This window comes from Balaenoptera acutorostrata, chromosome 13 (assembly GCF_949987535.1).
Source record: "Balaenoptera acutorostrata chromosome 13, mBalAcu1.1, whole genome shotgun sequence".
Lineage (NCBI taxonomy): Eukaryota > Metazoa > Chordata > Mammalia > Artiodactyla > Balaenopteridae > Balaenoptera > Balaenoptera acutorostrata.
In genome coordinates this window covers 41,898,127-42,042,305 of record NC_080076.1, presented here as the reverse complement: position 1 = coordinate 42,042,305, position 144,179 = coordinate 41,898,127, and the positions used below count along the sequence as shown (strand labels likewise).

General features: G+C 38.1%; 2 protein-coding genes and 1 non-coding gene across 5 annotated transcripts; 1 reads left to right on the top strand and 2 right to left on the bottom strand.

Annotated features, from left to right (window-relative positions):
* The first annotated feature begins 29,975 nt into the window (after positions 1–29,975).
* On the top strand, positions 29,976–37,338 carry C13H18orf21 (chromosome 13 C18orf21 homolog). Of its 2 annotated transcripts, none has more exons than XM_007167084.2 (5): positions 29,976–30,115; positions 30,200–30,222; positions 32,471–32,670; positions 34,249–34,448; positions 36,749–37,338. In XM_007167084.2, the coding sequence occupies exons 1-5, from the start codon at positions 30,039–30,041 to the stop codon at positions 36,900–36,902; spliced, it is 654 nt and encodes a 217-aa protein (XP_007167146.1). In that variant the 5' UTR covers positions 29,976–30,038; the 3' UTR covers positions 36,903–37,338. The 2 variants fall into 2 exon arrangements, with proteins under 2 accessions (XP_007167146.1, XP_028018061.1); XM_028162260.2 differs by having other exon boundaries at positions 36,754–36,969.
* A 19,385-nt stretch (positions 37,339–56,723) lies between these two features.
* Positions 56,724–129,291, bottom strand: RPRD1A (regulation of nuclear pre-mRNA domain containing 1A). Of its 2 annotated transcripts, none has more exons than XM_007167085.3 (7): positions 129,006–129,291; positions 96,823–96,952; positions 93,769–93,875; positions 93,594–93,691; positions 90,549–90,675; positions 90,264–90,439; positions 56,724–60,233 (listed from the first exon to the last, which is right to left on the bottom strand). In XM_007167085.3, exons 1-7 carry the CDS (start codon positions 129,154–129,156, stop codon positions 60,084–60,086), a joined length of 939 nt encoding a protein of 312 aa, XP_007167147.1. In that variant the 5' UTR covers positions 129,157–129,291; the 3' UTR covers positions 56,724–60,083. The 2 variants fall into 2 exon arrangements, with proteins under 2 accessions (XP_007167147.1, XP_057383188.1); XM_057527205.1 differs by lacking the exon at positions 56,724–60,233 and adding an exon at positions 88,806–88,940.
* LOC114235732 (small nucleolar RNA SNORA11) lies at positions 109,813–109,942 on the bottom strand. Its single transcript, XR_003621836.1, has one exon. It is a non-coding gene; the product is annotated as a small nucleolar RNA SNORA11 (small nucleolar RNA).
* Positions 129,292–144,179: the final 14,888 nt, after the last annotated feature.

Sequence of the window (144,179 nt, the reverse complement as noted above, 5' to 3'; positions counted from 1 at the left end):
TGTATTAATTCCTCTAAGGACTTTTCTCCTATAAAGCAATTGGTGGACACGTTGAGCCAAGCACCAGTCTGCTCCCTGGGCACATGGAACCCGCCTCTCCTTCTCTGATGCACTAAACTCACATCTCAAATCTGCTATCAACTGGTTGATGGACCCTACAAAACTGCAAATGTCTGGTAGAGAAATGTTACCTATAAGGAATATAATTGCAGGAAGCTTTCCACCTGCCCCAGTCTAGAGGCACTGCAAGACAAATTCTTTCTGGAGTCCAACAAAAGAGTGAGAGAGTTTTGATAGAATTTACAAGACCTGCCAAGGCACAATCTGGCATTGTTCACCCCAAAGAAATGCATATGCACACAGTTTTATAGTAGCGCTCCTCACAGTAGGTCCAAGTCCTTCCCTTGTTCTCTTTTCATCAGCCCTGTCAGATGGAGTGAGCAATAAACCTCCCTCTCTCTCTCCCACTCCACCCCACCCTACCATGCAGCCCCTGGGGAGTTTGTGTGGGGTCACAGCTGCAGGTAGGACCTGACTAGTCCAGCCCAATCAGAACACCCCTATTCCTCTGCTGCAGTGTTTGGTTCGGGAATAGTCTCGCACAGAGTGTGGCCCAATCAGAGTAAAGCACAGGGCCCTCATCAGAGGCAGCTGGCAGCCCCTACCCCTACTGAATGAAGCCAGCCTCAAGAAAAAGCCAACACGGAGGTGAGCAATCTAGGAGAAACTAAGAGAAATAGATCCATAGGCAGAACCCTGATCAAACCATGCCTGAAACCCATCAAGCACTTGGGTCACAAGACTCAGTGAATCTCCTCTAATGTTCAAGCCTGTGAATTAGATGGGATTTTCAGTAACCTGCAACCCAAAACGTCCTAACTAAAATGTCATGTGTCTTCTGAATTATTAAACAATTAATAGAATGGAAACTACCACATCTTGTGTAACAGGCTTCAGAAATTCTGGCTTTGAAAGGTGCTATAATCAGGAAGACCAAACAACCAACAGTGACCATATATTTTAATGGGGGCAATTCTAATAATTCACGCATCACTTTCTACTTATGCACTGCCTCTAGCAGGATTTGAGTCCACTTACAATACAAAGACCTATATAGGACTTCCCTGGTGGCGCAGTGGTTAAGAATCCGCCTGCCAATGCAGGGGACATGGGTTCAAGCCCTGGTTCGGGAAGATCCCACATGCCATGGAGCAACTAAGTCCGTGCGCCACAACTACTGAGCCTGCGCTCTACAGCCCATGAGCCACAACTACTGAAGCCCGCACGCCTAAAGTCCGTGCTCTACAAGAGAAGCCACCACAATGAGAAGACCGTGCACCACAACAAAGAGTAGCCCCCGCTCACCGCAACTAGAGAAAGCCCACACACAGCAATGAAGACACAACACAGCCAAAAATAAATAAATAAATAAATTTATAAAAAAAAAAAAGACCTATATATTAGGACAATTAAAATAAGAATTAAATATCCAGTGGAAAAGATAGATATATCAGAAAACAACAGTGAAGTATAATTTTTATACTGGAACATACAATTTAACTCAGAGCATCGTAGCAACCAAAGTTAAAAAAAAAAAAAAAGTAGCTTAATTTTTACATAACTCTTATTATCTGAAAAAGAAAAACATCCCTGTTTGCCAGAAGATACCACAGTTTTTCCTAGCAGAAAGTAAGATCTAGAATGGTTGTAGTCAATTTGGAAAGTTTAGGCCCCTGAAAGCTGACATTAGCCAAACCACTTCACCTTATCTGTCTTTAGAAGGTCAACAAAAGTGTCGACACTAATCTAAGTCCTGGAAGTATTAGAATGTTACCAGATTCTGGCAGAGAAACATTTACATCAGCACTTGCAAGAAAGTACAGCGAGTTGCAGTGAATTTTTGAAGAAATTACAATGTGACACTAGCCCCACAGGGGTGCAGCCAGCAGCACCAGGAGGGCATGCTGAGGGCTTGAGCTTTGCAGCCCTTCTGTATCCAAACGACGAAGATGGCAGAAAAGTAGAGAAGTGGAGGGATGGAAAAGGAGAAGGGGGACCATGTGGGAGTCCTTGGAGAGGCAGCTAAGCTGCAAGACCCTGAGGTATGCGGCAGGAGACAGAAGGCGTGCTTCATCAGCATGTGCTGACACAGGTCTCCACATTTCCCCGAGAGATATATGGAAGCACAGAGAAGTTGTGCTCACCTTGAAAGAGAAAAGGGAACTCTGGACACAATTTAGACTAGGAGACTGTTGTTGGGTAACGATAGCTAATCTTTATTGAGCACAATACTCCATGAGGTACCGTAATAGGGAAGAACAAATCTGACTCCATATTAGATCTGTTTCTTTTAGTTTAACCTTTGTATTCTTATAGCATTTGCTTTGAGTTAAGAATGTTGCCTATAGCCTGAAATATACAGGCTAGCCCATTCTCAAGGCTCTGACCTTTAAGGGTATAATAATACTTTTCCATTCATGTAGAGATAAAAAGTGGCAGAACAGAGAATAACATCTGTCTTGTGGGTGGTTTACAGGAACATCATGACCTGACCTACCTGAACAGCTGCAAGAAAAAGGATTCCTACACCAAGGAGGTAGCAACCAGCCACGCCCCTCCCTCACCTTGCCTTTAAAAATGCTTTGCTGAAACACTTGGAGGAGCTTGGGGTTTTCTGGGGCATAAGCCACCCATTCTCCTTGCATGGCCCTGCAATAAACCTTTCTTTGCTCCAAACTCCTATGTTTCAGTTTGTTGGGCCTCACTGTGTGTCAGGCACATGGACTTGCTTTCGGTAACGGTACTATTATTATCCCCAAGAGGATAATAATATCCGATGATGAAAGTGATGTTTGGTTTTTTGACCAAGATCTCACAGCTAATCATCGATGGAGCCAGGGATCTGATCTGAGGTGGTCTGGCTGCAAAGCGAGCCGCTCACCTCTGGTTACGATGTCCATCACATTCATCCCCCCTAATTGGAGGCGCAGCTGCAGGGGACAGTTTCACGTGAGCTGTGACAGGCCCTCCAGCTTATGCCGCACCTTTCCCCTTTTCCACACCATCCCACTCTACCTGCAGCCCAGAGATGCAAGGCAGGGAAGAGGCCCAGGGAGCCTTCAACCAATGGGCAACAGGAGCCAGTGGAGAAATGCTCTGGGCTCTGGACCTCGGTAGACAACTCTGAGAGGTGTTCAGACAGAACTGAGCCCTCTACCCAGAGAGAGAACTCCCGCTTCTCTCTGACTCACTCTCCCCTCTCCCAGAATCACCTCCCAAATGAACTGTCTGCAGCAAAGCCCTTGTCTCAGGCTCTGCTAGAAAGCAGCCTTAACCAGGAGAAGGTATCAGCATCTAGGACATCAGAGACTGGAAAGGACAATGCATCAAATTCTTAGCAGGTTCAGCCTCTCACTGTGAAAGCCATTGGCCACTGCCCTACTCTGGAGGGAGAGGTTTTCAGGGAAAGATCAGCTCAGTGCTCAGCCAAAGGCAAAGATTTCAATGGACAAGTATGTCTGACTGCACTATATATTTTCTGAAGATTGACTTGTCCATTTCAAAGTGAGTCATGACAGGAATCATCAGACCATGGAGGTGGTGGACAATGTGAGGCGTTCTCAGATAAATGCATTTCAAAGTACTCTTTCTCTTGGGCAGTTGTACAAGGCTGATGAAATGGGTCTTTGTAGTGTCACTTGCCAGTTTTCTCATAAGTGGAGCATGTGCCCCTGATTTGAAACAGAGTAAAAAATGACACATTGACTTTTTTGCATATTCTTATGCTACAGGCACCCATTTAAAAAAAAAAAAAAGAAAGAGAAGAAAAGAAACTTTGGTGCCTGGGAAGAAATCTAATCTCCAGGTTCTCAAAGGTGCCACATTTTTGCCAGCTGTTTGCAAAGCTTGAACAAATGCACTGAGAAAGTGACCTTTCATGACTGCATTCAATTTATTCGACTGTATCCAATGGTTACTGCAGAACCAGGGGTTTGCCTGAAGACAGTAAACGAGTCTACTGCTAGACAAGACATGGGGCCCCCCCTGAGCAAGGAAAAAGTCTGAGCTTTTTTTTTTTTTTTTCTATCCATCACTCTTACCTCAGTGATTCAACTTATGGTCCAAGCCATTATTCAGAATATCATTTCATGAGACATTTCATGCCAAAGTTCTCCAGCAAGGGAAGGCAAGTTTCCTCAGACACAAGAGGGCAAGAGCTGCTTCCACTGATGCTGGTGTTTCTGAGCTGCTCAGAGAAGTATGAGATCCAGACCTGGGACCCAAAACTCTGAGAAAGGGGCTCTGACCAGTTGGTGCTGGCATCTCTGAGCTTGGATGGAGGTCCCAGTGTGCCTGGAGCCCAGATCTCCAGGAGGAGACACTGGTTCTCACAGAGGAGCATAATGAGTGTAGCTTTGCAAGTGTTGGAAAAACTACGAACAGGATCCATCAGGATCCAGCTGCCTCTGTGGGAGGAACTGCCACCTCCAGGGTAACCAACCATTGTTGGAGTAATGTTCACAGGAGCCACAAGCCAAGAGAAGAGGGCTAGAGCATGTCCCTTCCTCCTGCAGCTTGCCCTTTCCATCTAGCACCCCCTATTGGCAGAGCCTGAGTGTCAGCAGGAAAAGCAAAAATGAGGTTTGCAGAGCCCCTGTACCAGCATCCAACCCAGGATGGGTTTGCAGCTAAGAGGCGACAGCTTAATGACTGGCACAGCACTCTATAAGACTTTCAGCCTCAGAATACTAAAGCCCTAGCTTTCAAATATTTCCTGTGCTTGGAATTCAGTGAAAAAAATAAAATATCGAGGAAGCTGTGGAGGAACTGTAGTCCTGTGTTTTGTCGGCAAAAGTGCGCTCAGCTGGGAAGGTGAGCTCTGGATAAAACCTGAAGATGGTGAGGGATGTCTCTCCTGCATGTTTTAGCCACTTCAATATGAGTGAGGTAGGCTGAAGAGTTGCGTTGTGTTAGAGGCATAAACAAGAGACAACGTTTGGGATACCAGTAGAAAATCAAAGGATGTGGGTAATGGCAGAGAAAAAGGAAAAGGTAGAGTTTTCTGGCATTTAAGAAAGTGTTGGGCTTCCCTGGTGGCCCAGTGGTTAAGAATTCACCTGTCAATGCAGGGGACACGGGTTCGAGCTCTGGTCCGGGAAGATCTCACATGCCGTGGAGCAACTAAGCCCGTGCGCCACAACTACTGAGCCTGCGCTCTAGAGCTTGCAAGCCACAACTACTGAGCCCACGTGCCACAATTACTGAAGCCCACGCACCTAGAGCCCGTGCTCCGCAACAAGAGAAGCCACCGCAGTGAGAAGCCCGCGCACCGCAATGAAGAGTAGCCCCCGCTCACCGCAACTAGAGAAAGCCCACGCGCAGCAACAAAGACCAAACACAGCCATTAATTAATTAATTAATTAATTAATTAATTAAAAGTGTTGCTGGGAATTCCCTGGCTGTCCAGTGGTTAGGACTCCACGCTCTCATTGCCGTGGTCCCAGGTTCAATCCCTGGTCAGGGAACTAGGATACCACAAGCCACGCGGCGCAGGCAAAAAAAAAAAAAAGTGTTGTGCATTGTGGGGAAAGACTGCTTCTGCTTGTAACACATTACTTTTTGAAGGAAGCGGCCTCATTAAATTGCCTCCAGGTCTGCAGCCCCACACTTGCCTTTGCATTTCTGTGAGGAGACAAAGTGGGAAGCAGGCCAATGCTTGGAGCTCTTCTGAGCCCACCGGTGCTCCTTCGCAGGGAATTAACTGACAGCAGTTGCTGGGGTCACTCCTCATCCCCTCAAAACAAAGCAGTCCATTCAGCTGAGTAAGGACAAAACATGCGTTATGTTTCTGGAATGATTTCTGTTCAAAGGCACAGAATATGTGGGTGTAAAGGACTGACATTTGTTAATCCAGGAAAGTCGTGTTCAAAGACCCTGGAGAGTCAAGGTGTTACTGACAGTTGAGAAGAGAATGTCGGAAAATCCTAGAGAAATGTACTCAGTGAGAAGAGTCAGGCTCACAGTCAATGCCTGAGAGGGTGAGGACTTTTTGAAAACCTCAGGATGGAAACCAAGGCCCCTCCATGGAGAGAAGGACCCTCCCGCCACCTCCCAGCCTCCTTTCCCGGCCTCGTGGCTGTACCAGACCCAGACTCACTCACGGTCACAAGAGGGGTTCCTGGCCTCTGGTGCAGGTGCCCTGCAAGGCCTTGTCCTATCAAATGATGATAAAGAGGACGTTTAGGTTTAGGACAGGAAAACATGACAAAAGTATGGAATAAATGTACAAGAATGCCCTGAGGGTAAATGCATTATGCACCTTCTAAGAAGGACCCACAGCTCTAAATGCCTATGATGATAGTTCTGCATTCTGTTTGTTTTTGTCAGGTTTAACTCTGGCCACTTACATCTGTGCAGGGTGGATGTTTTTCAAGTTCAAAGTGAAAACTCTGCCTTTTATCTTTCTTATAAGGTTTTTCTAATCTTCACCTGGCATTCATGTGCTCTGGCAACAGACACTTCTATCCCCTGCCTCCTTACGGTTCCACTGTGACTCAAGTCAACTAAGTAAATTTCAATGCTTTGTGGGAGCTTTAATTAGCTTTGGGGGGGAAAAGTAATTATTAATAGCTCGTCATGATCTTTCTGATCATGAGAAAGACTCAAACCCTGAGTCTTCAGGGTTCAGCCAGTTCCTTTCAAACGACACAGAAGCCAACGGTTGGTCTGCAGACCCATGTTCCCTGGGAGAAATATTCTGGGGAATAATTGGCTTCATCTAACACAACCCTTGACCTCATATACAAAATCCCCTTGAGCTGTGGGTGGGAAGGAGTTCTCAGGAAAGGACACTGACTCCTACATAAAGTCAGAAAGACAGGGAACAACAGAAAGGGGTCTTAGGGGCAACTGTCTTAGATGGAAGTGGGTAAAAAAGGGGGGTAGGGTCTCTGACCTGTTGGGCACCTCTCATCCATGCCCAGGCTGAGCTTCCTGGCAGCAATCCCTACCCTAAGGCCAGCCCCAATACCTGCTATTTATATAAAGATACACACACACACAAACCACCACCACCTTCGCCTACCACCTTCTGAGGCCTGCCAGCTCTTGCAGACACTTTTATTCATTCCATCAGCCAACACTTTCCAACAGGCCCGGTTATGTGCCAGGCACTATACTAGGCTTTGAGGGTCAAAGTTAAGTAAGCACGGAGTCTGAAAAGATGGCAAACAGACAACCACATGGAGGTCATGGTGCAGCCCTGCAAGTGCTATCACCAAAGCAAGACTAGGGTCCTGGCAATGCACAGCTCCAGCGGCACAATCATGGGAGCCTCTGGGAATCTCACTCCTCCACCCATTGTCCATTCACCAGGTGAACGTGGCCCCTGGAGTTTTGCTACCCAGAGGCCCTGGATGTGACCCAGGGACACACAGGTAGGTGGAGGAGGTGCTAATGGTAGGCGTCACCATCCTACTGTGATCATGGCAGCTGCCCAGAGGATGGGAATCTACCCTCTGCCCACCACAGATCTGGTGCCTGCACTGCCTGCTCTGTCCTACTCCAGCCTTTGAAAGGCCGCCACATTGGGGCTTCCCTGGTGGCGCAGTGGTTGGGAGTCTGCCTGCTAATGCAGGAGACACGGGTTCGAGCCCTGGTCTGGGAGGATCCCACATGCCGCGGAGCGGCTGGGCCCGTGAGCCACGGCTGCTGAGCCTGCGCTTCTGGAGCCTGTGCCCCGCGACGGGAGGGGCCGCGATAGTGAAAGGCCCGCGCACCGCGATGAAGAGCGGTCCCCGCACCGCGATGAAGAGTGGCCCCCGCTTGCCGCAACTGGAGAAAGCCCTCGCACGAACCAAAGACCCAGTACAGCCAAAAATAAAATAAATAAATAAATAAATAAATAAATATAGTAGCTATTTGATGGAAAATGTACTCAACTAATATTTAAAAAAAAAAAGAAAAAAAAGAAAGGCCACCACATTTAAACTTATTAACCGCACGGGCAAAGGATATGAACAACCAACCCACATGCCTGTAATGAGCTACCCAGGGCCACTAGCTGTAAAAACAACGCAAATTAAAGCAATACCAGCAGATGGGAAAATGTTTTAAAGATTGCTAACATCCAGCACTGATGAGGATGTGGGGAAATGCACTTCTCATACATTGCTGGTGAGGGAATGAATTTTTACAATCTTTTGGAAGATATTCTGGCAATACCCAATAAAATTGGAAACTCATGCCACCTTTGACCTGAGTCACACTTCAGGGAATTTATCATATAAGAATAAAAGCACCAGCATTGTTCATAATAGAAAAGGAAAATAAAACTGGAAACATCCTAAATATCCATCCTAAAACTAGAGGAATGGCTAAATTATAATATCCATACCAAGGAATATTGCACAGCCATGAAGAAAAAAAGTCACATTTATACATATTTGGCTAGACATATACCAGTGGTGAATTGGCTAGACATATACCAGGGGATAAAATAAAATTATGGAGAAATGTATATAGAAACTTATTCTTGAACAAAAATATAAGGAAGAAACCCACGTACGTTTCCATAAATACACAGACACACACAAACACACACACACACACACACACACACACACACACATTTGAGGAGAGAGAAAGATGCAGAAGGTTACAAATCAAGCTGTTTAGATCAGTTACCTCAAAGGATACAATTAGAGGCAAAGAGATGATTATTGAGTTTTTCTTAATATCTCTGCTTTGTAACACTTGCTACAATGGACGTGATTTTTTCAGTAATTAAAAAAATTCTAGTCAAGAAAATGAGAAAACAAGCCACAGACTGGGAGAAAATATTTGCCAAAGATATACCTGATATAGAACTGTTAGAGAACACTTAAAACTCAACAATAAGAAAACAAACAACCTGATTTAAAAATAAGCAAAACATGTGGACAGATAACGCACCAAAAAGTTATTGAGATGGCAATTAAGCTTATGAAAAGATGCTCAACTTCATTTGTTGTTAGGGAATTGCAAATTAAAACAACAACAATAAGATACCGCTACATACTCATTAGAATGGCCAAAATTCAAAACACTGACAACAGCAAATATTGGCAAGGGTGTGGAGCAACAGGAACTCTCATTCATTGCTTGTGGGAATGCAAAACGGTACAGCAACTTTGGAAGACAGTTTGCCAGTTTTTTACAAAACTAAACATACCCTTACCAAATGATGTAGCACTCCTTGGTATTTTACCCAAATGAATTGAAGATTTAAATTGTGCGCTGTTCCGAGTAGCGTGATGAAATCTTGTGTCTTCCTGCTCTGTCCCTCCAGGGACATGAATCATCCCTTGGACCAGTGTATCCACGCTGCATATGCTACCCATCCAACAGTATTGGAGAAAACTTAGTATATATAGGGTTTGACACTATTCAAGATTTCAGGTATTCACTGGGGGTCTTGGAGCATAACTCCTACAGATAAGGGGAACTGCTGTTTCCTGCAGATAAGGGGAACTGCTGTATATGACATTCTGGAAAAGGCAAAAACTACGAAGACTGTAAAAAGATCAGTGGTGGCCAGGGATTGGAGGGTGGGGGGAATGACTAGGTCGAGCACAGAGCATTTGTAGGGCAGTGAAACTATTCTGTATGATACTATGGTGGTGGATACATGTCATTATACATTTGTCAAAACCCACAGAATGTACAAGACCAAGAATGAACCTTAGTGTAAACTACAAACTTCTGGTGATAATGACATGTCAATGTAGGTTCATCGATGGTAATAAATGTTCCACTCTGGGCATGTTGATAATGCGGGGGTGGGGGGGGCAGTGGAGGGGGGCAGGGGTTATAAGGGAAATCTCAGCACTTTCTGCTCAATTTTGCTATGACTCTAAAACTGCTATAAAAAAATAAGGTCTATTAAAGATTGTTTTAATAACCCTTAAAAAATTCTAGTTAAGTATTTAGTTTTAGATACAGCCTATTTAGAAATGGTCACCATATAGCATTGGTCCCTCACGGTCCTGCCATTGAAGGGTATACTGAGGAGCCATTATTAAGAATGAAACAGAGCTATATATGCTGCAATGGAAACACATTCCAGGATTAGAGATAAATTAAAAAAAAAAAAAAAGGTGTCATAACAATACATACAGCATGACACCATTTGTGTTAAAATAGAAACAAATCACACATGTGTATGTTTGTTAATGCACAGAAAATTGCTAATTGGAGAATGAGAGACTCTTAGTGGTTGCCTAGCTATGGGGGATGGGAGGGAGGTCTTATACCCTCCTGAGCTGTCTGAAATTTATAAGAGTAGATTAGCTTATAAATAAGTTAGAAACTAATTGTTTTAGGAAAAGCAGTTTTTCTTCCTTGCCTCATATCAATATAGTGCACTAAGATGTGAGTGTATACTCTGCCCGGTTACAGAGCCCATGTCAGCCTCAAGCTCACAAAATCAATCATCAGTTTCTACGTGTGGTACTACCTGACCCTCAGGTATTATAAAAAGACATGTCATAACCAAGTAAAGGTGTGCCCAGCCTAAAGAATGATAGTGATAGTTACATTCATATAGTGCTTCATAATCTAGGAAAGGCAAAAAGTCCTCCGTGAGGAATTTGTCTATATGAAAGTAATATATAATGCAAGCAGTAAGTTTAAAGGTCTATCACAAGCAGAATGGCAAGCCTGTCCTCACTGTAAACAGCCACAAAAAATATCAAAAAACACATCAACAACCTGTAACATCCCTGCCTATAGCTATTACATAAGCCATTATGAGAAAATTCACTTTACAATATTTTTAAAACCCTCCCCACATGGAAGATCACACTTACCTTTGGTTAAGGCACAGCCTAAAACAAATTCAAAGTGTGTCTTCAAGAGCACCCAGACGTGACTGGTTTTTCTCTCAAGCTGCCTTTGTCCCAAAGGAGCAGTCTAAGTCCCACCCAAAAGCAGCATTGGGGGATCATGTAACACAGAACACAGAGGAACAAACACCCCATACTTCTAACCTCCTCACTTACACCCGACAGAGCAAAACCAGGTACATATATTATGGAGAAACTTTGGGTTACCTTTGGTATATAATTAGATACTGTTCCTCTCAATTCATGATTTTGAAAAAAGTTTTGCAGTATTTTAAAAGAAGCTTTTAAATGTAGTAACAGCATTGAAAATAAACTTTTCAGTGGAAAAGGATTCTTGTTTTATGACAGACATCTATGGGAAGACATCATTTGATGAATAGCTAACTTTTCAAGATCATCGATTCCGCAAAGGGAGCACACAGTTGCTTATGTAAGTTAAAATAAAATAACAGTAATGGCTGCCATTTATTGAGCACACACTAGTATTCACATGCACTCTCTCTTTAATTTTCACAACAACCTTATAAATTGGGTACCATTGACCCCATTTCACAGATGGGAAAACTGAGGCGGAACAATAAAGCCTGCTCAAGATCACACAGCCAGAAAGGGGGTGTAGCCAGGACTTGATCCAGTTCTTCCAGAGCTCAAGGGCCACGGCCTTCTCCTGACAGGGCTGGCTGGATAAGGGATAGAGGGATCAGGGGAAGGGATGTACAGCCAATCCAGAGCACAGCACTGACTGTGCAGTGGCCTGGCTGGATGGAGATCTGATTCGATCAGATCTCCTGTCTGAGAACAGGAGCCAGGCAGCCTGACAGCAGTGAGGACCTGCCAGCTCACAATGTGCACAGAGAGGGGGTTGAGGCAGCCTGAGGTCATGCAGGACAGAAGCTTTGGAACAGAGGAAGAGGGTCGAGGCCAAACACAGAAGCACGGCCCACGTGCCAAAGTCTGAGAGTAATGATCCCATAGGACCTTGCTCCTGAGGTCCCATAGGTGCCTTTTCTGTTTCAAGCTGCCACCAGGTAACTGGCGGCTATGGACAACTGTTCCCCCCACCCAACCCCACCTGGGATAGCCATCCTCTTCCTCTATAATAACAGACTTCTACCACTTCCAAGGACCCAACTAATGAACCTCACTTCTTGGCCATCCTGGCATTTGGAGGCAGGGGGCCAACTGATTGTGTTTTAGCACAATTCAGCAATGATTATTATTTTTGACAATTCTGTAGCTTGGCAGGGCTTAGCTGGGTGGTTCTTGTGTTCCACGTGGTATCTATCCACTGGAGCTCAGCTGGTGCTGGTACAACGAAGATGACTTAATGCACATGATTGATACCTCAGCTGGGGTAGCTGGAATAGCTGGGGACTGGCTGTGCCTCCCTTCAAATGGTTGCTCATTATTAAGTAGTCTAGTCCAAGTCTCTTTACATGGCAGCTAGATCCCAAGAGGGTAAAAACAGAAAAAACAAGGCCTAGTAAGGCCTCCCAATGTGTTCTATTGGTCAAAGCAAGTCACAGGGCCAGCCCCCACACAACAAGAAAAGAAACAGACTCCACTCCTTGATGGGAAAAGTGACATGAGCATACAAGAATTATTGGCAGCCATCTATGTGGACAATATACCACAAAATATATCAAGGCAAGGTACTCATCACTAAATAGTGGAAGTTGTTAAACCTTACTCAGCTACCAGGTGCCCTCTGCCCTTCTCCCTTTCTTCTTTGCTCCCACCTAGAATGTGGGTGTGATGACTGGAACTTCAGCAGTCACCTTGCAACCATGAGGCAACCTGGAAGATGGACGCTACACACTGAGGATAACAGAAAGGAAGAAGGTTCCTGGTCAGATACAGGAGCTGCTACACCAGCCAAGGACTGCCTACTTCCAGAATACTTACACATTTAAAACAGATAGACCTCTATCTTACCTAAGCTATGATTATTTGGATTTTCCAGTGGGCAGCAGCTCAAATGTGAACAACCAACAGAAGGAATCACATAGCCCACAACACAACATTTCTTATTAAAAAATATATAAATATATATGTACATATATATATATATATATAACTAATAGCACATATCCTGATTAATCACTAAGTTCCATTAGAGCCATATAAAATATACTAAAGCAAAGGTAAATGTTTAGTGGCAAGTACCTTGTGCCTCTAAGGTACTAGGCATCAGACCCTGGGGGCTTATGAGAAAATGTTAAGAGGTTCCTTAATACTTCCATGTAAACCGTGCCTGAGAAAAATATTTTTAATGTCCTTCAGCCAAAACGAAGCTTGAGTGCCTATTCTAAACTCCTCCCCATTTAGGAAGAAATAGTATATAAAGTTCAAATGGCGTCATCATATCCTACCCCAAACCCCTAATTTCTCATTTCCCATTCAGTCAAATGATCCCTTCTCCAATAATTGAGGCTGATTTATGAGCCTTTCCTCCCCACTCCAAATTTTCTTAAATGTCAAGCAAACAGGCAAGTTTTAAAACACAAGAATGGGATTTTTTTTATTTTAACAGATGTGTATAGGAGGACCCTAGGACCGGTAAATTGAGAAGTGGGAAAGACAGTCAAGTATTGCAGGCCTAACTGGGGCACACAGACCGAGTCTGCAGTAACAAATAGCCCCCAACCCTCAAATACAAAGACAGGGGAAATGGCTGCATTGTAGCATAATACATCTCTTCTGATAAGTAGCTGAACTTGGCTATGTTATTATTTCACTCATTTTCGTGTAGGGTTTGGCAAATGTTTTATTTGATGTTTGCATATATTTCAAATGATTGGAATATTTTAGATTCTTGTCTATTTAAAACTAGTAATTAACTATCTTAAAAAAGGACACATTCTTGAAATATTTTTTTAAACATAATTAGAGTACTACTGCTGCTACATGCAGTATTATTAAGACCTAGAGTAATAAAAAAAAATTCGTTGTGCTGTTTTGCAACACTTTAATCCTACAGTCTAATTATTTACACGAAAGGCTTTTCCAGAGATTCCTCTTTGAATGTTCATCAGGGTGTAGAAAAACAAAGCATCTGGCAATTTATCTCCTAATCCAATTAAATGTGTACACCTTATCATTTGACCATTTGTCAGAAGAAAACTTGCTGACATGGTGCACACGTTTCTATCCCTACCATGATAACCTTAAAATACCAGCGATAACCAGTGGGTTCTGAAACAATGACCTCCTTCCTCTGACTCCAACAATCTGTTTAGGGTCTGGCTCTCGACAGACAGACGTCAACCCGGACGCACTCCTGCTGCTAACCTGGGCGCCTCACCGAGCTGCGGGGTCCACCCGGCTGTTTCCACGCGGTTCCTTTTCTTGACTTCCCATATCTTTGCTTCTGATCTTTCTGTTCTTTGCTTTCCGTCTCCAATCTCTCTCGCTGCTTCAGCACCCACTGACTTTCCATCTTAAAGATCTCGAAAGTGGTGGCTGTTTCTTTCCAGCCGCAGCTCATCATTTGCCCACGCATTTACTCTGGGGCACAGACCCAGGCTCTACGACTGGTCACCAGATACAGAGTTTAGCCCAGATCCTGGAGGGAATAGTTAACATTCAGCGCTAATAAAATAACCACTCTCCCGCCCCTTCCACACACAGCATCTCAGGAGCATGGTTTATTTTTAAGGCTAATACTGTGAACACACTTGGCAGGAGAATGTCCTTTCCAATATCCTGATCCCCGCCCTGGAAGACACAATTGTGCAGGCCGGTATCTTGAATCACCAGCCGGCTTCGCTGTCCACTTCAACCCATTTTGCCCTCTGACTGCTTGAGTCCTATGACCCGACTCTGACCGGGACCCTAGAGTCGCTGCACGCGGGCTCACCTGGTCACCGGCGGACACGGGCGTACGCTCACCTGGCTCCCACTCGGACTTGGGCGCGGGCTCACCTGGTCACCCACGGAGCGGCGCGCGGCGCCACCTGGGTGCCCCTCCTGCCCGCGCCTCTGCGGCCGCTCTGGAGCAGGCTTTGCGCTGCTGCAGCCCTGCACGCAGGGATGAGCGGTCAGCAGGGAGTTCCAGCCAACTTATCCCGTGTGCCTGGAAAGACAGGGCTGCTGGGACTATGTATATTCTGTTTCGCGGGTCCTTGCGTTCCGAGTGACCGCCCTAGGCCAGTTCCCTCCGTACACTGACCGAGATCTCCCCGGAGCTCTTCCCTTCTTTCCCTTTGGTTAGGGAATTAGCTGCAAGGCGCCGGGATCCATCGGAAACAGAAAACTACTTTTCCCCCTGCTGGTGACTGTAAGGAACTGCATGTGGTGGATTAAACCCGCAAACAAGGTTTCCTAACCTCCTAGCAGTTAAGATTAGGGTTCTTGCCCACCCCCAACGCCTGCCATATCAAAACTTTTGAAAACTTTCCTTTTTATTCATTTTACTGTATTTTAAGTGCCATATTAAGGGAAGGCAACTCATTTTTAGCCTTCAAATTAGTGAGAATTAGGAAAATTAAGACATCCTGTGCAATCCAATTTTATTTCCTTTTTCTGTAGTTATAGAAAATTGCTGGGCTTCCCTGATGGCGCAATGGTTAAGAATCCGCCTGCCAATTCAGGGGACACAGGTTCGAGCCCTGGTGAGGGAAGATCCCACATGCCCAACTAAGGCCCTGCGCCACAACTACTGAAGCCTGCGCACCTAGAGCCTGTGCTCTGCAACAAGAGAAGCTACCGCAATGAGAAGCCCGCGCACCTCAACGGAGAGTAGCCCCCACTCACTGCAACTAGAGAAAGCCCGCACGCAGCAATGAAGACCCAACGCAGCCAAAAATAAATTTTTTTTTAAATTTTTTATTTTATTTGTTTATTTATTTATGGCTGTGTTGGGTCTTCGTTTCTGTGCGAGGGCTTTCTCTAATTGCGGCAAGTGGGGGCCACTTTTCATCGCGGTGCGCGGGCCTCTCGCTATCGCGGCCTCTCTTGTTGCGGAGTACAGGCTCCAGACGCGCAGGCTCAGTAATTGTGGCTCACAGGCCTATTTGCTCCGCGGCATGTGGGATCCTCCCAGACCAAGGCTCGAACCCGTGTCCCCTGCATTGGCAGGCAGATTCTCAACCACTGTGCCACCAGGGAAGCCCCAAAAATAAATAAATAAAATAAATAAATTTATTTTTTAAAAAAAAGAAAATTGCAAACATAAAAGTATGCAGAAGAGTATAATAGATTCTAGCTTTTGGTAATGGTGTACTAATCTTCATGCAGATAAAATTTCTAAAATCTGAGCAAAACATTAAAAAAAATTATTTGAAGGCCTTGGAGATTGACCAAAAGAAGGTAGAAGCTGGAGGGGAAACCATCCTTGAAAGATGAATGGAAATTGTTGAGATTTGTGAGGTTGTGGATTTTTATCTGAGGGCAACCCCCAATCCATGAGCAGCTCCAGCTGAAGAGAGCCACAGCCTGACTGGCTTGAAGGAGACACAAGGCCAGTAGAAGAATGGGAAAGTTAGTGGGAAAATGCACGGAGGAATCTACGGAAAGGATGAACTCCAAAATATGTGTTGTATTAGTTTTCTATTGCTGCCACAACAAATTACCGCAAGGTTAGTGAATTAAAAACAATACAGATTTATTATCTTACAGTCCTGGAGGTCAGAAGTCCTGTGCAGGTCTCACTGGACCAAAATCAATGTGTTGACAGGCTACACTCCTTTCTAGAGGGTGTAGGGGAGAATTAGTTTCTGAATCATTCAGGTTTTTGACAGAATTCAGCTCCTCGCAGTTGTAGGACTGAGTTTCCTGCCTTGTTGCAGGCTGTCAGCTGAGGGTCATTCCCAGTTCCTACAGGCCTCTGCCACATTCCTTGACTTGAGCCTCCTTCCTCCATCTTCAAAGCCTACAACTTCAGATTCAATCCCTTTCACACTCTTCACTGTCTCATCTCTCTGACCCAGCCCAGAAAGTTTCTCTGCTTCTAAAGAATCATGTAATTAGATTGGGCACACCCAGATTATGCAGGATAATCTTCCCATTTCAAGGTCAGTAAACTTAATCCCATCCGTGAAATCCCTCTTGCCATGTAAAGTAACATATGGACATGTTCTGGGGATTAGGGCATGGACATCTTCAAGGGGCCATTATGCTGCCTATGACAGTCTGCCTTCTGATCTCTCAAAGATGTCACATCTTAATATCAATAATTACATTAAATATAAATACACTAGGCATGCCAATTAAATGACAGAGATTGTAAGACTGGATTAAAAACTAAAGAAGACAAGACCCAATTGTATACTATCTACCAAAAAAAAGGACTTTAACTACAAAGACACACATAGATTGAAAGTAAAAGGGTGGAAAAAGATACACCATGTAAACAGAAAGAATAAGAAATCTGAAGTGGAAAGTAAAAGGATGGAAAGAGATATGCCATGCAAACAGAAAGAATAAGAAATCTGAAATGGCCAGTGAGCACATACATGAAATGATGCTCAATATCACTAATAATAAGAGAAATGAAAGTCAAAACTGCAGTGAGATATCATCTCACATCCATTAAGATGGTCACTATTAAAAAACAAACAAACAAAAAAACAGACAATGACAAGTGTTGGTAAAGATGTGGAGAAATTGGAACCCTTGCATACTGTTTGTAGGACTATAAAATGGTGCAACTGTATGGAAAACAGTGTGGGGGTACCTCAAAAAACTAAAAGTAGAATTACCATAGGATCCAGCAATCTCACTTCTTGGTATATATCCAAAAGAATTCAAAGCAAGATCTCAAAGAGATATTTGCACACCCATGTTCATTGCAGGATTACTTAAAGTAGCCAAGCAGTGGAAGCAACCCAAGTATCCATCGACAGACAAATGGTTAAAGAAAACCTGGTATATACATATGGTGGAATATTATGCAGCCTTTAAAAATAAGGAAATCCTGTAACATACTGTCACATGGATGAAACTCAAGGACATTATGCTAACTGAAATAAGCCAGTCACAAAAGGGCAAAATACTGTATAACTGCACTCATACAAAATATCTAAAGCAGTCAAAGCTCATAGAAACGGAAAGTAGATAGGTGGTTTCCAAGGGCTAAGGAGAGGGGGAGGGGAAATTAGTGTTTAATGGGTATAGGGTTTCAGTTTTGCAAGATGAAACAGTTCTAGAGATCTGTAGCACAATATGAATATACTTAACACTACTGAACTTAAAAGTTGTTAAGATGATAAATTTAATGTTATGTGTTTTTACATCCCCCCCGCAAAAAAAAAGAAATCAGAAGTGCCTATATTAATATTTGACAAAATAGACTTTAAGACAGAATATTATTAGAGATAAAAAGGGAAATTTCATAATTGTAAAAGGGTCAATCCAGACAGAGAAAGACAAATACTGTATGATATCACTTATATGTGGAATCTAAAAAATACATACTGAATATAACAAAAAATAAACAGATTCACAGATACAGAGAACAAACTAGTAGGGAGAGGGAAGGGGGAGGGGCAGTACAAGAAATTAAGAGATAACAAACAATTATGTATAAAATAAGCTACAAGGATATATCGTACAACACAGGGAATATAGTCAATATTTTATAATAACTATAAATGGAGTATAACCTTTAAAAATTGTGAATCACTATATTGTACACTTGTAACTTATATAATATTGTACATCAACTAAACTTCCATTTTAAAAAGGGGTTAATCCATCAGGAAAACTTAACAATTATAAGTTTTTATGCACCTAATGTCAGAGCTTCGAAATAACCTTAAGCAAAACTAACAGAACTGAAGGGAGAAATAAGCAAACCCACAATCACAGTGCAAGATTTTAAGACCCTGCTTTTGATAATTGATTGAATTAGACACAAAAACTCAGTAAATATATAGAATATCTTCAAAACACTATAGTCCAGGGATTGGTGAACTATGGTCTCTGACCAAATCCCATGAATAAAGTTTTATTGGAAAATAGCTACATCCATTTGTTTATGTACTGTTTATGGCTATCTATGGCTGTTTTCATAGAACTGAGCAGATGAAACAGATCCAAATGGTTTGCAAAGCCTAAAAATATTTACTACCTAGTCCTTCATGGGAAATTTTGCTGTCTTTCTACTTTTCAAGAGTGTTCATGATTGCTTGTTGGAGCATTTGTACTATAGGTACTTTAAAGTCTTTGTCAGATAATTCCAACATCTGTGTCAATCTCAGTTTTGATGTCTGTTGACTTCTTGGCCATGTGAGTTGAGATTTTCCTCGTTTTTTTAAATATACCAAGAAATTTTTTATTGTCTCCTGGAAAATTTTAATACTGTGTAATGAGACCCTAGGTCTTGTTTAAATTCTATGGAGAATGGACATATTTTTGTCTTAGGCAATAGACTTGCTTAGGTTTGGGTTACAAGTTCACTCTGCCTTCCGTGGCTTGTGGGTTCAAATGTAAATTCAGTTTTCAAAGCCCTTGCAGTACCATTTGGATAGATCCTGAACATGTGACACTCAGTCATCTGGAACCTGGTCGATTGTTAGTTCAGTTTTCAAAGTCACAGCTATGCTGATCAGACCCATGTGTGCAGAGCCTAGTGGTGAACCCAGAAATTCATGTACAACTTTATGAGATTTTCCTATTAAATTAAGAAAGAGCACCTCTTTCTACACAATCTCCCCAGTACTGTGCAGTTTTCTACAATTCCCCCTTTTGATTCTATGGCCAGAAAGTTACTTCACTCTACGTACTCCTGTGACTGCTCCCATCTTTGGCCAAGTGGCAGAAGACAGAAAGAGAGGGTAAAGAAGCAATAGGGATTGGTCAAATTGGGGAGGAATGTTCCCCTTCCTCAGAGTTTTGGCTCCTGCTGGTTCTTGTTGTGGCCTTTGCTGCTGTCACCACAGGAAGGCTTGGGGGCTGGGGCTCCAGAAAATTGGGAGAAGAAAAAACATGGAGAATTCCACACACACTCTCTCTGAGTGTTTGGAGTTTCCTGATAATCAGCCAGAACTAAAGGGCCTCCCCTGGAGCTCCCTCTACATGCATCCCAGGCTACATTGCATTCAGGCTAGTGAATACCAAAGGAACAAAAGTGATAAACTCACATCTAGCTCACTGGTACTTGAAGTTGTCTTCCCATTTAGCCTGCTACTATTCACTTTTCAGTCTTCCTGTAGATGCCCTATGCATTCTGTCCAGGTTTTACAGTTACATTCAGTGGAGGGACAGAATGGAGTGTGCTCACTCAATCCTTACCCAGAACCACCATATCAAAGATTAAAGTGAAGATATTACTACAGATTTTACAGACATGAAAAAGATAATAAGTTAGTATTATAAATAATTTTATGCCAATAAAGTTGACAGTTTAGATGAAATAGACAAATTGCTTAAAATAAAGCTTACCAAAACTAACACAAAAAGAAATGGAATATCTGAATAGCCTTATATATATTTTTTTTATTAAAGTATAATTAACTTCCAATATTAGTTTCAGGTGTACAACATGGTGATTCGATATTTTTATGCTTACTAAATGAGCACCACTATAAGTCTAATTACCATCTGTTACCAAAGTTGTCACAATATTATCAACTATATTCCTTATGCTGTACATTATATGCCCATGATTTATTTTATAACTAGAAGTTTGTTACTCTCTTAGAACCCTTGCCCTATTTCACCCATCTCCCCATTCCTTCCCCTCTGGCAACCATCAGTTTGTTCTCTGTATCTATGAGTCTGTTTCTGTTTTATCTTTGTTCAATTGTTGTTTTTTAGATTCCATATAAGTGAAATCATAAGGTATTTGTCTTTCTCTGTCTGACTTATTTCATTTAGCATAATACCCTCTAGGTCCATCCATGTTGTCACAAATGGCAAGATTTCATTCTTTTTATGGCTCAGTAATGTTCCACTGTGTGTGTGTGTGTGTGTGTGTGTGTGTGTGTGTGTGTGTGTGTGTGTACCACATCTTCTTTATCCATTAATCTATCGATAGACACTTAGTCTGCTTACATATCTTGGCTATTGTAAATAATGCTACAATGAACATTGGGGTGCATTTATTTTTTTCCAATCAGTGTTTTTGTTTTCTTTGGATAAATACCCTTAAGTGGAATTGCTGGATCATATAGTAGTTCTATTTTTAATTTTTTGAGGAAACTCCATATTTTTTTTCCACAGAGGATGTACCAAATTACATTTCTACCAACAGTGCACAAGGGTTCCCTTTTATCCACATCCTCACCAACATTTGTTACTTATCTTTTGGATAGTAGCCATTCTGACAGGTGTGAGATGATACCTCACTGTGGTTTTTATTTGCATTTGCCTGATGACTAGTAATGTTGAGCCTCTTTTCATATACCTGTTAGCCATCTGTATGTCTCCTTAGGAAATATGTCTATTCAGATCCTCTGCCCATTTTTTAACTTGCTTGGGTTTTTTTAGGTTGTTGTTGTTGAGTTGTATGAGTTCTTTATATATTTTGGATATTAACCCCTTATTAGACATATCATTTGCAAATATCTTCTCCCATTCAGTAGGTTGTCATAGATTAATATGAGCATGGGTTCACTTTGGGCTCTCTATTCTGTTTCATTTATCTGTGTCTGTTTTTGTGCTGTACCATAATGTTTTGATTATTAAAGCTTGGCAGTATAGTTTGAAATCAAGGAGCATAACACCTCCAGCTTTGTTCTTCTTTCTCAAAATTGCTTAGGCTATTTGGCGTCTGTTTTGGTTTCATATAAATTTTAGGATTATTCGGTCTAGATCTGTTGAAAAATGCCTTTGGTATTTTGATAGGGATTGCACTGAATCTGTAGATGCCTTGGGTAATATGGTCATTTTAACAATATTAATGCTTCCAATGCATGAGCCTTGTATATCTTTCCATCTGTTTGCATCATCTTCAAATTCTTTCATCAGTGTCTTATAGTTTTCTGAGTACACATCTTTACCTCCTTGGGTAGGTATTCTGTTCTTTTTACTGCAATTGTAAATGGGACTATTTTCTAATTTCTCCTTCTGATATTTTGTTATTAGTGTATAGAAATGCAACAGATTTCTGCATGTTAATTTTGTATGCTGCAACTTTACTGAATTTATTATTTCTAATAGTTTTTTGGTGGAGTCTTTAGGGTTTCTATATATAGGATCATCATCTGCAAACAGTGACAATTTTACTTCTTCCTTTCTTATTTGGATGGTTTTTATTTCTTTTTCTTCTCTGATTGCTGTGTCCAGGACTTCCAATCCTATGTTGAATAAAAGTGTTAAGAGTGGGCTTCCTTGTCTTGTTCCTCATCTTAGAGGAAATGATTTCCATTTTTGACCATTGAGTATGATGTGTGCTGTGGTTTTGTCATAAATGGCCTCTATTATTTTGAGATATGTTCCCTCTATTCCCACTTTGTTGAGAGTTTTTACCATAAGTGGATGTTGAATTTTGTCAAATGATTTTTCTGCATCTATTGAAATAATCATATGATTTTTATCATCTCATTAATGTGGTGTATCACACTGATTGATTTGCAGATACGGAACCATCCTTTCAGCCCTGGAATAAATTCCACTTGGTCATGGAGTATGATCCTTTTAATGTATCATTGAATTCAGTTTGCTAATATTTTGTTAAGGATTTTTGCATCTATGTTCATTAGGGATATTGTCCTGTAATTTTCTTTTTTTTTGTAGTGTCTTTGTCTGGCTTTGGCAATGCTGGCCTTGTAGAATGAGTTCAGAAGCATTCCTTCTTCTTCAATTTTTTGTAGTAGTTTGAGAAAGATAGGTGTTGACTCTTCTTTAAATGTTTAGTAGAATTCACCTGTGAAGCCATCTGATCCTGGGCTTTTTTTTGTTGGGAGTTTTTGGATTACTGATTCAATTTCATTACTTGTTTTTTTGTTTGTTTGTTTTTTGTTTTTAATTTATTTATTTAATTTATTTATTTTTGGCTGCATTGGGTCTTTGTTGCTGGGCGCAGGCTTTCTCTAGTTGCAGACAGCGGGGGCTACTCTTCGTTGTGGTGTGCGGGCTTCTTATTGCGGTGGCTTCTCTTGTTGCAGAGCACAGGCTCTAGGCACAGGCTTCAGTAGTTGTGGCTCACAGGCTCAGTAGTTGTGGCTCACAGGCTCAGTAGTTGTGGCTCGTGGGATCTAGAGTGCAGGCTCAGTAGTTGTGGCACATGGGCTTAGTTGCTCCACGGCATGTGGGATCTTCCCCGACCAGGTTTGAACCCGTGTCCCCTTCATTGGCAGGTAGACTCTTAACCACTGCGCCACCAGGGAAGTCCCAATTTCATTACTTCTAATTGGTCTGTTCAGATTTTCAATTTCTTCCTGATTCAGTCTTGGAAGATTGTATGTTTCTAGGAATTTAGCTTTCTTCTTGATTGTCCAATTTGTTGGCATGTAATTGCTTATAGTAGTCCCATGATTCTTTGTATTTCTGTAGTATCAGTTGTAATTTGTCCTTTCAATTCTGAATCTATTTAAGCCCTCTCTCTCTCTCTCTCTTTTGATAAGTGTGGCTAAACGTTTATCTTTATTTTTTAATCTTTTCAAAGAACCAGCTCTTAGTTTCATATATCTTTTCTATTATTTTTTAGTCTCTATTTCTGATCTTCATTATTGCTTTCATTCTACTAATTTTGCAGCTTTGTTTCTTCTTTTTCTATTCCTTTAGGTGTAAAGTCCAGTTGTTTATTCGATATTTTTCTTGTTTCTTGAGGTAGGTCTGTATCACTAGGAACTTCCATCTGAGAACTGCTTTTGCTGTGTCCCATAGATTTTGGAAAAGTGTGTTTCCATTTTTATTTATCACAAGGTATTTTTTATTTCCCCTTTGATTTCTTCATTGATTCATTGGTTGCTTAGCAGCATGTTATTTAGTCTCCACATATTTGTGGGTTTTACAGTTTTCTTCTTGTAATTGATTTCCAGTTTGATATCATTGTGGTCAGAAAAGATGCTTGATATAATTTCAATCTTCTTAAATTTTTTGAGATTTGTTTTGTGGCCTAACATGTGTTCTATCCTGGAGAACATTTCATGTGCACTTGAAAAGAATGTGTATTCAGCAGTTTTGGAATGGAATGTTCTGTATATTCCATCTAGTATAATGTGTCATTTAAGGACAATTTTCCTTATTGGATGAGTAGATGATCTCTCCATTGATGTAAGTGAGGTGTTAAAACTCCCTTACTATTATTGTATTATTGTCAATTTCTCTCTTTATGTTTGTTAATATCTGCTGTATATATTTAGGTGCTCCTGTCTTAGGTGCATATATGTTTACAAATATTATATCCCCTTCTTGTATTGATCCTTTATTATTATATAATGTCCTTCTTTGTCTTTTATTGTAGGCTTTGTTTTAAAGTCTACCTTATCTGAAATGAGTATTGCTACCCCAACTTTCTGTTCATTTCCATTTGCATGGAATATCTTTTTCCAACTCCTCACTTTCAGTCTCTGTGTGTCTTTAAATGTGAAGAGAGTCTCTTGTAGGGAGCATATAGATGGGTCTTCTTTTTTTATTCATTCAGCCACCCTATGTCTTTTGATTGGAACATTCAGTCCATTTACATTTAAAGTGATTATTGATAGGCATGTACTTTTTGCCATCTTGTTAACTGTTTTCTGGTAGTTTTTGTAGTTCTTCCCTGTTATTTTCTTCTCTTGGTCTCTTCCCTTTCTATTTGATGGTTTTCTTTATTGTTATTTTTGGGTTCCTGTCTCTTCATTTTTGTGTATCTATTGTAGGTTTTTGGTTTGTGGTTACCATGAAGTTCCTAAATATTGACTTATACGTATAGTTGTTTATTTTAAGCTGATAGTCCTTAACTTTGAATGCATTCTAAAAGCACCTAAAGTTTTACTCCATCACCGCCACAATGTTTTGTGTTCTTGATATCTTATTTTATATCTTTTAATTTTGAGTATCCCTTAACTACTTACTGTAGTTATAGTTGATTTTAGTACTTTTGTCATTTAACCTTCAAACTAGCTTTTTAAGTGGCTGGTCCATTCCCTTTACTGTATACTTGCCTTTACCAGTGAGATTTTTTCTTTCATATATTTTCTTTTTTTTTTAACATCTTTATTGTAATATAATTCATATATTTTCTTATTTCTACTTATGGCCTTTTCTTTTTTACTTAAAGAAGACCCTTTAACAAATAGCTTAAAAATACAACTTACCAAAACTAACACAAAAAGTAGAATATCTGAGTAACTTTATATTTATTAATGAAATTGAATTTATTACCAAAAACTCTCAGAGAAAACCTAAGCCTAAGATGGTTTCACTAGTAAATTCTATCAAACATTTAAGGAAGAAATAATATCAATCTTAAACTCTTTCAGAACACAAAGGATAAAGGCACACTTTCCAACTTGTTTTATGAGATCAGCATAACCCTGATACCAAAGACCTTATAAGATATGAATACAAAAATTATTCACAAAATATCAGTAAATCAAACATAACAATACATAAATCCATCATGAAAAAGTACGGTTTAATCCTAGGAATACAAAGTTTGTTTAGCATTCAGAGACCAATCAGTGTAACCCACTATATTTAGGTAATAAAGAAAAACATATGACTATCTCAACTGATGCAAAGAAAGCATCTGACAAAATTCAATACCTATTCATTATGAAAAAAAAGGTTTTTAACTCTCAGTAAACTGGGAACAAAAGAGAGTTTGTTTAATTCAATTGCAGGTATCTGTGAAAAACCTACAACTAATTAATTCTTAATGGTGAAACACTAAACACATTTTCCCTAATAATAGAAAGAAAGTAAGGTTTTCTGCTCTTGCCAATTCTATTGTATTGGAGGTCTTTGCCAGTTCAATAAGGGAAGAAAAAGAAACAGAAGGCACGTAGATTGAAAAAGAAGAACTATATATACCCCTATTTGCAGGTGGCATGATCATTTGTATAGAAAATCCTAAGGAATCAACTATAGGAACAAACCTTCTAGATCTAATACATGAGTTTAACTAGGTTACTCGTAAACTAATGCGTGAGCTTAACTAAGTCAATATATTAAAATCAATAGTATGTCTATATTGGGAAAGTGGAATTAAAAAATAATCTTGGGGACTTCCCTGGTGGTCCAGTGGCTAAGACTCTGTGCTCCCAATGCAGGGGGCCCGGGTTGAATCCCTGGTCAGGGAACTAGATCCCACATGCTGCAACTAAAGATCCCACATGTCACAATGAAGATCCCACATGCTGCAGTGAAGATCCAGCATGCTGCAATGAAGATCCAGCGTGCCACAACTAAGACCCTGTGCAGCCAAATAAATGAGTAAATAAATAAATAAATAAATAATAAAAAATAATCTCATTTACAATACCATCAAAAGCATAAAATATTGGGAATGAATTTCATAAAAGACATGTGAGCCCTGTACACTGAAAACAACAAAACATTGCAAAGATAAATTAATGAAGACTTAAATAAATGGAGATATATACTACATTTATGGATTTAAATTCAACATTTTTTAGATGTCAATTCTCCCCACAATGGTCTCCCTACAATTCAATGTCAATAGGCTCCTTTTAGAAATTGGCAGGAAAATTCTAAAATGCATATGGAAAGGCAAAGGATCTGGAATACCCAAAGTAATCTTGGGAAAGTAGAACAAAGCTGGAGCACTTATACTACCTGACTTCAAGGTTTATTACAAAATTATAGTAATTAAGACAGTATGGTATCTACATAAAGGTAGACAAATAGATCCATACAACAGACTAGAAAGTCCATAAATAGACCCACAGTTAAGTGATCAATTGGTTTTGACAAAGGTGCTAAATAAATTCAATGGCGAAAGGCTAGTCTTTACAACAAATGTTGCTGGAACTACTAACACCCTGCCCTCACACCACACAAAAATTAATTTGAGATGTCTCATTGACCTAAACATAAAAACAAAATTACCAAGCTTTTAGAAGACAATATAGGAGAATATCTTACAATCTGGGGCTAGATGAGCAATAACCATACAAGAAAAATAACAAAAATCAACAAATTTGATTTCATCAAAATTAAAACTTCTGCTCATCAAAAGACACCATTAAGAAAATGGGTAGTCAAGACTTTTATTAAGAATATATAATGGGAAATTCCCTGGTGGTCCAGTGGTTAGGACTCCACACACTCACTGCCAAGGGCCCAGGTTTAATATCTGGTCAGGGAACTAAGATTCCATAAGCTGCGTGGTGCCGCAAAATGAAATGAAATAAAATAAAATAAAATAATCTCCTACAATTTGATAATAAAAACAAACACAATTTTTTAAATGGGCAAAAGACTTGAATAGACACTTCACAGTGGAAGTCACACAAATGGCCAATAAGCACATGAAAAAGTGCTCAATATCATTATTCACCAGTCAAGTGAATATTGAAACCACAAAGAGATATCACTCCATACTATTACAATGGTTCAAAAGTTAAAAGACTGACAACACCAAATATTAGCAAAAATGTGGAGCAACTGGAACTCTCATACACTCTTGATGAGAATCCAAAGTGGTCCAAATACCTTGCAAAAATATTTGCCCATTTCTTATAAAGTTAAACATGCTCATTTGACCAAGAAATTCTACTCTTATTCACCCAAGAAAAGTGAAAATATAGGTTACAAAAAGACTTGTGTAAGAATGTTAATCACAGCTCTATTTAAAATAGACAAAAACTGGAAACAGTCCAAATGTTCATCAACAGGTGAATGAATAAACAAAATGTAGTATAACCATAAAATGGAACGCCACCCAGCAATAAAAACTGTAAAAGAAGTACATACTATTTCAATCCATTAATGTGAAGTTCTAGAAAGTCATAACTAATTTATGTGAAAAGTGTATATCATATGATTCCATTTGTATGAAATTCTGGACAGGTGAAACTAATATATGATAGAAGAAAAAGAAGAAGAAGAAGAAGGAGGGGGAAGAGGAGAAGGAGGAAGGAGAAGAAAAGTGGTGCCTCTTTGAGGGGCAGGTGACTGGGAAAGATCACTACGGGGGGGACTTACGGGATGAGGAAAATCTTGATAGAGTGTGGTTCTTCTTCCAGGGGGTTGGAAATGTGCTATATCTTGATAGGAGTATACTCACTTTTTAAATTGTACATTTAAGATTTGTACATTTTGGGGCTTCCCTGGTGGCGCAGTGGTTGAGAGTCTGCCTGCCAATGCAGGGGACACGGGTTCGAGCCCTGGTCTGGGAAGATCCCACATGCCGCGGAGCAACTAGGCCCGTGAGCCACAACTACTGAGCCTGTGCGTCTGGAGCCTGTGCTCCGCAACAAGAGAGGCCGCGATAGTGAGAGGCCTGCGCACCGCGATGAAGAGTGGCCCCCGCTTGCCGCAGCTGGAGAAAGCCCTCGCACAGAAACGAAGAACCAACACAGCTAAAAATAAAATAAATAAATTTATAAAAAAACAAAACAAAACAACAACAACAAAAACTGTAAGTTTAAAAAAAAAAGTACATGTGAGAACTGTATATACTAGAGAGATGTTTGTGGCCTGTTGTTAAGGGAAAAGGCAAGTTATGTAGTAAAGGACTAACATTCTATTTTTGTTTTTTGTATTGGGGATATTTATACATTCATACAAGTGCTTACATGTGTAAGGTCATAGAAGGAGAAGGGACCCAACTGCTAATGTTGATCACCTCACAGAAGCAGGATAAAAGGTGGGAAGAGCAGACGTAATAACTTTTCTTCTGAAAAATTAAATTATGTCTATACAGCGGTAAATATATAGTTTCTCTTTACAAACTTTTGCATCATTTGACTCCTTCATGAACTTAAAAATGAAGGATAAATAAGGGTCTAGTATCCAGAATATATTTTTTAAAAACTCTAACAACTCAACAACAAAAGGCAAATAATCCAGTTTAAACATGGGCAAAGAAGTGGAACAGACATTTTTTCAAAGATATACAAATTGCCAACAACACATGAAAAGATGCTTAACATCATTAGCCATTAGACAAATGCAAATCAAAACCACAAAGAGATGCTACTTCACACTTACTAGGATGGTTAGAATTTTTTTTAAAAACCCAGAAAATGAGTGTTGGTGAGGATGTGGAGAAACTGGAATCCTTGTTAAAAATGGAATTACAGTATGACCCAGCAATTTCACTACTAGGTATAAATCCAAAAGAATAGAAAACAGATACAGTAGCAAATACATGTTCAAGTTCACAGCAGCATTATTCACAATAGCCAAAAGGTAGAAACAACTCACATGTCTATCAACGGATGAATGGATAAACAATACATGGTACATACATACAACATAATATTACTCAGCCATAAAAAGGAATGAAGTTCTGATATATGCTGCAAAGTGGATGAACCTCAAATACATTATACTAAATGGAAGAAGCCTCACACAAGAGATTTCATGTATGATTCCATTTATATGATATGTCCAGAATAGGTAAATCCATAGAGACAAAAAGCAGACTAGTGGTTGCCAGGGGCTGAGAGCGAGGGAAGAATGGGGAGTCACTGCTAATGGGGTACCGGTAGGCTGATAGAAATGTTTCCAAACTAGTAACAGTGGTGTTTGCACAACACTGCAATTGTACTAAACATCGCTGAGTTGTTCACCTAAAATTGGTTAACGTTATGTCATGTGAATTTCAGTTGAAGGAAGGGAAGGAAGGAAGGAAGCTCGAGGCCTCGCTTCTCCCAGCTGCCCCGCTGCGGACCGCGCTTCCGCCCGCCGCGGCCCAAGTCAGTATCCCAGCCCGCAAATTTAGAGGGCGACGGGGGCTGATGAAATGACAACAGGGGTATGGTAAAGGAGGCTACCAGACAAAGACGGAGAGGCGGGCGGCACCCTCGGCTCCTGACGCTGCCACCCCTGCCCAGTCAAGCTGCTCCGCCCAGACTATCGTCTGAGGTGATCGCCACCTTGCCCGCGGGGACGGGGCGGGACCCGGGGGCGGGGCCAACGGCGCGGGGAGGGCCGCCTGCGCGCCGGACCGGACGCGAAGGCACCGGAACCCTTCAGCTGAGGGCATCTGTTTCCGGAGGGAGCTCTTATCCCGACGTCAAAGTCCGCCACGTTGGGAAGCCGGTTTCCGGAGTCTTTTTTTTGTCCGCGGGTCTCAGCAGTGTGGAGGTGGCTATGAGGCAGAAGCACTACCTTGAGGCTGCGGCGCGGAAACTACAAGATAGCTGCCCGGGCCAGGCCCGCTATCTCCTGTAAGAGAGGGAGGGCGGGGGAGCGGGAGGCTAGCCGCTAGGGGGTGTTTCCTCGTCCCTTATGAGTCTCTTTCTCTTTTGCAGCTGGGCCTACAGTTCGTCACACGGTAGGGAGGACGCCCGTTGGTTGTGGGTCAGGCTGTCGTCGCCCCGCTCGCCTTCATTCCCCACAACGCTCAGGATGATCCAAAAAATCGGATCGACCCACTGCCATAATAAACCCCCTCTAGAGGCTTCTCAGTTTCGTAAAAAATCCAAATTCCTTAACGTGCCTTATCTTGTCTGACCTATTAGCGGCATTTGACGCATTGATCAGTCTACTCGAAATAGTTTCCTCACTTGGCTTCCGGACCATCACAAAGTTCACCTCCTACCTCTTTAGCCAGTACTTCTGTTTTGCTGGTTTCTCCTAATTTCCCCAACTTACAAATGTTGGAGTGTCCCAGGACTCATCCCTTGGACGTCTTTTCTAGCTACACTCAATTCCTTGGTGACAGTTTTTCATCTACTCTCATGGCCTTTAAATTCTGCATACTGAGGACTTGCAAATTTATATCCCCAGTCCAGACCACTCCCCCGAATCCTAGACTCATCCAGATACGTTGACAACTTTTTTTGAATATTATGTTAGGCGAAAATTCAAGCTTTATCCCCCAACACGACAACCCGCCTCCTCCAGTTATTCCTATTTTAGTAAACGGTAACCCCATCCTTAAGAATTAGCCCAAAAACCTAGGAGCCACTCTTGACTCACTAACAGCCTTCCTCCCCAAGCCAGTAGGCCAGCAAATCCCATTGGCTTTAAAATATATCCACTATCTAGCCACTTCTTTCCACATCCAACTTACCACCCTGGTCCAAGCCATCAGTTTCTCTCCTGGATTATTGGCAATAGCTCCCATGCATTTCTACAGTCCAGTCTCAATCCAGCAGCCAACGTGAGCCTAATAGAAACCTAAGCTAGACCATGTCACTTCTCTGCTACCAACTCTGAAATAACTGCCCATCTCAGAGTAAAAGTGAAAATCTTTTAAAGGGACTTCATGGCCCTATGTCATAGGTCTGCATTACCTCTCTGACCTGCTCTCCCTTTTGTTCACTGAACTCCAACCACTGCCAGGCCCCCGTGCTGTTTCACGGCCTTTGCACCTGCCCTTCCTTCTACCTGGAAATCTTACCTCACATATCTCCTTGGATTCTTCCCTCACTTCCTGCTGGTCTCTTGCAAATGTCACCCCACAAAGCCTTCCCTGGCTGCCCTATTTAAGATTATAGCAGCTCCATCGCTACGCCCCATTCCCCTCTTCCTGTATTTCTTTTTTCTCCCCAGCACTTAACATTTGGCATTGTTGTATTCATTGTCTCTCTGCATGAATTGTCCTTTGTCCACTGTGGTATTTCCCACACCCTGAACAGTGCCTGGCACTTAACTGTCACTCAGTAATTATGAATGAATTTTACGTTTGGCAGAGCTGAGTTACGAACATGGTCTTTAGCTTTACACAGGGCTCACCAATAAATATTTATTGAATAACAGATAGTGTGCCCACCTTCCTTTTCAGCAGCATCACCTTCACGCCTCACCTTTCCTTAAATAACCATGCTTGCTTTTTCACTGTACTTGTACCTGAAAGCCCGTTACCAATAATAGATGCCATTTCCAAATACACATAAGAGTTTACAGTCACCTGTGATGACTTGTCAAGCCTGTTTGAAGTGTTTCTGGCTAGTCTATGCAGAGTTTAATAATTTTCAGGGCATTTTAATCATATTCTGTTGCAGTTTTTACCAATCTTATCTTTATTTGCTTAGGGCTCCCCAAGAGCATGAGTTCTATAAAGATAGCAACTCCTTTACTTCCATATTTATGTCTCCACAGCCTAGCCTGGTAGACGGTGAGTGAATGCTTTCCTGATTGCATAAAGGTCCTGGGGCAAGTCTGTTGTCCTGTTACCTTGTACTGCAGACAAAGCCCAGCTCACAATCACAAAATTGTGCTAATTGTTTAAAAACGAAAAGTCACAGTATAATTTGTTATTTTGTGATAAATGTGTTTGTAAAATTGCTGAGACATACAGCCTTTTTTACTTGGTAGCAAGTAATGAACAATGTAGCAAAGGGTGGGGACTTACCTATCTGTTGCTAAAAGGAGTGAATGGATAGAATTATAGTGTTTTGTAAAATAAATTATTGCTGATTTATCTTTTTGTAAATTCTCATATTTTGAGTTTGCTTAAGGAAAATGTATATTTGCTTGTATTAAATAATATACTCTTTTGCATTTATAATATTGATAGTTTGCAGTAACAAAATATTCTGTTTGCTGACTCGTGAGTTTCATTTGTATAATTTTAGATGATAAAAGCACTTTTGAAGGAGCATGTCCATACTGTTTCCAGTTGCTGGTTCAGGATAAGTCTCGAGTACGTCTCAAACCCAAACCCAAACTGACAACCAAAATACAGAAACTTCTTAATCGAGAAGCAAGAAATTATACACTCAGTTTTAAAGAAGCAAAAATTTTGAAAAAGTACAAAGACTCCAAAAGTGTATTGGTAAGATTTCAATTCCAGTATGTATAAATAAACCAGAATTTTCTTTTCTTTCACTTAAGATGAGGTTAAGAATTAGCCTGAATATAACTCAGAAGTTTGTAGTAGTATATTTAGATTGTCAAAATATATACATAGGATTTCTTTCTAGTGATTACTGTGTCATCAAGAGTACAGCTTATTTTTGTTTTTCACAATTACCTAAAACCAAACATCATGAACTCTCAATTGCCCAGATCTTATTGCTGAGCACAATTATTTTCACAAAGTTGAGAATTTCTTGAGCTCACCAGTGTGACTTCACCTGAACTGCAGTTACCACTAAATTAGTTTTTCAGCTAATGGTTCTTTTCTTCGAACAGCAGTATGTATTAGGTATACATAAGGCTCTTGCCTTATGTATTAGATACCAGTGTTACTTCTTCAGTCACCTCGGCTCCATGTCAGAGTATGTATTTAAGTTTATGCCCAACAAAGGTAAGTGCATCTTATGTTCATTCATCAAACATTCATTGAGGATCTATCTTATGCCAGACAGTGCTGTGTATTGGGGATGTTAAGTGCAATAAAACAACCAAAAGCAAATTACTCTGGTTTACTATATAGAGACCAGTATCAGATACACTTTATCTGCATGTTCTGTGTTAACATTTATTAACTATTTGAGTGCCTGCTTACTACCAGGCGCTGTGCTGGGCATTCTGGACATTATGAGAGATATGTCTGGCCCAAGACTACAGTCGGTAATGACTTAGATTGGAACTGCCATATTTAGGAGTTTACCATAATTGGACAGGTAAATGAATTTTGCTTTGTCATAAAATTGTTTGTATAAAGCATAGAACAACTTAAATAGACCTCTGTAAATGCATTTTTACCTGCTCATGAACATCAGAGTACTTCTCAGCTAAACTAGTTTCTGTTAATTTTGTTGAGGCCTGGGCTGAATCCTGTGCCTTGTGAGTCAGATATATAGAAGAAAGGCATTTAGCTATAAAATGAACCATGTCTTGAAAAATGAATCCTGAAAAGAAAGTCAACCTCTATCGCTAATGAAGTGAAGAAGTATGAGAATGTGAGGATTCATTTGATTGGTTTTATAAATTGCTTTAGACCTGTATTTACAGAATCACTAAAGGTTTGAAGGAGTCAATTAAATTTTCAGTGATATTTTGCCATGTTTTATTGGGAAAAGCCTTGGAGTTTGTCTGCAAAAAAATGCTAAATGTCTACTATTATAAAGAACAACTTTCCAGATGTTAAGGGATATCATTCCCAGTCTCCTCCATTCCCCCCCGAACACGGTTTTACATTGAGAAAGTAAAGACTTTATCATCTTTAAAAAGGTGTTTTAAATTATATACAAATGTTTAGCCATTAACTTTTTATTGAAGATTTTCTTTTAAATTTGTGTCTTATCTGATTCCTGCTGCTAGTTTACCAGCTTGCTGAGGGCAGCCTTTGTTACTCACCCTGTAGTACCTGGTTTAGTCCCTTATGTATATGAATTCAATGAGCATGCAGTTTATTGGATTAAATTATAAGAGAAATCAGACCCACTATTTCTTCTTTTTATGGCAGTTGATTACTTGTAAAACATGCAACAGAGCAGTTAAACATCATGGTAAAAGTAGAAGCTTTCTATCAACATTGAAGAGCAATCCTACCACTCCTGCGAGTAAACTCAGCCTAAAGACCCCAGAGAGAAAGACTCTAAGTTCTGCAAAGCTAAATCATGATATGTCTGGTTCCAAAGCCAAGAGCCCAGCATTGATTTTCAGGTATCTTAATCCATTAAGCTATTTAAATTACTGGTGTTAACCCATGAGTTCTAATTTCTCTGTTAATACACTCCCTGAAATTGCCATGCAGTTGAGGAAGTCATCACTGCACTGACTTCCAGGTGTGTTCCTCTACTTCCAGTCTCTCCCTGGGCCTGTTCCCAGCTGCCTATTAAATATATCCACTTCCCACCCCTACATGTCCCCACAGGTAACTACTCAAACCTGCCCATCCTCCTAAGTTCCTTATTCTGTAAATGAACATGCCCTTCTAGACATTCTGACCTGAAATGGTGAGTATAGTTGACAATCCTACTCCCTCAGTCTTGGTTCAGTTAATCACCAGTTTCTATCCATCCTGCTTCCAAGGTGTCTGCAGCTATTCTTTCCTTTTTCTCCTTGCTGCTGCTATCTGTTCAGGTCATTATTCACTCTTTGCCAGGACTACTACAATAATTCCCTGAGTCTTCCTGCTCCTAATTTCAAGCCCTTCTAGTCTGATATTTTTTATTTTTATTTTTTATAAATTTATTTATTTATTTACTTATCTTTCACTGCATTGGGTCTTCGTTGCTGCATGCAGGCTTTCTCTAGTTTTGGCGAGCAGGGGCTACTCTTCGTTGTGGTGCATGGGCTTCTCCTTGCAGTGGCTTCTCTTGTTGTGGAGCATGGGCTCTAGGCTTACAGGGTTGCTTCTCTTGTTGCGGAGCACAGGTGCTGGGCATGAGGGCTTCAGTAGTTGTGGCACGCGGGCTCAGTAGTTGTGGCTCATGGGCTGTAGAGTGCAGGCTCAGTAGTTGTGGCATGTGGGCTCAGTAGTTGTGGCGCACAGGCTTAGTTGCTCCACGGCATGTGGGATCTTCTTGGACCAGGGCACAAATCTGTGACCCCTGCATTGGCAGGTGGATTCTTAACCACCATGCCACCAGGAAGTCCGAGTCTGATATTTTTTAAAAGCACAGTTCTGATTAGAAGCTTTAGCACCTCAGTCTGTAGCATATGGAACAAATACTCCAGCATGGATTTCCAGCCCCCACTACCTGGCACCAATCTGTCTGCCTCTCTTACTTGTCTTAATTCATCTTATGTGTCAGCAAAACTGAACCACTCACAGTTTACTTTCCTGCTCTAAACTTTTGTTCTTGCTGTTTCCTGTATCAGAAATTCCTGTGGAAATCTAACTGAATAGGGATTTGTGAAATGATACTAAGTTAGCTGTGTGACTGGGCACATGTTTTATTTTTAGTAATCCTCAGTACAATATTCACTATGCTAATCAATAAATTTAACTCCATAGAAACTGTGAAAGGAATTTTTACACAAACATTTTGTTACAAGAGTCTGGTAGTTTCTTGAACATAAGTAACAAAATTCAGCAAGGACTGGATTATTTGTTTTTACTGAATTGAGGATTTTTATATTGGGTTTGACATTTAAAATTTCAAGTCCAGTTTTCTGTATATTCCTAATTATTTTGATGTTTGGTACAGTAGGAATTCATCATGGAAGTTTCTACTTTATTGGACACGTGCAGATAAAAGAACATTTGGCATATTTAAAATAATTCAATTCAGTTGCATTTAGACCAGACTCCTTCTTAGATATATGCAGGAAAGAGAAAGCTATTTCACATTTATCATGGATGGGGAGTCAGGAGAAGGATGAGACTGACAAACCCCAAATATTGTTTGGGGGGATGAACACAATTAGAAGGAAGGAAATAGAACGAGGCATAAATACACACATACCAGATGGGGAATCATCTATTCAGCTGATATTTTTAGAGGGCCTCCTCTATGCTTGGCACTGTTAAAAAGCACTGGAATATAGAGTTAGTCGTACAAAGTGTCTGCCCCATGGAGCTTATATTGTAGGGGCGAAAATACAATGGAATGGTACCTGTATGTGTAGGTTGATATTCTTCACTTTTGAGAAAGAAGTGGTCTTGAGCTGTGAAGAAAAAATATGTTTTTAAAGTCCTTGCTTAGAACTGTCATGAATCTTGGTGTCAGACTTACAAGGAACTCAGACCTGATGATACTTTGCCTTTAGCTTTCTCTTTCAGGTGGTGATAGAAGCTTCCAGAACCACCCATTATACCTCCTAAATGTTGTCTGTAGCCTGTTTAGTGAGGAGATTTTTTAATAAAATGGGAATGACTTTGCTGGGTACAGCCACTGCTCATATATCGCCATAATTATGGAAGAGTAGAAAATGATTCTAGTAGCAGGTATCTAGGCTAAGAAGGAAGAACTGTTGTTTGTCAGTATACCTAAGTGTGGCTTTATGTTTCTTTTCAGAACAGCTACATCTGGACAGTCAACACCCATTTGCTCCTCAAAGAATGTGAGCAAAACAAAGAAGCACTTCTCTCAACTAAAAATGTTGCTTAGTCAGAGTGAATCTGAAAAGAATCCAAAGGTGGACTTCAGAAATTTCTTATCTTCTTTGTAAAGGATGGACTATGAAAATAAGAAATGTTTAATGTAATTTCTGAAACTAAAGTTAGTCAGAAAACCTGCTTTTTAAAGAACTTATTTATCCTTAAAATACATGGAAACTAGGGTTCAAGACCAACTTTTCTTGGCTTTCTTCAGTGTTTGTTTATGGAGAAAATACCTCGTTAGAATGAAAAACTGAAACCTGCCTACCTCACCAGGTGATTGTGAGGATCAAAAATTATGAAAGGTCCTTGTAAGTAGTAAAGATATATATGGAATTGAGTGGTTATATTATTATTTTCTCCTCCCTTAAATTTTCATTATTTATGTCATTTTCTTTCATAAGGAAATTGAGACGTTTATGAGAGGTGTGCTTACTCCTTTCTAGGTGTCTGTAACCTTATTGATAATTCAGAAAAAGTATAAAGTATAATATTTCACAAGTGGCATTTCATTTGCTCTGGTGAAGACTTATTTTTAGGTCCAAAACTTACATCAGAACATAACATGGGGAGGCAGACTCAAGATGGCGGAGTAGGAGGACGCAGAGTTCGCATCTCCTCACAACTAGGGCACCTACCAGATGCTGGTGGGGGAGCTCGGCACCCAAGGGTATGGGAGGAACCCCCAAAAGACAAGGTAGAACATGGGAGGGGGAGCGAGGGGGGAGGAGAAGTGGAGGTGGAATGGGACTGGCACCCCTGAGGGGTGGCGGTAGGGAAGGGGTTCCCATGCCTCGAGAGGCCCACTCACTGCAAGGGGATCAACAGGGATGGGGAGAGACCCTCAGGGGTTCAGAGGATTGGAAGGGAGCACAGCTAGCATTTCCCCTGCTCACTTGGGCCCCAGGGAGCCTGCTGGGGTCACGGGCCTGGTCCTCAACCCTCTGGGGCCCCCTCTGGCTGTGTGGGGGCGTTGGAGGATGGGGGAGGAAGAGTAGAGGTAAACGGGGAGGGATCCTCGGGGGTATGAGGATTGGGGGGGAACGTAGCTAGCGTTTCCCCCACCCACTTGGGCCCTGGCGAGCCTGCTGAGGTTCTGGCCCCGATACTCTGCACTCTGAGGCCAGAGGCACTCCAGGGCCCCATCCAGCTGTGCTGAGCCTAAGCCCCGCCCCCCACTTGGCATTTTTCTGACCTCCTGGGTCCTGAGCATAGGCCCCAGCCCCCTGCCTAAACCCCACCCTTGCCTAAGCCCCACACCCTCCCTAAGCCAAGGCCTTTAATTACTTTTTTTTTTTTTTTTTTTTGCTATTGTGGTTCTGTTTTATCTTCCGGTTGTTGTTTCATTTATACTTTTATTGTTTCTAATATATCTGTTATTCTTCTAATTTCATTTTATTTCTTATTCTTTGTTATTGTTCTGCGCCATGTTGTTTTTTTTCTTTTGCCATGTGGCTTGCGGGATCTTGGTTCACGGGCCAGGAGTCAGGCCTGAGCTTCTGTGGTGGGAGTACTGAGTCCGAACTGCTGGACTAACAGACAACTTGAGACCCCAGGGAATATTCCTTGGAGTGAGGTCTCCCAGAGTTCCTCATCTGTGCACCAAGACCCAGCTCTACCCAACTGCCTGCAAACTCCAGTGCTGGAAGCCTCAGGCCAAACAACCAGTAAGACAGGAACACAGTCCCACCCATCAAAAAAAGTGAGACAACAAAAAAATATACTGCAGATGAAGAAGCAAGGTTAAAAACCTACAAGACCAAATAAATGAAGAGGAAATAGGCAAACTACCTGAAAAAGAATTCAGAGTAATGATAGGAAAGATGATCCAAAATCTCAGAAACAGAATGGAGGCACATATTGAGAAAATACAAGAAATGTTTAACAAAGACCTAGAAGAACTAAAGAACAAACAAATAGAGATGAACAACACAATAATTGAAATGAAAAACACACTAGAAGGAATCAATAGGATAATAACAGGCAGAAGAACAAATAAGTGAGCTGGAAGATAGAATGGTGGAAATAACTGCCAAGAAGCAGAGTAAAGAAAAAAGAATGAAAAGAATTCAAAACAGTCTCAGAGACCTCTGGGACAACACTAAACGCACCAACATTCAAATTACAGGGGTCCCAGAAGAAGAAGAGAAATAGAAAGGGTCTGAGAAAATATTCAAAGAGATTATAGTTGAAAACTTCCCTAAATTGGGAAAGGAAATAGCCACCCAAGTCCAGGAAGCGCAGAGAGTCCCATATAGGATAAACCCTAGGAGAAACACACCAAGACACATATTAATCAAACTAACAAAAATTAAATTCAAAGAAAAAATATTAAAAGCAGCAAGGGAAAAGCAAAATATAACATACAAGGGAATCCCCATAAGGTTATCAGCTGATTTTTCAGCAGAAACTCTGCAAGCCAAGAGGGAGGGGCAGGACATATTTAAAGTGATGAAAGGGAAAAACCTACAACCAAGATTACTCTACCCAGCAAGGATCTCATTCAGATTCGATAGAGAAATCAAAAGCTTTACAGATAGATAGGCAAAAGCTAAGAGAATTCAGCACCACCAAACCAGCTCTACAACAAATGCTAAAGGAAATTCTCTAGGCAGGAAACACAAGAGAAGAAAAAGAACCACAAAAACAAACCCAAGACAATTAAGAAAATGGTAATAGGAACATACATATAGATAATTACCTCATGTAAATGGCTTAAATGCTCCAACCAAAAGACACAGACTGGCTGAATGGATACAAAAACAAGACCCATATATATGCTGTGTACAAGAGACCCAGTTCAGACCTAGGGACACATACAGACTGAAAGTGAGGGGATGGAAAAAGATATTCTATGCAAACGGGAATCACAAGAAAGCTGGAGTAGCAATACTCACATCAGATAAAATAGACTTTAAAATAAAGCCTGTTACAAGAGATAAGGAAGGACACTACCTAATGATCAAGGGATCCATCCAAAAGAAGATATAACAATTATAAATATTTATGCACCCAAAATAGGTCCACCTCAATACATAAGGAAAGTGCTAACAGCTATAAAAGGGGAAATCGACAGTAACACAATAATAGTGGGGGACCTTAACATCCCACTTACACCAATAGACAGATCATCCAGACAGAAAATTAATAAGGAAACACAAGCTTGAAATGACACAATAGACCAGATAGATTTAATTGATATTTATAAGACATTCCACCCAAAAGTGGCAGAATACACTTTCTTCTCAAGTGCACACAGCACATTCTCCAGGATAGATCACATCTTGGGTCACAAATCAATCCTCGGAAAATTTAAGAAAATTGAAATCATATCAAATATCTTTTCTGACCACAATGCTATGAGATTAGAAATCAATTACAGGCAAAAAACTGTAAAAAAAACCCCACAAACACATGGAGGCTAGACAGTGTGCTGCTAAATAACCAAGAGATCACTGAAGAAATCAAAGAGGAAATTAAAAAATGCCTAGAAACAAATGACAATGAAAACACAACAACCCAAAACCTATGGGATGCAGCAAAAGCAGTTCTAAGAGGGAAGTTTATAGCAATTCAATCTCACCTCAAGAAACAAGAAAAATCTCAAACAATCTAATCTTACACCTAAAGCACCTGGAAAAAGAACAAAAACAAAAAACCCCAAAGTCAGTAGAAGGAAAGAAACCATAAAGATCAGAGCAGAAATAAATGAAATAGAAATGAAGAAAAAATAGCAAAGATCAATAAAACTAAAAGCTGATTCTTTGAGAAGATAACAAAATTGGTAAATCTTTGGCCAGACTCATCAAGAAAAAAAGGGAGAGGACACAAATCAATAAAATTGGAAATGAGAAAGGAGAAATTACAACTGACACAGCAGAAATACAAAGGATCATAAGAGACTACTACAAGCAACTATATGCCAATAAAATGGACAACCTGGAAGAAACTGACAAATTCTTAGAAAGGTACAACTTTCTCAGACTGAATCAGGAAGAATTAGAAAATATAAACAGACAAATCACAAGTAATGAAATTGAAACTGTGATTAAAAATCTTCCAACAAACAAAAGTCCAGGACCAGATGGCTTTACAGGAGAATTCTATCAAACATTTAGAGAAGAGCTAACACCCATCCTTCTCAAACTCTTCCAAAAAACTGCAGAGGAAGGAACACTCCCAAACTCATTCTATGAGGCCACCATCACCTGATACCAATACCACAGAAAAAGAAAATTACAGACCAATAACACTGATGAACATAGACGCAAAAATAATCAACAAAATACTAGCAAACAGAATCCAACAACACATTAAAAGGATCATACACCATGATCAAGTGGGATTTATCCCAGGGATGCAAGGATTCTTCAATACATGCAAATCAATTAATATGATACAGCATGTTAACAAATTGAAGAATAAAAACCATATGATCATCTCAATAGATGCAGAAAAAGCTTTTAATAAAATTCAACACCCATTTATGATAAAAACTCTCCAGATAGTGGGCATAGAGGGAACCTACCTCAACATAATAAAGGCCATATATGACAAACCCACAGCAAACATCATTCTCAGTGGTGAAAAACTGAAAGCATTTCCTCTAAGATCAGGAATAAGACAAGGATATCTACCCTCTACTATAACTCAACATAGTTTTGGAAGTCCGAGCCATGGCAATCAGAGAAGAAAAAGAAATAAAAGGAATCCAAATTGGAAAAGAAGTAAAGCTGTCACTGTTTGCAGATGACATGATACTATACATAGAAAATCCTAAAGATGCCACCAGAAAACTACTAGAGCTAATCAATGAATTTGGTAAAGTTGCAGGATACAAAATTAATGCACAGAAATCTCTTGCCTTCCTAAACACTAACAATGAAAGATCAGAAAGAGAAATTAAGGAAACACTCCGATTTACCACTGCAACAAAAAGAATAAAAAAAAAAAAAGAATAAAATACCTAGAAATAAACCTACCTAAGGAGGCAAAAGACCCGTACTCAGAAAACTATATACTGTATAGCACAGGGAACTCTACTCAGTGCTCTGTGGTGACCTAAATGAGAAGGAAATCCAAAAAAGAGGGGATATATGTATATGTTTAGCTGATTCACTTTGCTGTACATTATAAACTAACAAACACAATATTGTAAAGCAACTATACTCCAATTAAAAAAAAAGAAAACTATAAAATACCAATGAAAGAAGTCAAAGATGACACAAACAGATGGAAAAATATACCATGTTCTTGGACTGGAAGAATCAATATTGTGAAAATGACTATACTACCCAAAGCAATCTACAGATTCAATGCAATCCCTATTAAACTACCCATGGCATTCTTCACAGAATTAGAACAAAAAGTTTTACAATTTGTATGGAGACACAGAAGACCCCAAATAGCCAAAGCAGTCTTGAGAAAGAAAAACGGATCTCGAGAAATCAGGCTCCCCAACTTCAAACTATTATACAAAGCTACAGTAATCAAGACAGTATGTACTGGCAAAAAACAGAAATACAGATCAATGGTACAGAATAGAAAGTCCAGAGATAAACCCACATACCTATGGTCACCAAATCTATGACAAAGGAGGCAAGAACATACAATGGAGAAAAGACAGCCTCTTTGGTAAGTGGTGCTGGGAAAACTGGACAACTACATGTAAAAGAATGAAATTAGAACACTCCCTAACACCATACACAAAAATAAACTCAAAATGGATTAAAGACCTAAATGTAAGATCAGACACTATAAAACTCTTAGAGGAAAACATAGGAAAAACACTCTTTTACATAAACCAGGGCAAGATCTTTTTTGACCCACCTCCTAGAGTAATGAAAATAAAAACAAAAATAAACAAATGGGACTTAAAAGCTTTTGCACAGCAAAGGAAACCATAAACAAGATGAAAAGACAACCCTCAGAATGGGAGAAAATATTTGCAAAGAAAGCAACGGACAAAGGATTAATCTCCAAAATATACAAACAGCTCATGGAGCTCAATATCAAAAAAACAAAAAACCCAATCAAAAAATGGGCAGAAGATCTAAATAGACATTTCTCCAAAGAAGACATACAGATGGCCAAGAGGGACATGAAAAGATGCTCAACATCACTAATTATTAGAGAAATGAAATCAAAACTACAACAAGGTATCACCTCACACTGGTCAGAATGGCCATCATCAAAATATCTATAAACAATAAGTGCTGGAGAGGGTGTGGAGAAAGGGAACCCTCTTGCACTCTTGGTGGCAATATAAATTGATACAGCCACTGTGGAGAACAGTATGGAGGTTCCTTAAAAAAGTAAAAATAGAATTACCATATGACCCAGCAATCCCACTACTGGGCATATACCCTGAGAAAACCATAATTCAAAAGGACATGTGCCCCAGTGTTCATTTCAGCACTATTTACAAGAGCCGGGATATGGAAACAACCTAAATGTCCAATGACAGATGAATGGAAAAAGAAGAGGTGGTACATCTAAACAACGGAATATTACTCAGCCATAAAAAGGAACGAAATTGGGTTATTTGTAGAGATGTGGATGCACCTAGAGTCTGTCATACAGAGTGAAGTAAGTCAGAAAGAGAAAAACAAATATCGTATATTAATGCATATATATGGAATCTAGAAAAATGGTACAGATGAACCTATTCCAGGGCAGGAATAGAGACGCAGATGTAGAGAACAAACATGTGGACACAGTCGGGGAAGGGGAGGGTGGGACCAACTGGGAGATTAGTATTGACATATATACACTACCATGTGTAAAATAGCTAGCTAGTGGGAACCTGCTATAAAGCACAGGAAGCTCAGCTCTGTGCTCTGTGATGACCTAGATGGGTGGGGTGGGAGGGAGGTCCAAGAGGGAGGTATGTATACATATAGCTGATTCACTTCATTGTATAGCAGAAACTAACACAACATTGTAAAGCAATTATACTCCAATTTAAAAAAAAATAACATAGTAACAGTTTAACTATCTTAAGTCTTTCCTGGAACATAGATAGACTTTTTTTAAATGATAGGCTAGGATTGTATTCAACCTTTTAAAAGCTCTTTAAATAAGCAGTTTAGATACGTTAAACTATAATACGTTTCCAAGCCTCTTTGCTGCTTAAAAGTTTAAAACTTATATTTTCTTAAGAACGTACAATGAAGAAAGGTTAGTTTCTTCAATAAATGGTGCTAGGAAAACTGGACAACCACATGCAAAAAAATGAAACTACCACTATCACACCATACATAAAAATGAACTCAAAATGGATTAAAGACTTGAATGTTAAGACCTGAAACCATAAAACTCCTAGAAGTTATCATAGGCAATATGCTCTTTGACATCAGTCTTAGCATTATCTTTCTAGATATGTCTCCTCAGGCAAAGGAAACAAAAGCAAAAATAAATGGGATTACATCAAACTAAGAAGCTTCTACACAGCAAGGGAAACCACCAATAAAATGAAAAAACCGGAATGGGAGAAGATATTTGCAAATGATATATCTGATAAGGGGTTAATATATAAAGGACTCATATAACTCAACAACAACAGCAAAAATAACCTGTTAAAAAATGGGCAGAGAAGCTGAATAGACATTTTTCCAAAGAAGACATACAGATGGTCAACAGACACACGAAAAGACGTTCAACATCACTAATTATTAGGGAAATGCAAATCAAAACCACAATGAGATATCACTTCACACCTGTCAGAACTGTGAGTATCAAAAAAGGCAACAAAGTGTTGGCAAGGATGTGGAGAAAAGGAAAGACTTGTACACTGTTAGTAGGAATGTAAATTGGTGTAGACACTGTGGAAGACAGTATAGAGATTTCTCCAAAAATTAAGAATAGAATTACCACAAGATCTACCTATCCCACTTCTTGGTATTTATCCTAAGTATATAAAAACACTAATCTGAAAAGATACCTGTACCCGCCATGTTCATTGCAGCATTATTTACGACAGCCAAGATATGGAAACAACCTAAGTGCCCATATCAACAGATGAAGATAAAAAAGATGTGGTAAAGCTGTTATTTAAAAACTGAAAATTAAAAATTACCTAGAAATATTACAGCGTATGTTGGCAGCAATGTAAATTGGTGCAGCCAGTATAGAAAAGGGTATGTAGGTTCCTTAAAAAACTAAAAACAGAACTACCATATGATCCAGCAATTCCACTCCTGGGTATCTTCTGGAAAAAATGAAAACACTAATTTGAAAAGATACATGCATCCCAATGTTCATAGCACCACTATTTACAATAGCCAAGACATGGAAGTAACCCAAGTGCCCATCAACAGATGACTGGATTAATAAGGCATATATACACAAACATATACATACAATGGAATATTAGTCATAGAAAAGAATGAAATACTGCTATTTACAGCAACGTGGATAGACCTAGAGATTATTATGCTTTGTGAAATGTCACAGAAAGACAAATAATTTATGATATCACTTATATGTAGAATCTAAAAAATAATATAAATGAATGTATATGCAAAACAGACTCACAGATACAGAAAACAAACTTGTGGTTACCAAAGGGAAGAGGAAAGGGGAGAGGGACAAATTAGGGGTATGGGATTAACAGACACAAATTACTCTATATAAAATAGATAAGCAACAAGGATATACTGTACAGCACAGGGAATTATATCCATGAATCTTGTAATAACCTATAAAGGAGTGTAATCTGCAAAAATACTGAATCACTATGCTGTACATCTGAAACTAATACAATAATATAAATCAAGTATACTTCAATAAAATAATTTTTTAAATATTACAGTGTAGATACTTAAGTGAAAATGATAGTCTTATAAAGAGAAGCAGCACATGTGCAATGTAGGGCTCAGACTATGAGCAGTTCTGATTCCTGGACCTCCATCTCGTTGCCATGGCACTTTTTCATATGCTGATGAATCCTCCCAGCTACCGCAGTACTTCCTGAACACAGCTCGCTTAGCTCTGGGCTACTTGTCTAGTCATGGGATGTGGAGACTGGAACATGTGACCAGAGAACCACTGATCCTGTGGACTGCAGCAAGCCTAACTGGAGGCCCTCACCAGTCAGAGAGGGATGGGGTGGGCAGAACCCTGAGAGAGAAAATCAAACCAACAGGAAGAGGTGGGAAAGGGGCAAGGGGAGACAAAGATCTAATATTGCCTCATTTGTGTCCACAAAGAACTTTGGCACCAGATAGTTGACAGTCTGTAGACCAAAATCATCTTCAATATACCCTGGTTCCATGCTGTCCACTATTGTCTCCCTCAGCACAGCCCCTGGGCCGCAACTGCGAAAGCACAGTGGTGACTTTTAATGGGATCTCTACTCAGATTTTAGGACCCTGAGTAATGTTCCTAGGTGGGTCATCCCTGAGAGGGACAGTGCCAGTGAATTAACTGGGAGTCAAAATACAATTGCACATTTGAGACATTGCTCTACTTTTACGCTGAGTTTTCTCACTTTCTCACCAGTGCCTCTCGTGCTTCTCTCCTGTTCCAGAAGAGGCGGCCTTCCTCATCCCCAGCAAGGCCAGTCTGGCCATCGATCCCGGATTTCGCCCCTTCTCTGACCCAGGGCCGTTGGCCAGTGGAATAGCCCTGCCTTCTTCATCTTCTCCCTCTACTGGATCCTTACTCTCAGCCTTTTAAATTTTCTTTTAGTAAGCCATTTATTGATGTATAACACACAGAGAAATGCTCAAAGCCCTGATCACAAGCCTTTGCACAGCTCTTCCCACACAGGAGCCTGGTGAGACTTGTGCCTGTGTGCCTTCCAGTCTGAGCTGTGAGGGCTGTAACCCCTGGGTGTAACTCAGCTAGAATGTGCTTCCATCTGTCCTAACATACAATTAAATATAAATAGGAATTTTTCTGAATAAAAATCAATTGCATATAATACTAGTTATTTGAAAAGAAAATCCCAGTTTTTCTATAGACTACTTGTTTTAATTAAGTATAGTTTCTATTTTGTATTTTGATGCTTAAATTGTTACATCTTGGCCAATGAGAGGCCCTTTTAAGCTGATTTCTTTTTTCTTTCAACCCCATCAGAACTTTGAAAGCATCCGCCTTGCTTTCTTGCAAAGAAAAGTTCCAGACCACCTTCATTCTCTCAGTCATAAGATGTGGAAGCAGCCCCTCTCCAAGAAACCCTGCTACTTTGAGCACAAATTAGTAGTGATGACAGAACTAGGATGTTGGTGATACTTCTACAGAGGAATAGTAATAGTAACTAGACCACTGCAGAGGCAGAGCTGCAAAAGATAAATTCTTAAAAATCCTGAGTTCTTATACTTAAAATTTAATTCTAATATTACCAAATGCCTACTTGAATGTTTTAACCCTGCAACCAAATATAAGTATCTTTTCTTTTATAATCTGATAAGCCATATATTGTTCATTTAAATAAAATTAATTCTAAGAATTACTTGTTTGTTCTTAAAAACAAGTACGACCTTCCGGTTAAGACTGTAGTCTTTGTGGTCCTGCCGTGCAGAACCTGGCTATGCCATTTATTAAATGTGTAATCTTTGGCAAATTCTTAATTTCTCTGAGTCTGTTTCCTAATATGTAAAATGAGGATAACGATAGTACTTACCACATAAAGGTGCTGTGAGGACTCCATGAGATGGTACGTGAAAAACACCTAAAAGAGTGGATGGCATGTTGAAAGTGCTCAAGAAATTTGTGGTATTATCATAACTGATCAAAAAAATTGAAAAACTATGAACACCAACAATAAAACCACTAGATGAATAACAAGATCTAGCATTACCCTGTGGTGGTTGTCCTTTGAAAGCACAAATGATGTAGGCAAATTGTTTAATGATGTAGGCAATTGTTTTGAGGTATTTGTAAACATTTTTTGGTTTTAATTATATGGACAAAGACCCTCTTCTTGACCAAACTTTAGACAAGCTTCCCTGAGCCCTCTTTTTGACTAGGCCTCATCCTTGGGCTTTGTATTTGGCCCGCCTAGCCCAGTTTTAGCAAGAATCCAGCTAAGTCAGTTTAGCAAGAATTTCCCCACCCTCAACATCTCCTTTTAGTAATTTTCCATCCACCAATCCTCTTACTCTGCTCCTTGGCCATAAATCCCCAGCTGTCTTTAGCTGAGTTGAGCCCCAACTTTCTCCCCTATTGGAATAGTCTTGATACCTATCACAAAGGTCCTGAATAAAGTCTTTTAATAAGTGTTAGATTGTTTTTTTCTTTAACAATATCAACACTTGTCTAATATATCTTCAGTCTAAGTTCAGGTTTAATTCAAGGCAATTTGGTGTTCTAACAAGTGACAGATTTACTTTGGTGACTGCTTTCTTGAGGTGGCATGTAGGTAGTGGAGGTTAATGGAAGTCTGACTTATGAATTCATTTCATGAAATGCAGAAAATCCAAGTGGTTCAATCTCCAGAGTTATGTACAAGAGGTCCTTACAGCCTCAACTGGGTCTTCCTGTAATGGCTCTATCCAAAGTTGTAAATACAAGATTTATATACATGTCTCCTTGGAATAATTCCAAATCATCTTTTACTTTTCTCAAGGACAGAAACTGTAGCAACACTTGTGGACTCAACATATTCTTTTATATATTGGGCACCCCAAAATGTTGGTTATAAATCTTGAGGTCAATTATCAATTGTCATTAAAGTTAACAGACAAAAGAGAACACAGTGGTACAGGTGTTTAAAGTATATAGTTTTTGATATATTCAATTCAACCTAAGTCTTTTTAACCTATTAGCTTTTTAGAGAATATTTTCTTACTAATTTTAATATGCACTCACACACACACATCAAATATACATATAATTTACACTATTTAAAGTATGTCTTTGAATCCTTAACTTTTAAAAATGTAAAATCACTAGTCATAACATTAGATCTTATTCATTTCAGATTAGTTATTCCAAAATTTCACTCTGAATTTAGGGAAACTTCACACAAAGATTGGGTAGTGGTGTTAAATATCTGTATTTGGGGTTTTCGTTTCAGTATCTTGGAATTACATTTACAGTGTATGGATCTAAATAATTCTCCCTGTATTACTAGCTAGCTATAGTACCAGCTACTTTTTTTCATATACCCTCAGGGGCACAACAGGCAGGATACCTGGTATTTAAATATAATTGATAATTATATGATTAATGAAAAGAGACAAAAGTTTTTTAGGTAGGTCTAAATTTTAACTTTTTAATTTTGTGGCCAAAAGCAGGACTATTTATTTAATAGTGACAGTTCTGGGGAGGTTTAAAGCAGTTTTTGTTGAACTCCCAAGTCAATACAGGCAATGCTTCTGAATTTTAAATATCTCCTAAACTTCTGCTGTTGTCTTGATGAAATACATGACTGTTTGACAAATGGAAGATAAAGGAGCAGTTGGGTGGCAGTATAGCTGACTTCAAACTTCTTTTTAAAAATCTAACTTGGGGGAGTTCCTGGTGGCCTAGTGGTTGGGATTCCAGGCTTTCACTGCTGTGGCCTGGGTTCAATCCCTCGTCGGGAAACTGGGACCCTGCAAACCGTATGGTGTGGCCAAAAAATAAAAAAATAAAAATCTAAGTTGACCTTTGGGTTTTGGGGAGAGCACATTCCACCGCTAAGATTCCAATCAGTGCTGTGTTGCCCCCTCACATCAATTCAGTAAGAATTTCACTATTCCCCTGAGCTTAAGGTATCTCTCTCTAAGGTGCAGCATCTTGTCTAGGATAAAAGTGCTCAGAGAGAATGGTCTACCTAAACTATTGCTGGCATACCAATTCTATTCTAAAGAATTTACAGACTTTCTAACCACAGTCTTATATATGCACATCAAATATGCTAATACTCTCTCTAGGCACTTCCTCGAAAACTATAGTACCTAAATTCTGACAAGAGAAAAACACTTACTTACTCAGATCAGTAAGCCTAATGAAACCTGAGGTTATGAAACCTGGGGGAGTTTCATAACCTCAATTAAATATGTAAGCCTTTAGGCTCATGCAGGGGAATTATTAATTCAATAAAAGCACGAAAATATAGTAGATTCCAACAAATCAGTCCTTAGGTTAATCTGTGAACAGAACCCTCACTTGAGTCTTTAACTTAAAGGTCCAGGTCTGAGAGACACCGCCAAAGCTGGGTGAGGGATGCTCCTCCAAGGAGAATTCAAATATTTTACCTCAGCCAGTACGTAGTTCTGGCTGTTGCCTCAAATCCTTTACACAGTCAGAAACGGCATTCCTCAAATTATGTGGTTAAACAAACTAGCTGCTGCATTTACCCAAGAGTAAATCTAGCTAGTTAGCAGCAAGAACAAGTGGCATGCTCCTTGGTCTACAGTTCAGACAGATAGCTGCAATCTGTCCCACTCTCCCTGTCAGATAGTCAATCCCAGTCATGACAATATAGTGAAAGAAATCAGACTGCACATCATGTTTCATTTTTATATGCTAGAGTTTTTATTTTACTGGTCCATACTTTAACAATTGTTGCAATTCAGTTCAGACATAGAGTTCGGTTTTATGAAACTAAACATCATGTTCTATCTATCACAGAATTTCCAACAACATGAATAGAATTAAAAAACTGCATCACCTTTTTAGCCACAGAGAAATATGTGTGTGTATATATACACACATACGTGTACATACACATATAGCTGTGGCTTGGGGTAGGGGCTGGGGGGCAAGGAACAATCCTCAAGACAGCTTCTGTCGTTTGGCCCATGCAGCACGTGCTTGAAATCAGGTAACTACGTTCTTCCTTAAAATCTTACCCTTCTTTCCAGTAGACCTACCCTAAACTCAGCCATGTTATTCAACATGAGTAAGATCTAATGCCTTCAGATTTCCACTGAGCAAAAGGTATGTTTATATATACTATTTCATTTAATTTTCATTTAATTCATCAGTGTTGTTGTGTTCAGGTACAGAACACATTTTAAAAAATCTTTTTCATTGCTTATTTGACCCATGGTTAGTTGACAGAGATGAATTCAAAGGTCCTTCATCTTTTCTATAAAGGTCTAGCCAGCGGTTCCCCATAGACATCAACCATTCTTTTCTCAGTGTTCCACAACGTTTTTCATACCACTTGTGTAGAACTTATGACATTATAATATAGTCAGTATCTGTTTCCCACATTAGATTCTGAGTTCTGTAAGGGCAGAGCTGCATCTTACTCGTGTTTGAATTCTCTCAGCTTCTGGTATGGTAACTTCCATATATTAAAGGCTCAACACATTCGTTCAAAACCATAGAAACTACATTTGCTGTATTAAATGGAAAGGAGGTATTTATTCAGACACTATGCATCCCTATTAGTTGGGCTTCTGACAACTTAGGTCAACGAAATCTTGAAAAGCTGGACTGGGAATTTTGGACTGGGAAACTACAGTTTTCTTGGGGATCTACAAACTCTGAGACCACCTTCCTCTTACTAGTCACTACAGTTTAGTTGGAGCCATTTTTGAAACTGTAAAGAACTCATTAAACTTCTTCCTAGACAGCAAAGAAATGTATTTCAATTGCTGTTCCAACTCCAACTGAATTTTGTTGGCTCTTGATAGTATGTCTTTCGAAATAGAAAGTAAGACTGCTTAATTTTTTTAATCTGAAGACCTCTGCAAACAATTACTGACAGTTTTCATCCTTTGGAAAAATACACTGTGCATTCTTAGAGGACATAAAATACAAATTACAATTTCACTAAGGGGCATACAATGAAACAAGTCTATATATCCTTAATACTATACTTTAACAACAAATGAGATTTCTACTACAGTACCAAGAAATTATAAAGTGCCTACAGAATGCTATCATATCCATGCAATGCACTGAGTAATATAACAAAAATAGAAACCAAATCAATGTTCAAAAACAAATATGAAGGGGGCTTCCCTGGTGGTGCAGTGGTTGAGAATCTGCCTGCCAATGCAGGGGACACGGTTTCGAGCCCTGGTCTGGGAAGATCCCACATGCCGCGGAGCAACTGGGCCCGTGAGCCACAATTACTGAGCCTGCACATCTGGAGCCTGTGCTCCGCAACAAGAGAGGCCGCCATAGTGAGAGGCCCGCGCACTGCGATGAAGAGTGGCCGCTGCTTGCCACAACTAGAGAAAGCCCTCGCGCAGAAACGAAGACCCAACACAGCCATAAATAAATAAAAATAATAATTTTTAAAAATTAAAAAAAAAAACAAATACGAAATAGAGGAATATTTTAACCAAATGATGCTTAACACTGCCTCTAACTTTTTATAATGAAAATAACTGTTTAGAATTTCTAAAATGACAGCAAACAAGCACTTGGGAAATCTCTTCATTATATCTAACCTCATCAAAGTATTCAAAGGTAATTATTAAGCTGCAAAATATATATCTAGTGAACATTTCATATATGACTATGATTAAGTAACATCTAAAAATAAAATTGCATACCTATTGCCCTGGGTTATTTGAATTACCAATTGTTACATTGTATAACTACACGGATTTTTAAACTAATTTAAATAATATGGAGCTTTTTAAAAACACCCTTAAAAACACTTCCACTATATTAAAATAATTAGGTTTTCTGTTTAAATATTATTTCTAAGTCATACATTTTGTAAAACATACTAGCCTTAAAAAAAAAAAAGCTCTAAGCCGTGTTGCAAAACCTGCTGGTTAAGAAAAAATTATATTTTAACCAATCAATAAGCTCCATCATTAGTAGTTCGCTTTTTATTGGTTCTTGGTGGGAAAATTGCACCCAACTAGAAAAAGAGCTTTGTTCTGTTGATGTAAAACTTTACCACAATTGTAATTGCTCTGTCCATCAATGCACATAAAAGCAAGGAAGAAAAGACACAGGAACTAGAAAGAAGTTAGTCTTTCTTCCTCATGCTAGCCAAGGTAGGGAGAGACTAGCAACTCTAACAGGGAGAATGCTAAGCACTAATGACTAGGATAGGGTATCAAGAGCTATCAACTAGATAAAGGTACAAGGAACTGGACATGGACATGAAGTGTGCCTGAGGTCCTGCAGAGCTCAAATACCAGCTCAAAAAGAAGAATGAAAACTGAATTTCCCTCTATTAAGCACACTTCAGCTGCAGTCTAACAGTTCAAATCACAAAACCACAACCAAAACCACAACCACCTTATGGCAGTTATCACCAAATTATGCAAAGACCCTTAAGAATCAAATAGCATTGTGAGCTCTCTGCTAGTAACTCGATCCCATAAAAGTATTACAAGATTTTATAACATAAATATCAAGAGCTGGAAAAAGGAGACACTAAATACTAACGTAATATAAAGCCATGTATTAATATATGATTTAAACGTCTTAGAATTTCTTGTTTAACTTGTATTTCCATAAACACGTTTTATTTTTTAAAAATTTCCTTTGTATATTTGAAATATGACTTTAAGACAATCAACCACACTAAACAATACCAATACAACTGAATTTTTCTAGATACATCTGAATAAGCTAATACATAACAATGTTATGCTCTGCATAACAATTTCACTTAAATTAATTCAAAATTTCAATTTTTTACCTTTTCCATGATGCATAGAATTCAAATGTGCAATGTGTAATTCTAAAATTCACTTTAGTCATTCCATTTTAGTCAGTGATCCATTTATAAAAAGGGCAGTAAAATACAGTTTTCATTTTTGATGGCATCCAACAAGTTGGAAATAAAATCACAGGGACTTCAGCAATTAAAATGGCTAAACCTGTGGCGGTGTAATTATACCAAGGGCTAATCAGTCTTCTAGATAAGGCAGATGATGGTCAGAGCCCAGACTGCATTACTGGTTCTCCTTCACTCTACTACCCTCAGAAGAATGACAAGAGATGCACTAGACAGAGAAATGAAATAAGAAAATATGGAGAAATTTGCCAGGGTGGACAGAGTGGGGTTCCTAAGAGTAGAAATAAGGCAGATAAAAAGCATTCCTTGGCTTGTCAGAAAAAGCACACTTTTTTACAATTGCTTTTGTTGGACCAAGTCCTTTTATTCCCTCTAAAGTTTTCCCATACTTGAGAATAAAGTGTTGAGGTAAGGTGTTGGATGCCTAGAACAGTGGTACACAAAACAAACCTGGAACTTGAGTGTGCATTAGAATTACCTAGAGGGCTTGTTTAAAAGATACATTGCTGGTCCCCAACCTTAGATTTTCTAATTCAGTAGGTCTGGAGCCTGAGACTTCAGCACTTCAAAGAAGTTCCCAGCTGAGGCTAATAATGCTGGCCTATGGAACCACTGGCTTGGAAGAAATATGTTAGTCTAAAAATAAAAGCAAGCTTTGGTCAGTTCTAAAAATTGTTACTGTATACATTCCCACTAGATTGTAAATTTTTTGAAAGCAGCCATGCAGTTGAATAATCTCTGTATATCTCACAAGATTTAACACCATGCCTTAAACATAGTAGGTATTCATTAAAATGTTGTCTAGACTATCCCTATCAATAGTTCATTCTAACTCTACTTCGTTGATACGAATAAAAATAATTGCTTTGAAAAAAGCAATTGGAAATCAAAGCAGGGACTTGCACAGATATTTGTACACCCATGTTTATGGTCGTATTATTCACGATAGTGAAAAGGTGGAAGCAATCCAGGGTCCATCAACAGATGAATGGATAAACAAAATGTGGATAAACAAAATATCCATTGGCTAAACAAAATATTCCATTCTATATCTATACAATGGAATACTACTGAGCCTTAAAAAGAAGGGAAATTCAAGGGCTTCCCTGGTGGCACAGTGGTTAAGAATCCGCCTGCCAATGCAGGGGACACGGGTTCAAGCCCTGGTCCGGGAAGATCCCACATGCCACGGAGTAACTAAGCCCATGTGCCACAACTACTGAGCCTGCGCTCTACAGCCCACATGCCACAACTACTGAGCCTGCGTGCCACAACTACTGAAGCCTGTGCGCCTAGAGCCCGTGCTCCACAACAAGAGAAGCCACCTCAATGAGAGGCCCTCACACTGCCACGAAGAGTAGCCCCGCTCAGTGCAACTAAAGAAAGCCCGAACAGCAACAAAGACCCAGTGCAGCCAAAAATAAATAAATAAATTAATTTAAAAAAAATGTTTGTGGTGAGAAACTTTATTAAAAACAAAAAAAGGAAATCCCGACACATGATACAACATGAATGAACCTAGAGGAGAGTATGCTAAGTTTAATAAGCCAAGCACAAAAGAACAAATATTTTATAATTCCACTTATATGAGGTACCTGGAGAAGTCAAATTCATAGAGACAGAAAGTAAAATGGTTGCAAGGGGCTGGAGAGATAGGGAGTTATAGTTTAATGGGTAGAGTTTTAAATGGGGAAGATGAAAATGTTCTAAAGATGGATGGTGGTGATGGTTGCACAATGTTAATCATCAATGTATTTAATGCCAGAGTACACTTTAAAATGGTGAATTTTATGTTACATACATTTTACCTCAATAAAAACAACACACAAGACAACTGCGTAAAATATCTTTTCATAAGCTCCCCTCCTTCACCACACTTCTAGCTAAGATGTTACTTTTTAATTTGAATATTTGCATGTTATAATTTCACTATAACTTCACATGTTATGCAAAATGTGGATATGGTGATGATGGAGCTGCTACACAACATATCAATATAACAGGCAGCATTATGTAGTGGTTCAGAAGCACAGGCTCAGAGTCAAACTTGGAGCTGTGTCTGAATCCCAGCTTCACCGTTTGACTTGCTCAGGGTCACACAGAATTTACACTGTGTCTTAGCTTCCCCATATGTAAAACTGGAATAATCAGGGCATCGATCGCAAAGAACATGTGAAGTGCTTAGAGCAGCCCTGGTGTACAGTAAGTACCATAAATATGTGACCTACCATCGTTGTATGTTATAGACCATAATTTGCTTTGCAGGGCATTGTTTCTCAAAGTGTAGTCAAGAATTACCTGCATCAGAATCATCTTGGTAGCTTGTTTAAAATGCAGATTTCCAAATCTATCCCAAATCTTCTGAAACAGAATCTCTGGATACAGGTCCCACTGTATAAAACCTACTGCTGCAAGGGGGGAAAATTGGAATGGGAATGGGAAGCACCCGGATTCAGATAAAGTGACCAAAGGCCATCCAGGAATGGAGAACCAGGGGCACTAGCCTAAGGACTAGACCTCCCAGACTGTCTAGATAAGAATCACAGAGAATTCTGATTCAGGAGGTGTGTGCCCTTTTTGCAAATGTCCCAAGTGAGTCTTATGAAAGGAGTTTGGCAAACACTGCCCTAGAGATTCCCTCAGATTTCTAGTATTTTCCAATTCTGCTTTAAATTCAAGATGTGGTGAGAGGACCTGTACTCCAGGGATTTCAAGGTACCAAGTGAATCTGTTCACTCAAAAGCACTACTTCTGTGCAGTAGGTCACAAAACAAGATATGGTCTCGTTCTCTGCCCAAAGGAACCTGCTATATATGGAACTGTAAAACCCATACTTTATTATCTTATTACTTGGAATTGCCTGAAATTACCTGGAATTTTAAATCATGAAGCAAGTCACGGACTTGAAAGTTATTCGAGAGCAGTGGTTGTCAAAATGTGGTCCCTAAACTCAGCGGCATTAGCATCAAATTGTTAGAAATGTAAACTATCAGGCCTTATCCCAGAACCTCTGGGGGTGGGGCCCAGCAACCTATAGTTTAATAAGCCCTCCAGGTGATTCGGATGTTCGCTCAAGTTTGGTTCCCATTGACTAAGCAAGTAGAATCTCCTTTGGCAGTTTCTCCACGGTAACATTGCTGGACACTTCCAGTACTTTGTTTCCCTCCCAGTCCATCAATGTCTCCCCCCCCCCACCCCATATCCAATTAAACAAATTCACAAAAATAATCTACACATCTCAAAAAGAACGTAAAACTTTATTAAGAACATCTTATATTGTCATCAGATACCACCAAAGAAAAAGGGGTAAAGAAATAGGGAAATTTCATCTTCCCGTGTGCTACTGCCACCTCAGAACAGACTCATGTGCGGATGGCTGGAATTACAGATGGCAACAAATGCTCTGTATAAATAAATTCAGTAAGTAACACAATGCTCCCTTTCTATACAGAGAAGAATTGGATTTACACTTTAAAAAGCTTTGATACAGTGCAACAACTACTAAACAAGACTACATCTTAGGAGCTACTTCTTAATAGAATACAAAGCAGTATAGAGCTTTATGTTATTTCATATAATATAAATTTTTTGAATGGAAAATTCAGAAAGGACATTCTAACTTTCCTAATTAATTTGTACTTTTGAGTGTTTTCTTTCTAAAGATTTCTCAGAACCAGTTCAATAATGATAATAGATGAGTTGCTCATCTACAGTGACAATTGACAACCTAGGTTTGTTATTTTAATTTTGCAGATCAGGATGACAAGGTCATCCCAGCTGTTGCTGATCCTGAAGGAGTTCTTACAGAAAAACCCTGATTCAGAGTGCATGTGAGAAGAGGTACCAAAATAGCTGCACCTGGACTGGTTTTCCTAGAAAGGGAGGTTGGCTGTTAAGCACAACTGATTTTCTCAGACTCCCGGGTTCCCCCATGTGGTTCTTTTACTTACTGTAATGATGGAAGGAGCAGAGGGAACGCCAGGGAATCTGTTCAAACTGCCACTCCAGACAGCTCTCTGCACTGTTTGTGGAGAAAAGAGTGATGGTATCCATTCAAACCAAAATACCCCTACTGCAAGTATGGCGACATGCTTTTCTCTTGAGGGGCCAGGCCAAGCTGCACTCAAAAATGCATGATTTGCCTCACGTACACAGTGAAGAAAATGCTCATGATTTAGAATCTGGTATTATAGTACCCCCAGCTAGCCCCATTTCTTGAGAAAATGTAGTCTCCCTTTTAGAAAGGAAAGCTATTTACTGCTAAGGCTTACCATGTTAATTATCATAAGGCTGAAAACATAACTTCTAAACCAGACCATATCATTTGTGTTTACAGTCAGTAAATCAACCAACAACTGAAGGCTTGTGGAGGATTGGTCAAAGGGTGAAACTGGGAGTAGGATTCAGGTTGAGTACTATCACTTATCACAAATCACATCAAGCTCTTTAAAAAATAATGCATTTTTATCATAAATATTTAGAGCAGATACTGGCATTAAAATCAGTATCTAAGTCAGAAGTCTGTCTTAAACGGTGAAAATATTTCAACAAACTTCTAATTGGTTTCAAATCTTCCCAGGAGTACATAGTTTATAAATTAGTTTTAAATGGAAAAAAAAATGTATTTTGAATAGATAAATCAACACTTCAGCAGATCATAAATAAGGTCAAGATGCTGAAAATAAATTAATACACAAGTTTTTGTTTTCACTTTAACAAAGATTAACTTACGTGGCATACTTTTACAACAGGTATAACCAGGTTTTAATAATTGTGCATTGGTTACACCCTCCACCACCATGCTGAATCTTTTTCTTACATATCCTACACCTAGGGACAGAAGTACACAAGACAGACATACACCCCAATGTGTAAGTCTGGCTGCTACACACCATTTTCTTAGCGACGTTACAAATGTTGGTCAGGATCTACTACCAGTAATTTGTCAACCACATTACAAGTTAAGTACATTCATGGTTAAGTGGATTAGATTCCTGGGTGAGCTTTCTGTGGTAGTGTTCACAGGGAATCTAATTACTACTGTTCCTGTGAAAAAATGTGCCCCGAGTTCCAAAAGTTGACTAAAAAACCTTGGAATATAAGCCATATGTGGGAACTACTTCTCTGTGTTTCTGTTTCGGAGAGGTCAAACTGTTAAAAGCACTGTTCCCAAAACTACTGGCTACTAAAAATAAATATTTGTCTTCTCCTTCACATATAAATTCATTTTAGCTATAATCTCTAATACTGAGAAAGAGTGAAGCCATTCAGACTAGTGAGACATAACTGGCTTGTGGGATTTAAAAGATGTTTTATTGACTATCTAAGTTGAATCTTCTTACAACGAAAAGAAAAATGTCTAATACGTAAAGTAATGAATGAAAAAAATGTTCATCCTAAGTCATCACTGAGTACAAACTCCACAGCTTAACAATGTGATTTAAAGAGAAAGCAGGAGAGCATGCAACTGCTCTAACACACAGGGTTAGAAATAAAAGGTAAAAAAAAGTACATTTGTTTTGGTAATTCTAAATACACAAATATAATATTTACCAGATCTACCCTGTAGTGTAGCACTGCTTAATTTCCAAATATACAGTCATTCAAAAACCTTAAGGAAACATTAAAAATGTTCCAGGCTACTTTACTGAACATTAATGAATATTGTGTTCTTGAGATATTAAAGCTAAAAATACTATTGTTTTTAAAGTTAAATGACTAAGAGAATAATAAAGTATCATTATTTTACACTTCTTTTAATCCCACAGATGGCTTTATGTTGAAGGGATCAATTATGTTAAAAGAAGCCTGATTTGACAACTAGAAATCAGTTCTAGAATCAGAGTTGTTCTCTTGGTACAATGTCAAAATTTATAACATTTCCAAAGCATTTTCATATTAATCTATCCAAATAATAATAACGTTTATTCAAGGGGGTCCCTATTTAACACTCCTTTTATTCTACACTGTGGCAGTTGGAATGGAACCCCTATAGTGCTATTGTGGAAAAGTTCTCTAGGTTCTGATCTGACTCTCAAAATGACATCCATGTTTACTGTTAAATTACTGACCTCTAGGAAATAGGAATCAAAGGCATTGAGAGGCACAGAACTGATATTTTGGTTGGGAAGAAGGGTGAAAATTAAGTTGGAACACTTAGTCCCTTCTACAATCAAGTCCTAACTATACCATAATAAATTCTCAACGAACTCCTGATTAGTTCTTACTCTTTAAGAATTACATACTATACAGTGATTAGATACTGAAGAAAATAAAATCATTTGAAAATACATGAAGAAATAGAAACATGGAATTTCTCACAAGGCCCTGAATCAAAAAAATTTACAAAAGATCTTTTGAAAATAATCACTATTTGTGAGCTTATTAATACACAGAGATTCACTTTGTTTAAACTAAGTCATGTTAACTTACCAATAAAATAGTAAACAAACCAACATTTTAAACAATTTTATAAATTACTTATTTCTTTTTGTTAATGTCACTCTCTCAACAATATACAAAAATAACACTACAGGACTATCCACCTAACCTGTCTCCATCTCTTGCAAAGTCCTGGGCCCTGGAAAGAGACTGGTCATCAATCTTCACTGTAGATGTCCCCCGCAAAGGGCAGGTGCATGTGGCTGCCAGTGACATTGGGCAATCGAGATAAGTCCGGCAGGCTCTGGATCCGGGACCTGAGTTCTTTTCGCACCAGGGAAACTCTGGCTAACTTGCGCTTGTATTCCTGTAACATCAAACCACTCTCATTAGCATTTCTGGGAGTTCAGAGAAGAGCTATCTAGCTAATGCTCTGCATTAAATCTGGTAAAACATTCAGTTTATGCTGAATAACGAGATTATAATGTGAGCTTTAGATCAGAAGAGGGACTTGGGAAATACTCAAGTAGGTAAACTCATTATTATTATTATTATTATTATGAAAAACCACAATCGTAAGCTGTTGTTTCACACCTGTAAAAAGGAGACTAAAATATTAATATACTTAACCGCAGCATATAAGATTTTCAGGTATACAGGAGCTTGGATAAGAAAAAGTATATATTTATTTTCACAAACTTAAACTGAAATTTAGCACTGTTTTCAATTGTGAATGTTGGCAGCAGACCACAGGAGCATTATCAGTATCTGTGAGTTTAACAGAAACCAGTTGCTTCAATATTACTTTACAGTTTTTCACATCTATCTTAAAATATTGTTTACATTTATGACTACTTTGAAATTATTGACCAACTGCTACATGTAATTTAATATATCAGTAAAGAAGCATATATTACTGTACAAATTTTATTATTTCAATAATTCTACTTCAATATAACTTGTTTCCATTGTAATGCTATGCATTTTATTTTCTACATTTAATATTTAACTTGAGAAGGGGTCCAAGGCTTTGCCAGATCACCAAAGGATTACAATGGCACAAAAAAAAGGTTAGGAAACCCTGCAAACAGCAGCCTAAGGAGTCAGAGACTGGAAACTAATTAAGATCATGTTTGGCTTAGGGGGGAAACAGCCCCCTGTTCTCTGTAGTGGAAATATCTTTTAACTGAAGTTTCCAGACTTCAACAAGGAGAGAGGAACCTTCTTTATTCCATCACTTAGTAGAGGTGGGATGTGAAGAGGGGACCCTAGAAACTGGGTATTATTCCCTCTATAAAGCCTACAACCCTCTCCTTCCCTCTGACCAAGGGTGATCTCAAACAAGACAGACCAGGTGAGTGATAAGCTTTCATCTGGGGTAGAAGGTCTATCCACAAAGAGCCCTTCTTCTTTAGCTGTTTCTCAACTCTGACTGAATCACCTAGGAAATTTTTGAAGAAACTCAGAATTTTCAAGAGAACTCCAGCCTCACTATCTATCAATTAAATGAGAATCTCTGGCAGTGGATCCAGAGCTCTCAAATTTTGTAAAAGCTCCCCCAAAGGATGCTAATACACAGCCAACTTGTGGCTACTTCTCTACAGTTTTTCTGTCTAAAATGAAATCAGTTAGCGAACTTTCTTTGTGTTACTGAGCCTCCTCTTTTAAAGAATAACTACACCTGGGGAAAGGAGTTTGTCAGAATTACTATATCCCAAGTGCTCTAAGGGAATGGGGGAAAGGAGAAGATTTCTGAAGCATGGGGAACTGGGCACAATGGCAGACAAAGCAGGCAAGGTTGAAAGCTGGACATGTTCTAGGATAGCTTTGGGCACATAAGAGAGGGGTCAATCCTTGCCATGTCTGCCTGTTCCTGAATTTCTAATCCATTATGAAGATCAAGGTTGAGTAAAAGAGAGTTTAATTGGGATCTATAACCTCAAGGTAAGATTTTCCTGTTCCCTTTCCCCCTTTGCCAGTGACACACTGGAACACCAGGTAGGTTTCAGCGTAACAGCTCAGAGTGGCAAACAAAAGAGAGGCACCAGAGTATTTCATTCTAGATGCATACTTTTCAGTTGGATCTCCATACACATCTCATTTAGCACACGTGTCTTCCTCAGAACATGCTGATAGGGGGGCAAACACATATCTCCATCTGTCCCACTGTTCTTACTAAATCATTCTTTAATACGTAACACCTAAAGTACTCTGGGGTCAGCATGACATATCCAGATGCTGTTCAAACATGCTCAAAAGTAATTACTCTCTGCTCCTCTCGAGGCTAGATGTTTTGAGAAATGTCTTATGTGCCTTTAGTGGTCATTACTGCTCACCCTAATTTCTAGTTTCTAGCATCCAGATAGGCTGTACTTCAATTATTAAGGTTTATATTAATCCTTTGATTCAAAGGATCTGTGGCAATCATTGATAAAAGCCTTCTACCAATTGGCAACACTGCATACAAAAAAATTGGTAAACATCAAAAGCTGCCATTTATCAAATGCCCATAATATGCCAGGCATTAAAATATGAACTCATTTAATCCTCTCAATAATCCTGTGAGAAGAGCGGTTATCCTTCATAAGCGAGTAAAATCGTGCTTTACTAAATTAGGAACAAAAGTAGTAATCAAAAGCTTTCTAATACAGCCACAGGCAGACTTTCATCTGAAAGACAAAAGATTTAAGTAGCTCTGGTTAACTATTTGATGTTAGCCTGAAGAAAAAAACAGATGAAACCTGACTAACTACCCAATTCTATGATCCAGGCCACAGTCCCAAAAGTTTTCAATTGCCTCACTGGTGGTCTAGAAAGAGGCTCCAAGATTCCACAAGTTGGCTTCCTATGGCAACGATGCTTACAATAAGATGTGTATATTGTTTTGATTCTGATGTACAATAATGATAGTAATTCTCTTAGGTCAGAATCATCAGAGCACCATGAATGCACTCTCCTCTTTCACAGCACCTTTAGAAAAATGTTGCTGTCTATTTACAATCCTCCTCTCTGCCCTACAAGACTGCAAGTGTTGTGATGGCAGTCCCCAGCATATGGCTAGTATATATTTATTAAGCACTGGAGATAACAGTGTTAAACAAAACAGATGAGGTCTCTTGCCTTTACAAAGCTAACATTTCAGGGGGAAGGAGGCATAAAAAAACATAAATATCAATATTATTTCAGGTATAAATACAATGAAGAAAATAAAGTTGGGCAATAGGAGAATAAAATACAGCAATGTGGGGGGGAACTCAAGGCTACTTTACAAGTAAACAAAAAAAGAGAGGATTAATGGTTCAAAAATTTTAAGTTTAAGAGCCTGAGGGCGCCCTTCTGCTCAGCCCTACTCCGTGAAACACAGGCTCTACCTTAGACGCGGAAGCTGAGAATACTGGAGCACGGATAACCCTTGCCCCCGATTCAGGAGGTGGTGGTCTTCACGAGAAGAGGCAAGCCAAGAGGAACACAGGCTCCTGCACCCCTTCCCTTCACCAACAGCTCAGCTCCTATAGCAGGGGCATCACTTAAAGAAAAGCTTGCCATTGTCCCCACTCCTAGTTCCACAGACCTGACTCAAAGATTTTGCATGAGAAAGCAGCCTCCTGGTGTCATAACAAATATCTAACACTGACCTCAAAACAAAATCGGTGTCTGGAAGAGATACCTGCACTCCCATGTTCATCGCAGCATTATTCACAATAGCCAAGATATGGAAACAACCCAACTCTTTGTCAACAGGTGAATGAATAAAGACGTGGTACATATATACAATGGACTATTCAGCCATGAGAATGAAGGAAATTCTGTCATTTGCAACAACCTGGACAAACCTAGAAGACATTACGTTAACTGAAATTAGCCAGACAGAGAAAGACAAATACTATATAATCTCACTTATATGTGGACCCTTAAAAAAAAGATGAACTCACAGAAACAGAACAGAATGATGGTGACCAGGGACTGGGGTGGAGGGGGGGGGGTGGGAGATGGGGAGATACTGGTCAAAAGGTACAAGCCTTCAGTTATAAAATGAATATGCTCTGGGGATCTAATGTACAGATGGTGATTATAGTTAATAATACTGTGTTGTACACTTGATAATCTGCTAAGAGAGTAGACCTTGTGTTCTCATCACCAAAAAAAAAAAAGTAACCATGTGAAGTGATGAATATATTAATTAACCTGATTGTGGTAATCATTTCACAAAGAACACGTGTCAAATCATCCCGTCGTAGACTTTATATACAATTTTATGTGCCAATTTTACTTCAATAAAGCTGGAGTGGGAGAAAAGAAATATCTCTTTTTATTCTCAGTAAACCAAAAAAATTACCCTAAGCATGAAAGAGAAAACACAAACGTGGATCCAGTGGCATGCACGTATCAGGGAAAGTCAAAGGTGTGGTAGTCTAATCCGATAAACGCATCAATAGGTAAGGCCACTAAGTCCCTTTCAGTTTTCTCATTCTTTTCTAACTAAACCTGCATTTTGCAAAAACAGCTTTCAAAAGACTTTTGTGTTTTAACCCAAATAACCTTTTTTTTTCCTAAAAGAATTTACCTCTGTTCCAGCCCCAAAGAAGGGGAAGGACCTGAAATTTAAATTTAAAAAAAAACTGCTGAAAAGCCAAAGCATTAAAAAATTAAGCCCCTTCCCTCAGCAATAAATACTGAACTGCTTTTACTGCAAAGGCATAGTGTTCTGACTAGTCTGTGTATTTAAGTCTTTTTTATAATTTTTATTTTTTAATTGAAGTATAGTTGATTTACAATGTTTCAGATGTACAGCAAAAGTGGTTCAGTTATATATAATATATAAAGAATATATCTATATATATTCTTTTACAGATTCTTTTCCATTATAGGTTATTACAAGATATTGAATATAGTTCCCTGTGCCATACAGTAGGTCCTTGTTATCTATTTTATATATAGTAGTCTGTATCTGCTAACCTAGAATTCCAAATTTATCCCTCCCACCCTGTCCCCTTTGGTCTCTTTCTTGTTTTGTTCTCTTCTCCTGTGATCTGATGACTATTTTTAGTATTATGTTTGGATTCCTTCTTCTTTTTTGTGTTTATATCTATTACAGATTTTCTGGTTTGTGGTTACCTTGAGGTTTTGGAATAGCAGTCTATACATATACGTGATTGCTCTAAGTTGCTGATCTCTTAATTTCAAATGCATTTAAAATACCCTGCATTTGTACTCTCCTCCCCTCACAATTACTGTTTTTGATATATTTTACATCTTGTTTTGTGCATCCCTTACCTCTTTATTGTGGACAGATAATTTTACTACTTTTGTATAATTTTACTACTTTTGTCTAACTTCCCTACCAGCTTTGTGTATGGATGATTTCCTACCTTTACTGTATGTTTGCCTTTATCTGCGAGCTTTTTCATTCTGTAATTTTGTTTCTAGTTGTGGCCTTTTCTTTTTCACCCAGAGAAGTTCCATTAACAGCTGTAAAGCTGGTTTGGTGGTGCTGAAATCTTTTACCTGTTACTTGTCTGTAAAGCTTTTGATTTCTCCATCAAATCTGAATGAGTCTTGCTGGGTATTCTTGGTTGTACGTTCTTCCCTTTTGTCACTTTAAATGCATCATGCCACTCCTTTCTGGCCTGCAGAATTTCTGCTGAAAGATCAGCTGCCACTTCGGGAACCAATGCTTCACCTCACTTCCTGTTGACTGTTTACATGAGTCATTTTACTTCTCCCTCACTATTCCCCCCTCATTCAACAAGGTCTGTATTTTTGTTCTTAATTTAATTGCCGGTATCACCACCACCAACACCCTAAAACTGCAAACCCTCGTCTGACTATATTTCAGCATTAATGAATCAGGAGGTGTTATCTATCTTGCATGTAGTTAGAGTGGGTTAGAGCTAGGTTGAAATCTGAACCACCATGAGAAATGCTTTTCTTTACAGCTAATGTTGAGTATATATTGTGTCCCAATCTCCATTTTACAAGACCTATTTTAAGACCAAACTTTGCCATAGAAACTTTTCCTACTTTAGTTTCACACTAACTTTCTATGGTCTGCTACTATTCAAGTTATTTCTCAACTTAAATCCTACTATACTGTTTTCTAGTTTTCGTAATTAGGGGGAAACACACCTTGTGTGTACCTATATTCCTTACAGTGTTCAGCAGAGCACTGGGTGTGAACAGGTCCCCAGTCAATTCTCCTGGGCATTAGGTCAAAAGATCTGGATACAAGTACCACCTCCTCAATTTACTACCTGTAATCTTAGGCAAGGGCGCCCTAAAATTATCTAAGCCTCAGCTGCTTCCTTTGTAAAATATGGGTATCTATTTTATTGGGCTGTGAGGCTTAAATAAGTTAATGTGGAAGTTTTCAAATTATGAAGTGCCATATGACTGCAGTTATCATTCTGGGATGGTATCAGAACCATCGCGCACCAAGAACAGCTAAGAGGATAAATTTCCTAAAATTTGGAGATCTTATTCATTTTAGGGCTGATCCAGATAGTTGTTCTAATATTCCAGGTGCTTAAAATAAACAGCTTAACTATTTCTGAATTTAAATAAATAAATATATATATATATATATATAAAGGGCTGCCTTTATCTTGCACATGCTACTAATAATTCTGCTCTCTCCTTTCATACATGACTCTGACTTAAAAAAAAAAAAAAAACTTGGAGAAATTCAACTGTACCCACATGTACATCTTTAGTGGCCATTAAGGGCTGTGGTCAACAACTTCAAGCATCATGCCTACCATATCACAGCCCCTTCCTTCCTACCCACTTCCTGAGAGACAACTGCTGCAGCAGAAAGAGGAATATATCAAGTTAGGAAGCCCAATCCCGATTCTAGTGAGCAAGCTGTGTAGCTTTTGTAGGAATCAAGTTTGAGTGTAATCCAGATTCCAGAATGCTCTGAAAACAAGGCTTTGATAACTCATTCTCTCTCACTTTTCATTTGTGAAATCAATGTTTAGGGTGCCTTTCAAGTTTAACAATATGGGCTGGACAACCCCCCGTTTTAAAAGACATATGAGGATATTTTTTTCAGCCAAGAAAACATGGACATCCTAGCATTATAGTTAGACTTTCTCCACAACAGCATTTCTTAAAGATGGAGTGACGTAGTATTTCCGTATGATACCTTATTTCCATAGTATTCCACAAGCTGTGTCTATGCAAACACCTAAGCAATTTAACTTCTCCCTTTGTATCTCACTGTATGTATCCTTAGTCTGAAATCTGGTTGATTCAGTTTTGGCTACTTAAAATTTACCTGTTACATCATTTTTTATCAGTCGTCATAGTAACTACATATTTGAGAACAAAATAAGTTGGTCCTTGGGTCACAAAAGCACAAATTAACTTTGAAGGTGGAGCTAGTTATCTTCATTCAAAATAGTATCAAGACATAATCTTCAGAACATATTATAGAACCCCTTAGGTTGATGGTAATCTTCATAATCCTGGTTCCTTTTATTTGTTCTTCTGCAGACCCCTAAATGGTTTTGTTCTTTGATATGTATTTCATTATGTCTTCTGCCTCTCTTTAGATGTTAACAAGTCTTTCTTAAGTGACTTTCTTCAATATAACTATTTAGAAGCTCTCATTCTCATTTTTCAGGATCCATCATAATTTACCTCATTTTGCTTACCCTGGGGTTGGGGCTCTTTGCTAGATTAGACAGGAAAAGTTAATTGAAGTATCAATCAATATTTTAAAAATACCACTTATTTTCTTAAAGAAGGCCAAGAAATTCCATGATGTCGGGGAGATTAGTTAAGTCTGTTGCCATCTCCAGGTAACAGAGTGTAAAGCAGGTAAAGATCTCAGTGGTTTGCCCTAAGTTGTTTTCTAGAAAACAAATACCCAAACTTAGCTTGGGATCTAGTCCTGCAATTGTTAAAAACTATTGTATATATAATTAAAATATTTTAAAAGTAAAATATCGAATCCTTTCTCATTTCTTTTCACATTATCCCACACATCTCTGATGGAACCATTTTTCCTTGACCATCTGCAGAAAAGTTACCTTTTAGTGGGAAATACTTTAGTGTAAATGAATGTCATCTAACAGACTGTCTTATATCTTGCAGTTCCTTTGAGGGCTTACTATCATTCTCTTAAATAAGTATTCTACAATAAAAGCAGATTTTACTTCTAAAATATTCTTGAAATAGGTAATTCCCACCTGTTAATAAGTTATAATTCTATTACCATGAAGGCTCATTAGCCTTCTGGATTAACAAGTAGAAAAAAAATTTAGTATTTTCTCAGGGACTTAGTTTTCTGCAAGGAACCCAATGCCTACCTGGCTATCGACTGGGTTTTTAAAAAATCAAAAATGCTAAATTGTAATGAGGGTAGATACTGTTATAAATAAGCTGTATACATGGCTAGATTGAGTGTGACCCTAACCAAGATTCTGATGTGCTTACTAAATGCCAAATGCTGTTCTAAGTGGTCCATTTAATCTTCATAGGTAGAGACTCTTATTATCCATGCATTACAGATAATAAAACTAAAGCACAATTAACCACTAATTAAGAAACTTCCTCTTAAGTCAACAGACAGGGTCAAAAAAGCTTGAAACCTAGACAGTCTGGCTTCAGAGTCCTCATGCTTAACCATTATGCTATCTTGCCTCTTGTATCTTGGAATTGTTATTGGGATGGGTATTCTTTAGAAGTGTGTTATCCAACTGAAATCTACCTTACATGAAATATAGGATCACCACAGTCACAGGACTAACAGTTATGTCCCTAAAACTCAAAATCCAACATGTTTAGGAAACAAACTGTGACTTGTATTAGGTAGTCTAATTCTGCCATTAAAACATCTCTGGAATCCCCTGTAATGGAGAGGAGCTGTCATTTTCTCATGAATAACAGCATATGGGCCTAGAGACATTTAAAAAAAAAAAAAGAAGGACTAATAATAATAGCAGCAACATACAGAAGACACAAGGGAAAAGAAACAAAAAAAGGCAAGGGGCTAGTCCAATCAGGAACGATGACCAATATTCCAGGAAAGCTGAACCTATCACTAATCATCAGTTTTGACCTTGGAGGGGTAGGGGGAGCCAGGAGCTGATAGGCAGCATATCACTGAGGTCATTTCTCTGTAAGCAACTTCAAAATCAAGTGGGAAGAAGGAATTTAAGGAAGTGAGATATAACAAATTAATTTTTCTACTTGTCTGATATTTAAACTAGGAAGTACACTTAATTATGCTTTCTATAAATTTTCATTTTGTGTGACCTTTTAGCCTAAATTATTTTCATTTTCTGTGTGACCTTTTAGTCTCACTCCCTTAGTATGTATTACCCAATTACTAAAGAATCACACTATTTCAGGATCATGGAGGTCAGCCAATTTGGTATTTCCCAAATTGGGTGTCCCATGGAACATTGTTACACAAGGCTTTAATAGGCAGGCCATAAATCAGAGGTTCTGGGCTGTTTGGGAACACACATAGTTTCTCTGCTACATCCCTGCTCCAATCTCCAATATGCTCATGTCCAGAGTGAAGCTCCAAGAAGGGAATCTGGTTTGTAACATTCCTCAAAAACCTGAAATACATGTTTGCTGAATATATACTACCATCTCCCATAGCCAGTTGTTTACATATAGAATAGTGAGGCAAACATTAGACCCAACATTTCTCTTGTCCTTGTCATTCAACCTCTTCTTGACCACCTTCAGTAACAGCAAACACTACTTTACCCTTCACTTTTAAAGAACAGTTTCACTGGATATAGAACTTTAGGTTGGTGTTTTTCCTTCAACACTTTTCACCCCACTCCCTTCTTGCTTGTGTGGTTCTACTGAGAAGTGCACTGTAATTCTTAGCCTACAGGTAAGATGTTTTTCCCCTCTGGCTTTTTTCAAGGTTTTCTCTTTGCCTTTCATTTTCTGCAGTTTGAATATGACACGCCTAAGTGCAGACTAGATTTTTTGATATCCTGTCAGGTGTTTGTTCTGTGTTTCCTGGGTCAGTGGTTTGATGTCTGTCATTAACTCTGGAATTTCTTGGCCATTATTACTTCAAATATTTCTTCTGCTTCATTTGTTCTTCTGGTATTCCAAGCACATGCATGTTACACTTTTCCAAACTGTCCCACAATTCTTGAATGTTCTGTGTTTGGTTTTCGTTTTGTTTGGGAGGGGAGGTTGTTGCTTGTTGTTGTTCTATTTTCTTTTTGCATTTCAGTTTGGAAAGTTTCTACTATCAAGCTCATTGATTTTTTCCTCAGCAGTGTCCAGTCTACTGAGGTGATCATCAAAGGCACTTTTCATTTGTCAGTGTTTATTTCTAACATTTAAAATTTGCTTTTGATTCTTTCTTAAGCATGTTCACCTCTACTTAAATCTGTTCTTGAATGGTGTCTACTTTTCATTAGAGCTGTTAACATATTAATCAGTTATTTTAAATTCCTGACCTGGTGATTGCAGAATTTGTGTCATACAAGAATTTGTTTCTGATCCTTGTATTGTCTCTTCAGGCTGTTTCTTGCCTTTTGGCATGCTTTGTAATTTTTTCAAAAGCTGAACGTGATTACCAGGCAATAAAAACTGAGGTAAATAAATCTTTATTGTGAGGTTTTACATTAATCTGGCCAGGACTGGGGCTGTATTTAAGGTTTGCTGTAGATGTAGATAGCTGAGGCTGAAACATTAAGTAGTCCTTTCACATTAGGCCAGTTCTAATTGCCAGAATGGTCTTGCTTGTCACCTGGAACATATCCACTGGTCCTAGGTTCTGCCTTCTTATGTAAACCCAACTCTTCTCTTCTGATAGCTTTCAAAGCATCTGAAGACAGGTAGCACATAAATTATGCCTGTCCTCAAGTCTAATCTCTGATATCCCCATTTGTTCAACTGTTCTCCAATGCATTTTGTTTCCATTTCCTTTGCCATCCTGGCCTCTGCCTCTGAATAAACACTGTGGTAAGTTAATTCCCTTTACTAATGCAGAATCCAGCATACATAAATTTATGTTCAATACATAAATCTGGCTGTTGTTTAACCAGCATCCAATAAAATAGAACGTACTTTCCATATTCTGAACACTTAGTGCAGCTTAACACTGTTTATGTTACCACAGCTATGTCACCATGCTAACAGCTACATGACCGCTGCTTTCTTCCATGAAGTGATGCCAAGCCAGGTCCTGATCATGTTGATGCAGTTAGCTTAAAGGAATCTAAATGTAGGAACTGACAGTAGACATTTTTAAGCAGAGAAAAGTGATAATGAAAGCAATGCAAGATTCACATTGATTCCCATTCAATTTGCACTAGTTATGGACCAATGGTTATTAAACTGTGAGCCAAAGATGCGTATTAGAGGCAGCCCTAATTCAACTGAAGTTGTAAGCAAATTTGTGCCTGTGTGCATTTTTCAAAGCTGTTGGCAACTCAAAAAAGGTTAAAAAGGGCCATGTTCTCATATTTCTGCAATCTTTCTGATGTTTCATGAATACACCTTTTTAATCCAAGAAAACTGAACACATTTAGCTACGGCCCCAAAAGTCAAAAGGTAACTAAAATCTCATTAGGAATTAGAATATAAAGCACATTATTGTAGCATACTGTGTTTAGCATCTAATAAGTTATCAGAATTTATCAAATTTTCTGATAATGACCTGCCTAGTTAATATATGTGCATTTTCATTGTATGTAAATTACCTCAATTTTAAAATGTACTAAGTTTATTAATCCTAAAAAAACCCCAAGACTATTACTTTATATTGGAATAAGATCACTGGATATTAGAAAGATTCCAAGAATGGAACTGGCTTTACTTTGAAGCAGTGCCTTTCTCCATAACCTGATCTAAGCATGACTAAATTTGGGAGATACTTTACAAAGAATTTTTGCTTTAGGAAGTTATGCCTGACAGAATTCTGTCTGTGAGATTGTTAGTGTGAATGACATAAGGCTCTCCTTAAAATTTTGATTAATTTAACTAAGAGGTTCACATTTTACTTTATCAAATCTTATGTGTGCAATGATATCAAAATTACCAAGATAAATTCTAGTTCTAATATGAATCTTACTTCAAAAGTAAGGAGTGGATAAATTAGAAGGTATAGCTATCAAAAATACCACTCCCCCGATAAATTACAATGGTGTACTGAAGGACTTAACTTAGAGAGACAATGAGGACTTGTAGTAAATAGATAACTTCCAATATTCTTGATAGTAAATATCTCCCCCCCACCCCAATCTGTCACATGGACCTAGTTCTTTCAGTAAATCCAATAAGTACAACTTATTTATCCTGATGTGGGTAAATGGACCTTTTTTAAAGTTCCACCCGTTTGAAATAAAGGAAACAAAAGATACAATAAATGCTAGCCACCTATAATGTTGTTAAAAAATCACTTTCACAAACATTTTTTAAAAGATGAGACTGAATATACACAACTATTTAAAACAAACAAAAAAAAGAGTGGAGTGCAATACATTAAAATATTAATAATAAGTGTTTTCAGAGGTTGGTGTAAACTTTTGAGTTGGGTTTTTTTTTCAGTATTTTCCAAATTTTCTATAATAAACATGTATTGTTTTTATGATGGGAAAGTGTTTTAGGAATAAAAGGCAAGGAAAAAAATTTAAACTGCATATTGCTTTCAAAAGATGAATTTCTAAAGTACTCAGAAGTTTCTAACGATAAGAAGGGAATAAGGGAAAAGTCAAAAGCACTGAATTTTAGAACTTAAATAGATCTCACCAATCATTAGGTTTGATATCTACATTTCGAAGATGAGGAAAAAAGGGCTTGCTATTGCAGTTTCTTCAAGTTCACACAGTTAGTTCTAGAACGCATAACTCTCAGTTCATTATTCTAATCCATACTCCATACTCACTGAAGACTAACCAAGATAAATACTTCAGTTGGATGTAAATTTGTACATACAGTATGGCTACAACTGTCTAACATTTTTTATAATTATGCTTACAATGGTGTTTTTAATCTATGATTTTTATAAGATTAAGGAAATACGATGAAGTGTTATCAGGAGCTAAGTGGTTTTAATGTATTCATTTTAATGTAATTAATGTACTTTTCAAATTTCCTTTGAAGATGTTGTTAATTAATACTTCTGTGCCTCAGTGTTCTCATTCATAAAACAGGTATAATAATAGTAATCCACCTCATACAGTCACAAATAAAATTATGATCAGTACCTAGAATAGTACCTGCACACGGAGTAAATGCTAAGTATCAGTTATTATTTTATGACAAAAATTTAAATCATCTCCCTTACAATGGAGTTTAAGTGCAATAGCAGGTATCAGGTTAGGCACTGGTAATTTTTCACCCACATAATGTATGGAAATGTTTCCCTTATGCAGGATTGGGATATTGCATTCAAGAGGCCAAAGAATTCTGGGAATCTAAAAACTAATAATCTCTTAGAGGCTTCAAGAGCAGGGTTTCTTGATGAATAGGAGTTTTTGTTGTTGTTTTCATTATGAGTGTAGACACTCAAATGAAGGAAAACTGTGCTCACTGATGAGTCAGGAAGGAGTAACAACATGCAATTGCAGAGAGAATGAAATCTAGCAGGCAGAGCCCGAGCTGACGTCCTCAAAGTCAATCTACCTCACTAGCACTAGTCATCCAGATGCTCCACTCCTTCCTACAGATGAATTCTCGGACAGGTCTAGGTAGCGAGCTGAGGAAAAAGACTCATCTGGCAATACCAGCTGCTGGATGGGAACCAACATTAAATTCTGGCAGGTGTGAAGAACGCTGTACTCTTTGTTCCTATCTTCTTTCTTTTTCCCAGTTTTCCTTCTTTCCATCTTTTTTCTCTCCTCTGTTTTTGTTCCTTTGCCTCATGCTGAGTTCTACTGTCAAAGGAAACTCTTAACTCTGTTATCATTTACAACACAAAGTTCATTTTGTGTGAAATGTACATATACTATATACCAGTATACCTAATACTATGTATATACACTATATACAGATAATCCTAAACAGCTTTTGTGACACCAAATTCAGATTTTCACACGTTGGTTAGCAAACAGGTCAAAGCTACCCTATCATGATACTACTGTCAACATTTCAGTTTTGTACAGCAGTCTGAGGAGTTACGTGGGTGCTGATACTTGTGATAAAAACAAACAAACAAACAACAACAAAAAATACAAGGATAGAAATCAGACATGCTAAGAGTGGCAAATACTTGCCACACAGATACTCCCTGGACTTTGGCTGGCTTGCTGTATGTTCCATGCTAAAAGATAATGAAAACAGAATTTTACTATTCTGAATTGGGATTCAACATCAAAAACTCCAGTAATCCAAAAGTAAAGGGAATTTCACAGATCCAAAGAGAAGACGATAATGCTTCTTTACATTTCATGAGAAAGCAAGAGAAGATGGCAAATTGTTACACATTTTTTGCTTGACAGATTGAAGTTGATGAGACTGCTGTCAAAATCAGCACTGCAATATCCAGTTCAATAAAAACTAAATCCTTCAACTTGAAGATCAGTTCTTCCTGACTATATTATTTTTAAATTGCATTGTCTATATTTAATAATTAATTTATGTCCTTACTAACTTTATATCTCAAATAATACATGGGGGCTTAAAAAACATCAATAACTACAGCAAGGAAGTTTATAATTTTAAAAAATCTCTCTGGGTAAAAACTGTCCCTCTTAATATATGCTTTTGTTGCTAAAATTTAGTATAATTTATTTTTATTCACATTTTTAGGAATGCATCATGTGCCAACAATGGAGCACTGACTTACTACACTACGTTTAAACTTCATCAGCACAATTTTAGTTTTTCAAAATCTCACAAAGTATCTCACCTGTTCGACTGTTCCACTCTCACCTACTCTCATTTCATAGCCATTGAGGTTTTTATATCATTGCTTACATTGTTTCCTTGCTTACTTGCCTAGAATTCCCAAACATTCCTTTGTTGATCAGAATAAAACATTACAGAGCTTTTCATAACATGGCTGTGAGGACACCCTGTTTTCTGATCAATACTAATTAGGGATGGGACAGGATCTCGAGGTGTTTAGGCGTTTTCAGTAGTTTACATTACTGTGCTGAATTCTCTATCAACTATTTCCTAGGAGAAAAGTTCTTCCCTCTGAATCTGCTGTCTTACGTACTGTCCTTCCAAAAATGTTTGATGGTTCCAGTGATGTTACTATCTTTATGTAATTAGACTGTATGTACAACCTACTTGGGTTGTCAGTAAAGTGGACAAGATCCAACATGAATTATCCCAGGGAATGGTTTTCCAGATACAGATGATCCGCATCCCTCCTGGGCCTCACCAGCCTGGAGGAGACACTACCCTTCTCCCCTGTTCCAAGCTTCTACAAAGACACAGACACCTCACCACTGCTACCTGGCCCAGGAAGGGGGGGAATGCACAGGAGTCGACCTCCCTGATTGTTTCCACTGCAGCACCCTTAGTCACTGTGTGTTGTTCCAACTTCCTTCTTCCCAGTGTTCCACTTCTGAGCATAGAGCATTTGTGTAAATGAGATGCTCCCACCTTTAAGAGGGCACATGCCAGGATGTGGTTTATTTCTTCAATTCAATTCCTGTCAGTAATCCACCTTCTAAGAAGACTGCCATTTGAGGGAGGGGGGCACCTACAGCATTCCTTCTCTTATTAGAGTGGAGTTATTACATACCTCATATGTAATAAATATAATTCTCCACTTTATCTACATCTATCTTTTAAGCAATCTTTATCAATCATTATGAATAGAACTTTCTGTGACAACGGGAATGTTCTGCATCTGCACTATCCAACAGAGTAGCCAAGAGCCACATGTGGCTACTAAGCATCTGAAATATGGCTAGTGCTGATAATTTAAACTTTAATTGTAATTAATTTAAATATCACTGTGGCTAGTGGTCACCTACTGAGCAGTGCAGCTCCTTATCTCTACATTTCACCTCAACTCTCCCATTTCATCTCTCTCCTTCCATTTCATTTCTCTTCCTGTTTCATCTCCCTCTCTTCATTATATCTTTATATTTATGTAATATATATGTAACATAAGATGTACACATCTTTATTATATAATTATATGATAAAGACAGACTAACTAGGTTTTATAATTTCTTTAATATATATTATCTTTTCTATAAGTTCTAGGAGGTGGAAAAAGCTGCGACTCAGTCTAACATCGTAAAAAGAAATCTATTCTGCTTTTGTTTTCTCTACAGAATAGAGTGAAAATCTAAATCAGGCAAGGAAATAATGTGAACACCACACTTTAATTAAGTCCAAGTCTCTTAACAGAATCAATTACATTCCAGAACGCTGGGGTAAAAGGTAAAAAACACTTCAGACCAACTTGATTTCTGAGACAATTACATCTCAGATGTCATGAAGAACTACCAAGAAGGTACACACCAGCAAATACTGTACCTAATTCTGAAAAGAGGTAGACTCTATAAACAACAGAGAGGTAGGCCTGGTGCAGATTAAGTCAGAATCTTAGAAAATGATTCAACATATTGTATAAAAGAACTTAGGAATCCAGCTGCAATCACTGAGATGCTAAGAATATAACTAGGAATATAAACACTTCTTGAGAGGACTATAAACGCTTTTTGAGAGGACTATAGATATAAAAACATTGCAGACATCTTATACTCTTTTTAGAGTATCCCTATAAATAAAACATAAATTCACTGGTTAAATGATAGAACAGATATAAACTAGGTAGAAAACCTCCAAGTCTTTTTGTTTTGGGCTGAAACTTCTGAGGTACTTACTATATGCTGGGCAGTTTAGCACCCAACTCATTTAAATCTCATAATAACCATATAAAGCAGGTGTAATTATTATCTCTATTTTACAGACAAGGAAACTGAGGTACAGAAAGGTCAAACGCTTTGCCAAATGTCACTCAGCTAGTAAGTGGTGAAGCCAGAATCTAATCTCAGGTAATCCAGTTCCAGAGTCCCTACTCTTCAGCACAAGGCTAAACTGCCTCTCGATGTGTTCACTAATCCAAGACTAAGACAATTAACAGAGAAAAATTTCTAACCACAGGCATGTTTTTAGCCTTATCTCTCGAACACATAAAAAGATTTTTATCTATAATTTAGAATATATCCTTAAGAAATCTGAAGAAGAAGCAAAGCCAAGAGAACCAAAACAAGAAATAACAAGTCAAGTTTTTTTTTAAAACTCTACAGGCTTAAACATTGACTCAATTAATTAATATAGGCATATATATTTCAAAAACTAATTACATAAGAATCTGACAAACAACTCCAAGATTAAGAATGGCTGACGTGGACTTCCCTGGTGGTGCAGTTGGTTAAGAATCCACCTGCCAATGCAGGGGACACGGGTTCAAGCCCTGGTCCAGGAAGATCCCACATGCCGCAGAGCAACTAAGCCCGTGGGCCACAACTACTGAGCCTGTGCTCTAGAGCCTGTGAGTCACAACTACTGACCCCATGTGCCACAACTACTGAGGCCCACGTGCCTAGAGCCTGTGCTCCACAACAAGAAAAGTTACCACAATGAGAAGCCCAAGCACCACAACGAAGAGCAGCCCCTGCTCACCGCAACTAGAGAAAGCCGGCCAGCGCCCAGCAAGAAAGTCCCAATGCAGCCCAAAATAAATAAATAAATTTTTTTAAAAAATTAAAAAAAAATAAAAAAGAATGGCTGACGTTTAAAAAGTTAGAGGTAGTCCCAAAATTAGCATGAGCAAAAAAATGCCAGTGCTACACTGTCAAAAATATACGCCACCAAAAAAAAAAAAAAAAACCCTCAGAGCCTACAAAAAAGCTCTACATTATTTATGTTGTAATAAATATTTTATTTACTGGAAATAACTTAAATATTCTTTACTTAAAGAATAAAAAATATAAAGACTCATTATATAATTATTTACTTTGCTTACTGAAATGATCCTTAAGATCCTTTCTCAGAGCCCATTACTTTCACCAAACATATACTTTCAAATACCTATTTACTTGCACAATTCCTAAACCCATGGATTAGGAGAAGTAAACTAAAAGCAGGGAGAGATTGACCCACCTCCCAGAATAATGGAAATAAAAACAAAAATAAACAAATAGGACCCAATGAAAATTAAAAGCTTTTGCACAGCAAAGCAAACTATAAACAAGACGAAAAGACAACCCTCAGAATGGGAGAAAATATTTGCAAATGAATCAACGGACAAAGGATTAATCTCCAAAATATATAGACAGCTCATGCAGCTCAATATTAAAAAAACAAACAACCTAATCAAAAAATGGGCAGAAGACCTAAATAGACATTTCTCCAAAGAAGACATACAGATGGCCAAGAGGCACGTGAAAAGCTGCTCAATATCACTAATTATTAGAGAAATGCAAATCAAAACTACGATCAGGTATCACCTCACACAGGTTAGAATGGGCATCATCAGAAATCTACAAACAACAAATGCTGAAGAGGGTGTGGAGAAAAGGGGACCCTCCTGCACTGTTGGTGGGAACGTAAATTGATACAGCCACTATGGAGAACAGTATGGAGGTTCCTTAAAAAACTAAAAATAGAATTACCATGTGACCCAGCAATCCCACTACTGGGCATATACCCAGAGAAAACCGTAATTCAAAAAGACACATGCATTCCAATGTTCATTGCAGCACTATTTACAATAGCCAGGTCAAGAAATCAACTTAAATGCCCACTGACAGACGAATGGATAAAGAAGATGTGGTACATATATACAATGGAGTATTACTCAGCCATAAAAAGGAATGAAATTGTGTCATCTGTAGAGATGTGGATGGACCTAGAGGCTGTCATACGAGTAAAGTAAGTCAGAAAGAGAAAAACAAATATCAGATATTAACACATATATGTGGAATCTAGAAAAATGGTACAGATGAACTGGTTTGCAGGGCAGAAATAGAGACACAGATGTAGAGAACAAACATATGGACACCAAGGGGGGAAAGTGAGGGGCCGGTGGTGGTGGGATGAACTGGGAGATTGGGATTGACATATATACACTAATACGTATAAAATAGATAATAAGAAGCTGCTGTATAAAAAAATAAATAAATAGGGACTCCCCTGGTGGCACAGTGGTTAAGAATCCACCTGTCAATGCAGGGGACACAGGTTCCAGCCCTGGTCTGGGACGATCCCACATGCCGTGGAGCAACTAAGCCAGTGAGCCACTGGTGGCTCAGTGAGCCACTACTGAGCCTGCACTCTAGAGTCCGCGAGCCACAACTACTGAAGCCCGCGCGCGCCTAGAGCCCGTGCTCCGCAACAAGAGAAGCCACCGCAATGAGAAGCCCGCACACCGCAATGAAGAGTAGTCCCCACTCACCGCAACCAGAGAAAGCCTGCGTGCGGCAACGAAGACCCAACACAGCCAAAAATAAATTTTAAAATAAATAAATAAATAAATAATGAATTTTGCTACAAAAATAAAATAAAAGTAGGGAGAGAAAATGCTTTAAGCACTCATTGCTAGCAATAAAAAATATAAGAAGCTAACCTACAAAGAAACACATATGAAGGTTTATAAAAAGTAGACAGTAGCAAATTAAGCAGTATTTTACATTTATATTAAATAGGTCCAAACACTCCTGTAGATTTCACCAAGCTCTGGAGGCAGGACTATTTTACAGTCGTTACAGATATTTATACTACAGATTCTCATGTGTGTCACTCTAACAAAGCAACCTGCGCCTGTGGAGACTCCCAGCAGCACGGAGAGGGTCCAAGGACCACAATGACTAAAGGAGTACTGGATGGTGTGGCTGGTGGGCTGGCAAAACAGAGGCAAAGCTCCAGTCAGGTCTGGGTTGACTGCGCAAACTCACAAAACTCTGGCCCTAACATCTCCTCTGCCTCTGATTTCCTATGCACTTGCCACAGAGTCGCAGGGTAAAAGCTGTAATAAATCTCTCTTTTTCAATAGAGACCAATAAAAAACGGACAAAACTCTCCACTCCCACCATTAGACAAGCATGCTGCGAGGAAGGACAAGTACAACAAAAACAACAGCAACATCAACAAAAACTCATGGGAAAAACTGAAGGAAAATAACAGAAAGGAGAAAAAGTGATGAAAAAAGATAAGCAATGTGGAATAAAGATTAGCAACGTGGAATAAAGATTCAAAAAATTCAATATATATGTAATAGGAATTTAGAGAGAAACTATAAAAAATTAACAAAAATAAAAGGCAACATGCATTTTTTCTGATAAAAGGGCGTATCAATGTCAAGCCAAATTAATGAAAGGCCAATATCCTAGATATATGACAGTCAAACTGTTAAATGTGTATGAGAAAGGAAAAAATACAGTAATTAGGCCAAAAGAAAAAAAGTGACCCAAGAATTCTATATTCAGCCAAGCAGACATTCACAGGTGAGCAGAAAGGAAAGGCACTCTCAGACACGCCAGGACTTGCACTATTTTGTTATTCTTCATGACTTCCACATCTCTGTCCTTTATTTTGACATAGTTGACTGGAATAGCTTTTCAAGTAAATTTTTTAATGACAAATAATATATGAATAATGTAATAAAATTTAAAAATATGATTCTCTACAGACCACTAAAAGGATCTAGGATTCTATAAATAAAACTGGTCGGTAAGGAAGAAAGAGAAGAGAGGGAGAAACTAAAAGAGGGCTACTATTTCAAATTATGCAATTTCAATATCAGTAGTAGGCTGTGGTTTTTATCTACCATTCTGGATTTCTGGTATATTCCACGTTTTCCCCAACGAATAAATGTGAATGTACACACACACACACACACACACACACACACACACATATAGGTGAACAAATACTTTTGTGAAATTTCATAAATAAAAGTATATAATAAACTTCTAGCAACTGTCCAGAAAATGGAGAAGACTACTCTCAAAACCGTATGCTCCCTTTACATCAGAAACATTCAAGCAGATAGATTAATCTATCTTTTGGGAAGAAAGATTAACCTATCTTTCAGGAAGTGTGCTAGAATAATTTCCAGCACTGGGTAGGTTAGATGATCTTCAAACTATTTTGAGTAACAAATATCAATCTAAGACTATAACCATCACTTTTCAATGAAAAAACAAAACACTCATTTTAAAAAATGGACAAAGGATTTCTCCAAAGGTGGTAAACAAATGGCCAACAACTGTATGAAAAGATGCTCAATATCACTATTAGGAAAATGCAAAGCAAAACCACAATGAGATACCGCTTCACATCCATTAGGATGGCTACTGACCAACAGAAACAAGTGTTGGCAAGGATGTGGAGAAATTGGAACCCTGTGCACTGTTGGTGGGAATCTAAAATAGTTGTCATTATAGATGATATAGTATAGTAATAACATTTTCCCAGAAAAATGGAAAACAGAATTACCATATGATCCAACAATCCCACTCCTGGGTATACACCCAAAAGACGTGAAGCAAGGAATCAAAGAGATATCTGCTATGAACCCATGTTCATAGCAGCATTATTCACAATAGCCAAAAGGTGAAAGCTACTCAAGTGTCCACTGATGGATAATTGGGAAAACAAAACGTGGTATTATATATATTATGAAATACTATTCAGCCTTAAAAAAGAAAATTCTGGCACATGGTATGACATGGATGAACCTAGAGAACATAATGCTAAGTGAAATAAGCCAGTCACAAAATGACAAACACTGTATGATTCCACGTATATTAGATACCTGGCATAGACAAATTCATAGAGACAGGTAGTCAGGGGCAGTAGGGAATGGGGAGTTGATTAATGGGTATAGTTTCAGTTTTGCAACATGAAAAGAGTTCTGGAGACTGGTTACACAAGAACATGAATATACTTAACACAAACACTTTTAAAAATGGTTAATATGATCAATTGTATGTCCATCTTAACTACAATTTTTTTTTTAATGTAAAAGAAAAAAACACTATACCATCACTTTAAGTGCTCCTAGAATTTGTCCCACTAACTACTTTTAGAGTACTATGCAATTTAAAATGATCTGGTAGAAGGCCAAAAGCAGAAAAAAATCATTATGTAAAATAAGGGCTCTGGTACTTATTGCCAACTGTCCTTCACATAGAATGGGTGATATACGAATTTATATCAACAATGTAAGAGTCCCCACTGCCACCTTCCCTTGCCATCGCAGAGGATGTTCATTTTCTTAAACTGTAGCTGACCTGAGCATGAAAATCACATCGTTTATTACTTTTTCTTGTTTTCCCCTACTCCTAGGAATTTGAGAAAATTATCACAAATAAGCAAAGATTTTTAGCTAAAAGGTGATTTAAAACAATGTTTTTCAATGGCAAGAAACTGGAAAAAACAAACGCTAAACAGGCAGCTGGCTAAAGAAATACTTCTTTAAAGCAGAATATGATCTAGCTATTAAAATGAGAATATCTGTAATCATGGGAAAACGTTTACAGTAAATGTGTAAAAAGGACAATGTGTAAAAATGTCATTAGATGCTAACGTAATAACTGATTCCATCTTCCAAATCTTGTCAAGGGTTATTTAAGGGGTAATGAGACTTTAGGTGGTCTCTGTGCTTACCAATGGTTTCTAAACTATGAGGAGCACATACTACTTCTACAATTTTTTTTAAAGAACTAAAATTTATTGACCTACTTAAAACCAAAATCATCCTTTCCCCCCCCCCCGCCACAAACTAGTTTCTTAGTTTAATATCCTCTTAGTCAGTGCCAGAATTATTTGCCCCATCGTTTTCAATATCTCATTTATCTGATTCCTCCTACTTCTCAGACCCAATTAACAAATTATGGTGATTCAATTGCTCCCCATACCTGCCCATTCCTTTATTTTCTCACTGCTATCATCAACTATGGTTCAGGCCTTCATTACCCACAATATAAAATTTTCCAATTAAGTCATATCTTGGTCTCCCTATTGTAAATCTCTTGCCATTCTAATCCACTTAGCAACTATAACCAGGTCTCCAAACACTTACTACTACCAGTCCTCTCTGTCCTTTGGACTATTATAGCCATCTGCTGGCTTTATCAATCTCATCGCACTCCTAGTAATTCTCAGCTGCTACAGCAGCAACAAATAATTGTAGTAGCTGTCAGTTATTGAGCACTTACTTTGCCTCACACAGGGTGCTAACTGCTTTATATGCATAAATTCCTTAATCACAATGCCTCTCTTGAAGGATATTACTATTATGAGTTCTATTCCACGAAGGAGTTAACAAGCAGAGCGCAATTAGAGCCTAATTAACAAACACAGGCTTAAGGACTGATTTCATTTGTAGCTCCAGTTCTTCCACCAGGTAGCACTGTGACGCTTACAAATTCTGCACTTATGGACTAATGAGTACTACTGTTCATTTGTCATTCATGTTTTCTAACATGTTGTTAATGTGTTATTCTACTAAAGGAAAAAAAAGGGCAAACTGGTAAAATAATTTTAAAATTTCAAAATGGTCATTCATTCTTTCGTTCAAAATGCTCAGCTGCAGTTCTAGAATTCACAGTCCTTGAACACACAACCACTTTTTTTTTTAAGTACTGGGCTATACTAATATGACTTAAAATTAGTTAACCTATTTTGTGCTGGATACGACTTTCTTCAAAAACCTCAAGGATCTTTAATCATTTTATCAAAGCATCATTCTTTTGTAATTTAATTACAAAAGAAATCAATTTAAAATATAAACATTACATACTCCTTGCAAACTACATTTGTACTAACATTCATTCATTCATTCATCATTCGATGGCCAACTATCATTTACTCACTCAACAAAAACACCTGACTGCCTACCAGGAGAAAAGTACTGCTCCAAGCACTTAGGATATAGCAATAAACATGAAAAACAAAACAAAGTTCTTCTTCTCATGGTGCTCACATTCCAGGCAGGTACAGATGATAACTAAGTATACAAAGTTTTAAACTTCAAACAGTGGTAAGTTCCATGAAGAAAAAATTTAAAAAACAAAAATGACAATGTAATACAGTGGTAGGGAGCAATGTATTGGCATGAATCAGCAATGTAATACAGGAGAAGAGTAGGTGGAATCAAATGAAATGGATAGAGAAGGGCTCTAAAGAGGTGACAGAGGAACTTAAACCTGAATGAAAAAAGGAACCAGCTAAGTAAAGATTAGGAGAGAGCACTCCAGCCACCTTGTTAGCAATCAGTAAAGCAAAAGCTCTGGGGTGAGAACTTGCTTCATCTGCTTGAAGAGCAAAATGGATGCCTTTGAGAAGGTTACAAGATGAGGTTAAATGGAGACTCAAGACTAGTGATCTCATAGGCCATATATGGAGTTTAAAATAATATCCAAAAGTGTAATGGGAAGCATTGGAGAGTTTTACATAGGGGAATGATGAGACCTATTTTCTTAAAAGATCAATCTGGCTGCAGTGATGTAGACAGTTAAGAGAGAGAATAGGAATATCAGTTGTTAACAATCCAGGCAACAGACAAGAGTAATTTGGCAGGAGTTATGAAACATATTATTAGTTCTATTTAATTAGACACAAAAGGTCTTCCATTTATATAACAAACTGAACTCATGTTTATCTCCACACCCTCCCAAAAAGTCACTAAAATAATAAAACAATTTATAAGGGCAGAAACCCACAAAGACAGAGAAGAGGGAACCATAGTACACAAATGTCCTGAAATTTTTGGAAGATGGAAAAAAATGAAACAGGGATAATGACCAAAAATAATGTAATTCATCCTGAGTAATTTTGGATAGTCTCAGGACTTTGGGGCATCAACCTCCTTGAAATGTAATGGTGAGTCTTAAGGTTGACAATGAAGAGCAAATAGATACCTTTACATCAATCTGTTAAAACTCATCCCATAGAGCCAAAAAATGAGGGATAAGAAACTAAGCCAAAGATCTGCATTTGGAGATACAAATCACACAGATAAGAGGTGAGGGACTGTTCTGAATACAGATGCCGTATGTTAGCTACCCAGCAAATTTAAAACATTTTCTCTAGAGAAAAGGAATGGCTCAGAAGAGAAGACCTATACAGAGAACGATTATCTGGGAATCATCGAAGACAATGATCTAGTATAATCCTATTGAAAATCTTTAACATGAATCAGCAATTTCATCTTTAGGAATTTATCACAAGAGATGATATAAGTGAGTAAAGGGGGCTTCCCTGGTGGCGCAGTGGTTAAGAATCTGCCTGCCAATGCAAGGGACACGGGTTCGATCCCTGGCCTGGGAAGATCCCACATGCCACGGAGCAACTAAGCCCATGCACCACAACTACTGAGCCTGAGTTCTAGAGCCCGCAAGCCACAACTACTGAGCCCACGTGCCACAACTACTGAAGCCTGCACGCCTAGAGCCCGTGCTCTGCAACGAGAAGCCACGACAATGAGAAGCCTCCACTCGCCACAACTAGAGAAAGCCCGCGCTCAGCAATGAAGACCTAACACAGCCATAAATAAATAAATAAATAAATAAATAAATAAATTTATTTATTTATTTAAAAAAAATAAGTGAGTAAAGGGTTAATAAAAGAGAGACGTTCACTGGGAATTCCCTGGCAGTCCAGTGGTTAGGACTCGGTGCTTTCACTGCTGAGGGCCCGGGTTCAATCCCCGGTTGGGGAACTAAGATCCCACAAGCCACGTGGCATGGCCAAAAAAACAAAAGATGTTCACTGCAATACTGTTTATAGTATCAAACCAATGAAAGCAATTAGTCATAAAGAACAGATAGCTATGATACAGCCATACATTAAAAAGGAAAACACTGACATAAGATGAACATAAAATATTACATGAAAAGGACAATATGCAAAATAATACATGGACCCAATACATGGCGCTAAGACTTTTGCTTACGTAGCTTTTTTCCTATGATGAAAATAGCTTATTTGCATAATAAATAAAAATAATTAAAAGATTACATGATTCTTGAATAATGGATAAATTAACCATAAAAAGTTTTTAGACTTAATGATATTTTGATCTCGAAAAATTATCTAAGAAATCATTAAGAAACTAGTTATCATTTGCTTCTTTAAAAAATCCATATAGCTCCATCTTATCAAATTAATTTTAAATTTAAATGAAGTCAATATGATTTCAATGGAAAAACAAAGTAAAATATAAAGAAATAACTGAACCACAGATGAAACATTCCATAAGCTGTTCTCCACATTCTTCCCACTATCCCCTTGAATGATATTTGTAATTTGATAAATCAATAACCATCAAAAAAGCTACATGAAAACAACACCTTCAGCAACATATTTTTAAATCTGCATTTTCAGTGCTATATATTTAAAACATTCTTATATCCTATATTGGGAGATGACATTAAACATTTCTAATCACTAAATGTCTCAGGCAAAGCAAAATTTATCTTTAAGCATTTTTAAAAAATGGAAATTGAACTTCTTGGAAAACAAAATTTTATAAAAGCAAGCACTCTTGAAAAGACCAATTACGAAATGTCTACTTAGCAAAATGTCATTTAAAATATTAATTATGAAGGCAAATATATATAATAAGTGGGAAGGAAATATAATTCATATGCACAATAATCATGATTAGCTAAAATTACAGACATGAAAAATACTAAAAAGTAATAAAAACAAAAATCTACCAAGTAGCTAAATGTGGGTAAAACAAATGAGCCAGTAGAATAGAAAACTGACCACATTCATGTATACACATGTATATATAGAAATAAATATGACAGAAATGGCATTTTACAATATAGTAAAATATAGACTGTCATTAATTGACTAATCGTTAATCAATAAATGACAGGACATTTACTATCACTTTCAGACAATTAGTTATATCCCTACATCATATATACCATGAACAAAAAAATCCTAATGGATAAAATTATTAGGAAAAAAAACTATAGAAAACTTGTATTTTTGTGGTTATGAATTGAGAAGGTGATCTTAACTATATCCAAAAAACCTAGAATCTATAAAGGCAAAGACAAATATTAATTTGTCTTAGAACCATAAACTTAGAACCAAACAGAAAAGTAGCCAAAGGATATAGGAAATTTGCAGCAGAAATAAAAAGGCTAATAAATATTTTTAAATGAGCAATCTGAGTGAATAGAAAATTTTTTTTAACCTATCAGATATGCAAAAATTTTAAAGATCACTGACATTCAGTGTTGGGTGAGGTTGTGCAGGAAAAGATGCACTTATACTTCAAGGAGTTTAAAAAGGCAAAACCTTTTGGAGGGCTTGAGTACATTATCAACATTTAAACAGACATTCTTTTTGACCCACCTATTCTATTCTACTTCTGAGAATCAATCCAACAGATATACTAGCACAGCTGTACAAACCTGCATCACCAGGATGTTCTCTCTGGTACTACCTATAATGCACAAAACTTAAAGCAACTCAATAGATGCAATCTGACACCATGAGAAGGGACTGACTTAAACAACATTCATACAATGATTATGCCCTCATTTTTTTTTAAATGAGGTAAATCTGAATATACTGATGTAAGACTACAAAAGATAAACACTATCCTTTCTGACAGCTTTCCCATCCTGACTTCTAGAACTTGGAACTATGATTTGATTTCTCCTTTTAAGAGCCATCAAACTTTGATTTCCAATTTTCTATGGAGGTCTAAACAGGGATTTTATAAAAGCATGTTTTCTTATACCAATTGTATCATGAAAAGAAGTATTAAAAATTGAGCGACAAAATGTTATCATGGTGAATGATTCCCATAGCAATCTATGAAATAGATTTTTAAACATAAATTAGGTTTATTAATTAGGTTTATTAGTCTATTTTAAGTTATCTGCTTTAATAACCAGCTGAAGGTAGTTACAAGTTTAAAAAATGATTCATAATTTTCAAAAATTTTAAAAACACTTCATGTTTTCATTCATTACAAATGCTTTAACAGTGGCCTGCTTAAGAAATATGAAATAGCCAATTCCTGAACTGATACTTTAAATTTATGTCCTTTTTTTTTTTTAAAGAGCAATTAATGACATGTCAATACCTGGTCAATCACAGTTGATGTTCAAAGATGCCTGATAAGTGAAAACTATGTGATGCTATCACAGCTGATATGGTAAGTATAAATCCTGACCTCTCAGTCTCAACTTCAAAGGGATGCCACCTACTTGGTACAAAAAAGCGTCTAAATAACTCAAATCATTTTCACATCTTCTGACACAAGAATCACCTAGTTATAAATGATAATTTACAAAGAGTTCTATGGAATAACTTCCTAGTTTATTAGAAATCTAAGTATTTTTTACTTGTAAGAAAAGTTTGACATAATTTAGGTGGTTTATTTATAATATGAAAATCCAGTCATGCTAAAAAACAACAAAAAAGTTCCTAGAACACTTGGAGAAAGTGATTACCTCCGAGGAGGGAGGAAACAGTTGGAGAGAGAGGGCTTTAGCTGTTGCTGTAATCTTACATTTAAGCAAAAACTGAAAGCGAAATTGTCATTTTGCAGGCAGACTCCCTAGGTTCTAAACAACTCACTGCCTCTTTGTGACCTTTAGCAAGTTATTTAATCTCCCAGTACCTCAGTTTCCTTTATCTGTAAAATTTGGATAATAACATTTCCTGCTACATAGGTTTAATGAGTTGATATATGTGAAGTGCTTAGAACAGTACCTGACACATGGTAAATTTTAGTGCCATTATTATCATCAGCCTCAACACCTATAATTATCAATCATGAAATCCAGCTGGTACCTGACACATGGTAAATTTTACTGCCATTATTATCATCAGCCTCACCACCTATAATTATCAAACATGAAATCTGGCCGGAAGGCACTGGGAAAAGAGGGGGTTAAGGTGGGATGGTATCTGATCTTTTTTCTACACGTTTCAAATATAAATGCTATTTTTGTAACGAGTGATATATAACCAGTTTAAGTGAGAAAGCAGTATGAAGGAGAATAACAAAGCTTCAGTCTTCAATTTTCAAAAACATGAGACAATTCAGGCTTTGGATTTTGATATTTATTTTTAGCAGGAAGAATATGCTAATGATGATGACATCGTTAGAAGATACGCCCATGTCCAATACCTGCAACAGAAGCTCAATAGAAGTTAAAGAAACCATACCAAAGACTAAAGACAAAAATTGTATGACATTACTTACCCTTAATTCTGCTAACAATAAAACAAGTAACAGTATGTTTAGGATTGAAGTTCCATCACAAGATCAAAAACTGGCAAGTTAACTATGAAATGTATTTTTTTGAAAAATTCTATCTTTTCCTTTCTATGTAAAATTGGGCAGCCTCTCTAAAAGTAGAGTACAGTGTCAACAACTATGAGTGTGTATATGTGAGCAGATGAGGGGCAGACTGAAAAGATGCAATGCTAAACAATGCTACAATTTGGGGTGGGAGAGCTCTGCTGCTGATACTAATTAACTGCTATCACAGGTAGAGATGGCAATCATCTTTGGCACAATTAGAGACTGCTGAAACAAGAACTAAACACTAATAAATAAAAGCAACTTAAGAGAGCAGCATCATAACATACCTACAAATTTAAAGAGAACTGTCTTAAAAAAGGGATCCAGACATATGAGAAATTCTCCTACATATTATTAGAAAAAGAAATTGCTACAGCAGCAAACAATTTAAACAAGAACTAATCAAATGCAAGATTCTTTTAAATAAAACCAAATCTGGTTCATCCACCCCTGACAATGGCTACTGTGCTCAAAGGAAATTTGAGAGTGTTTCTTTTTTTAACCCCTGCACCTCCAGACTTCTCATCAACAGTATCAATCATCATTCAATTTAAAGAAGCAATAATAACTTTCTACCTAAGGGTGTGTCTGAGCCAAGAGTTGGGTAGGAATATGTTAAGCATCAGAATCAGGGATGGGAATAAAGGAGTAACTTGAAGACTACCTTCCCAAACAAAAATGATGTTCAGGAACAGGGAGACTGGGGATACCCATAACAAAAAGTCTTTATTTCATAACTGTATACCCAAAAGACTGCATGTACTCAGACAGAAATTAAATAAGTCCAACCATAATTTACCGTAGTTGACACCAGACTTTATACCAACTGCTACTTTCCCATTATTTTTGTTCTTGAAGATAAAGGTTTAAGCTCAGAAGACGAAATACTATTACTGGAATTTCACGTGAATAATTTTAAAATGCAACCAATTCTGCTAATTCCAAATTTCTAAATTTACTTAGGCAGATTGATTTGGTTCAAATAAAAAGAAACCAATTAATGCAAGGAGTAGCTTACCTGGGCCATTGTCTAAAAAGGTCTATGTCCAAAAAATGCAAAATGTTCAGGAATATTAAGCTATTTTTAAATTCCTACCAAAAAATAAATTAAATAAATAAGCACTAAATAAGGAAAAGGTTACGCACTTCCAATTTATGTTCTTTCTCTGCAAGGGCTTCCTTTTGACAACGAAGAAAATCTGCTAACATTCGAGTGAGTTGCTTCCTATCATCTATTTCAGCCGCCAATCTGCCATTGTAATCTGCCAGCAACATACAAGCATCCTCTACCATTTTAGAAAGTCTTTCTCCAGATTCTTTGTCTAAGAAAAGCACAGAATAACAAAATTATTACACAACAAAAACAATGCCATATGTGGTTTCCTTACTCCAACTCCCAAAGAAGTTCCAGATCACATTTTCTTTTCTTACCTGTTATTTTATCTAGTAGGGATACTTCTTGAACTTCAACAGGCAAAGAAGCTATCCTTTGATGAACTGCTGCATCACCAGAAGCTGCATTTTCTAGATCTTGTAATGCTCTAACGAGATCTAGAGTCTAAAAAGTTATACAACTTTAGAAGCAAAATTAGTGAAGCTTAAACAAATATAAAAGACTTGAAATTTATTTCATATTCCTTAATCCTTATGGGCTATTTATTAGTTTAAACTGCTTTCAGAGACAGTCCATTTCTTTCATATATTAAGAAAAAAGCTACACTATATTAGGTATTGGAAATATATAATTTGGAAACATATAGATATTTCTAGTGGTGGAGACAGATAGTGTAAAAATAATTATCTGACTATTAAAATGATGTGATTCATTTATAAGCCAAATACATACAGTGGTAAAAGGCAGGCTATAATTTCAACCTGGAGAATACAAGTTTTATGTATGATATAGTCATTGTATTATCATTATACATAAGAATTTTTTGTATTAAATTGGATATTGGGGGATGGGGGATACAAATCATCATCTACCACAACAAAGAAGAGCCCCCCAAATTCCATTTCTCAATAAAGTAGTTAAAGCGTAAGAGAAATGTAGTTTTGGAATATGTATGTTCAAATATGGCACCTTAACTACTCTATGGTTTGTTACTAAGATCATTAAAATATTACAAAGTTCCATATATCTGGTGACTAATATTTATATAATGCTTAACCAGTATTTTATCATCAGAATATTTTAGTTGCACTGTTTTCATACCAGCTATAATTAGGAGGGACGGGCAAGTCTCTGCTGATGATTTCACAATTCATAATATATCTAAAGTTATTCCAAAGAAAATGGAGTAAATTTTCTTTTTACTAGTCTCCATTCCCATCCCACCTCCCTTTTTCTTTTTTCTTTCTTTTTTTCATCTCTAAGCCTAGATCCTAGAACACTAGGAAATTACACACATACATGAAAAATATAGGATATTCAAATTCTGTGTATATATTCAGATGACACTAACAGCCAGTAACTGATTTTTCTTTAAGCTATTCCCTTATAAAAAATGCTATCAATGGGGTCTAGCACATAGCAAATGATCAAACATGATAAGAATGAATGGAACCTAATAAGAAATATACTATCCCAAGTGTGCTTTTAATTCACCACTACATGTTTAAAATCCCAATATTTAAAAAAATAATTTTGTTATATTTCCCCTCTACAATGAAAGTGAGCTTAAGAGCAATGACAATTACCGGGAAGCTTGTTTCCCATGGTGCCCCAAATAACTTATATATTTTTAATTTTTAATCACTTAGCAAGTTCTAAAATTTTCTGGAGTTCTAAGAAGAAACCTGGCTTTACGGTTTTGACAATGTACGCATGCTTTAATTACAACCTACTCTCATTGCACCTTCACACTCCTACATGAGCTAATTCTAAGTTCCCAAAGCTCAGTCAAGGATCCAGATTAGAAAGCAAAGTTGTCTCGAACAACACTAGCCTAGGACTTCCTGATAGAGGAGAATGAAATGTGTTCAACTACATTCTATAAAGAGAAATTTTAGCCATTCTTATAAAGAATGACATATATAAAATGGTAACTATAAAGCTGAACCACTGAGAATTACGCAGTACAACTAATCTGAAAACAGTCATTATAAAACAAAACACGATAGCATTTTACACAAGTACTAGGGAAGAGTCAGGTGGTTACTCAGAAACTCCTAGGAAGTACAACTTAGGTTACTCTTTCATCAGGTAGAATAGGAGAGGGTAAGACCCTATATTTAGAACTGGGGTAAAATACTGTTCATGGAGTCATTACGGGGCTCTTAGCAAAAAGTGATTCCTTGTCTTGAATTATTACCAAACAGAGAGAAATACAAGCCTTAGTGTTTGGTTGTTCCAAACGTTATGTTCCTATTACATTTCTATTCAAGCTCTTATCCATGGTGACCATATGGGCTTCAGCATTCCTGTCATTAAGCCCCAGTAGGGGCTTGACTCAGGTACTAGCTGAGACCCTCAGTCAAATTCTTTCTGCCTCCCGAGTACTAACACTGATATAAATCCACAATTCCAGGCAGTAATTGGTTGTATCTTTATTTCAAGCTCTTTTCATGGCGGAAAGAGCTTCATCCAGCTTCAGGTTTCATGCAGTGAGTTCTGGTCCAGGTCTCCAACTCCTTAAGTTCTTGTTACTCTAGAGGATACTACTTTCTGCAAACCATGTCTGCTTCCAGACAAAAGCTCAGCAGGAACCATACTCTGGCTCACATTTTGAGTTATGTTTCTGTACCATTTGTAGCCCATGGCAATATTTACCTTGTTTTAAGAATATGGCTATGTCTTCATTTTCTCCTTTAAAATTTTATCTGTCCCTCCTATATGTTTGAAACATAGAAGCAGGAAGCTTTAAGACTCAATGCCCACATAATTAAGGTAAAAATGTCTTTTTGGAATCATCTGATGGTTAGAAAATGCTATATTGTATCAACCTGGGAGGACATGGAGCATTAAGATAATGATTCTGATTCATCTTATTTTATTACCATGGAACTACATGGTTTTATATAGTTACACAAAACTGTATGAATACATACTCGTTAACTCTAACATGCATGTTTACATGTTTAAAAGCAAAAATACTTAAAAGAGTGGTGCTTATCTCTAGGCATGGAATTTTTAGCATACTTAAATCAAACAACAGAATAGTCTTATCATATAATGTTTTATTTATTTAAAAGGAAACTGTTTAAATGGTAGATATCTCATCAGACCTAATCATACTTAGCAATCAAATACTCTTTCTACGCAAAATGTAAGTGCCTAATATACAATATATAACACACTGCATTAAACATAAGCAATGTATTAATCAGAAAATAAGACTTATTCACATAGCTTCTTTCCTGTACCCAGAATTATAATAAAAGTCAATTTACAGAAGTAAAACATTGAAATTAGTAAAGCTTGATGGCTACATGAAGTACTAGCAATTAACTCCCTTAACAGAGAAAAACCACTACCTGTGGTGGTTCACTTGGAGATCCTAGAGAGGAACAGTTTTCATTCTCATCCACCTTTATCTGTTCATATGTTCGCTTCCTAGGCTTCTTATCGCCATCTGAATTGAAAGAACATTTAAGTATTAATGAGAATACATTTTAATGAAGAGATAATGATAAAAGATTATATACTTACACAGAGCTTGCTTAAGTTGTTCTAATACATCATTTTCATAAACAGACCTTTCTTCCCAAATAGATAACACTCTTCCAAGGTGCTTCTTACAACTTTCATCAGTTTCACTAAAGAAAGATAAAAATATTAACAGTAAAATGCATAGTGCTATTGCAAAGATAATGGTGATATTAAATACAATGACACTCATTCCCTGAAAAAAGCTCCCAAATGTTTACTAAGTTCCACTATGTGACCAGCAGTTCAGGGGTGAAGTGACCAAGATAGACATATTCCCTGCTTCCCTTAAAGAGCTTAGAGACATATTATTAAACAAAAAATGATGAAAGTGTTAGTACTGGTGACTAGGGGTTATCAAGAAGGTACCCGTAACCTAATGGGGGATGAACATAAAGCTAAGGAAGATTTCTAATGGGTGATTTTTAAACTTATTTAACAAATATTTATTGATCAAGGTACTATCTCTGACACTGGAGATACAAATGGAGCTTATGGCAGCTGTATTTTTATAAGTGCCACAAAAGAGAATAGGGTGTTAAAGACAGGCTTAACAGAGAGACACGGTCCACTTCAAGAGAGACCAGGAAGGGTATGTGAGGAAGGGTATTTGAGGAAATGATGTATTTAATCTGAGTTCTAAAGACTGGATATACAGGGAAGTGGGAAACAGACTACTTCCAACCACTTTCCACCGCCTTCATCACTACCACTGTAGACTGAGCCACTATTATCTCTTGCCTGGATTTTTTTTTTTTAAGATTTATTATTTATTTGTTTATTTAATTTATTTTTGGCTGCGTCAGGTCTTAGTTGCGGCATGCAGGATCTTCGTTGATCTTGCCTGGATTTTGGTAACAGTCTTCTCATTGGTCTCCCAGGCTCTACTCCTTCATTCTATTCTCTACTAAAGTAAATCATATCATACTGCTCTCAGTTCTCTAAGAACCACCAATCATACCAAGAATAAAAGCGAAATTCTTGTCCTGGGCCACAAAGTGGACATATTCTGCTTCCTGGCTACCTCTCAGTCCACATTTCCTAAATACAAATCTCCTTGCTGATCCTCAAACATGCCCAGCACATGGCTATCTCACTGCTTCTACCAAGTTTTTTCTCTACCTAGGATCCTTTCCTCCTAGAGTCAAATGGCTTGTTTCATCCCTCCCTTTAGTCTCTGTTCAAATGCTACCTCCCGAAAACAGTCAATCTTTATCTCATAAAATAACTGAGCACCATCACACTCTCTAGCTCCTTCCCTGCTTTACGTTTCTTCACAGTACTTATCTTTTGACATTTTAATATATATTCACTTGTCTATTACTTTGTCATCCACTGAAATGTAAGCTCCACTAGAACAGAACTTTGTCTCTTTCACTACTGTATCCTCACTGACTAGCACATAGTAGGTGGTCAATAAATATTTTATTGAATTCTAGGGAGGAGCAACATATATTAAAAAGCCTAAGGCAGAAAGAACTAAGAGATTCAGTTAGCTTAAACTGTATAGTGTATAGAGTGTGTGTGAGAGAGTGTGGTGGTTGCGGGATGGCCATGGGGAATGTGAGACAGGAGACTGAAGAGGTAGCCTGGGCCATGAAGGAACACCTGAAGTCTTACTCAGGACCTGAGACTTGATCTCTAGGACAAACGAGAACCACTCAAAGGCAAGAGAGCGTTGTATCAGCTCTGCAACGTTTCCTAAATGGATTAAACAATACTGGAGGCTACTGTAATTATACAGAAATGACATTATGGTAATTGGAATGGAAAGAAATCTAAAGAACCGAGGGAACTATATGTACTATAAGGGATAAGGGGCGTGAAGGAGAAAGGACAGTTGATATATTATAAATCACTATATCACAGAGAGTTCAAGATAACACCTAGTTTCTCACATGGGCATCTGGACAGATGGAGTTGCCATTCATCAACAGAGTGAACCCAGAGAAGAAGAAAGTTTGACAGGGAGGAAGGACACAGTGAGTTCAATAACAGACACAGTGAGTCTGAGATGTTTGGAGGCATACAACTAGAAATCAATAGGCAATTGGATATACGGGACTAAAAGGAAAAACATCTGGACTGAAGCATAAGATTGCCAGTTTTTAGATTATGGATAATAACTAAATACATGTAATGTATGAAATCACCCAGAGGGCTAGTAAAGAATATGACACCAGAAGAAGGCCCAGGACTAAACTCTAAGAAACACCAGCACCTGAAAAGATGGTAAGAGTATCTAAATTGAAGGATGAATAATATTAATTTAAGAAAGCAATATACTGCAGTGTTTCACACTCTGTAATTTTTTTTCCACACTCTATAATTTTTTTAAAAAATGAATCTACTGTGACTAAACCTGCAGGGCATGTGGTAAGTATATTTTCATCCTTAAATCATTCAACACAGATCATCATTCACCACCGATTTCTATAATTTAGATTGATTTAATCGCCTACCCCAATAATGTTTACCCAGTAATCTACCAAATATTTGCATATCATGTTTGGAAATAAGCATTTTAAAAGTACAGATTTCTACCTTCAGAATTTTTCTGTAGCAAAATTTTCAACAGGCTTATGATTATTTTAAATATTCTGTATTTCCAAAGCATTTAAAAATGTTATGACATACACCCACACACTAGAAAACCTTAAAATCATTAGAAGCAATATGAGAGAAAGGGTACTAAGTTTTTCCAGAAACATTAGTTGGAAGATGGATAGTTTTATAAGCACACAAATTTTCAATTCAACACATTCATTCACTCTTAATGAATTTCATTCCAAAATGGCAGTTGCTTTTGGTTACTTAAGGAAAAGGTGAAATTCAAATACTCCAAATGCCCACCTTAGTAACAGCTCAAAAAATTTTTCCTTCACAGCAAGTATTTAACACATTTACAAATGCCATTACAGGTAAGTCTTTTCAAGTGAAAACTTCAAAGAAATATATACTCTGTTTTTTTATTTTAATGTCTTAAGGCAAGTTTTAGCAAAAGGACACATTAGGCATTTACAACAGGTTACCTAGTACCCAAAACAATTATCATACCTTGAAACATGCTTAAAAGCCTCCACTATAACTGGTGCAAAATCTTTTGTAAACTCTGGCCCCTTCCTTTTGCTGTTCTGAATGACATCATTAGCTAGGTAGAGAAAAGTAAGCTTCCTGTTTGGTTTGGCTGAAAAAAAAAAAAAAATTTAACCTAATTAAAATATCCTCACTTAATTTAGACAAACTTTCTCAATACCTGAATTAAGCAGTTTGAGAACTACGACAAACTTACTAACCTCTGTGTATTATGTTCAACCCTAGCTTCTCATTCTACTACCAAACTTAGCAAGTCATTATTCTTTAAAAGATAACTACTCTGGTTTCTGAAGATCACTCATGTGAGGAAAAAAGAGAACTTAAGAGGCAGAGCTAGTCAAAGAAATATCTGTTTCCTTACAGTTCTAAGTCGCCCAAACCACTTATCCTTGATTAGTTAGTTTTTTTTTTCCCAAAACAAAATTATTTATTTAATCCAAAATTAAAAAGAAATTGGTGGTAAGGAAATAGACTGTTACATGACACAAGATAAAAAGCCTAATTCTATATTTAAAAAAAAAAATCAAACCTTAAAAATAAAAATACTACCACCTCGTGTCGTGCACATGAGCACCACAGGGCCAGGGATCGACCAGCTGTCAGGTGGGCAGGCGGGCAGGGAGGAGGCAGAGGCCGCAGCTTGAGGGAGGCCCTGGCCCCTCCTCGCCTGTGTCTGGCAGAGCCGGTGTGAGACGAAGAGACTGTTAAGGGAAACACTGACCAAAACCGCCCGCCCTGGCCAGGCAAGATAGTAACCACTTGCATGAGTTATCTTACAACAGAAGGTCCTGGTTTGGAACGTGGAACTAACAAGTTACCACAAACCAGAAGAATTTGGGAAAGGTCAAAAGAGAGAGGAGATGCCAGTCCATACGTCCTGCCAACCTCCCAGAATCCTTCTCACTGGAATCAATCTTGGCTGAGCGATCCTTGATTGCTAGTCTTAATTATTTCCAAACTAATAGTTTTATACACAGAAATCCTCACATCTGACTATCCTGTACTCAATTTTATTAAAACTATTAAACACTACATGAAATACAGCCACTTAAGATGGTGATTGGTCATGTTATTAAAATGGTACCTTAAATCTTAACTGAATTTATGACTATTTTAATACCCATGTTGATTTAAAACTCAATATTACTGTCAAACAAAAGAATACAAAATGTAAAATAGGTTGAAAGAGACATCACTTCAATCAATTACATACTTTTTGCTTATGAAATAAATATTTGCCAAGCTAATAAAGTAAATGTTAGGGAAACCAAATGGACAAAGTTTAGATTTTTTTCCCCCCTTTGGATTACATGGCCTTAAATAACTGATTCATCTTGACAAAAATATGCCTCTACTCACTATATTCTGTGGGTATAGTCATCCTCCTAAAAGAGCAGATAAGATTTCACGAATTGCTGACCAGAATCCATTTTTTACTGGTTACAATGTTAAGTGGCATAGTAGTATTGAAAATGACTTAAGATTCATATATAAAAGGAAAACCTATTAGTTGAACACAATCTTTTATATTGACTATTTTCATAATACAATTTTACTAGAATTAAAATTGAATCATTCAAAGTTGTACAATTATATTCAGAAACAACATACTTTGTGGCATCACATTACGATGGTGTAGGCGACTTATGATCAGGACTGATAATCCAGTGCACTATTCATGTGGGCCAGTTTATTGGATTTAAAACAAATATTTGGGCAAGGTGGATTTGGTCCTCAAGATTTGAGTACTCAATTTAAAATTTAACCCACTTTTGAGTTCACATTTTTCTTTTAGGGGAAACTAGCATCCCAACCTTCTCATAAGAAACTGTAAAATACTGAGTCACAACTGATCAGACCTTACAAACCTGTGCCGCCCACTGCATAACCTGGTTTGCCTGTCTAAAGCTGCAGCCCACCAATTTTCGTGCTTTTGAAAGTTGCTGGCATAGAATAAAGATAAGGGAGAGATGGCAATAACAGAGACCAATTTCTGATTCTTCTGGCTTGTCTGGTTAGTCAAGCCATAGAGTATAACTGGTTAAGATACCAGGACCCTTTCCCATGAAAATGATAATAATGGTAACTTTCCCAGTATTCAACCCTATCTTTTTTTTTTTTTTTTGTACCTACCCCTGCCTCTGCCCACAAAACCCCACACAAAGAAAAGGTCTTATTTAATCCAAGTATTAAAAGTATTATTTAATCCAAGTATTTGCCTTCTTAGCATCAAAATGAGTTTAAATACTCAAATCTGTTCTAAGCACTTTATATATATAGATATATATATATATATATAAAACCTAACTTAATCCATATAATGTAAGGTACCATTATTATCTGCATTTGGCAGTTGAATAAAAATAGACATCAAAAAGGTTATCCGCCCACAGTGAAATAGACAGGAAGGGATCAGCCATGATTTGACTCCTAAAAGTCCAACTCCAAAGCATTCCCTCTTTACAAATGGACTATGCCTACTGTCATAAATGAAAGAGGATATTACCTTTAGAGAAGATTTAGTAGCAACTCAACCAAAATATTTTAGAATGTTAGCACTATTATTCACAACAGCCAAAAAGTGGAAGCAATCCAAGTGTCTGTCAAAAGATGAACGGATAAGCAAAAGGTGGTATATACATACAAATAGAATACTACTCAGCCTTAAAAAGAAAGGACATTCTGACACATGCTACAATATGAATGAACCCACAGGACATCAAGTTAAGTGAAACAAGCCAGTCACAAAAAGACATATACTGTATGATTCCATTTATATCAGGTGCCTAGAATAGTCAAATTCAAAGAAAAAGTAGAATGGTGATTGCCAGGGGCTAGGGTGAGGGAGATATGGAGAGTTACTGTTTAATGGGTATAGAGTTCCAGTTTTATAAGAGGAAAAGAGTTCTGGAGATGGATGCTAATGATAGTTGCATAACAGTATAAATGTACTTAACACCATTAAACTTCACACTTAAAAATGATTAAAGTGGTCAATTTTTTGTTATGTTTATTTTACCACAAACATTTAAAAGTATACATTTTACACTGTTTTTAAAATTTGTGAGCTACTAATCTCTTGAAAATAATTCAGAATCACTTCTGCAATGTACACTAAAGTAAAAATTTTCAAGATTTCAACATACATTTCCCAGTATATTCCAAAGAATGAACTCTGTACCAGGAGCATGGCTTTAGTATGGAATCCAAATACCAAAACATCATTTTCATTTCTTTCCTTGTGGAACCCAGGCTAAAATATGAGAAAAACTAGAAATTGCCATAAATTATACCCTTTTCCAAATTTTCAGGGAAAAAAGTTTACTTCCATTTAAAACTTTATGTAGAACAAATAATAAACTAATGCAACAAATCACAACAAGCAATTACAGAAGAAAATCACAAAATGATTTTCAAATAAATTTTTATAAGTTATAAATAACAGAGCCATAAATTGTTACTAAGACATGCAAAGTTAACAGAAAGGGCAAACAAGCCATTTCATAATTTCTTAAAGAAATAACTCTATTGGCAACATAATATAAGGCTAAATAATGGGTCTGATGTAATCAACTTCTACGTTTTTACTGTTCACAGGTTCCTTATAAAGACACCTATTTTCCCAATCTTCCATTCAATTTAACTAGCGTTTATTTAATGTTTGCTATGTGCCAGGGACCATGCTGGGCACAGACCAAAAATAACCCTTCCTGTTCAATCAGGAGTTTGCAAGCACCATGCAATCTGGCACATGATAGGTCACATGACTAAGTAGGTTAGTTCTTTTTTAAATTCTTTCTCTCCACTAATATATGACACCACCACTGAAAGCAACCATAAATTCAATATTATATCCCTGTTAGTCTGTGTGTATACTGCTATGTTTGTACCAATATAAGCCAAGTAAGGACTAGTCAATGTATTGTGAGAAACCATTTTCTTATATCTCACCTCACTGAACTAAATTTTAAGCTCCTGTAGGTACTAAGTATAGCCCTTTTCCAGGGGCCTTGTATATGAATAGGTACATCAAAACAAATAATAATAATAATAATAATAATATCTGGCTGGCTAATATAAGAGAACATAGTATTACCTAAAAAGTTGAGCATACTCCCCAAAAAGGGCGATACAAGTTTAGTTCATCACACAAGTAAGAAATGGATACACAATAATTCACAAACAATTCAAATAAGGATCAATTACAAAGCTTCAGAAAGAAGAATCCAGACTAGTAAACAATAGGAAACAAACTTATTCAAAGGATTACAGAAATGCCATCTAGTCTCACTAATTCATACTGAGTTCATAATCTAGTTTTACTTCTTCATAATCAGAAAGTGATAGGATCATTACTTATTTTCTTACACTGTTCAGACCATATGCCTACTTGTTTTGATATGATACAGAATATCATAATCTAATTTAAACACTGTGTTTTTATGTAGATTGAAATTTACAACCACAGTAGATGATAATGCTGATAAATACAACAAATAGCTAAAAAAAATTTGTTTTATCTGTAAACACAGGAACCTTCTTTCCAAGGGAAGCATTCTATATAGAGAGGCAGCAAAAAAATTTAATAAACAAATATATATATATACACACACACACACATGCACGTACACACACACACCAATGAGCATTACTGCAGTTCTTATAGAAGGGCATCAGAAGAAAAGCCATTATCTTGAAACAAAAATTTATTAAGGATTTATTAACAACTGTTGGACAGCCTTATTTATTTATTTCCCTGATAAACTGAATCACAGACTAGAAAACATGTTCATATGGATGGATAGGTGGCTGTAAGGCAGAAACTGCTTTAACTTAGTTATATTCTTTGCCACAGAAAATGCATAATCAACAGATGGTTCTTGAATGGATTCTATCGATCCTGGACAGGACAAACAGTTCAGTCAGACACAGATGGCTGCTTCTTAATGGCTGAGGTGGGTGAAAAATGGATAGAGCTGGCATACTCCTGTATCACTGCCAGGATGCCTCACACTTTTGGTAGCCCATCCCTTGCTTAAAATCCTTCAAAGATTTTCTACTGTTCTCCAGATAACATTTTAAATCCTTAACATGAACCAAAGGCCCAAAAAGGTCTGTCTCCACCTCTACACTACTCTCTCTTCATGCCCAGCACTACTACTCCTCCAATTTCCCCAACTCCTACCCATGCTTTAGACCTCAGTTAAATGGTTTCCTCTAATTTTTCCCTGACCACCCACTACACATAGGTTAGGCAGCCCTGACATGCTCTCTCATACCACCTCATACTTTTCCTATGGAGCATTTACTCCAACTATAATTGTTTTTATTTAATCTGGTGCTTCCCAACTAAATTCCATCTAAAGCAACAATTGTCAGTCTCATCTACTAATCTATGGAATCAAGGCTAGTAGCTGATTCATAATTTGCTCAACATTTACTAAATCAATAAATTTTGGCCTAACCTATGTCTTTAATTATTTGTTCTACTAATTTAGCTTCTGGTCTTAACCTCACCCAGCAGCTGAAAGGGGAACACATGTAAAATTAACACTACTTTCAGAAACCTCAACTTCAAATTCTGATTATGGAAGACAAACTTTCTTACAGGTCTAGCACTCTTTCTTATTTTCAGTGTATTGAGTTCAAATATTTTCCTTTCACCTCCTCCATTCTAGAGTTCTCACAAATCATAACCCCATAGAAAAATACGCAAGTAGTGTGAAGGGGAAGGCCAAAAAGTACAAATGTTAAGCAATTTAAACCAACTATCATTTTCTACCTGTTAAATTGATCAAGATGAACGTCTGACACTAACTAAAGTTGGCAAGAATATGGGTAAGATTATCACCTTTAGATACCTTCAGACATTGTGATTAAAATATAAATTAGTGAGACTTCTTAGAAAAATAATTTGGCAATATCTATGAAAAATGTAAACGCACAAATCCCTTGATCCTGCAAATTTCACTTCTAGGAATTTATCCTATGGGTATCTTCTCATAAATGCACAAAGAAATCACTAAGGATATTAATGATAAAACACAAAAGAGAGAACTAATTAAATCATGGTACATTCATACAATCCTACTCTATAGCTGTTAAAAAATGAGATCGATTTATATAAAAATATAGAAAGATATCTAATAGTATTGAATTACACACATCCAAACAAACACACACATACATAGTAGATAGCTTTACTCTGGGGGAAGATCAAGAAAGAATTTAAGGGGGATCAAGAGTTACCAACAAAGAAGTCATAACAGGGAAACATATGAGCTATAGATTAAATGATTAACTTGAGCCTCCATGCTGAAAAGGGCTTCTGGGTAGTACTGACGTGGCGCTCCACCAACTGACTTTGTCCTGCAAGTCCATTTACCCACGATCTCTCCTGTCTCAATGTCTGGTTTAAAAAAACACTCCACCTAGGCCCAGACAAATGGACATCTTTCCCATTCTAAAAGGCCCAAGGCAATTCTGCTTCCTCAAATTTTAAAAACCTTCATTTTGGTATATGCAACAAATGAATTCTTAAAATCTTGAAAAGCACAAACTTCATCCCGGACCATAACACCACTATAAAAAAGACACTGTGAACTGGAAGAGTTCTAAAGAATACACATCACATTGTATATTCACATTATGCTTATAGAGTGGAACTGAAACTAAAACTTTTTTGGCCGATTAAGAATATCTATAAAATAATATTGACTAGTTTCTTATGACCTAGGCACTGTTCTAAAAGTTTATTACGTATCTCATTTAGTCTTCAAAACAACCCTACAGAATAAGTTATTATCCCCATTTACCAATGAAAGAAGTATTAAAGTAATTAAATGCACTCAAAGAAATGCACTGAAATCAAGCAACACATACTACGGTCCCTAAATAACATTTTGTTAATAAAAGCAGGAACTACATAAGATGAGCCTGTAACATCTCGTCGTGATAGAAAGTAAGAAAGCTATTTTAAAAACTACCAAGGTTGTATCCAAAGGACACAAGTAATGCCCCAAGATGCTGCCACTGGCAAAAGAGTATCAAAAAGAACGACTACAATGGTCTGAAACACAAACAGCTAAAAATCCATAAGTTCATAAAAAATACTTAAAAAAAAAAAGGTTGCTAAAGAACTAATTCAGCTGGCAAGGGGGAAAAAATAAGCCATTTATCCTCCTTTTCCTGGATGAACTGTATTTCAGAGTCAACAATGGCTGATGAAGAAAGTTCTTATGCAACAAATGCTCAAACTGCAGCATGCCTCAGAACCACTTAGAGGGCTTGTTAATACACATATAACTGGTTCCTACCAATAGTTTCTGATGTAGGTCTGGGATAGGACCCAAGAATTTGCATTTCCAACAAATTCCCAGGTGATATTGATGCTGCAGAGGCCTACACTTTTTGAGAACCACTGTTAGAGAAGAATTCTGCATAATAAACACAGAAAGAATAAAAGAATTAGAAATTCATAATTTTGCAACTCCTGGTAAAATAAGGAGTCTAACCATCCACCATCAGAAGCTGCTAAAATCACTGGGTGAAAGGTGATGAGGAACTTTATAATGGATTCATAATGATAACAACTGAATCCACTGATCAATCTCATCCCTAAATATAGAACAACTTGACATTAGGTATCTCTTAATGTGATGCAGCAGGAAGTGCATAACACAGGCAATGCAGTATGCTTTGGGAATGACACCATAAGGACGGAATTACCCAAATGTCTAAGGAGGGAAATTCTATAGTCCATGCGACACAGTCTCCTCAACAAGTAAACTGCATGAAAAAAATGTGGGGGGAGAGGGGACACAAATTAAAGAGAACTGTTAACCAAATGTCATGAGTGGACCTTTTTGGATTCTACTTTGAACATTAACTATAAAGAGACATTTTTCAAGGAAACTAGGATACTGAACATGGACTAGGTTCAAAAAAAATCAAAAATCAAAGTTAACTTCGTTAGGTGTGACAGAGCTCTTACAATTACATTAAAATTTTAATATAAGGCTTAATTTATCTATTATAAATATATACTGACATATGTGTTTTAAATGGTTTGAAGTGTGGGTTTTGCTTTAAGAAAAAAAAAAAAAGGAAAAAAAGTAGGTATCAGGGTAGGAAAGATTTAGGTAGATGAAACCAGAAAGGTATAACGTTAGTAACGCTGCAGCTGGGTGATGGGTTCATGGAAGTTCAAAATCTTATTGTCTTTACTTACTTTTTTATATAATTTTAAGTCTATCATAAACAGTTAATTTAAAAATTAAATAAAAATTGAGCATAAAAAGTGAAATCTTCCTTTCATCTCCACACCCTCACCATGAATGAGTTAATTATTTAGTATGTGTATCCTTTTCATACCATTTAATGTGCCTTTGCAAATACTATATACTTATTCACATATACACAGATACACACATACACAGAATTTTTTCTTCAGTAAGATCATGTTACACATAACGTTTTACAGTTTTCTTCACACTTCATATATCCAAAGCATTTTTGTGTTCATAAACAGATCTCTTACAAACTCTCTTTAAGAGCCTCATTCCTTTTAATAACTACTTAGTCACATGGTGTATATATATATATATATATATATATATATATATATATAAGTTGTTTCAAATCTTTAATACCTTTATGTTTGTAAACCTGAGCAAGTATTTCTATAGGATAGATTCTGACAGGCAGAGGTGATAGGTTAAAAGGTATGCAGTTTAAATTTTGACAGATATTGTCAAGTTGCCCACCAAAAAGGCCAACTGTTTGAACTCCTACCACATGAAAATGCTCATTTCCCTACATCAACATAATACTATTAATATTTAAGATCTTTGCCAATCTCTCGGGAGTAAAATGATCCTGTTTTTATTTGCAATTCCCTATAAATTACTAAAGCTGATTTCTCAGTCATTTATATTCCTTCATTTCTAAATTGAAGGAATTCAATTCAAGTTCCCCACTCACATCATGTTCCCCATTTTACTACTGAGCTGTTTGTTTTTTATCAACTCACAGGAGCATTTTATACGTTATGCATATTAGCTTTTTCCTGTTTTAGGTAGTGCAAATATTTTCTCCAAATCTGTTGCTTAAATTAAAATTTGATATTTTCTGCATTCAGGGATTTTATAACTTTATGTAGCCAAATCTATTTCCTATATGACTCATGGCCTATATTGTATTTAGAAAGTCCTTTCATGATCCAAAACTAGAAATGATTATAAATATGTATTTTTCTTACATGACTCCATAGTTGATTCTTTTCAATGTTATATCTTTAATTCAACTGGAATAATTTCATATGATATTAGTTAGGAATCTAAGAATCATTTATTAATATTCCATCTCTTATCACATGAGTTTCAAGTGTCTAATTTACCAAATGCCCACATAAAATACGTCTTCTCACAAATCTCTACTCTGTTCCTTTCATATGTATATTTCTCTTCCTCTACCAACATCATACTCTTCTAATTTCAATGTCTTTACAGTCTGCGTGGATACCTAAAAGGGCACACTACTTCCATTATTGTTTTCCCTTCAAAACTGTCAAAATTCACAAGACAAAGATTGCCTTGGCTCTTCCTCCACATTCACTTTTCCCAATGATCTATAGATAAAATTTCTTACAGACTGCCCTGAATTTACAGATTAATCTGGGAATATCTGACCTCTCTGCAATCAATTTTTACTTAGCAGTTTTACATACTACTGTACTTTAAAACACATACAACAAATGTATGTTTTAAACCGATAAAAAGTAAAATTTAGTGTTTAGCATACAGTTACATTAAAATAAGCTTGTTAAAATACTAACACAACAGGCAAACCTGAAAATATCCTATAATATCAAAGACAAGAAAATACTGGTAGAAAACACTAGTCTCAGAGTTCCAAATGATGTGTACCAATTCCAATATAAAGCCCAATTTGTAGAGGACTTCTGCTTCTGAGAAGATAGAGCAGACATACTTTTCCCTATTCCTCCTGCAAAGCACAACTACAAATCCTAGACATTATAAATAAACCAAACATAGGAAAAGAAAAGGTAGCAGACTGGCTAGGGACCTTGGGAGTTCAACACGAGGTGAGTTCCCAGAGTTTTCATTTTGCCTTATATATCTCAGATTCAAAGTTGAAGAGGCCAGCAACCCAGAAATCCTAACAGGTGTAGATATAAAAAGTTCCAACAAAAGTCTTCTCACTCTTGTCAAAGGAGCAGGAAAAGGGCAGCCTAGCAAGACAGAAAAGTTTTAGAAAATACCCTATCTACTCCAACCAAACACACCGCAGAAAGGAAAAGAGAAAAAAGAAAAATCTGTGACCCCACTCACATCCACACCAGCAAAGGCTGTAATGTGGAAGCCCAACACCTCTCCAGAGTAGTGTCAGAGAAGGCAAAGGAGGGAGCCTGGGCTTCTACCCCACCCAGCAGTAAGGAGGCACTCCTCACTGGGGTGGTGTCACAGAAGGCCTAGTGGAAAGTCAGCACCTCCACCGTGGCCCAGCAACTCTGTGGTCTCAGTGGAAGTCTCATGGGGAGCCAGAACTCCCACTCACACCCAACAGTAACAAAGAACATCTCCTTCCCCTGATGGGGTAGTGTCAGAGAAACCCAGCTAAAACAGGATTAAGTAAGGTCCAGAGTCTTATAATATAATACAAAAAAATCTATGGATCAAGCAAAATTTCCATCATACCAAGTACCAGGAGTCTCTCAAACTGAACGAAAAAAGTCAGTCAATAGATGCCAACACTAAGATGACAGAGATTTGAGAATTATTGACAAAGATTTTAAGGCAGCCATCATAAAAATGCTTCAACTAGCATATGCAAATATGTTGAAAATACAAAATTTGTGGGATAAAGCTGAAGCAGTGCTGAGAGAAACTTGCAGCACTAAATGCACACACTAGAAAAGATGAACAAGTCTAAAATCAATAATCTAAGCTCCCACCTCAAAAACCTAGAAGAAGAACAAAATAAACACAAGGAAGCATGAGGAAATAATAAAAGTAAAAAATAAAATAAAATAAAATTGACACATAAAAATAAAGAAAAAGCTGCTTCCCCCACCCCAGTTTTTTGAGATATAATTGACACACAGCACTATATCAGTTTAAGATGTACAGCATAATGGTTTGGTTTACATATACTGTGAACTGATTACCACAGTAAGTTAACTATCATCTCGTATAGACGCAAAAACAAAAAGATAAAAAAATTTTCTTCTCCTTGTGATGAGACCTCTTAGGCTTTATTTTCTTAACACTGTCATACATATCATACAACAGTGTTAATTATAGTCATCATGTTGTACATTACATCCCTACTACTTATTTATCTTAGAACTGTTAGTTTGTACCTTTTGACCACCTTCTTCCAATCCCCCTCCTACACCTCGACCTCTGGCAACCACAAATCTGTTTTCTTTTTCTGAGTTTGGGTTTGTGGCTTTTTTTTTTTTTTTAAAGATTCAACATATAAGTGAGATCGTACAGTATTTCCTTCTCTGATTTATTTCACATAGCATTACGTCCTCAAGGTCCATCCACATTGTTAAAAATGGCAGCATTTCCTCACTTCTTTAAGGCTGAATGATATTCTGCTCTGTGTGTGTGTGTGTGTGTGTGTATGTATATGTATATATCTCACAACTTCTTTATCCATTCATCTCTCGATAGACACTCAGGTTGTTTCCATGTCTTGGCTATTATATCAGTTGTATTTCAATATATTAGGAATAAATATGAGAAAAATAAAATTAAAAATACAATACCCCTTTAAATTGCTCAAAATAACTGAAATACTTCAGTGTAAATAAAACAAAACACGTACAGGACTTGTATGCTGAAAGCTACGTAATACTGATAAAAAAGAGTCAAAGAAGATCTAAATAAATGGAGAAATATACCATGTTCATGGATTAGAAGATGTTACATAATAAAGAGGTCAATTTTCCCTAAACTGATATGCAGGATTAATGCAACTCTTATCAAAATCCCAGCAAAATAATTTTTATTGATATAGACCAGATTATTCTAAAGTCTATAGACAAAGGCAAAAGAACCAGAGTAGCTAAAACAATTCTGCAAAGGAATACAGTGGAAGGAATCAATCTACCCAATTTCAAGACTTATCATATAGCTATCAAGATTACCTGTGGCATTGGTGGAGGGAGACACACATGGATCAATGGAATAGGACAGAGAACCCAGAAACAGACTCACACAAATACGCTCAAGTCAATTTTTTTTTCTTTTTAGATTAATTTGTGCTTTTATTTGCCAGTATAACTACAGTAACCTGCAAACTTTTTTATTCTAAAAATCACATTTTACATCACAGTCCAACAAACACACACATATATAATGTGTATACATATATAAAAGTGAAACAAAGGTTTTGCCAATAACGTCTACCCTGAGTGTTAATTCTTTTTAAGACTTTTTTTTTTTAACTAAGGCTGAACTGCACTGACACATCATAATCACCAAAATCCCTAGTTCATCTTAGGGTTCGCTTTATGAAGTGAATAGTGTTGCACGTTCTATGGGTTTGGACAAAAGTATGACGACATAAAATCATTATAATGTCATACAAAGTATTTTCACCGCTCATAAAAACTTCTGTATTCTATGTATTCATCTCCCCTCCCCCCCAAACTCCTGGCAACCACTGATCTTTTTATTGTCTCCATTGTTTTGCCTTTTCCAGAATGGCATATAGACGGAATCTATTTTTCTTTTTTCCTTGAAGAGAGGGGTTCAAAGCCTTTATGCCTGTAACACCACTCATGGCCCAGCCACACGTGGACCGGACAGGCTCCAGGTGGCAAACAAACACCCCCACTAAATACTGTAGCTTTCCTTCCAGTACTGTGCCCCATCCCACCGGTCCTGCCCAGCAGCCACGTGGAGGTGAATGGGGGATACGTGTTGGGTATATGTTCATAGGAAGGCCACAAGTTTTGTGCCCCTTGTCACAATGAACCCTGATTCCTGTCGGGTGTGTTGTAAACAGACGAGCCATTTCTTCAGACCCCCTGCTCTGAGCACACCCCCTCAAGTCAATTTTGATAAAGGAGCAAAGCAATTCAATAAAGGAAAGACAGCCTGCCTTTTCAACAAATGGTGCTGGAGCATTTGAACCCTGACCTAAATTTCACACCTTATATAAAAATTAACTCAAAATGGATCATGGACTTAAATGCAAAACTATAAGTATTTTAGAACAAAACACAGGGAAAAAAATCTTTGGAATCCAGGCCTAAGCAGAGTTCTTAAACTTGACACTAAAAGTATAACACATAAAAGAAAAATTCAATCAACTGGGGTTAAATAGGGGTGTGCCGGGATTGAGGTGGATGTGGCTATTAAAAGGCAACATGAGGGTTCCTCGTGGTGATAGAAATATTCCATATTTTGACTATATCAACATCAATATCTCAGTTATGATGTTTTGCAAAATCTATAATTATAGAGATTTTATTTTAAACTAGTTTTCCATGATGCTTTCATTGGGGGAAGCTGGAAATGGGTAAACAGGACCTCTCTGTATTATTTCTTACAACTGAATGTGAATCTGTAGTTATAGAAAAATAAACAGTATTTTTAAAAATTTCATGTTACGTCCTCTAGTTTTGAAGCTAAAAAATCACTACAAAAGCACTCCCAGAAGAGGGTGGTTTAAACAAAATCCAGTGTTCACTCTACATATTTATTTATAAACATTAATATCAATTTCAGTGACTTAGCTCCAAAAGAATCTGAAAGCTAAAGCTTTAAAAATGAAAACAATTACTACATTAACCTAGGCAAGACAGAGATGGACTAAAAGAAAATTAATGCAAAGTACCCATGGTCTCTGTTAATCTGAGAACAGCTCTCAAACTTTCTGGTTTCAGGACCCCTTCATACTCTTACAAATTCTTGAGAACCCAAAAAAACTTTTGTTTATCCACCAATACTTACCTTATTAAAAATTAAAACAGAGGAATTCTTAAGACATGCACTAGTTCATTTAAAAACAATTTTTAAAATATGTTAACATAAATAACATTTGTTTAAAAAATATATTTCCACCAAAAAAATTTTAAGTGAGAGGAGTCATACTGTTTTATGTTTTTGCAAATCTCCAGTTCACCAGAATACAGCTGGATTCTCATATCTGCTTCCCTATTAAACATACCACAGTATACTGTTTTAGTAAAAGTAATGTAAAAAAAGAGCAGACCACACCCAAATATAAACTTGGTAAGAGAAAAGTGTTTTAACAGTCTTTACAGATAATTATGGATATTCTTTGAAACTACACCAAAATCCAACAAGTTGTAGTTTTTAAAAAGATTCTAAATTGTAATATGGAATCTGAAAACATATCAATGAACTGCTAAAACTCTCTTACATTAAAATACTTTAAGCTACCAGGCTCTTTGAATGGATCTTTGACTCCTGTATAATTTTGTAACATCATGCATTAGTCTTTTGAAAAATACTGATTTGCTGAGTTACACAAACATTCCAACTGCTGAAACATTTTATTAGGCAATATAAAAAAATCACATTTGTAAGTATCACTATTGATTTCACTGGAAAAGTGTTTAAAAGCATTGGAAAGTTGTCAGGCTCATGAAAGCACATTTGAGTTTTTCAAAACTAATTTTTGCTTGAAAACTTGAATTTTATAATGGGCAACAAATACTGTCAGTTGTCTTCCTTGATGAAACAGGTTCATTATATTCATTTTTTTGAGAAAACATCTGCCAAATATCCGTGTCTGAATAATCACAGTTTCTCTTGTCATTTTTTCAAATAAAATGGTGCTCCGTGAAAAAAGCATCTGGTTTAGCTCACAACTCAATCACACAGGCATATTTCCTCCAGAATGTTCAGTATACGGTACTTTATGTAGACTTCTCATTTTGTCACACAGATTATTAAAAAGATATGTAATCACCTCTAATGCAATACTCAATAGTCAAAGACTGACAGCTTTTCCCCTAAGATCAGGAAAAAGAGAAGGATGTTCACTTTTACCACATTAATTCAACACAGTATTGGAACTTCCAGCCATAGCAGTTAGGTAAGAAAAAGAAATAAGACATCCAAATTAGAAAAGAAGAGGTAAAATTATCTCTGTTCACAGATGTTACTTGTATAAAACCCTAATGAGTCCAAAAAAACTGTTAGAGCTAATAAATGAATTCAGCAAAGTTGCAGAATACAAAACATTCAAACATGAATTGCATTTCTATAGATTAACAATGAATGATCCAAAAAAGAAACTAAGAATTCTACTTACCATTATATCAAAAAGAATAAAATACTTAGAAATAAGTTTAACCAAAGAGGTGTAAGATTTGTACACTGAAACCTATAATAAGAAATAAAAGAAGATACAAATAAATTGATATACATCCCATTTTCATGGATTGGAAGACTTAATATTGCTAAGATAACACTGCTCAAAGCAACCTACAAATTAAATGCAATCCCTATCAAACTCCCAATGGCATTTTGGTAGAAATCGAAAAACCCATCTTAAAATTCATATAGATTCCCAAATGATCCCAAATAGCCACAACAATATTTAAAAAGAAAATTAAAATTGAAAGACTCATACTTCCTGATCTCAATACTTACTAGAAAACTATCGTAATCAGAATAGTGTAGTATAGGCGTAAGGACAGACATATAGGCCAATAAAATAGAAGAGTGAGCCTAGTGAAAAACTCTTGCATATATAGTCATCACTAGTCATCATGGAACCGCAAATTAAAACCACAGATACCACTCCATTCCGATTAGAATGCCTTTTTTCAAAACAAAAAAGAAAAAAACAGAAAATAACAGGCACTGATGAAAACGTGCAGAAATTGGAATCCTGGTGCACTGCAAGTAGGAATGTAAAATGGCACAGCTAGTATGGAAAACAGTACAGTTGTTCCTCAAAAAATTAAACATAGAGGGCTTTCCTGGTGGCACAGTGGTTAAGAATCTGCCCGCCTATGCAGGGGACATGAGTTCGAGCCCTGGTCCAGGAAGATCCCACATGCCGCAGAGCAACTAAGTCCATGTGTCACAACTACTGAGCCTGCCTGCATTCTAGAGCCCGTGAGCCACAACTACTGAGCCCATGTGTCGCAACTACTGAAGCCCACGTGTCTAGAGCCCGTGCTCCACAACAAGAGAAGCCACCGCAATGAGGAGCCCGAGCACCACAACGAAGAGTAGCCCCCGCTCGCTGCAACTAGAGAAAGCCCGCACACAGCAACGAAAGATCCAATGCAGCCAAAAATAAATAAGTAGAATAAATTTATTTTAAAAAAAATTAACATCGAATTACCATATGATTTACCAACTCCACTTCTCGGTACATACTCAAAAGAAGAAGGGACTCAAACAGATATTTGTACAACCATGTTCATACCAGCATTATTCACAATAGCCAAAAAGTGGAAGCAACCCTAGTGTCATCAACAGACAAATAAATAAAATGTGGTATATACATACAAGAGCCTTTTAAAAGGAAAGAAGTTCTGACACATGCTACAGCATGGATGAACCTTGAAGATATTATGCTAAGTTAAATAAGCCAGTCACAAAAGAATAAACTATGATTTCACTTAAATGAGGCAACTAGAGTAGTTGAATTCAAACTGACAGGAAGTAGATGGGTGGTTGCCAGGTGCTGGGAGAGAAAAGGGAATTATTGTTTAATGGGAATGGAGTTTCAGTTTGGGAAAATGAAAAAAGTTCTGGTGGTGGATGGTGATGACGGCTGCAAAACAATGTGAATGGACTTAACTGCACTGAACTGTACAATTAAAAAATGGTTAAAATGGTAAATTTATATTATGTATATTTTACCACAATAAAGAGAAAGAAAAAAAGGTTAAAACGTTAAATTTTATGTTATGTATATTTTACACAACGAAAAAAGTGCACGTGCACACACACACAGAGACACATGCACTCAAGGGTCAAGAGTTAACAAAATTAGTAATCTGAGCTACGTTGATGAGCACTGTCAGGTAAGTGATATTATATTTTTTAAGCTGTGAACGTGTGGTGTGAAAAATACAGTGATTACTGGTACAGTCTGGTGTCTCTGCCTTGACTAATGATTAGACGCTACCAGTTTTCACCTACCTTTGCTTTTACACCACCACAGAACATGCCAACACAGTGAAAAGGGCCAGGGGAGAGAGAACATCTTAGTAGTAATATGAAAACATTTTTTACCTTGTTCCATATGCCTCTTAAAAGGGTCCTGGTGATCCACCAAGGGGCATCCAGTCACCACACTTTAAGAACCACTTCTCTAAAGATGGATAAATATGGCAAGGGCAGAACAACATGACAGACTGAAAAAGCTGGAAATTTTTCAAGTCTTTCTCTCAATCAGGTAAATGTTCATAAATGGAGTTCAATATTTGCCTTAAGATGTCAGGGTTTCCCTGTTGGCGCAGTGGTTGAGAGTCTGCCTGCCAATGAAGGGGACACGGGTTCGAGCCCTGGTCTGGGAAGATCCCACATGCCGCGGAGCAACTGGGCCCGTGAGCCATAATTACTGAGCCTGCGCATCTGGAGCCTGTGCTCCGCAACAAGAGAGGCCGCGATAGTGAGAGGCATGTGCACCGCGATGAAGAGTGGTCCCCGCTTGCCACAACTAGAGAAAGCCCTCGCACAGAAACGAAGACCCAACACAGCCATAAATAAATAAATAAATAAATAAATAAATAAATAAATAAATAAATAGAAGATGTCAGACGTTCCTAATTCAGGCACTACTCTTAAAAAAAACAGCAAAACATTCTGCAATACTCCTTCTAGCTCTAAAAGTCTCAGATTCTATATACTTTGCAACATTCATTCAGTAACTCCCTCAACACATACTTACTGTGTATCTACTGTATGCTACGTTGAGGAAACAAAGGAATAGGCTCAGTCCTCCACTAATAAGAAACTCAACACAGAACCACTAAAATACTATATGTTAAATGCTATAATAATAGCAATAAATAGTACATGGAGGTGACACCACAGAAAATGTCAAGGATAAAGAGAACTGGCAAATATGAAGATAAGACCATTGAAATGGAGTCTGGGGACCAGAAAGAAAAAGAATAAAGGCAAGAGAACAGAGTAAAATGGGCCTGTGGGACACCACCAAGCCAACAAACACACATTATAGGAGTCTGAGAAAGAGAAGAGGGTGCATAAAGAATATTTGGAGAAATAATGGCCAAAAATTCCCCCAATTTTAAAAAAGACATGAATCTACGAATCTAAGAAGCTCAATGAACTCCAGGTAGGAATAACTCAGAGACCCACACTGAGAAACATTATAATCAAACTGTCCAAAGACAAAGAATTTTTGAAAGCAGCAATTAGCGACTCATTGTCATGTAAACACAAGGGAGCCTCAATAAAATTAACAATTTCTCATCAAACTGTGGAGGCCAGAAGGCTATGAGATGCCATATTTAAACCCCTGGGGGTGTGGGTGAGGTGGGGAATGTCGACCAAGAATTTTAAATCTGGCAAAACTACCTTTCAATAATGAAGAAGAAATTAAGACATTTCAAGGTAAACAAAACCTGAAGGACTTTATTGGTAGTAGACGTCTCCTACAAGAACTGCTAAAGAGAGCCTTTCAGACTGACATGAAAGGACACTAGACCTTAACTAGAAGCCATATAAAGAAATAACGAACATCAGTAAAGTATCTACATAAGTAAATATAAAAGCCAGTATTACTTTATTTTTTGGTTGGTAACTTCTCTTTTTGTTTCCTATGTGAATTAAAATAGAAATGTAGAAAATAATAGTAAGTCTGATGATGGGCACACAACATATATAAGATGTAGTTTGTGGGATTTCCCTGGTGGTCCAGTGGTTAAGACTCCGCGCTCCCAATGCAGGGGGCGCGGGTTCGATCCCTGGTCAGGGAACTAAGACCCCGCATGCTGCATACTGCACATGGTGCACTGCACAGCCAAAAACAAAAAAGCAAAAAAATGTAGTTTGTGACAACAACAATATAAAGACACATAAAAGTGCAATGTGTTTATATCATCTTTTTTAATTTTTATATTTTTTATTTTTATTTTTTTGCCCACACTGTGAGGCTTGTGGGATTTTAGTTCCCCAACGAGGGATCAAACCTGTGCCCTTGGCAATGAAAGCCTGGAGTCTTAACCACTGGACCGCTGGGTAATTCCCTATATCATCTTTTTTTTAATTGAGAGAAAGTTCACATTACATTAAATTAACCATGTTAAAGTGTATAATCTAGGAGAATTTACCATATGGCTGTGCAACTATCACCTACATCTATTTCCAAAACACTTTTGTCACCCCCAAAGACAACTCCATACCCATTAAACAGTCATTCATTTCCCATTTCTCTTCTCCACCCAGTCTCTGCCAATGACTTTCTCTCTTTGTGGATTCATCTATTCTATTGGTATCCAACAGATATTTCATATAAAATGAAATCCTACAATATGTGACCTTTTGTGTCTGGCTTCTTTCTCTTCATTTTTTCTTTTTCTTTACGCTGCTGTTGGGCCTTCATTGCTGAGCGCAGGCTTTCTCTAGTTGCAGCGAGCGGGGGCTACTCTTCGTTGCGGTGCGCAGGCTTTTCATTGCGGTGGCTTCTCTTGTTGTGGAGCACGGGCTCTAGGCATGCAGGCTTCAGTAGTTGTGGCACGTGGGCTCAGTAGTTGCAGCTCATGGGCTCTAGAGCATGGGCTCAGTAGTTGTGGCGCACTGGCTAATTGCCCCGCAGCACGTGGGATCTTCCTGGAGCAGGGACTGAACCTATGTCCCCTGCACTGGCAGGAGGATTCTTAACCACTGGACCACCAGGTAAGTCCTCACTTCATGTTTTTTAGGTTCATCCACATTGTACCATGAATCAGTATTTCATTCCTTTCTATGGCTGAATAATATTCCATTGCATGGATATACCACATAAATCTATTCATCCACTAATGGACGTTCAGGTTGTTTCCACCTTTTGAGTATTGTGAATAACACTGCTACGAGCACTCTTGTATAGTATTTGAATACCTACTTTCAATTCTTCTGAATATATACCTAGGAGTAGGATTACTGCAAGAGTGCTAGTAAAAGATGAGGAGCTGGGCAATGGGATGGGATAGCAGAGACAAACAGAATACTGCTAAAATAGCAATAAAAAAGCTGCAGGTGAGGCATGTATGAAGAGAGGGGTCAAGATAATCTTGAATTTCTGAAATTAGGCAACTGGTAGACAGTAATCCCTTTCACTCAAATAGGAAATACAGGAAGAGTAACAGGGAAGTGGGACAAGAGTGGGGAAAGATGATTAAGTGTTGCGTTGTACGTGCTGAGTTTGAGGTGCTCAAGAAATACAGTGACATTGAGACTGCTAAAAAAAAAAAAAAGAATATTGAATCATCAGCATATTGATGGAAGAAAGCAAAAATTACACCTAAAGTGTCAATTACAAATATATAAAGTGGGACTTCCCTGGTGGCGCAGTGGTTAAGAATCCACCTGCCAATGCAGGGGACACGGGTTCAATCTCTGATCCGGGAAGATTCCACATGCTGTGGAGCAACCAAGCCCATGCGCCACAACTACTGAGCCTGCGCTCTAGAGCCTGTGAGCCACAACTACTGAAGCCCACGTGCCTAGAGCCCGTGCTCCACAACAAGAGAAGCCACTGAAACAAGAAGCCTGTGCACTGCAACGAAGAGTAGCCCCCACTCGCCACAACTAGAGAAAGCCCGCACACAGCAACGAAGACCCAACGCAGCCAACAAAATAAATAAAAATAAATTTAAAAAATTTTTAAAAATAAAATAAAATAAATATATAAAGTGAAATTATTCTTAATCATTAAGCGTTTTCTATGTGCTAGTTATAGCACATCAACTGCATTTTTAAAATTCTAAAACAATAACTTGGATTAAATCCACATTATTAGTTGATTTACTAATTAAACTGTTGTAAATCTAGATTATGTACTACATTACTCAGGGTTTTCCAGAGAAACAGAACTAGTAAAGTGTGTGTGCATACACAGAAAGATATTATAAGGAACTGGTTCATGTGATTATAGAGGCTGTCAAGTCCCAAGATCTGCAGTCAGCAAACTGGAGACCCAGGAGAGCTGATGGCATAGCACTTGTCAGAAAGCAGCCTCAAGATTCAGGAAGAGCCCATGTTTCACTTTAAGTCCAAAGGCAGGAAAGAAGGCAGTCAGGCAGGACAAGTTTCCCTCTTACTCACAGAAGCGTCAGCCTTTTTGTTCCATTCCAGCCTTCAACTGACTGAAAGAGGCCCATCAACATTAAGAAGGCCAATTTGCTTTATTCACTCTACAGATTCAAATGTTTTATCTCAGCCAGGAACATCTTCACAGACATACCTAAAATACTGTTTGACCAAATATCTAAAGCCACCTGTGGCCCAGTCAATTTGACACATAAAATTAACCATCACAAGTGCTGTTCAAGATAACTCATGATTTTCTACTAAGAAAACTGAATTTTTTAGTAGTTCAGGAAAAATATGGTCCTTAACTACCCAAACCTCCTTGTTTAAAAGAATAATCTATAAAATAGAATACAGTACACATTATGATTTATTCCAATACTAAAGAGATGAAAACAGCATGTTGAATAGACAAGGATTTTTTTTAATTGTCGTGTAGTTGATTTGCAATGTTGTGTTAATTTTTGCTATACAGCAAGATGATTCAGTTATACATATATATACACATTCTTTTTTATATTCTTTTCCATTATGGTTTATCACAGGATAGTGAATATAGTTCCCTGTGCCATACAGTAGGACCTTGTTGTTTATCCATTCCATATATAATAGTTTGCATCTACTAACCCTAAACTCCCAGTCCATCCCTCCCCCGCCTCCCTTAGCAACCACAAGTCTATTCTCTAGGTCTGTGAGTCTGTTTCTGTTTCATAGATAGGTTCATTTGTGTTATGTTTTAGATTCCACATACAAGTGATATCATATGGCATTTGTCATTCTCTTTCTGACTTACTTCACTTAGTATGACAATCTCTAAGTCCATCCATGTTGCTGCAAATGGAATTATTTCATTCTTTTTTATGGCTGAGTAGTATTCCATTGCATATATGTACCACATCTTCTTCATCCATTCATAAATAGATAAGGTTTTTAAACCATGCTCTTGAAGAAGAATATTCCTTGAACTGGACCAAAATGTCATCACAAAAATCAACCAATGCAAACCATTTTCCCAATTTACAAGAAAACCAAAAACAAACAAAAACTTAATGAATATAAATGTTTTCAGTTTTAAGTGCTTTTGCATAACATGACAATCCTCTGACACTTTCTTCTATTAGCCTGTACTAGAATTAAATGAGATACATTTAGTGCAAAGTTATACAGTTATCGTAAACTTAAATGTGCATTTCGTGATGGTCTTCACAGGGCTTTACAAGGCATCATGAACTAATACCTGAACAAGTTTGAGAACCACTTACTTAAACAATTACAACAAATACATTTAGAATAAGACTGCACGGTTCTCAGCCTAAGAAGATTAGCCATCATAAAGATGTAAATTCTCGGGAATTTCCTGGCAGTCCAGTGGTTAAGACTCTGAGCTTCCACTGCAGGGGTCACAGGTTCAATCCCTGGTCAGGGAACTAAGATCCCACATACCATGCAGAAAGGAAAAAAAAAAAAAAAGATGTGAATTCTCTTTGAGCTAATAAAATACCAAAATAATTTTTTTCTTGCAAATGGCAAGTTGATTCTAGTGTTTATATGGAAAAACAAAACAAGAAGACACAAGAAAACTCTGAAAAAAAAAAAAAAAAAAAAAAGAAGAGCAATTTGCAGGCCGGCGGGGGGTTGGAGCGGGATGTCCTACTAGATGTGAAAACATAATAAAGAGTGTGACAGTGATACATGAGTAGACCGATGAATGGAGCAGAATGACAGTCTACAAATATGCCAAACACATATGAAAACTGAGTGTATGTTAAAGGAGGCATTTCAAATGGGTGGAGGTAAAAAGAACTTAAAAAAAAAATGGTGTGATAAACCAATGCCTACCACTTCTATCAGCTGAAACCGTTAAGAAAATAACAAGAATATTTAGTAACATAAATGAATATTTATAAACTGTAAGATAAACTGACACATCCTAAATGTTCATCAATAGAGTAACAGTTATATAAATTTTGGTGCATCCATAAAATGGAATACAGTGCAGTCATTTTTTTAATTGAGGCAACATAATATATATAAATACATCATAATCTGAAAGATATATTAAAAAGAAAAATAAAGCAAAAGCACAGAGAAATCTATATAATATCCAACCATTTGTCTAAACATGAAAGAGAGAAAGAAATTGTAACATATGTAGATGACTATATATGCATAGAAAATTCTGGAAGAATAAACTTAACAGATTGATTCTGGGTAAGGAAAATGGGTGGGGGGGGAAGAGTGGAAAGGAGTCTTTGTGACTTTTCAATTTTGTATTACATGCATGTTATTACCTACTAAAATATACTGTATTTTTAAAAATACACCTGGAAAGTATATAGAATGGTAATTTTTTTCTTAGTTTCTCAGTTATTATAGATATAAAAGGGACTAAGGAAAAGCTATAAAAAGAAGAACAGACTAACAGTTACCTGATAAAAGCCAAAAGTTAAGCTAGAGAACCAAAAATGACCAAATAACCTAGATGACTGCAAGGTGACTACATAAATAATTCATTATTATAATCCTCTTCATACATTTTTACAAACAAAAGGATTTAAAAAATCTTAAATCACTTAAAGTTCTTTGCAGACATAAAACATTAAAAGTCTACCTAAAATATTTACTTTATTATCCTGTCTAGTTCCAAAAAGGAGTTGTGAACTGAAATGTTACATTTAAAATGTCAAATAATCTTTGTTTGACATAAAACCACATTCAAACGATTAAAGCAACAGTAAAAACTATGTCTACATACTTTGTACAGCTCCTAGTAAATTCTTTACTTCAAATCTCAAATCAAAGAAGCCTTTCCTGATTGCCTAAACTGAGCTAGTTTCCCAATTATATTGATATTTCTCTTTTGTATCACTATGAAGTTACTAATTTAGCAGAGTCTGTTGCCCTGACTGATGTGTAAGCTGTCTCCCTTATCCACTGAATCATCCTTGTCTAGCAACAGAGCAAGAGCTCAATAGGTATTTGCTGAGTAAAGGAAACCAACAGGAGAAACTTTTACATATCAAATGAAAATTTCATTTTATTCAAAAATACACTTGTAAAATTATGAACTATAATTATGTTTGTTTAATGTAGGCGCACACCTTTATTTTTATTGGAAATTTAAGGATAATTTGCTTAAATTTTGGAGCCGTAAAAACAACAGCAAATCATCGATTTTTTTAAAAGCTGTATGTTATAGGAAAGAGACCCTAAAGAAAATTATATTATAACCCAAAGGGAAATTTCATAAATTTGGTTTAAGTTCACACTGAGTAGGAATTAACATTTTGGAAGGAATATGTCTGCTTAAGGCAAAGCAATGTGTGCTAGCCTCTTGACCTAACTACCAATAATAGGAAATGGTCTAGCTCTTAGTATCTGGTTTGTGAATTGTTGGTGGGTCCTCAAAACCCTTTCATGGAGTCCATGAACTCAGAACTATTTTCACAATAATACTAAGACATTATTTGTCTTTTTCACTCTCATCCTCTCACCTGTGTACAGTTAGTATATTCCTCAGGTTATGTGATATACATCACAAGAAGACTGAATGCAAAACCTGACATGAGAATTCAGCTGTCTTTAATTAAGACAGGCATAAAGATTTGCAAAAATGTAAAGCAATCACTCCTTTCTCTAATATTTTTAACTTATTTTTCATTAAAAACGTCATTTTATGTTAACATAAAATCAATTTAGTACCACAGTTTTAAAATAATAGTTATTAAATAAATATTTTTCAATGTTTCACTTTCTAATATAATTCCCAATAAATATAAACCACATAAATGAAAGATCTGGGGCCTTTAATAATTTTTACAAAAATAAAGGGATCCTTTAATCATACAGTCGATAATCCCTGGTCTAGACCCTGAGAATATCTATGGAACAACCAATGTGATTTTTTCAAAGAATAAATTTAAAATAAAAGAGGGAATCCATAGACGTAAAGGAACTTAAATATAATAATCAAATGCAATGAAGAAACTTTACTTGCATCCTGATTCAAATAACTGGCTAAAAAAAAAAAAGTGAGACAATCAAGGAAACAAATACTAGCTGGATATTTGATGATATTTTAAGAAATTAACTTTTTTAAAGTTGTTAACAAAGAATATAACTGTTACAGCTGGATGATGACTACACTGGGGTGCATAAAAGTCATACAGATTTGAGAAAAACAAATTCTTAGTGTAACTAACAAAATATAAACACTGTCTAACTTACTTGTTGAATTCTAGCTACAAAAAAGTATAATAGTATTGTCCAAAATAACAGTATTAGACAGTATAAAAGCCATTGAATTGTCAATTCAAAAACAGAATCTCTTCGTTTTAAGGATTTATATGACTACATGTTTTTAAAGCAGATGAAAAATGTTCTTTAACCTTTTGTATTTTTCTAAAACCAAATAGAGCATCTAAGAATATACGGTACTTATTTTAGCACCACTTACAAACCTAAAGCCATATTCATGAATATAAATGTTAATTCGACATATTTAAGAACCTTTATCAAAGGCAATATGTTGAGATTATGCAGGCTAAAACTTGGAAAAGGAAAACAACCACCTACAGGAACCCACTATCTACTTCATAACCAACACATAACCCCCCAGTCCATAATACAATATAAAGTGATAATTAGTTCCCTGAAAGATGTCTAATACAGTTTATTGATAACAAAGTGCTGATTTTAACAAGTGATTACAAATAGAAGGAAAATCTAAACTTTAGGCAGTTTAATTGTTGCCAGTTGGAGAAAAACCGCAACAAGCACTCAAGGGCTGAACATTCTCAGGTTTGGCTCTTTGCATTCGAAGCTATTTCTTGCCTCAGCATCTTCACATACCCCAGTAGCTGAATACCTCCTCCCCACTTACGGAATAGCTGGTTCAGAGAGGTCTTTAATTGAAGGTCACCTTACAGAGATCATTTCCCTCACCATCTAACTACTTAAGGTTCTCCTCCCTTAAATGCACTTAATACAAAATTTATATTTACAATTTTCTTGTTCATTGTTTGCCCTCCCCATGAGACTACAAATTCTATGAGGGCAGGGACCAACTTTCTTTCTTTTTATTTATTTTTTTAATTGAAATATATTTGACATATAAATATATCCCTGCCGGTCCAGTGGTTAGGACCCGGCACTTTCACTGCTGTGGCCCGGGTTCAATCCCTGGTCAGGAAACTAAGATCCCGCAAGCCACGCGGCATGGCCAAAACAAAACAAAATGTTGTTTTATTACTGGAATATATCCAATGCTAGACATATATAAGATAATAAATACAGGGTGAATTAACATACTCTAAAGGGCTGAGTAAGTGTAAAGGACTCAATCAACTAGACTACTGAAAGCAGCAACTCTAATCAACTGCAAAGAACTTCCTCCTACCTATTCTCTTTCTACAACTCTTGCAGAGATCTGTTGTTCTTGTACTTGCATGTAGGCAAGAGCCTAGTGTTTGCATGTAGGAAAGAGCCTGTCAGTGTTGTTTCGTAAATTCTGGTACATTCATGGATGATATTTCTACAGCAATTAATGCAACATATAATTTAATTAGTGGTCTAATTTATAATTTAGCCCACTACTGAGAAGTTCAGAGTTTAAAACAATCACCTTCAAAAGACAGTATTAAGAAAGTGAAAAGACAACCCAATGAATGGGAGAAAATATTTGCAAGTCATGGATCTGATAACAGACTTGTATGTAAAATACATAAAGATATATGTATAGCTGATTCACTTTGTTATAAAGCAGAAACTAACACACCATTGTAAAGCAATTAAACTTCAATAAAGATGTAAAAATAAATTTTAAAAAATAAAAATAAAAATTTAAAAAATAAAATAAAATAAAATACATAAAGAACACTTAATAATAAAAGACAACTAATAAGAACCTGTTGTATAAAAAAAAATTCTAAAATTAAAAAAAAAGACAATGCAATTTTAAAATGGGCAAGGATCTGAATAGACAGTTCTCCAAAGATGACATACAAATGGCCAATAAGCACATGAAAATATGCTCAACATCATTAGTCATGAGGGAAACACAAATCAAAACCACAAGACACTTTACACCCAACAGGGTGGCTATAATCAAAAAGACAGATGATAATAATAAGTGTTGTTAAAGATGTGAAGAAATTGGACCCCATACACTGCAGGCAGGAATGCATAATGATGCAGTCACTATGGAAAACAGTCTGGCAACTCCCCAAAACGTTCAATGTAGAGTTCATATATGACCTAGCAATTCTATTCCTAGGTATATATCCAAGAAAAATTAAAACACATCCACACAAAAACTTGTACACAAATGTCCATAGCAGTATTGTTCATAATAGCCAAAAAGTGGAATCAACTCAAATGTCTATCAACTGATGAATGGATAAATGCATACAATGGATTATTATTTGGCCATAAAAAGGGATGAAGTACTAAATACATGCTACAACAAGAATGAGCCTAGAGGACGTTATCCTAACCAAAGGAAGCCTAGTCACAAAAGACTATATATCATATGATTCCATTTAAGGCAAATCTATAGAAACAAAGTAAATTAGTGGTTGCCTAGAGGTGGGGAAGCGGGAATGATGGCTAAAAGGCATGGGTTATGAAAATGTTCTAAAATTTATTGTGGTGATGGTTTTACAACTATATGATATACTAAAAACCAAATGGGTGAATTGTATGGTATCTTAATTATAACTCAATAGAGCTGTTACAAAACAACAAAATGGTCACTTATGTTTTTGGTTACATTCTATTGCATTTATCAGGGAAATTATAGCTACTTTGGTCTTCATAAGGGCCATGGGGTATATCCCTCCAAAAAGAAATTATCTTTCTTTAAAGGAGACAAAAATAAGAAAAGTAGACAAAGGGGAAATCTTCACAACTGCATGATTACCATAACTGATGTATCATTTTACCTACTCATTCTCATATTTTGAGCAGTAATTTTTCCTACCAATGTCACATTTTTGTCTTCTTTAAATACTTCAAGAAACTAAAGAATGCCTAGCTTAATACAAAATTTTCAACTAATTTTCCTTAGTTTATTTCTTGACATTTCAAATTTGATCAATTCCTTTCAAAAATACTTACTTTGCAGAGATAATGTGAGGAGTCAAGATATCACAGTAAGGTGTCTAAAACAATGCCTTGTACTCCGTAAATTACTGTCATTATCATTATGCTAAAGGAAACAGAGGATCCTAAAGTTGATGAGCAAAACTGCAGAGAATGGGGAAGACATAATGGCTACACCCTACAAAGGCACAATCATGTGTCAAGGAAAGGAAACCCTTGGCAGAAAAGCCCACACCACACTGAGAACTGCAGCAGCAGCAGCAGCAGCAGCAGAAGCATGATCATCACCTCCACTATTACCACCATTTCTATCATCACCATCATCACCCAACACTACTCTCCTCCTAAAGCAGCTGTTTATGTGCCTTTAATTCTTTCTGTTTATGAAACGTTTAAACATATGAAAGCATCCCCCAACACAGCTAATAGAACATCTTATCATTTTTCATTTGTTTCAAAAAATGTTTCATATATATGTACTATAAGTTAACACAGATCCATTTTCATTCCCTCTCTTCCTTATGGTAGCCACTATCTTGGACTATCGTGTTAATCATTTCTATGCATGTTCTAGCTACAGATATCTGTAAACAATATAGAGTATTGTTTTGCATGTTTTCAAACTTTCACTATATAGCATATTGGTCTGCACCTTGCTTTCTTAGCCCAACATTCATGTCATGTTGTTTCATGCAGCTCTAGTCATTCACAAAAACTGTTGGACAGTATTATATTATACTGTATGAAAGACAAAATATATTTGTCCATACTCTAACTAATGAGATGTTTAAAGTGTTTGTCTAATTTTGTTATTAAGAGGCTACAATAAACATAATTTCTTGAGTTTCCAGGATATATTCATGGAACTGGTAGGCCAAAGGACATATACCTTCAACTTCATTAGAGGTTGCTAAGTTCATCTCCTTTTTTACACTACAATCAGCAGTGTCAGAGAGTTGTTTCCTGTCATCCTCACCAATCCTTGGTACTGTCACATCTTTTTTTCTTTTTTTTTTTTTGGCTGTACCCCACGGGATCTTACTTCTCCAACCAGAAATCGAACTGGGGCCCCAGGCAGTGAAAATGCCGGGTCCTAACCACTGGACTGCCAGGGCATTTCCTATCATAATTTTAATTTTGCAAACGAAAGGGTCTAAAGTGGTACTTCATTGATTTATTTTTTCTTGATTAGTAAGATTGAGTATCATTTATTGGCCTTTCAGGTGTTTCCGCTTATGTAAAATGCCTTTAACAGTATGGCCATTTTCCTACTGATTTGTGGTAGTTCTTAAGAACAATCTGGGTACCAATCCTTATGCTCTTTCTCCCCTCCCCACCCCACCCCCAAATATAAACCTGTTGCTGATTTTCATATCTAGTAAGGTAGAAAAGCAAAGACAATTTCTGCCTTCTCAAAGTTCACAGCTATTTGCCAGACATTTATATCTGTGTTTCTCAAACCTTTTCGGCCACTCACAGGTGAATTCCTCCATGAGAGCCAATACACATACACTTACATATGAAGTGAAAAACAGGGCTCTACATCAACTTCTTCTAAGGCAGGGGTCCCCAACTGCTGCCACAGACTGGTACTGGTCCAGGGCATGTTAGGAACTGGGCTGCACAGCAGGAGGTGAGCAGTGGGCAAGTGAGCGAAGTTTCATCTGTATTTACAGCCGCTCCCCATCACTCGCATTACCACCTGAGCTCCACCTCCTGTCAGATCAGCAGCAGCATTAAATTCTCATAGGAGCATGAACCCTACTGTGAACTGCGCATACTAGGGATCTAGGTTGCATGCTTCTTATGAGAATCTAATGCCTGATGATCTGAGGTGGAGCTGAGGCAGTGATGCTAGTGCTGGGGAGCGGCTGCAAATACAGATTATCCTTAGCAGAGAGGTTTGACTGCACAGAGACCATAATAAATCAATTGCTTGCAGACTCATATCAAAACCCTATCAGTGAGTGGCAAGTGACAATTAAGCTGCATCTTACGGAGTAGACTGGACATAAGCAACACACTTAGGGTATCACTGTCTCCCATCACCCCCAGATGGGAGAATCTAGTTGCAGGAAAACAAGCTCAGGGCTCCCACTGATTCTGCATTATAGTGAGTTGTACAATTATTTCATTATGTATTACAACGTAATAATAATAGAAATAAAGTGCACAATAAATGTAATGCTCTTGAATCATGCCCAAACCATCCCGCTCCCCCCCCAGGTCCGTGAAAAAACTGTCTTCCATGAAACCAGTCTCTGGTGTCAAAAAGGTTGGGGACCACTGTTCTAAGGGATTAACCACAAGCAAATACACAAGAAAATATACAGAATGTCTCCATTCTATATAGCCAATGCCACATTCTGGCTCTGATATTAATACATCATGTGGCTTTCATATGGATCAGTACACAAGCATCTACTTATTAACGGCTTGTTAAAACAATTAATAAATAACCATTATATCAGGTACATCAGGATGTCTGAAACAACAATTAAGAGTGCCCATTCTCTTTATCCAATGAAATAAGAATTAAGGTACAAATTCAGACTAAGCAAATGAAATATTTTAATTTTCAGTCGTACCATCATACAATCAGTTCTTACAGATAAATCTGCTCTGCAGGGCTTCCCTGGTTGCGCAGTGGTTGAGAATCTGCCTGCTAATGCAGGAAACACGGGTTCGAGCCCTGGTCTGGGAAGATCCCACATGCCGTGGAGCAAATAGGCCCGTGAGCCACAACTACTGAGCCTGCGCGTCTGGAGCCTGTGCTCCGCAACAAGAGAGGCCACAATAGTGAGAGGCCCGCGCACCGCGATGAAGAGTGGCCCCCACTTGCCACAACTGGAGAAAGACCTAGCACAGAAACGAAGACCCAACATAGCAATCAATCAATCAATCAATCACTAAAGAAATCTTAAAAAAAAAAAATTTGCTTATATTTAAAAAAAAAAAAAAAAAAATCTGCTCTGCAGTAGTGAAATGATTCTTCTAGATATTTTAGTGACAGCAGACTACAGCTGAAAAAAAGTTAACTTTATTTACAGGAGCACTATAGAATGCTTTGTAAAATAAAGACGCTGCCCTAGAGGCATCTAATCATAGAGCAAGAAAGGACCTTGGATCAACTTAATCTAATTCCCTCATTTTCAGGTGAGGCACTTGCAATCCAGAAATTAAGAAATCTCCCTAATCCATCTCCTCTAAAATCTACAAATTCAGAGTTCTTTCCATTGCATCACGCATCTTATTTTACACTCCCCAGCTCTATAACCATGATTCCCCTTAATTTTACAAGTTTGAGTTGATGTGTTACAGAAATAATGGAAGTATCTCCCCATACCAATCTTTCCCCTCCTCTATCCTCCATTATACGGTACCCAACGAAAACACCTGACTGCCTAAATTTCTGACTGTAATTAGGTGCGGAGTGCAGAGCCCCTGGCTACCGTTTCCGCGTTAAACCAATAGAAATGTTAATCCTTTATACAATACCTTCTTCAACAACACCTACTAAACGTCGACTTTGCAGGAAGCGCAGTACACGCCGCTCCTCCTGGCCCGCAGACCACCGACGCCAGGGAGCCCGGGGCGCTGGGGAGGCGGGGTGCGGGGCAGCCGGGAGTTGGGGTCCCTAGGGGAGTGGGGATCCCAAGGAGGGGGGTGGTCCCGGGGATGCCAGGGAACTGGCCAGGTGGCGGGGAGCGGCGGGGAGCGGCGGGGAGAGGCCGAGAGGCGCGGCCGACTCACCTTTCCGCAGCTCCCGCTCCCACACGGTGACGATGGGCCGCGAGTGTTTGCGGTGGTGGATGAGCCACAGGGACAGGGTCTGCACGCTCTGCTGCGAGTTGCTCAACTCCGACAGCTTCTTCTCCAGCGCCGCCTCAGAGAAGGCGGACATCCCTCCGATACCGCGCTCACGCCGTCCCACGCGGTGGGGCTGAAGGGGAGGAGAGTTTCGCCGCCCTCGCCGCGGCCTCGCCCCCTCACCCCACCCTTCCCCACGCCCTCACCACCGCTGCCGCCACATCCAAGATCGGCCGCAAACCAGCAAGATGGCGTCCAGCCGGCAGTGACGTCACGGCCTACCCACGCCCCGCCCACCGAACAGGCTCAGCCGAGGCCGAGCGGAAGGGGCGGGGAAGAGACGCGCGCTGGAGAGGCGGTCGGGGGGCGTGCCCCCGGGTCTGGGCCGGAGGCGGGGCGGGGTTTGCCAGGCTTAGGACCCTCCTCCTGGGAGAAACTATCTTTACCAAGGGGAAATTAAAAATCCTTTGAACACCAGCGTGTTTGCACAAGGCGCCAATTGCTAGTTGTGTGGTCCAGCTCAGTAACAGTGAAGAGTTGGGACTTTCTTCAAGTAAATGGCTAAATCAATTGTGATACTTCATCTTACCGAATACATGCAGCAGTTTAAAAGATTCATAAATCCAATGGTGGATTGGTTTTTTTTTTTAAGTTGCAAAAAAAAAAGTACAGTATAACGTTTGTTTTATAAAATATATATTTTATAAGAATTCATAAGTATGTAAATAAGAGAGGATAAGAATTGGTGCCCTTAAGCTGTGTCTGAATTGTTTTCATTTTTTACAAGAACATATATTACATAGTTAAAAATTAATTTCAGAAATCTCATAATTAATTCAGCACATTTGGACATAGCACTTGTCTTAACTATGATAATTCACAAAAGAAACAGAAGACAGATACTGTCATATTCTAAATATTAATACAAGAAACTTCAAGAAAGGTATATAAGAAACCACAGGAATTCCTAAGCCATCTTTTGGGAAACACTGTTCAAGAACTTTGCACAAGGTAGACATCAAATATGCCTATTTATTTGTTTGTTTGATTATAAGTATAGCTTCTCTTTCCCATTTTTAATGTCACTACAGCTTGAGGTTCAGAGATACCTCAAGAGGTGAGGTAACTCTCCTTCCTCTTCCTCTCACTACAATATCAATTCCTATCTCTACATTCTTCTCTTTCCCTCATTTTACAACCTTTTCTTTATCCAATCTGCTTAGTCTAGTTCTAAGCCTTAACTTAGTCCAACTTTAACCTGTCTCCCAATACCTAACAGTATCTTCAACACTATTCCCTGAGCCCTGCAGCCACCAAAATTGCTTCATATCTTCTCCCAAATTGTCTTCACCTGAGATTCCAGCTCTTCCCACTCCCTGCTTCTCTATGTTAAGTCTACCTTAACTTTATTTTTTTAATTAATTTATTTTATTTTTGGATGCGTTGGGTCTCTGTTGCTGTGTGCGGGCTTTCTCTAGTTGCAGCAAGTGGAGACTACTCTCCGTTGTGGTGCACGGGCTTCTCACTGTGGTGGCCTCTCTCTGTTTCAGAGCATGGGCTCCAGGTGCATGGGCCCCAGCAGCTGTGGTGCACGGGCTTCAGTAGTTATGGCACACAGGCTTCAGCAGTTGTGGCACACAGGCTCCATAGTTGTGGCGCACGGGCCCAGCCACTCCACGGCATGTGGAATCCTCCTGGACCAGGGCTCAAGCCCGTGTCCCCTGCATTGGCAAGCGGATTCTTAACCACTGCGCCACCAGGGAAGTCCCAAGTCTACCTTAACTTTAAAAGACCACCTTAAATTCTACCTTCTTTTCTTTCCCAACCAGTCCAATACATGTGAGAATTTCCTTTCTATGTCATTAACTGACTTGAATGACTTATTTAGTACTTACACCACTAGTCTATGTTATTTATAATTATACATATCTACATATATGTCACTAAGCAAAATCTAGCTGGGGAGAGAATATATATAATTCATATGTCCACTTTATTGGGAACAGGTGCCCGGGTGGACAGCAGCAGGGTAAGGGAACCCAGGAGAACTGCTCTGCCACGTGGCTCACAGTTTCAGGCTTTATGGTAACAGGGTTAGTTTCCGGGTTGTCTCTGGCCAATCATTCTGACTCAGGGTCCTTCCTAATGGTTCACGCATCACTCAGCCAAGATGGATTCCAGCAAGAAGGCCTCAAATTTAGAACAATGCATTTTTTTCCATAAACTATCTTTGGCTTTCTTGGAATGGCCGCCAAGTAACAAGAAGATATGCCCCTTCAACTTAAAAAAGGAAGACTGTCACGAGAAGACACTGTAGACCAATATCACTTATGAATATGTGGCATACAAGGAATACAAAATCCTTAACAAAATACTAGCAAACCAAATCCAGCATCATATTAAAAGATTATACATGAAGACCAAGTGGGATTTATCCCAAGAATGCATGGGTGGTTCAAATACAAAAATCAATCAATATAACACAGCATATAAATAGAATGAAGAAGAAACACATGATCATCTCAATTAGTGGGGGAAAAAAAGCATATGACAAAATCCAGCATCCTTATATGATAAGAAAAAAAAAACCCTCACCAAAGTAGGAATATTTTTATTCTCAACATAATAAAGAACATGTATGGAAAAACCTACAGCTAACACTATATTTAATGGTGAAAGACTGAAAGCTTTCCCCCTAAGATCAGGAAAGACAAGGATACCTACTTTTGCCCCTTCTTTTCAACATTATACTGGAAATTCTAGCCATAGAAATTAGGCAAGGAAAAAGAAATACATGGTATCGAAATTGGAAAAGAGCTGGTAAATGTATATCTTTTTGCAGAAGATATGATCTTATATATAGAAAATTGTATATATAAGGAATCCATAAAAAATAATTAGAGCTAATAAACTAATTCAGCAAAATTACAGGATACCAGATGAACACACAAAAATCAGTTGTATTTCTATACACCAGCAATGAAAAATTTGAAAATTAATTTAGGAAAACAGTCCCATGTATAGTAACATCAAAAATAATAAAATACCTAGGAATACATTTAACCAAGAGGATTTTCAGGGTATACACTGAAAATTATAAAATACTGTTGAAAGAAATTAAAGACCTAAATAAGTAGAAAGACAAATCTTATTTATGGATAGGAAGACATACTGTTAATATGGAAATACTACCCAAAGCAATTTTCAGGTTCAGTGCAATTCATTAAAATCCCAATGGTCTTTTGTGCAGAAATAGAAAAGCTGATCCTAAAATTCATATGGAATTGCAAGGGACACTGAATGACCAAAACAATCTTGAAAAAGGAAAGCAAAGTTGGAGAGCTCACAGTTTCTGATTTCAAAACTTCCTACAAAGCTACAATAATAAAAACAGTGTAGCATGTTATTAAGCCATAAAAATGAATGAAATAGTAATGCATGCTAGAAGATAGATGAACCTCAAAAACATTATGCTAAGTGAAAGAAGCCAGACACAAAAGATCACATATTTATGATTCCATTTATATGTAAATATCCGGAATAGGTAAATCCAGAGACAGAAAGTGGTTGCTAGGGTGCATGGGGGGTGGGGGATGCGAGTGAGTGTTTAATGTGGATTTTCTTTTGGGGTGATAAAAATGTTTTGGAACTAGACAGAAGTGGTGGCTGCAACACACTGCAGATGTACTAAATACCATTAAATTGTACGTTTTCAAATGGTTAATTCTATGTAATTAAGATGTTAATTCTATGCATCTTATTTCAGTACAAAAAAGAAAAAAAAGGAAACCTAATAGAAATAATTAAGTTTATTTCACATTCTCCACATTGTAATGGACCCAAAACTGCTATGAGAGCCCTTATGTTTACCAAACTTAGGATAAAAGAAAACTTACAAGCTAAAAAAGTTCAGTCTTTCTAAGTTAAATTTTGTGTAAGTTATTTTTTTTACATTAAAAATTTTTTAATTTTTAAGTATAAGTGATTTACAATATTATATTAGTTTCAGATGTACAGCATAGTGACTCAGCATTTTTGCAGATTATACTCCATTATAAGTTATTAGAAGATGATAGCTATAATTCCCTGTGCTATGTATAAGTAAGTCATTAATATACATATGTTTCTTTTTTTAATATTTATTTATTTATTTATTTTGGCTGCACTGGGTCTTTGTTGCTGCTTACAGGATCTTTGTTGCGACATGTGGGCTTCTTAGTTGTGGCATGCGAACGCTTGGTTGCGGCCTGCATACGGGATCTAGTTCCCTGACCAGGGATCGAACCTGGGCCCCCTGCATTGGGAGAACGGAGCCTTACCCACTGGACCACAAGCGAAGTCCCTACATATGTTTCAATAATGTATTTCTCCAGTTAAAAAAAAGCATACTAATGTTCATATAGAAAGACTGTACTATAACAGTCTACAAAAGATTTTACTTACAGATTTCCATGTTTAAATGTTCTTGCAACTGATAGCGTGTGTAATACATTTTATGAACTAAATTAAAGACTATGGAGTTTTTTTCAATGCTCTTAGGATAATTATGAATTAATCCTCAATAGAGTATACTACTCTCCTCTATTCTGATAACGGTACTAAATATAATAAATTAGGGAAAGCTGTTTAGTCTTGCTACCAAAAGGTATGCATGGCCATTGTCCTCACCAGTCACCTAATCAGCTTCTACATAATCTTAGACCAGGAGTTTTAGATTATGAAGAAGATCAGAGAACAATTTCAATAGAAAGGACCTTAGCAAGTGCTGTTATCAAGTTACATGACAGTAAAATTCCAAGGTACTGAGCCCCAGATTCAAGTCTCTCAATTAGATGGACACAAGTCATCATCAATTCATTGTGTTCTGGTTGTCTCTTGGAGCATAACAAACCACCCTAAAAGAGCGACTTCAAACAATAACAACCATTTTATTTTGCTCAAAAATCTGGGAATTGGGCTTCCCTGGCGGCACAGTGGTTAAGAATCCACCTGCCAATGCAGGGGACATGGGTTTGAGCCCTGGTCCGGGAAGATCCCACATGCCGCGGAGCAACGAAGCCCGTGCGCCACAACTACTGAGCCTGTGCTCTAGAGCCCGCAAGCCGCAACTACTGAGCCCGCACACCACAACTACTGAAGCCTGCGCACCTAGAGACCATGCTCTGCAACAAGAGAAGCCACTGCAATGAGAAGCCTGTGCACCGCAATGAAGAGTAGCCACTGCTCACTGCAACTAGAGGAAGCCCGCGCGCAACAGCGAAGACCCAACGCAGCCAAAAATAAATAAATAAAATAAATAAATTTATTTAAAAATCTGGGAAATTAACTGAGCTCAGCTAGGCAGTTAGCATTTAGAGTCTCATATGAGGTCACAGCCAGATTGTGGCTAGTGTCATCTCAAATGCTTCTTCACTCATGTTTGGTGCCTGGGCTGGGAAGACTCAAACAACTGGGAGTTGAAAAAGCTAGGACCCTCAGACCCATCTCTTCTCCCCTCCCCTTCCGTGTCATCCCCTCCCCTCCCCTTTCTTTCCTTCCCCTCTCATCTCTCCCCCTCCTCCCCCTCCCATTCTTCTTCTCCTTCTTCTTTTTCTTCTTCTTCTTCTTTTTCTCCTCCTCCTCCTCCTCCTTCTTCTTCTTTTCCTCATTTCTCTCTCTCCTCCCCTCCTTCCCTCCCTCTCATCTTCACATGATCTCTCCACATGGCAGCCCCAGGATAAGCAGATTCCTTAGAGAACTGCAGAAGTCTCCTAGAGTGAGTGCCCCAGGGACAACTGGAAGTCATACAACATTGCTTCTATCTTATTCTATTAGACAAGATAGTCAAAGCCCACCCCAGTTCATGGGTGTAGGGACATAGTCCCCACCTCTTGATGGAAGGAGTGCCAACAACTCACAGACATGTTTTGGAACCACCACACTGGAAGACTGTTACAGGCAAAGACCTTCATCTGAGGAGTCTTAGGAATCCGCAGAAGTAGAAAACTCCAGATAGGAGAAACATCCACCCAAGCTCTTCAGATCAAGTTAAAAACTGCATGAAGTAAACAGCTCCTACTCAAGACCCACAGAACTAGACCCAAATACCAAGAACCACAGATTATGATGCTTTAATATGTATGCTCTTGTTCTTTATTTTTCTAGTTATTTTTCTTCTTCTCTTTTGGTTTAAGACTCTGGGTACTTCTTGACCACAATACTTGTAAGGCCCCATTCTTAATGTTGCTCTTTTTATCTTCAGTTAGTCCTTGGTATAAGTCTAATACCTAATGAGATTTTTCTTGTGATTTAGCTAAAACATATAATAAAACTAACTGTTGGGTTTGCAGCCACTTTCCTTTGAGTGCTACCCAGTTCCCTGTAGTATCTTTCCCTTGTAAAAAATCAGTTAATTCCCTGGTTAATTAGATTCAATTCTAACAACTATTTTTTTTTTGTTTTTGGCTGCACCTTGTGGCTTGCAGAATGTAAGTTCCCCAACCAGGGACTGAACCCATGCCCCCTGCAGTGGAAGTGCAGAGTCCTAACCAGTGGGCCGCCAGGGAATGCCACACTAACAACTTTTTATATGGCTTACACCACAACAGTCAAGACATTCAAAAGTCTAAAATCCCTATCATTTCACACCTAGGAAGGGATGTTTCTGTCTCCACCAAAAAGTAGGACGGGGGATGCTATGTGTTAGTGTAGGGAAGCAACAGGAAAGGTAAATGAATACCACCAGTCATAGAACCCCTCTCTCAAAACTTCATAAGCTTGGATAGGCAGTGATCAAAATAGAGTTGCTCTAGATATAACATTGACCCCTCAAGGTGGCATATATGTTATCTTAAAAGAAAAATGTACTTACATTCCTACAGACTTCTCTGGAATCTTTAATAGTACCAAAATGTTTCAGGAAACAAGAAATTAGGTCAGGTACTTTGGCTGATTTTCCCATATATGTAGATACTGCCATGCAGCCATTGTCACCTCAGATGATTCAACAGCTCATCTTCTAACAAAATATGAAGTACTGACTTTAATTCAACAACAGATAGTGTCTCCTAAACAACCTTTTGATGAATGGAATCTTGACAGTGGATCTGAATTTCACAGAATAAAATATCCTGCAGGCTGACTTCATCCGCCCTTGATTAAAACAGGGAACTGAGAGAGGAACCAAGATGGCGGAGTAGAAGGACGTGCTCTCACTCCCTCTTGCAAGAACACCAGAATCACAACTAGCTGCTGGACAATCATCAACAGGAAGACACTGGAACTCACCAAAAAAGATACCCCACATCCAAAGACAAAGGAGAAGCCACAATGAGATGGTAGGAGGGGTGCAATCACAGTAAACTCAAATCCCATAACTGCTAGGTGGGTGACTCACAGACTGGAGAACACTTATACCACAGAAGTCCACCCACTGGAGTGAAGGTTCTGAGCACCATGTCAGGCTTCCCAACCTGGGGGTCCGGCAACAGGAGGAGGAATTCCTAGAGAATCAGACTTTGAAGCTTAGTGGGATTTGATTGCAGGATTTTGACAGGACTGGGGGAAACAGAGACTCCACTCTTGGAGGGCACACACAAAGTAGTGCACGCATCGGGACCCAGGGGAAGGAGCAGTGACCCCAGAGGAGACTGAACCAGACCTACCTGTTAGTGTTGGAGGGTCTCCTGCAGACACTGGGGGTGGCTGTGCTTCACCGTGGGGACAAGGACACTGGCAGCAGAAGTTCTGGGAAGTACTCCTTAGCGTGAGCCATCCCAGAGTCTGCCATTAGCCCCACCAAACAGACCAGGTAGGCTCCAGTGTTGGGTCACCTGAGGCCAAACAACCAACAGAGAGGGAACCCAGCCCCACCCATCAGCAGTCAAGCGGATTAAAGTTTTACTGAGCTCTGCCTACCAGAGCAACAGTCAGCTCTACCCACCACCAGTCCCTCCTATCAGGAAACTTACACAAGCCTCTTAGATAGCCTCATCCACCAGAGGGCAGACAGCAGAAGCAAGAAGAACTACAATCCTGGAGAGAAGATGGCAGAAGAGTAAGACGCGGAGATCACCTTCCTTCCCACAGATACAGTAGAAATACATCTACACGTGGAACTCCTCCTACAGAACACCCACTGAACGCTGGCAGAAAACGTCCGACCTCCAAAAAGGCAAGAAACTCCCCCCGTACTTGGGTAGGGCAAAAGAAAAAAGAAATAACAGAGACAAAAGAATAGGGACGGCACCTGCACCAGTGGGAGGGAGCCGTGAAGGAGGAAAGGTTTCCACGCACTAGGAGCCCCTTCGCGGGCGGAGACTGCGGGGGGCGGAGGGGGGAAGCTTCAGAGCCACGGAGGAGAGCGCAGCCACAGAGGTGCGGAGGGCAAAGCGGAGAGATTCCCGCACAGAGGCTCGGCGCTGAGCAGCACTCACCAGCCCGAGAGGCTTGTCTGCTCAGCCGCCGAGGCGGGCGGGGCTGGGAGCTGAGGCTCGGGCTTCGGTCGGATCGCAGGGAGAGGACTGGGGTTGGCGGCGTGGACACAACCTGAAGGGGTTAGCGCACCACAGCTAGCCGGGAGGGAGTCCGGGGAAAAAGTCTGCAGCTGCCGAAGAGGCAAGAGACTTTTTCTTCCCTCTTTGTTTCCTGGTGCGCGAGGAGAGGGGATTCAGAGCGCCGCCTAAACGAGGTCCGGAGAAGGGCGCGAGCCGCGGCTATCAGCGCAGACCCCACAGCAACAGGGGCGCAGAGGAAAAATCGGAGAGACTCCCGCACAGAGGCACGGCGCCAAGCAGCGCTCACCAGCCCGAGAGGCTTGTCTGCTCACCCGCCGGGGCGGGCGGGGCTAGGAGCTGAGGCTCAGCTTCGGTTGGATCGCAGGGAGAGGACTGGGGCTGGCAGCGTGAACACAGCCTGAAGGGGTTGGCGCACCACAGCTAGCTGGGAGGGAGACCGGGAAAAGGTCTGCAGCTGCCGAAGAGGCAAGAGACTTTTTCTTGCCTCTTTGTTTCGCGGCGCGCAAGGAGAGGGGATTCAGAGCGCTGCCTAAACGAACTCCAGAGAAGGGCGCGAGCCGCGGCGATCAGCGCAGACCCCAGAGACGGGCGTGAGACGCTGGGGCTGCTGCTGCCGCCTCCAAAAAGCCTGTGTGCGAGCACAGGTCACTCTCCACACCGCCCCTCCCGGTAGCCTGTGCCGCCCGCCACTGCCAGGGTCCCATGATCCGGGGACAGCTTCCCCGGGAGAACGCACTGCGTGCCTCAGGCTGCTGCAACGTCACGCCGGCCTCTGACGCCGCAGGCTCGCCCCGCCTTCTCTGTACCCCTCCCTCCCCGCGGCCTGGGTGAGCCAGAGCCCCCGAAGCAGCTGCTCCTTTAACCCCGTCCTGTCTGGGCGGGGAATAGATGCCCTCAGGCGACCTACACGCAGAGGCGGGTCCAAACCCAAAGCTGAACCCCAGGAGCTGTGCGAACAGGGAAGAGAAGGGGAAATCTCTCCCAGCAGCCTCAGAAGCAGCGGATTAAAGCTCCACAAACAACGTGATGTGCCTGCATCTGCTGAATACCTGAATAGACAACGAATCATCCCAAGTTCAGGAGGGGGACTCTGGGAGCAGGAGATATTAATTTTTCCCCTTTTCCTTTTTTTTGTGAGTGTATATGTATATGCTTCTGGGTGAGATTTTGTCTGTATAGCTTTGCTTTACAATAGCTTTATTTTACTTCACTATATTATAGCCTCTTTCTTTCTTTCTTTCTATTTTTTCTCCCTTTTACTCTGAGCCGTGTGGACGAAAGGCTCTCGGTGCTCCAGCCAGGCATCAGGGCCGTGCCTCTGAGGTGGGAGAGCCAACTTCAGGACACTGGTCCACAAGAGACCTCCCAGCTCCACGTAATACCAAACGGCAAAAATCTCTCAGAGATCTCCATCTCAACATCAAGACCCAGCTTCACTCAACGACCAGCAAGCTACAGTGCTGGACACCCTATGCCAAACAACTAGCAAGACAGGAACACAGCCCCATCCATTAGCAGAGAGGCTGCCTAAGATCATAATAAGGCCACAGACACCCCAAAATACACCACCAGACGTGGACGTGCCCACCAGAAAGACAAGATCCAGCCTCATCCACCAGAGCTCAGGCACTAGTTCCCTCCACCAGGAAGCCTACACAACCCACTGAACCAACCTTAGCCACTGGGGACAGATACCAAAAACAACGGGAACTACGAACCTGCAGCCTGAGAAAAGGAGACCCCAAACACAGTAAGATAAGCAAAATGAGATGACAGAAAAACACACAGCAGATGAAGGAGCAGGGTCAAAATGCACCAGACTTAACAAATGAAGAGGAAATAGGAAGTCTACCTGAAAAAGAATTCAGAATAATGATAGTACGGATGATCCAAAATCTTGGAAATAGAATAGACAAAATGCAAGAAACATTTAACAAGGACGTAGAAGAACTAAAGAGGAACCAAGCAATGATGAAAAACACAATAAATGAAATTAAAAATACTCTAGATGGGATCAATAGCAGAATAACTGAGGCAGAAGAAAGGATAAGTGACCTGGAAGATAAAATGGTGGAAATAACTACTACAGAGCAGGATAAAGAAAAAAGAATGAAAAGAACTGAGGACAGTCTCAGGGACCTCTGGGACAACATTAAACGCACCAACATTCGAATTATAGGGGTCCCAGAAGAAGAAGAGAAAAAGAAAGGGACTGAGAAAATATTTGAAGAGATTATAGTTGAAAACTTCCCTAATATGGGAAAGGAAATAGTTAATCAAGTCCTGGAAGCACAGAGAGTCCCATACAGGATAAACCCAAGGAGGAACACGCCAAGACACATATTAATCAAACTGTCAAAAATTAAATATAAGGAAAACATATTAAAGGCAGCAAGGGAAAAACAACAAATAACACACAAGGGAATCCCCATAAGGTTAACATCTGATCTCTCAGCAGAAACTCTGCAAGCCAGAAGGGAGTGGCAGGATATATTTAAAGTGATGAAGGAGAAAAACCTACAACCAAGATTACTCTACCCAGCAAGGATCTCATTCAGATTTGATGGAGAAATTAAAACCTTTACAGACAAGCAAAAGCTGAGAGAGTTCAGCACCACCAAACCAGCTTTACAACAAATGCTAAAGGAACTTCTCTAGGCAAGAAACACAAGAGAAGGAAAACACCTACAATAACAAACCCAAAACATTTAAGAAAATGAGAATAGGAACATACATATCGATAATTACCTTGAATGTAAATGGATTAAATGCTCCCACCAAAAGACACAGGCTGGCTGAATGGATACAAAAACAAGACCCATATATATGCTGTCTACAAGAGACCCACTTCAGACCTAGAGACACATACCAACTGAAAGTGAGGGGATGGAAAAAGATATTCCATGCAAATGGAAATCAAAAGAAAGCTGGAGTAGCAATTCTCATATCAGACAAAATAGACTTTAAAATAAAGACTATTACAAGAGACAAAGAAGGACACTATATAATGATCAAGGGATCGATTCAAGAGGAAGGTATAACAATTGTAAATATTTATGCACCCAACATAGGAGCACCTCAATACATAAGGCAAATACTAACAGCCATGTTAGTGGACTGATGTTCCCCATGAAAGGGGAAATTGACAGCAACACAATCATAGTAGGGGACTTTAACACCCCACTTTCACCAATGGACAGATCATCCAAAATGAAAATAAATAAGGAAACACAAGCTTTAAATGATACATTAAACAATATGGACTTAATTGATATTTATAGGACATTCCACCCAAAAACAACAGAATACACATTTTTCTCAAGTGCTCATGGAACATTCTCCAGGATAGATCATATCTTGGGTCACAAATCAAGCCTTGGTAAATTTAAGAAAATTGAAATCGTTTCAAGTATCTTTTCCGACCACAACGCTATGAGACTAGATATCAATTACAGGAAAAGATCTGTAAAAAATACAAACACATGGAGGCTACACAATACATTACTTAATAACGAAGTGATTACTGAAGAAATCAAAGGGGAAATCAAAAAATACCTAGAAACAAATGACAATGGAGATACGACAACCCAAAACCTATGGGACGCAGCAAAAGCAGTGCTAAGAGGGAAGTTTATAGCAATACAAGCCTACCTCAAGAAACAGGAAACATCTCGAATAAACAACCTAACCTTGCACCTAAAGCAATTAGAGAAAGAAGAACAAAAAAACCCCAAAGCCAGCAGAAGGAAAGAAATTATAAACATCAGGTCAGAAATAAATGAAAAAGAAATGAAGGAAACAATAGCAAAAATCAATGAAACTAAAAGCTGGTTCTTTGAGAAGATAAACAAAATTGATAAACCATTAGCCAGACTCATCAAGAGAAAAAGGGAGAAGACTCAGATCAATAGAATTAGAAATGAAAAAGGAGAAGTAACCACTGACACTGCAGAAATACAAAAGATCATGAGAGATTACTACAAGCAACTCTATGCCAATAAAATGGACAACCTGGAAGAAATGGACAGATTCTTAGAAATGCACAAACTGCTGAGACTGAACCAGGAAGAAGTAGAAAATATGAACACACCAATCACAAGCACTGAAATTGAAACTGTGATTAAAAACCTTCCAACAAACAAAAGCCCAGGACCAGATGGCTTCACAGGTGAATTCTATCAAACATTTAGAGAAGAGCTAACACCTATCCTTCTCAAACTCTTCCAAAATATTGCAGAGGGAGGAACACTCCCAAACTCATTCTACGAGGCCACCATCACCCTGATACCAAAACCAGACAAAGATGTCACAAAGAAAGAAAACTACAGGCCAATATCACTGATGAACATAGATGCAAAAATCCTCAACAAAATACTAGCAAACAGAATCCAACAGCACATTAAAAGAATCATACACCATGATCAAGTGGGGTTTATCCCAGGAATGCAAGGATTCTTCAATATACGCAAATCAATCAACGTGATACACCATATTAACAAATTGAAGGAGAAAAACCATATGATCATCTCAATAGATGCAGAGAAAGCTTTCGACAAAATTCAACACCCATTTATGATAAAAGCCCTGCAGAAAGTAGGCATAGAGGGAACTTTCCTCAACATAATAAAGGCCAGATATGACAAACCCACAGCCAACATTGTCCCCAATGGTGAAAAACTGAAACCATTTCCACTAAGATCAGGAACAAGACAAGGTTGCCCACTCTCACCACTATTATTCAACATAGTTTTGGAAGTGTTAGCCACAGCAATCAGAGAAGACAAAGAAATAAAAGGAATCCAAATCGGAAAAGAAGAAGTAAAGCTGTCACTATTTGCAGATGACATGATATTATACATAGAGATTCCTAAAGATGCTACCAGAAAACTCCTAGAGATAATCAATGAATTTGGTAAAGTAGCAGGATACAAAATTAATGCACAGAAATCTCTTGCATTTCTATACACTAATGACGAAAAATCTGAAAGTGAAATTAAGAAAACACTCCCATTTACCATTGCAACAAAAAGAATAAAATATCTAGGAATAAACCTACCTAAGGAGACAAAAGACCTGTATGCAGAAAATTATAAGACACTGATGAAAGAAATTAAAGACGATACAAATAGATGGAGAGATATACCATGTTCCTGGATTGGAAGAATCAACATTGTGAAAATCACTCTACTACCCAAAGCAATCTACAGATTCAATGCAATCCCTATCAAACTACCACTGGCATTTTTCACAGAACTAGAACAAAAAATTTCACAATTTGTATGGAAACACAAAAGACCCCGAATAGCCAAAGCAATCTTGAGAACGAAAAATGGAGCTGGGGGAATCAGGCTCCCTGACTTCAGACTATATTACAAGGCTTCAGTAATCAAGACAGTTTGGTACTGGCATAAAAACAGAAATATAGATCAATGGAACAGGATAGAAAGCCCAGAGATAAACCCACACACATATGGTCACCTTATCTTTGATAAAGGAGGCAAGCATATACAGTGGAGAAAAGACAGCCTCTTCAATAAGTGGTGCTGGGAAAATTGGACAGGAACATGTAAAAGTATGAAATTAGAACACTCCCTGACACCATGCACAAAAATAAACTCAAAATGGATTAAAGACCTAAGTGTAAGGGCAGACACTATCAAACTCTTAGAGGAAAACATAGGCAGAACACTCTATGACATACATCACAGCAAGATTCTTTTTGACCCAGCTCCCAGAGAAATGGAAATAAGAACACAAATAAACAAATGGGACCTAATGAAACTTAAAAGCTTTTGCACAGCAAAGGAAACCATAAACAAGACCAAAAGACAACCATCAGAATGGGAGAAAATATTTGCAAATGAAGCAACTGACAAAGGATTAATCTCCAAGATTTACAAGCAGCTCATGCAGCTCAATAACAAAAAAACAAACAACCCAATCCAAAAATGGGCAGAAGACCTAAATAGACATTTCTCCAAAGAAGATATACAGATGGCCTACAGATACATGAAAGAATGCTCAACATCATTAATCATTAGAGAAATGCAAATCAAAACTACAATGAGATATCATCTCACACCGCTCAGAATGGCCATCATCAAAAAATCTAGAAACAATAAATGCTGGAGAGGGTGTGGAGGAAAGGGAACACTCTTGCACTGTTGGTGGGAATGTAAATTGATACAGCCACTATGGAGAACAGTATGGAGGTTCCTTAAAAAACTACAAATAGAACTACCATACGACCCAGCAATCCCAATACTGGGCATATACCCTGAGAAAACCATAATTCAAAAAGAGTCATGTACCAAAATGTTCATTGCAGCTCTATTTACAATAGCCAGGACATGGAAGCAACCTAAATGTCCATCGACAGATGAATGGATAAAGAAGATGTGGCACATATATACAATGGAATATTACTCAGCCATAAAAAGAAATGAAATGGAGGTATTTGTAATGAGGTGGATGGAGTTAGAGTCTGTCATACAGAGTGAAGTAAGACAGAAAGAGAAAAACAAATACAGTATGCTAACACATATATACGGAATCTAAGGGAAAAAAAAAAAAAGGCCACGAAGAACCTAGTGGCAAGACGGGAATAAAGACACAGACCTAC

Coding starts and splice junctions, on each gene's coding strand:
- RPRD1A (XM_007167085.3), bottom strand. CDS start 129,156: ATGTCCGCCTTCTCTGAGGCGGCGCTGGAGAAGAAGCTGTCGGAGTTG. Junction 96,953..129,005: donor GGAGCGGGAGCTGCGGAAAG/GTGAGTCGGCCG, acceptor TTTTTTTTTCAG/CCAAACCAAACAGGAAGCTT. Junction 93,876..96,822: donor GCTTTTAAGCATGTTTCAAG/GTATGATAATTG, acceptor ATCTTTCTTTAG/TGAAACTGATGAAAGTTGTA.
- C13H18orf21 (XM_007167084.2), top strand. CDS start 30,039: ATGAGGCAGAAGCACTACCTTGAGGCTGCGGCGCGGAAACTACAAGAT. Junction 30,116..30,199: donor GGCCAGGCCCGCTATCTCCT/GTAAGAGAGGGA, acceptor TCTCTTTTGCAG/CTGGGCCTACAGTTCGTCAC. Junction 30,223..32,470: donor GGCCTACAGTTCGTCACACG/GTAGGGAGGACG, acceptor GTATAATTTTAG/ATGATAAAAGCACTTTTGAA.